This window comes from Asterias rubens, chromosome 12, assembly GCF_902459465.1.
Source record: "Asterias rubens chromosome 12, eAstRub1.3, whole genome shotgun sequence".
NCBI classification, from domain to species: Eukaryota; Metazoa; Echinodermata; class Asteroidea; order Forcipulatida; family Asteriidae; genus Asterias; species Asterias rubens.
The window spans coordinates 9445154-9589332 of NC_047073.1; positions in this window are offsets into that span (position 1 = coordinate 9445154).

Below are 144179 nucleotides of genomic sequence, written 5' to 3' on the forward strand. Positions count from 1 at the left end.
ATAACAAAATATTTACAATATTCATTCAACTATATTCTAAACATTAGACACGAAATTATTGTTCAGCCCATGCACAAAGGAATGCGTTATTTCCACTCCAAATATGTAGAGTAAAACAATTTTAAAAGGGGGGAATTATTTACATCAAAACGACTCGCCATGAACAATTCAAAATGAGAGCGCCAATTGTGAGAGAAATGTATCTGCAATGAAAACCCTTCTAAGCCTAACTAATCACGCATAATATTATGGTTGACAAAAAAAACCTTCCGATGTGTGTACAGTTGACTAGCACCCCATTCACAGCGTGGAACAGCTTATATATACTGCAAGGCGCATAGGCAATTTTTGCACTATTGAATTAACACTAGGTAAAGTAAACGCTATAATATAGATGGTACATCCCCTGCCATGAACCGGCACACGTAAACGTACATATGCAATGAAAAGATATATGTAAGTGCTGTTTGGCAGTAGCAGCACCGGGGAAAGAAGAAAAAACTGGAGAGAAAAAAAAAACCCACTCCCGCCCAAGGGGTCTGAGAACACTGCACATGACCCCCGAGAAAATATCACATTTGACCGTCTGTGCTAATGACATGTAACTCGGACGAACTCAACTCAATCTTAGCCTTACCATCCCCTACGTTTATACATTATAAACCTCACTATGGTCAACTGCTGCTGTACAGCTCAGTAGTGGCAGCACACGAACACGTACCACACGTATTAAGATGTAGTCTGGGGCGACTCGCGAAAAATAGAACACACACGTAATAACTAGGCCAACGTATAGTGCATGTGCGCGCATGCATACAGACCGAATGTGAGCGATCTCACTGCGACAGGTCACGATATATAAACCATATAAATAATATACAAAGCGCGCAGTGTACCGTGAAACACGCAAACTATGGATATCATAACAGCTTTAAGATTTCGCGCAGTTTTTGTCTCCATTTTTGTTGTGTGTAAGCATGTATTTTATTTTTTTTGTCTCACATTGGTTGGTGCTGGGACCCCCCACCCGCGCAACAGTGTACAAGAACAGAAAATAATTCGCTCAGGTGGCTATGCTTCTGCACTGTGTTTTGACTGTACGGCGTGTTACGGTTTAGGTAGAGCTATACTGTACCGTGGGTTCGTGTACAAGGCACCCAACTCTGAGGCAGCTCTGATAAGCCTGTGCTTATACCAGCCCGCCGGCAGCCCGTCATGGGCACACACACTGCATGCCTCAACGCCCCGGCCGCAAAAGGAACAAGGTCTTACAAGTAACCGATTTGCAAGTGAACACCAGTAGCAACAGCAAGCCAAAACCGGCTTGCCCTACTTTTCCATTTTTCCCGCCTCGACCTTTATAATATGTTTCTGTTGTGTTTTTATGACACATGAACTTGTACTATATAGCCCCATTATGGGGAAGCCGGACCGCAGAGGGCTGTTTTCTGAGTGTCGCGTGCACCATGGTGCTACCCAAGCGTGTAAGTGCAAAGATATAACTCGTAGAGTCAGCAGAGTGCTATGTGTACACTGCCTATAATTACGAGTGACAGACGTTTGTATTAGCAGGGGGAAATTCCAACTTGATGTTTTTTTTAAAGGTGTTTATTTTATAGAGGTTTTTGTTTAAGGACAGGTGGTCTCGAATCATGCTAGTCACCTGCCAGCGCGGTGAAATCGCGAGGAGGGAATTTGGGTCCCTATATGCGTTCATACGCTCGAGTTGTATCCTATATGCGTTTAGTAGAGTGGAATTAGCTGCGAGGTATGGCAAACTTGGACATTGATGCACTTTTTGAGGGACACATTTTTTTGTGCAACTGCCATTGATACAGTGCTCACAATGCGTGTTGAAATAACATTACTGCCAGGCTAAGAGATCTGACGTGGTAGATGTAGGCCTACAGACGCATCGAAGAACGGTCTATATTCACCAACTGTACTTTTGTATATTCACAATTTGAGCACACAATCATAGGATAAAAAAAAAATATGAGTGTTTTTGACACATTTTTGTGGTGAAATTTTCACAGAATGGCTTTCATATTGTACAAAACTGTAAAAGGTTTGCGTGAATTGTAACTGGAATTGATGTGTGCATAAACCTTAAATATTAAGATTGAAACATGCTCATTTGAAAGTTACTCTGACCGAATCGAACAAGGGAACGAGGGCAGTTGTAAAGTTGATATGCTTTTTGGGGTTGAATTCCACACTTTCTGTCCAATGTTAGTATTGTCAATGTGTCTTTGTTCAACCCCTAAAATCGTTGCACAGTTTACCCAGTCAGTTTCCTTTGTGGTTTATGTTGATATTTATATCGAATTAACAAAAATCATACCTCCACGTTTTATTATCATAAAACACTTGAGTACGAGTTTTAACCTTCATGATTCAATGCACATCCCTATCTATAAAAACTAACATAAAATATAAACAGATCTGTGAATATTTTCCTTCTAAAGCGCATCTTGTTCGTTTACGATAGTAAAACATTTCATCCCAAGGTTGTTCGTTCCTTTGGGAGTTATTAAACAAAAACATCAAACCCAATGCTCTATTTTATATCCTGTCAATATTTTTTTCCATCATCCCCGTACGGTTATGATTGTCTTTATTAATTATTCTATACATGAAAATCCATTTTACCGGTGTGAGCATGGATATATCAACACAGTACATGAAAATGTACAGTATACCCGTTTAAACATCAACTCATGTTTTATGGTGTCGTTAACAAAAAGTACAGTCGGTCTTAAGAGAATGAAAAATAATGAGGAGATCGACCCTCTCTTTTTTCCAGACTCATTCAAAAGATGGTTTCGTTTTGGAGATATCAATAATAAAATAATACTGAACAATAATCGGAAGTTAGACACCGAAATCACACAGTAAGAATCACAGATATAGGCGATTGTTTTTTTTAATTGCTACTTGTTTCTGTCTGAAGTGAAACCCACCTCTAATAATGAATCTGTACTATTGAAACTGCTGGTATATTTGACGTGGTATAATCTTCACCCAAGTCTCACTTCACCCTGTCTATCGTACCATACCATCATATCTCTAGCGCTTAAAAAGAAATAACCCGGGTCAGAATTGATCCATTTCGAGGTCTGAATTGACCCAGATCCCCGGTTCTGTCGGTCTGATCCATGGCGAGGTCAGTATGACCCAGAATATATGTCAAAATGTCCCAGAAATAGGTCAAACTGTCGCAGAATCTTAGTTTATAAACAGTTTCCGGGTTTAGCCAACTGCAGAATTCTTTGCTTGAAGCCCAAAGTATTCTGCGCTTCATGACCTGCCGATTTGACACAGATGTGCGCATTCTAGACCACTGCGCATTTTTAGCATTCATGCCTCATGTAATCCTTAAACTAGGCCTACAAGACGTTCACGCGTGCATTGAAATAATGCTTTTCTATACCCACAGCCAAACACAAATCTTTCAAACACAAGTTTTCAGCTAGAAGTTCAAACTGGAAAATGCAATATCGCCCTACAGTTTACCTCATTCTGCGCTTACGGCACGCCACAGCGCAAAATACCGTTGGCCGTGAGCGCACAATATGTTAAGTTAAAAGCAACATTTGCTCTTTAAAAACCGTTCGATTGTATAGTACGGAGAGAATAGTTATGTTCCCGCAGGAAAACAATTCCTTAAAGGAATGCACACTCTGAGAAGTTTTCTGACAGTATCGCTTTTCAGATTCAAACTTTGGGGGATTTTTGTTTGTTTGTTTAGATGATCTTCCCATCAAGGGAACTCGGCAAACTCCCACACCCAAGGGGATGTAAACACCAAGCTAGTAAGAGCCAATCTCTCTCACAAACATTAGTTTAACGTCTATGATTATGAGTTGCACAAATCAAGAAATTGTGATTCAGTATCTATGCGACAATACTTATTCTAGTCATTGTGAAATCAGCGGTTAGCTGGGGGATTCGAACCCACAACCTTGTGATTGCAAGTCCTACAGTCTAACCACTTGACCACGGTGACGGGATAAACACTGATATCTTTTTACATAACCACATGTCTTCGAAGTGAAATGTTTCTCAAAATGCTTTGTATACTATATAAGCTGCTGTAGGTTTCTTTCCCTTCAATTTTAAGAGAGGTTACCAAACGTATACCTTCCCTTTAAGCAACGCCATGAATTGGGTCTAGGTCTACTGACCTCATTATCAATGTTTTGTAACTTCTAGAACATCAATAGAATGGTCACTAATTAGCCTGTTTTTCGTGCCGAGAGGGGGCGATTTTATTTATTTGTTCCCCCTCTCCACATGCTCTGCTACGTACGTGCATTATTGCTGAAAACTCGCAATGTTTATGCTTGTTTTTGTAACAATTAAGGTGTTGTTTTCCCCCCTCCATGTGATGCTGGTAGCTCTGTCTTTGTTGCAGAAACGAAAATAAAAATCGGGGACCTTCAGATGTTCGCAAATTGAGACGAAGAAGGAAAACAAACAAAAAAACAAAAACAATAAACGTTTTTTGAGTTGAAAGAGCCACACTACACGTGTGGCTAAACGTTCGTATAGGTCTCTACTTATGTTAAATATACTTTGTTTTCTAATTTCTTTTATAATTAATTGTTTTGATAATATAATTATTTTGTTTTTTACAAGGTTTAAATAAATGTTTTGTTTTTATTATATATTTAGTTTTTTAATTCCCTTTGGGTACAAACTACTTCAACTCGCTCACTATCCAAATAAGTGTTAAAAAAATACTCATAACAATCTAAAAAAAAAATGAACTCAAATAATAATTGCAGATTTGTACGTCTTGCTCAGCTGTCTGTAATTAATTAAGTTCGATATATTATTTCGGTTTTCTAATAAACTTGAAATCAGTTTTGATACGACTTTTTACAACTCATTCATCGTCCAAATGGCGTGTTCATAAAATAAAATAAAAAGTGTAAAAAAAATCATACAAATAAAAACATCATGAAATAGTATAAACAATCATTTGTAATGCGCCATTTTGAACACTCCTGGCACAGACAACCCTCAACTAAACTGACATTATGAAGTATGTTCCTTCAACGAACAACTATCATATTCATGTGACCAAGTCACCGATGCAGCTCATTTTGCGTCTCTTTTACTCTTTGACCCTCTTGTAAACACACACGAAAATAATTGTTGAGTGCAACATAAGTGTTTTGTTATGCTTCTTGATTTCCAACCAGAGAAATTACAATGTTGTAATGTGAAGGGGGAAAAAACCTTGATTCACATCAAAAGAGCCCGACTTTTGGATTCAAATTTTTCGGTGGAGCATTTCCGTGTGTTTTGCGGATGGCTTAGTCCAAAACCCATGGCAGGAAAACTGATATACAAGTCTGGGCTCCCGACACACAACATAATAAACCAGGTTTTCTTTTCTATGTTCACGCTGTATGCACGTTGTGTGACACCGGGCACTCACAACCACGGTTGAAAAATTACACCACAACAGAAGCAAGACGGGATAAAATTAAATGGGGGGACAAACGGGAGCTTAGCGCATCGTTAGAGAAGAAAAACCGCCCAGCCCCGGGGTATTTACTTTATCATTTTGGTTCGTCAATGGGCTTCATACTGGTGGCCTAGTATTGAGTATATATGGCTTTAATCCATACAGAAGTGCAAATAGTGTGTATCAGCTTTTTTTTTTTTCGGCGCGAAAGTGGAGATGAGGTTGCAGAAGAAAATTAAAAAAATACCAAAATGGCACGGTGGCTCATTCACACTTCTTACTGAAGACTCAATGTAAACACTTCTTTGTGGGAATCTGGAGAAAACCAAATATTGGATGCAACATTTGTGTGTTTATTATTGACTTACTTTAACGCCAAAGGAGGACTGACGATGCTTTCTACCCAGTTGCTTCTTGAGACATTGTGTTTCTTCTTTTTAAAGTATCATGATCCAGGGGGTGAAGTTCATGGGATGGTTAATTGTTGACTATTTATTTTGTTGAAGTAGGAGTGAAATATATATATTATCAATATAACTAAATACTAAATAATCATGGGGGTGGGGGGGGGGGGTAAGAGTATAGTTTTAATACCCAATTAATGCTGAACAGCGTACGTGACGAAGATTTTTTCAAACAATGGCGGGAAAGGTAGCGCGGGAAACTATTGTTTTTCAGAAAAGTGTTGTTCGATACCGTTTCATTGTGATTTGTTTGTGGGGTCGGGTGTCACCAAGCATGAAAAGGAATAAATATTCTCAATAGAAAGGTTTGCACTCGAAGTTGGATTGTTATGTTGTCAATGAATCAACATTGTTGTTGTAAAGCCAACTACTTGCAGCATTTGTATTTTGGACCCTTGCCAGTAGTAGTGTACAACAAAAAATATACATTTCCGATTTGTCCATAGGCAATTTTCTACATCCGCACATTCTACAAGTGGTCTTAGGTGCAGTTTTGGATCAATAGCAGTTTGCCCTTTCCAACAAGTTAAGGCGTCTCAAATTGAAGGCAGAGAGGCCTTTCATGACACTGCAGTGTCTCCAACAGCAACACACAACATCAAGGGGAGAGCTCGAGATATGCATAGAGGCCAATGGTATAGGGAGGTTGAGCAGACGATATATAATGAAAGTGCACGGTCTAAATCTGTCCGTATACCAGAGTCGAGTTTCCGGCCCAATACCGCTCAGCGAGGATCCCATATCGAGAAATCTATCCCGTTGCAAGACCAGGTGCGATGGCCTGCCGTCCGTGAAACAGAATACGAACAAGTGATTGGTGGAGATGACAAAAACAGGTTGGCGCTGAAGAGCTTTTAATAACAGGCGAGCCGGGCGCCATCTTGGATTCGGAAGCAGGGGCTTTGTGTGGTGTTCTGTTTAACCTACCTTCATCCAAGCCAGTGAGAGTGAATGCTTATCATGTGAAAGTAGGCCTACAGTTTCTAAAATGTTCGGTGTGATTATGTAAATTTGTAGACTTGGTTTTGGGTCTTACTTCTCATTTCGTGTATACCTTAACAACCAACTGAATACAACGCATCAGTCGGCTGGACAACGAACTAGCGAAATAAAGCAAACTATTAACCAAGATGACTTCATTTTTTATGGTAATTTTTTTGTCTTTTGTGAAATATTTGTTCGTAAAATGACAAAACCGCTTTTTGATACTGTTTGGTACAAGAATGTTCACTGGTCAACCGTAATTTATTGACCAATCACCTTTGGTTTGTTATCATGTCTTCCTTCATTGACCAATCATGGTTACCAGTTCATGACAGGTAATGATACTGTCCGAACCGATTGACCAATCGCGACCGCCCACCGACACCACATAGTTAGAAAAATGGCCTAACCTTTGTCATTCATAAAAATGACCAGCCACGTCTGCCCACGGGTACCACGTGACTTCAGGTAACGAATAGCCGGTCGTCATTTCACATGACACTCAAGGGGGTTTAGTGAGCATTGTTGTTGAGATACTCATCACGACATTGGCATTTCTTAACCTACTTTTCGGGACGAGATAACCTCATTCGTTTAGCTTCGGGGGGAATTTACCCCCCCCCCCAAACCCAGCCCCTTCATGCTCAGAAACCCTCCCGTGTTCCATGCATGCTGTCTGCCAACAGAGAGTGACGGATGGCCCTGCACTATTTTCAGCCTAACTCACGCAGAAATGCAATCTAGAGCCCATCTTGGGTTTTATTTTAATTATTGTGGGGGTAGTCCTCTCGCATACGATAATGGTAGCATCAGCATTAAAAAGTGCGATAAGGGTAAGGTCTTCCTCCGAAGTACAAAAAGGGCAGTGTTTTATGCAGGAGATATTGGGGGTATCTTTACGTGACAGTCTGGGGTTGAATCCGGACTGCAATAGAGACGTTTGACATCCAAACTCCCTCTCCTCTATCTTTAACCCTGCCCCAAACCTGCAGTTTGTTTTTCCAGCTAGTATCAATGGCACAGTGTTAACTTGAAGAGTTCCCAAATGCTTTCGTTCTCTCAAAACATCTGGAACCTTTTGAATAGTTGCATCCGTGGGCTGAACAACCTGAAATGAATGCCAGAGGTCCACACCGACATTTCTTCATGTTCTAGGAAATGAATAAGGTGCAACGTAACAGCGCCGAAAGGTTATGAAAGTATGAACGTATTTAAAGGCACTGGACAATATTGGTTACTCAAAATAATTGTTAGTAAGCATACATAACTTACTTGGTAACGAGCAATGGAGAGCTGTTGATAGTATAAAACATTGTGAGAAATGGCTCCCTCTGAAGCAACGTAGTTTTGGAGAAAGAAGTAATCTCACTCAAATTAAAATACTTCAGGCCTGAAGGCTTTTAGTAGGGATCGGAAAGCACGCAAATGTGTGCAACATGTTTTTTTTTTTCCTTTTTTTTTCTCTTGCAACTTTGATGACCAATGGAGTCAAATTTTTCACAGATTTTGTTATTTAATGCATAATGTTGGCTTGCACCAAGTGAGAAGACTGGTTTTTGACAATATTACCAGTGCCTTTAAAAGACTCGTCAGTTATCGTGTGTTCCTGTGGCCCATGCTCACATAAAAGTAAACATATAAACGCAACAAATCAACTAGTTGCCGAACACTGTACCGTGTGAAAATGGTTTACATTTTGTGTTAAAAAGTGTTTAAAAGAGTTCCAAATTGTGTTCTTAAATTAGTGTACTCTTAATTGTGTTATAATAGTGTGTGTTCTAAAATGGTTTCAATATGTATGTGTTTTAAATTGCGTTATGTATGTATGCGTTTTAAAATATGTTCTGAAATTTGTTTCAAAAATGGATAACATTAATTTGTAACAATTCGGTCGCAGGGGGCGTGGCTAATTATTCACAAGTTGGTGGTGGTTGGTGTGTGTGTGTGTGGGGGGTTATCGGTGGACGTCATTGAACCAATCGTTTAAGAATTCATCAGCAAATGATTATAGACTGGTGTCTTGTCGGATGATGGACTGTTTGGTTTTGGACGATGAGTGACGATGAAATATTTCATACTAATAGTCATCCATCATATCATTATTATTTGGGGAGGGGACAAGAGAGGGCAAAAAAAGGAGGACAATAATATTAATATTTCTCGAAGAGCCCGATTTCAAATCAACGCGCTCTGCTTTGCTCAGCGCCGTGTGTATACCGTGTTTGCCCCTAGGGTGCAGTATGCACGCTTTACTGCCAACACATCGTCTAATTTGCATATCAATAGTCAACATTTACATATTCATTAGTCATCGTGTTCTTTTCTGGGCTCTGTGCCGTTTAATTGGCCCATCAAACGGATTTGTCTTTTTGTTTAATTTTAACTTAGTGTCCGGTTTGATATTAAATTACGCTGAATTATTATCTGTAGTTGCCTCAATTGAATTTAAATTAAGTAGTAAACGATTTCCTTAATATCTTGCTTTCGGCTAATTTCCCAATCCATTTGATTCCATTTTGAATTGATGTTTATTAAACTGTTTGACAAAACATTTGTGTATATTTGGCTTCATTTTTGCTGTGCTGATGTGTCAATTTATTCATTTGAGTTTGAATCTTTCGGGAATTCAAGCAAGTGACTCTCACATCCAGCACTGTGGACCAGTTGGCTTGAAGATGTAGAGAAGGTGGGGAAAAACATCTTCATTAATTGTGTTTTTTGATGATATCTTCAAAGAATTGTTCGTTCATTATTAACTTAATCTTTCTTATTCTCATTTCAGCGTCGGTTTTATCGCAGTATTTTCACGATACAAAACACCACGATTATTAGCAAGAGTCGACGATGTTGCTTCTTCGAACTTTCGGGAATTTTTCAGGTGTTTTGTTTAGGAACACTTGAATATTGTCTTTCTTATTAAAGGCAGTGGACACTATTGGTAATTACTAAAATTAATTTTTAGCATAATACCTTACTAGGTAATGAGTAGCTAGTAATGAGTAATGGAAGGAGGTTGATATTATAAAACATCCACAGTTATCTCGCAACTCCGACGACCAATCGAGCTCAAATTTTCACAGGTTTTATGCATTTTTTGAGATACACCAAGTGAGGAGACTGGTCTCTGATAATTACCAATAGTATCCAGTGTCTTTTAGAATTGCGTTTCCAGCCAAAACAGCATGCAATGTAAATTATTTTCTGCTTGGCAACCCAAGACAACCAAGGAACGTACACGTGATCGTTTTTTTGTGTGTGCTGTGATTGGCTGAAAGGGAACACTATCGACTCGACACCTCGATGTGGCAGACGTTACCTTCCTTTAAGATTTAAATAAACCCATCATTCTGACTGCCTAAACCTGTACGACTGAAGACGTTTTATGCTCCCATGCCCTGACCAAACAAAAGTGGGTAAAACAGTCGTTTCACTAGAGCAACACAATTTGCCAAAGGTTTCTTGGTATAAGTTAAAAGCAAGCCTGTCAAACGAAGAACAACACAATTAAAACTCAAAGTTCCATGACATTGACGTGTGTTGACGGAGTGCCAGAGACATCTTCCAAAATTTCACGCATCGACGGCGCATGGGCAGTAAAGACAACACGTGTTGACTCCCATCATAGCCACAAACCCACATTATTATTCAGAACAATTGAGCCATTTTAGAAAAGTACATAAACTTGTAATTAAAATTTTGTTTGACTAGATTGACAGGTAAGTCCGCTCGTTTCGGTTGATGGGACTTCGGTTTTATTGAGCATTGAACGAGCTATTTTTTTTTTTTTAAAGAAACCCATAATTAGAAAGCTGAACACCAACATCCAATAGTTCGTTATTCATGGGCTATGTTTAATATCATATTGAAATACAATTGGTTTGTTTTTCCCAAAGTTGTTTGTTTTAGTCGATAATCGGGAGAAAACATTATTGTCTCGCATCTTCGGCGACCATTTGAAGTCAAATTTTCACATACAGGTCTGTTATTTACGCACATGTTGAGATACACCAAGTGAGAAGACTGGCCTTTGACTATATGACCAAAAATGTCCAGTGTCTTTAAATCAGTTTGAAACCAAAAGTACTGGCAGTGCAAATAATAGTGTTTAACCCCGTGGCTGACATCATACAACCTTATTGGTTTTCTTGAAAACATCAGCACCGATTTCGGAGCCCCCCCCCCAAAAAAAAAAAAAAAAAAAGGAAAAAAAGGGGCAGATTCGACCCGGGTTCCAGATCCTGTTTAGCCTGGACCCGTCTCTAGGTCAGCATAACCCGAAATCTTTACCCAAATGACCCAGGCATTGATCAAACTGACGCATTATCCAAACCAAAATCCAATTAGTATTTTTTTCCTGTTCAGCCTGACCATCACATGACCGGAGGTCAGTTCATTTTTGACCCGGGAGTTTTGAGAGTGTGGCGTTTTACATGATTGGTTTCCCGAGTTGGCGGCTACAACTACGGCTACGGCTGTTGTTAAAGGTGTTACTAAGGGCGTCCTATACCTCAACGCATGGTGACGCGGAAATCTAGTTAGTTGTAGCCGCAAATTTGGACATAGCCTTATGTTCTCAGACCATTGCCGTAAACCAGTCTCTCATGACGCACTACCTGATTCCAAGTGTGGTTACCCCTGAGTGAGTAGCGACCCCGACTCGTTTCAGCACGAACGGTTAATGACTTAGCGACCGGAATTTACTTTAAATTGTTCCCGCCAAATTACATCCGGCACTTCTAAATACATCTCTCGTCCCTTTCTCACGCTACGTGTATCGCAAGCTCTCTTGTTATTTTTTTCAGCTTGATAAACAACTGTATGACATTCTTCATTTAGACTTTTAAGGGGGGAAGTACCTCCCAAATAATTGCCGTTTTTGTATACTTATAAGCTCTCTCGAAGTGGGAAGGGGGTTGGAGAAGTTGTCTCTTCTGAAAGACAGAAGAGTTTGCACAAAACGTATGTCAGTTAGTGAACGCTTGATGGAGCGCGAAACCTTTTAACGCTCTACAAGGATTCTGGCCTTAGTTGATTGGGATCCAACGCCTTACCATCGGCCGTTAATTCTCGATGCGTTTGACAGTGTGCTGGACAAATCACGCTGCACTACAATTATTGGTTGTCCAGAGAGAGTTTTGTAGAACTTTTATTCCAATCAAGTTCTATCAACTAAGTCTTCAAGGCCCGAAACTTCACGGAGGCAACGAAGGCGATTGCATTCTTACCCCTGGTCATTGCCTCGGTGACCTTTGACATGCTCCATTTGAAATATATATACATGTCCTCATTGGTTGCCCTTAATACTTGGTGCTCCTGCCCTTTCAATAACGAAAGCACACAGGCCCAATCATCAGTTTCAAACAGCATGAATGTTACTTACTGACTACTTACTTAAAGGCAGTGGACACTATTGGTAATTACTCAAAATAATTATTATCATAAAACCTTTCTTTATCACGAGTAATGTGGATAGGTTGATAGTATTATACACATTGTGAGAAACAGCTCCCTCTGAAGTGACGTAGTTTTCGAGAAAGAAGTAATTTTTCACGAATCTGATTTCGAGACCTCAAATTTAGAATTTGAGGCCTCGAAATCAAGCATCTGAAAGCACACAACTTCGTGCAACAAGGGTGTGTTTTCTTTCATTAATATCTCGCAACTCATCTCGCAACTTCGACGACCGATTGAGCTCGAATTTTCGCAGGTTTGTTATTTTATGCATATGTTGAGATACACCAACTGTGAAGACTAGTCTTTGACAATTGCCAATAGTGTCCAATGTCTTTAAATAATATTATACATGCTATAATTATATGAATTTCTACCCCTTTTATCAGAAAGGTCTGGGAGGGCACATCTTTTTTGATGAAAGAAGAAATCCTCAAATTTTCCGTTTGTATGTTATGTGTGGTTCAACCATTGACAGCTATGGTCAAAAGTTCAAGCGAGGGACTAAATTTGACCATTGGGCGATTTTGCCTGGTACCCAGGATGTATTGCATGCGTTGGTAACCATGGAATTGACTAGTTTTTGACAAATTGTCGCCAATCGAAGTTTGCCTATGTCATTGCAACATGGCCGCTGACATTTTTCGTCAGTGTCGTCGGCACTGAGTGACATAGTTTTGCCAGCGACAATTGATTTACTCCAATGAACGACTAGACCTTTTCCATATAGTAGGCGAGTTTGTGACATTGATTCCGTTCTTGTTTCTTGATGATAAAAAAGGTCCTTATCAACACTCCTTTTATCGGAAAGGTCTGGGAGGGCACATCTTTTTTGATGACAGTTTTGATTGGCATGATGCTCCTGTAAAGAGACGGACAAAATACAATTACAAATAGATAACAGTTAATATCGTCCTCAAGTTGTACGGGTAAAGGATTGAGCACAGACACAAAATCAAATTATCAAACAATTTAATAATACGGGTGCAGTTTTTAAAAAGGTGATTACCTTAAAAACAGGAGTGTGTGTAGAATGAATACAGAGCTCATGAATAAAACAATTGGATTGTGTTTTAACGAGCTGCAGCTTTTAATTGAGAAGGTTTCGGCAGACAGCGGTCCTCGACGATCGTAATGAATTTTGTTTATTGAAATGAAAATGGATTAGATGAAAAATTGAATGTACGGGTATCACTCGGAACTCCAAATAGTATTTCTTTGTTTGTTGTTCAATGTGTTTTTAAAGAGCTTATTGTAATTGCGAGTGCGTACTTGTTGAAAGGAAGTGCACTGCATGGATAATAACATCGGCTAAACTGCCACTTATATGCGTAATCTTTGTGAATAAACACATGGTACGGCATTGTAACGTGCTACTGTATACTTCCTATTAATTAATAAGGTACATGTTGTGTTCATACTGTGTCTACTGTCTATGAATCATTTATAAGGTTATAGAAAGGTCGACTGAATGCTGTTGTCACTGTAACTTCAATAATAAACATAACGGAGTATTTGTAAGGCACCAAAATCCACCAAGTTAAGGTACTCAAGGTGCCTAGAGCGAATCCTCACACAGTATTATTTTCACTGAAAAAGTATGTATAGTTTGGGCAAAACTTCTGCTTCTGATGTGTCCCTCTATCTTGAATCAATATAATGTACGGTAGGTGGCTGTATTAACAAAACATGAATCAAGATAATGTACATTACTGGATATATTATTATTATTAAAAAAACCTGCGTCAGTATAATGCACAGTGAATGGCTATATTAACAAAACCTGAGTCAAGATAGTGTACAGTGAATGACTATAATTATTAACAAAATACAAATCAAGATAGTGTACAGTACCGGCTGTATTAACTCAACCTGTTGCTTCATAACACTGGGAATCAACTTGTGTATTCAAGTTCAATGAAAAAAAATGTGTTTATGGACAGACTGAGGGCGTGCTTGGTTCGATTTCGTGCACAATGTGGGGCCAATTTCATCGAGCTGCTTAAGCAAGGATGTTTTTGCTTATAAGCAAACTTTTGTGCTTAAGCAGCTCTATGAAATTGGGCCGTGGACGTCGCTGAAACAATGCCAAACATTGGGAGGACAAAGAAGAAATCCTCAAATTTTCCGTTTGTGTGTTATGTGTGGAATTCAACCATTGACAGCTATGGTCAAACGTTCAAGCGAGGGACTAAATTTGACCATTGGGCGATTTTGCCTGGTACCCAGGATGTATTGCATGCGTTGGTAACCATGGAATTGACTAGTGGTTGACAAATTGTCGCCAATCGAAGTTTGCCTATGTCATTGCAACATGGCCGTTGACATTTTTCGTCAGTGTCGTCGGCACTGAGTGACATAGTTTTGCCAGCGACAATTGATTTACTCCAATGAACGACTAGACCTTTTCCATATAGTAGGCGAGTTTGTGACATTGATTCCGTTCTTGTTTCTTGATGATAAAAAAAGGTCCTTATCAACACCCCGCCCTCGTAAAAAAAAACCGAAGAAATCTCAGCCTCTTTATTCCGTCACCCAAAACCTTGACAATATTCCCACGCCAGAGTCTGTTATCTTCAAGAAGTAGAGCGCATATAGTCTTCACAATTTATTCTGTCCTCTTCTCTTTATTGAAGCTACAATCCCGGCCATATCTCGTCGGGCCCCCCTGCCCCCTTTCAATGTTGGTTCCATTTGCCGAAGTGTTCCGAATTACAGTCAACATTGAGCGGGGGGGGGGGGGGGGGGGGGGGGGCAAATGTTTTGAATGTGAATGTGAATGGGAAGTGCACAGGGAACTGTTGTATCAGGAAAGGGTGGCCCAAGCATTTTGGCCGGGATTGTCTGAGTGATTTTTTGAAATTTTTGAACATGCAAAGAACGCTTCGAAAAGATAATGAATGTCCAAACAATGTGAATTTCTATTTTTAAAAGTGATTATTTTATGGGGGTAGTGGTGTTTAGGTTTTTTTTTTTTTTGGGGGGTGGGGGTGGGGGGTTGGGGCGGGTGAGGGACTGGCAGAGAGTGTTTATTGCTGGGTCAATGGGGGTAGTGGTGTTTTAGCGGGGGGGGGGGGAGGGGGGGGGCAAATGTTTTGAATGTGAATGTGAATGGGAAGTGCACAGGGAACTGTTGTATCAGGAAAGGGTGGCCCAAGCGGTTTGGCCGGGATTGTAGCATGGACCAACCGGTTCTTTTTCGTCAGTTTAATTGTCTTCTTCTACCCCCCCCCCCCAAACATAAACATATCGGGTGCTTCGTGACCAGGGCCCAATTTCATAGCTCTGCTTAACGGTAAGCAGATTTCGCGTGCTTACTGTAGCAGAAAAATGTGCATAAGCCTTAGCGTATTTCACAGGTTAGCAGAAAAAATGGGCGGCCATATTGCGTTTACCGTGGATTTGCATTGTGACGTCATTTATTTTCGTGCGAAAAGCACCCGAAGGTTAGCATGCCTTTTCGTGTGCTTACGGTTAGCAGTGCTATGAAATAGAAATTGCTGAGTAAGCACAACATCGGCCGCTAAGCAGCGCTATGAAATTGGGTCCAGGCCCGTATTGCATTGAGCTGCTTAAGCAAAAACAATTGCTGAACAAATCTGCGAATGAAAATATATCAGCAAGGAATTCAGTCGCAGTCGGTACATTATGTACGAGATTGGTCTGGCCCGTTTTGGGGTCACCGTCTGACCAGAAGTCTGTGTCGAAATGACTCGGCAATGCGGGTAAAACTCAAGCAGAATTGGAGCTAAATAAAAGTCCATTTGTTAACCAGTGTCCAAGACTTCACCCTGAAATGGGTCACGGTCAGCTGGGATTCGGGTCAACTGACCCTTGAGTTTTCAGAGTGTAACTGCGAGACCCCCAGTATAAAAAAACAGGGTAAATTACGAGACTTTGGAATGCATTTATTTGCAAACATCGGCATTTTTAAGTTGTTTTATTATATCCATTCATATTTTGACATGATTGTAAAGCTCGCTCGCTACTTTATTCAGAAACGCACCCATCTCAGTATCTTTCATTTCAGATGATACTCTTTCATTTCAGATGATACTCATGGCCCAATTTCATAGAGCTGTGTAACAGCCTACTTTGTGCTTACTTGACTATTTCCATTTCATGGCGCTGCTAACCGTATAAGCACACACAAAGGCTGAACCTAACCGAACCTAACCTAACATGCTAACCTTCCGGTGCTTACTGCATGCAAGTTAATGATGTCATAATGCAAATCCATGATGAACGCGCAAGATGGCCGCCTAACTTTCTTGCTAACCTGTGAAATACGCTTACACCTTAGCAAAGTTGTCTACTATACAGCAAGCACGAACATTTGCTCACCGTTAAGCAGCTCTTAATGAAATTGGACTCCAATTGGAGAAGCCGGTTACAGTTCATAAAACTCAACATTCCAAGTGATCTTTTCGAAACAACAACTAATTTTGCATCGAATAAAGTAACCTTAACGTCTTACACCTCCGCATCAGTCTCGAAGTTAATAAGACCTCTGAGCAATGATACATGATTACTCCACTTTTAGGTTCAATAAAATTGGATTTGCCCCGTGTATTTTCCTTCCGGAGTTGTTCATTCAGCGAGAGCGTGTTACATCACCTGGCCCTCGTGGGTGCGATCACGGCGGTTGGTTTGGAGGCAATCACGGTGCGTCGCTCGTCGAGTCTCGGTGTTACCATACCAGCAAGCAGAGGCGCCCGTAAAACTCTCCATGCACAATTTGGATCAACAAGTTGTCATTTTTCTTTTTGCACACATACAGTTTGAACAATATACAGCCGCTGTTGGTCAGGGCTCAATTTTATAGAGCTGCTTGAGCATTTCTTCACAATTTCCTGCTAATCAGAAAAGATCAGGTTACCAGTCACAAATTGTACATGTGACATGATATTTTGGTTGTCCATTGTATTTTAGTAAACATTATGTTGATGTGCTTAGCTCATTTTGCTGTGCTTGAGCTCTCTACGAAATTGGGCCATGGTCTAGGCTGAAAGCACAAACTAACCTCAACCAGCCTGAAAACGATGCAATTTAAACGCCATGTCAACCAATAAGAAGCACTCACTAAGAAAATACTCAACATGTTCTAGTCAAGACAATTCATGCTCTCGCATCTGTTGAAGCGGTTTTTACTTTGCTGGGGTTATTTTAGTAGATTTAAAAACACTGGACACTATTGGTAATGTCAAAGACCATTCTTCTCACTTAGTGTATCTCAACATATGCAAAAAATAACAAACCTGTGAAAATTTGAGCTCGAACGGTCGTCGGAGTTGCGATATAACTATGAAGAAAAAAGCACCTTGTCACACGAAGTTGTATGCTTTAAGATTCTTCCGGCACAAATCAACAGCTTTGCACCACACTTCTTATTTTTCTCACAATAATTATATTTTCGGGATTTTATTTACGAAATGTTTATCAAAATCATCATCAAACGATCATCAAGTGGAGTGGAGTCTTCACCCCAACATTCCCCCCCCCCCCCCACCACCACCACCACCAACTGGAGAAAGGATTTCGTAAATTTTGAAAAATGTATCTATCACGTCTTCATAATAACAAAAATCTCAAGGCCTACGTCTGTTCAGCCCCTATAGTCACATTTCTAACCCATTCTACGATTTTTGAACACCAGGGGAATATACAAAATAAAAACACTATCAAAGTATTTCAGACCTGTCAACCCCTACCCCAAAAAGAGAACAAAATCGTGTTGTTACAAAGGGTTGATTCTACCAGTACGGATTTAGGCCTACCAGCTTTTGAAAAAAAAAGTCGAAGCTTTTTTTTTCCTTTTTTTTCCTTGGGCCCCCCCTTTTTTTTTTAGAGGGACCTTATTCTAAGTACACCTTGGGAATAAGCGTGAGTAGGAATTAACCCAGATATCCACGCCTGACTGCCCATCGTACTTTAAGCTGGCAACACAAGCCCACACTGCTGGTGTGTATACACGCACTAGGTTTCCCATTCTCGCGCCGCACGAAAGGGACCCCACTCCTCTCTTTCTTTCTCTCTTTCTGTGTTTTTATAATCTCTTTATTTCAACAATATTTTGTATAGCTGAGAAATGCACAGGTGATGTTTTTGTTTTGTGAGGTCAGAGTTTAGTCAGAGTTCTGCCAACTTGACACAGGCGCTGGCGACCCATGCTGTGGGTTTCACTAGGGGGGGGGGGGGGGGGGGGGGACTGAATGGCTTTAAAGGCATGGACACTATTGGTAATTACTAAAAATAATTGTTAGCATAACAACTTACTTGGTATGAGCAATGGAGAGCTGTTGATAGTATAGAACACATTGTGAGAAACGGCTCCCTCTGAAGTAACGTAGTTTTTGAGAAAGAGGGCAATTTCTCACTCAAATAATAAAAGACTTCAGTTGAGGAAGCCTTTTATTACGCATCTGAAAGCACACAAAGTAATGCAACAAGGGTGTTTTTCTTTAATTATTCTCTCGCAAATTCTATGACCAATTGAGCCCAAATTTTCACAGGTTTGTTATTGAATGCATATGTTGAGATACACCAAGTGGAAGGGAACGGGGTACGACAAGTGCCACCGGTACGGGTCAAACTGATAGTGGCAGTGGGCGATACAGCACCCATAGTTTAGCGATACCAGAGGGGCATTTATACCAAGTCAGTTACGCGCCCGCCCTTAATGATAAAGAAAGTTCCATTTTTATTTTGTTGTATAACGAAATCCACACCACTGCCTTCCAAACAATATTGTTGCTGAAAACTTCAAAAAGAAGAAGAAGAAAAAGGCTTTTAACGGTGCAAATTAAATGAATTTGTTTTTGATTTAAGCCTCACAAAACCCTAATTCGACCACCCGACCTAATTTCTCCACCAAAATGTTGTAATACTTTTTGTAGTTACTAGACTTATGGCAAACTTTGTGTGGAGAGCCGAAGAGTTGTTGCTATTTAAAAAAATTGTTATTGAATGCATATGTTGAGATACACCAAGTGCGAATACTGGTCTTTGACAAGGTGTGCAATGCCTTGAAATTATGGCCTGTTTTGTGGTTTTGTTTTTGTCCTGGACAAGGCTCAACCCATTATGTTGACTGTTTTCAGGGTTTCTGATCGCGATATTTGAGACTTTAAATGAAGGTGGACTAACGAGGGTGGTTATTTGTCAGGACCAGTTAATGTAAATTTGATGTACTTTTATCTTTTTATCTTCTCCATTTTTGTTGGTTTTGAGGGAACAAATAAAGGAAATAAACTGGCATTCCAGCATGCATTTCAGTCTAATGACTTTTTAGTTGTGATGACAAACATCATCAATTATCATCATTACCTAAAATGCGTCTCGTCTGAATAATGGGACTTGCAATTATGAAATGTTTATCTTTACACCCTGTCCCTGTTGAGTAGGTCATCTTGATCGGCAAAGTCTGGAAGATAAGAGTGGGAGGAACAAGGAGGAAGATGGTAGGTAATGGGGAAGGGGGGGGGGGGGGTGATGCGCGGGCTTGTAGATACGACAGCGAACGTGGCCTTCAGAGTCTCGTAAACTTCAAGAAAGAGAACTTTGGAAGTTGAACGGACCATGACAATTGGTATGGTACGAACCTGGTACGGTCAAACTGATAAATGCGGTGATGATATAGCACCCATAGTTAAGCGCTGGAGGAGCATATAAGCTATTTTAGTCAGTAACCACCTGTTCCAAATGAAGAAAAAAAAGTTCCACTTTTATTTTGTTGTATAACGAAATCCACACCACTGCCTTCCAAACAATATTGTTGCTGAAAACTTCAAAAAGAAGAAGAAGAAAAAGGCTTTTAACGGTGCAAATTAAATGAATTTGTTTTTGATTTAAGCCTCACAAAACCCTAATTCGACCACCCGACCGAATTTCTCCACCAAAATGTTGTAATACTTTTTGTAATTACTAGACTTATGGCAAACTTTGTGTGGAGAGCCTAAGAGTTGTTGCTATTTTAAAAAATTGTTGAAAACTACAACCCTTTTTATGTAGGGAACGAAAAAGAGTTATTTTGAATTTGAAAAAGGCTTCAGACATGAAGCTTTTACTCGTGCGTCTGAAAGCACACAATGCACATGAGTATAGTGTGTTTTTTCCCCATTATTTTCTCACAACTTTGATGACCGACTGAGTTTGAATTTTCACTTCATGCATTTTGGGATACACCAAGTGATGATAGTGTGTCTTTGACATTTGCAGGAAGTTTATACCCTGCCTTCAAACGGCAAATACGCAATAATTATTACCTGGCACTGAGTTGGTCCAAAATAACTTCGTATGCACAAAGTTTGAGCTGTCTTGTGTTTCAAAATAGTACAATCAGAGCTTTTAGATGGTAAGTTTGTTATTAGATGTTCATAAAACTTATCTTAACTTTTTTGTTTTCTTTTCTTTAGAAATCTGCATGGCAGTAGTTCAGAAATGAATCAAATAATGCCCTTATTGGTGCAACTAAGACATTGTGCAGTACTTGAAACACTTAATAATTAAACCTTAAAATAAGGGAATGCAATCCTGTCTAATAAAGAACAAGAATTTTATTTCGGCACTAGGTGAGTGTTTCGCTTAAAGGCACTGTGGGAGATTGGCAAATGCTCAAAATGATTGTTAGCGTAAACAAATTTTACTTGGTAACGAGCAACGGAGAGCTGTTGATAGTATGAAACGGCTCCCTCTGAAGTAAAACGTGGTTTTTGAGAAAGAGGTTATTTCTCACTCATAGTAAAGGTCCTTCATGCATCTGAAAGCACACACATTTGTGCAGTAAGCGTGTTTTCTCTTTCATAATTTTATTGCAACTTCGATGACCAATTGAGTCCAAACAGTCACAGGTTTGTTATTTTTATGCATAGTGTTGGGATACACCAAGTGAGAAGACTGGTCTTTGACAATTACCAATAATCTCCAGTGCCTTTAAAACGAATGAAAGAAATCCTGTCTGTTAAATTTGACCCAGAGAACAAGATCTTTATTACGGCACTATGTGATTGTTTCGTTTTAAAACTCATTTGTATTGGCCCACATTGACCGAAGTACCTTCACCGTTTTACATAGAACGACGGATCGTCGCCTTTGTGTTAATGAACAATGATGTTTTGTCTCTGATAAATTCCATGGCTTAAGATTCTGCTTTCTTCCTCCAAAATAACATATTACAGCCACCCAGACTGTGGAAGTGAGTCTGGCAGGAGGTTGTCCTAGTATTTTTCTTTCTAAGTCGTCTTGATGTGCTTTTGGTTTGGATAAAAAACATTATGATGTGCCCAGTTAACAAGACTCTCATTGGGTAGTTGTTTCACCAAAAGAAGGAGATTTTGATGAAAAAAAACCCAGGTAGCCCAGGTGGGCTCCTCTGTTGCTTTGAAGTGTCGACCTACTGGGGCTAGCAAAAATGATGCAATGGGTGGAATAATGTTCAAGTTGATGGGAGTGATTCTGCATGGAGTGGGAGCTGCATGGGGTGCCACATGGACAAATAACCAATCTAGCCCAGCTACTTCAACTGCAACAACCAACATGGTAAGATGTTCAATTCAATTAACTTATTGTCAATTAAAAATATAACTATGGAAACAAATGTCAAAACATTGATCAAAGCTTAAAAACTGAACACTAAAAAAAATGCAGCTAAAATACAGTGTTGTTGTGTTTGTTTTAAATGGATTATAAAAAGTAAGCATTCTATACTTCTTTAATTAATGTTTAATGCCACGCGGGAAAATGCGGTGAACACAAAAACAAAAGACAAGAACAAAACAATAAGTATATCAACCATCACTATCTGTAGCCGATGGCCAGGAAACACGATGGCACAGCGTTAAGTGTACATATATAGTTGTCCTTTAAGGCCATAGAAATTATGCTAAAATATGAAGTACCAAACCTCTCCTTTAAGGGTTCGGCCCGCGTCCCAATAAACACAAACAAATTTTGAAAGAAACACTGTCTCAAATATATACAAGTACCCCTTAACACTAAGGATTCTTGATTTCCCCTTCGCAGTTTAAAGGTCATTATTCACACCTGGCATTAAACTAAAGCCCCAAACTCAAGGGTTAATAAATGCACGACGGCGGCGCAACACGCTCAAAAAAAAATAAAAAAATAAAGAGAAAGAAGGAAGGAAGAAAAAAAAGGCCTAAATGGGGAAAAGCAAAAAGGGACTGAGCTATATAAGAAACTAAATCCCCAGCTCGTTTCACCTCTCCTTGCACTTCTAAAAGGTAGTGTGATCTTTATCCTGCCCATTGCATGCTGTTTGTTTGCGCAATCGAATACTACATATCCGACAGTTGTAAAGGACCTTGAGTCGTTGGGACCGCGGCATTGCCAGGGCTCGTGCCGTGGTCTAAAACCGTAATGCCCGCGGGGGGGATGCGGGATGAAGGAAGAGTAAGAGGAGTGAGGGAAGGGGGAAAAAAATCTGGCTGGGGAGAGCAAAAGGGACAGAAACAAAACATAAAATAAAAATTGGTTGCCAACTGGACCGGTTACATGGAGATCGTGTTGATTATTCAATGCTGCAGTGCATCTAAGGTTGATGGCTACTCACTTACGTAGGATTTCGGGTTGACTTCGCAAAGTGATGCGCAACCACGGAGCCTTATGAAACGAAGGGGGGGGGGGGTTAGTCACCAGAAACTTTACCACTTCTAACTAAAACCTCAAAGAATTGAGTTGCAAGTAAGGGTCATAAAAAAAAAGCCAGGAAGGCACAGAGGGTGGTGGGGAAGGAAGATTCTGGACTCTCGTTTTGTTTTCTTTTTTTCCAGGGCCCTTCTCCATAAACGGCAAGTCGTTTATTTTGAAAGTGGGTAAGGCAGGTCAATCTACCGGGCGAGATACGATGAGATACGGGTCGAGACACACCTTGTGGTGGGCTTAATCAGCTACGATTGGAATTTGAATGTATTCGAGGTTTTTGTTTTTCTTTTGAAAACCATATCCGATTGGAAACTAGACAGCCACTGGTTTGATAAAGCGGCCTACGCCTCGACAATATTATCTAACGGTAGAGATCGATCTTAGATGCAGCCCAAGAAGAATTGTTGGAAGGAAAAATAGGAGAGGGAAACAAAGAAAAGAAAATACCCCCAACTACACAAACAAAAGACAACAAAAACACAAACAAACTCCTCGTTTTTTTAGAAAACGAAAAATGGTTGAAGACTTCAACCACAAAAGCATTAATCATAATTTCCACAAAAAAATCTAAACGTGTAGACCTACCATTTTCGAGGGCATACTAATTCCCTTCTTTCAACTGCTGAACAAATGTTTCTATGCTAAGAAAAAAATAATCGCAGGAACCAGTAACACACTATCCAATACCTTTACTACAATTTGACTGATCTCCCTCAGCAAAGAATTTGCTTAGCTGTTTTAAATGAGTTGCGGCTTGCGCGGGACAACAAACAGTTGACAAATGTACATCATGTTTTTTTTTCTCCTATTTAGAACTGCTTATTGGTGATTCATGAAGTCACGATTTTAAAATGTGGATAGTTCACGGGACCCTTTATTGACCAGCATCGCAAGGGGAGGGAGGGTGGAGGGGGGGGGTGTATAGTCTGCACTTAGGTGGGGGGGGGGGGTGTATATCTGCACTTAGCTGAAGTTTACTTAACGGTCAGCTGTGGTGCTTATGACGTCAACAATGCATGAGGGTCGACCCTGAACTCTTTTTTTAATATTTTATTCCAGACAGTATAGCTTCCCCCAGAACTGGGTCACGGTTCCATTCATACAATGACCAGCCCTGATAGCTTGGCTCTACACACAAGTGGGATTATAACTGCTCAAATGCACATTTAATTCACCCTGGCTTGTTACAGAACCTGTGCCCTTCTTTTATGGTGATTTTGTTTCCAGCCAGCGCAGTTAAATGTTTGCTTATAGCATTTAGCTTTTAGTTTAGGGGAGATCAGAGTGCAGTCCTCCCGATGGAAAGTTTCCATAAAATTAGGGGGTCGTTTTTTTTTCGTCGAAAATGCCGAGGATTTCTGGTCACTTTTTGTTAGGCGTCGGTTCATTGAATAGTTCATCTCTAGTTCGCATAATCGTTATAAATGCTGGGTATTTGAAGACAATGGTAATTTTTTTTCCAGACCGTTTTAAATATAGCGACCATTTGGTCAAAATATCTGGCATGGAATTTCATACGAAGCAGATGTACACAAAACATGCATCTATATTTCATATTTCGTCATTCTACGATAAATGCCACTTTGTAGTCATTTAAACAAAAGTTTTGTTTTTCGCATTAAAATGTGCTAATATCTGAACACACGAGGGAATCCATACAGTATTTTCATTTGTTGATTTGTTTGCATTTTGTTTTGTTTATAATTTGCTGGTCAAATTACCAGTTTATCCATTTAACATATCCCATTGATATGCCAAAATAGTTTTTAGCAAATCGTGATTGTTTATTTGTTGTAGGTTATTTTTGTAATTGAGTTTTATTAACAACAACGAAGGAAATAAATTTCTTAGGTTCCAATTTTGTTTTAATACATGATTCATAAATCACATCCGAGGCTGACAAAGAACAGTTCAAATATGAAAACAAGCACAAGAAAAACTAGGAAAAGAAAAAAGTACAAACGAGGGAAAACACTCGAGTTGAATATGGAAAGGAGAAATGAACAATACCACGTTCTATAGATGTGTAGGAACAAACTATTGAACTCCCATTTGTAGTGGAGAAAGTTAGCACAGTTTTAAAAGCACCAAATGCAATTAAGAATTACAAACAACCAAACACAAAGCCGTCTTCCTCGAAAAACAAAAACAAAAAGACAAACCATCTAAATCCTTGGCAACAACTTGACGTCCACTTCGGGTCTCCCTTATTCACGGCCCCATTTCACTTTCTAGCAAACTAATCATAAATTAGCCAGGCAACCTGATCACCCACAAGTCCCGTCCGTTTACAATACACATCAATTAAAGAAGATATACTGGCTACTAGACCCATTGCACGATACTAACCGTCGCTGTATGTCAGATGCATATCGCACTAGTCCGAGCAGACGTTTCTAGGCCGAGAACACATTTTAAAAGATTTACTGCAATGAGTTTGAGGCAATCAGTTGCACTTATTATTGTTCGCACAGGTGATAACGAGCGTTCAGTATCGCACACTACTCGTGGCCAGAATTTCGGTCAAAGGAGATTAACTTAAAATTTACGAATTTTGAGAATAATTTATTGAGGGCAAACATGTACATTTTGACGTCAAAAAAGTGTACCTTTGAGACTTATTTTGTACTTAGCTCTTAGCATCGAAGATATTTTGCTGGAAGTGTGTTGCAAGCCAAAGTAATATTCAATATACTAACTGTGATTTTGGTTGCTTTCTTCTTGTTTAGCAAATAATTATGTTAAGCAGTTTTGCTTGTTTAGCATGTTGTGAGATGCTAGGGGGGGGGGGGTCGCACATAATCTTAATCATGGCATGAGAGGTATGAGTCAAGACCCAGTTTGTTGATGCTCAGTGTATATTTATACACTTAATGATGAGCGTAGGAAACCAGACTAAAACTCCTCCAAGCCTCGCTTTAGTCAGCATATAATGAATGGAATGGTTGTAATTTTTTGGTAATTGTCAAAGACCAGTCTTCTCACTTGGTTTATCTCAACATATGCATAGAATAACAAACCTGTGCAAATTTGAGCTCAACTTGTCGTCGAAGTTGCGAGATAATAATGCAAGAAAAACACCCTTGTCACACGAAGTTGTGTGCTTTCAGATGCTTGATGTCGAGACCACAAAATCTAATTCTGAGGCCTCGAAATACTTCTTTCTCGAAAAGTGCGTTTTCAGAGGGAGCCGTTTCTCACAATGTTTTATACTACCAGCAGCTCTCCATTACTCGTTACCGAGTAAGGTTTTATGCTCATAATTATTTTGAGTAATTACCAATAGTATCCACTGCCTTAAACTACCTACTTCACAGACTCGTCTCTATTTGTGAACACTGTTATATACAAGATAAAAGAAAAAGAGATTTATGTGAACGTAATTTACACAACAGCTCATAATGTATGTCACTTCTTGGGTGTACAAAACCCGAGCACTGTACATTGAAAGGGTAGCAGGTACCTCAAGCCGTGTATCCCCCCACCCCAGGGGCATAATACACACCTGGTTTTACATCATGCCGGGATTGTTCTTCCCCATGTAACCTTTCATTATTCCCCTTCTACTTGTCCTAGTTACAACAATACGGGTGGTTTTGGCACCGAACGCTTGACCTAAATGTCCTTTTTTCCCTCTCCCTGTATTTGGCCCAAGGGCCTTGTCAGCCGTGCTTGTCCGTGACCCCAGCAACGACATTTGTTTTGTTGTGATTTTTTTTTTATGCAAAATTTATATCCCTTTTCTCTCTCGCTCTCTTGTTCGTTTTTGTGTGTATTCCATTTTTAGTTTATGCCTTTGTGCTTTGAGGAATTGCTTAATGTGCGTTGAACCACGAATGAGTCGACACGTATTTAGGGATTTCACGGTAGCAGTAGTAGATTGATGGGGGCAGATCTCCTAGTTCTAACCGGTAAAGGTGTTGAGGTGAAAAACGGCCTACGTACTTTGTTCAACACCGACTTTATAACAAACAAAAAGTGAGGGTACCACAGAAGGAAAACACTCCAATAAGTTTAGATTTTTGTTTGCTTCTGTAAAAACGTATAACTGTTATAGAATCTATATAACCCTTGTTTCGTTCCAGACGCACTGCAGCTTAATGTACCGGAAACAACCCATAAACTGAAACAGAAATTCCCAAGTCTGGTGCGATGGTAGTGGGCTGCTCCATTTGCGGGAAAACACATAGAGATGGTGGCGTTTATGCAAAAAAAAAAAAAAAAAAACCCAAAAAATGCATGCTACCTCGCCTGCTTACTCTCTTTGAATCAATGTCAAATACAAAAGTATATCTGTTTTGAACCTGTTGTATATGGTAAACTTATGTTCATGAATCAAGATAGTACAACACTGGTACGATTGGTTAACCTGTTATTAATATGGTAAACCTATTGTCTGTAAATTAAGATAATACACAGCACTGGCTCTGTCGGTAAACCCGGTGTTTATCGTAAACCTTCCCTATTTGAATCAATATAAGGTATATTATGGGTGAACCTGTTGTTTATGGTGGGGCTATTTTCTTTGAATCAAGAAAAGGTACAACACAGGCTCTATTGGTGAACCTGGTGTTTCGGGTAAACTTTACCTCTTTTTAATTGATACAAGGTACACTTGATGTACTCAGTGTTGGTGGACCTTTTGTTTATGGTAAACTTGTTTTCTTTGAATTAGGATAATGCACAGCACTGGCTCTGTTGGTAAACCTGTTGTTTGTGGTTAAATTGCCATCATTTTGGTAAAAGAGATGAAATTGTTGGCCAAACCTGTTGCTTCAAGTACGGTTATACGCTGTCTGTATAACCTCAGGTCGCATTATTTGGAAAACATGATTCTTGGTTGAACTAATAATATTGTACCATAATATGTTATATGATACAATATCGGAAACGTTGGAGAGTTTTTGATTTGGGGATACATCAATATTGGTGAAGTTGGTAGCCATGATGTGTTGACATTTTTTTCCGAGTGTGTTTAACGCCAAGTGCCACTACCCAATGATAGGCCCCACTTCTTAACCTTCACTGGTCGTATATTATACAATATAAGCAAGCCCTATTTCCAGTGTGTTGATGATCAACAAAAAATATCAATTTTTAGACCCTTTTCATTCCTGATGTCTAGCTTTTACACCAAGGTCCTTAGCAACAGCACGAATAACGGCCATTTTGAACAACACATGTTTGTCTTTAGACAGCCCTTATTGACGCTCTTAAAGTCAACCTATGCATTCTCGATATGCCAGTCCGTCAGTGCACACAATATAATTGTACTGGATAGCATGCACGTTGATTGAATTAACTTGCGGTCACTACGGATGATGACAAACGCCCTCTGTTGACAGTAGCATGTCAACATTTTTATTGAGCGGTTAACCGAATCAAACAACGTTCACCGCCGGAGTTAAATTATTTGTTTACAAGAATCTCGACCACAGATTATATAGGCCGGCTTTGCTAATGGAAAACTATACGGGCCTACCTTTCTTAGAACAGCAAAAGACAGATAAATTTTCTGCCATTTTAACTTAGGCAAGCAAATAATGACATTTTTAATTGTTGTGAAAAAGTGGTATAGCTAAGAGTGTTCAGCCAGATGCATTGGAAATTAATGTTTCTTTATTTGGATTTTTGTGTAACTTTACTTGTACACTCTGACCCGCACCGAGTCAGATTTGACCTCTTTCCGGAAAATGGTTTTACTCAGTTTCTAAGTCAGTTTGAACCGTTTGGGTAATAGTTTGAAACAGATTTCAGGTCATTCTGTCTAAGAAATAGAATGCATTTTGTTGTGAAGTTACACCCCTTCAAAAACACACAAACACCCTTCCCTCCCCAACACACACACACAAACCCCGTCAAATTTATATTAGTTTCAATTTTTTAAGAATGTAGGCTTGTTTGAAGTTGCCAAGTGGACTCAACATGGTCTTTGCTATTTTGGAGGTTTATTAATTTTTCAAAGAGGCGACCATTTTCCAGGAGGATCACGTGATCAGGGTGATCACTTTTTATGGAGTATGATTATGGTATTATTCCAATGCGAATTGTTGCAAATGGTTGATATGGCCGAGGTGTTCTCGATTCCAGAAAATGTTTACCATTGATAATTATTACCAATCATGTTTACCATTGATACTTATTACTCCATCAACAAGGGCCCAATTTCATAGAGCTGCTTAAGCACACAATTTTGCTTAAGCAAAAGAATCCTTGCTTAGTAAAATCAGATTACCGGCCAAGACTCCACTCAATTGTTATGCTAAATAAACAACAGCTAAATACCAGTCACAAGCAATGTATATGGCATGACATTTTGGCCAGTAACATGTGTAAAACATGCGAGCTATTTTTTGTGCTTAAGCGAAATTTTTGCTTAAGCAGCTCTATGAAATTGGCCCCTGGTCATACAATAATATTTAGTATAGGACACACTGCAGGGTAGCAAATGTTGAGAAAAGATTCCAAAGGAGTGTGATTTTAGAGAGAGAGGGATTGAACACAAATTCAGTCCAAGAAACGTTTCTGGATAAAACGTTTCTCATTATGATACATTCCAATTAGTACGGATTATTCTTCCAGCGTGGACATAAACCGCTCCGGATTTACGGCGATATCTCAAAAGCACCACCACATTATGAAACGAAATTCTCACGGGTTAAAGGTCTATCTATATAGGATTGAACAAAAATCAAATGGTTTCAATAACCAAAGGTATACTTTGCCTTTAAAGACACTGGACCCTATTGGAAATAATCAAAGTCTTCTTACTTTGTGTATCTCAACATTATGGATGAAATAAACAACCTGTGAATTTGTTTAGCTCAATTGGTCATCGAAGTTGCGAGATAATAATGAAAAAAACAAAACAAACTAAAAAATACCCTAATAAAAAATAAAACAAAAGTTGTGTGCTTTCAGATGCTTGATTTTGAGACCTCAATTCTAAATCTGAGGTCTCGAAATCAAATTTGTGTAATATTTACTTCTTTCTCGAAAACTACTCCACTTCAGAGGAGCCGTTTTTCAAAATGTTTTTATATTATCAACCTCTCCCCATTACTCGTTACAAAGTAAGGTTTTATGCTAATAACCATTTTGAGTAATTACCAATAGTGTACACCACTGCCTTTAAAGAAATTCAATGTTTACTACCGCAGTCAGTGTACATTTTGTTGTGGTTTTCGAATCTGTTAAAACGGTCATCGAGGCCACATTTGGATAATGAGGTTAAGGGTCAAAATAAAGTAGGGCTAAATTTAGATATTACACTGTCTTCAATACAGGTGTTGATGGGAAAGTGCATTTGACAAAATGACACTGACAAAACTGGGGTGTTAACATTGCCACTATGGGTGTTGCCACATTTATACACTTATTGGAATTAAGATGTCAACCATAGGGTGTTAAAATAATACAAATTTCGGCCCAAAAAATACATTAATTGGTGTTATTTTAACACCCTATGATTTTAATTGTGATTCTCTTTTAGGTTTCTATTATGTGACAACATCTGGTTACAATTTCAACACCGCAGTTTTCTCGGTGTACAAACATGGAATTTAGCACATGTAGTCAAAGTATAATATAATGATAAATTATTCAGTTCGTATGCAATCCCAGATTTGTCCCAGATCATGGTAGAATACAATGATATTTAAAAAAAATTGGAAATTGCTCGTTTTTCTAGATATATTTTTTTCAAAATTCAAATCTGCGGTGGCACTGGGAATCTAAATGTCTTTCTTATAACTTATGATTGTGGGCAAAATTCCATGTCTGACTCATCCAAGGTACATTTATCCAAAATATTTTCCCTACCTCTCCACTGTCAAAAGAAAAGACCGAGAATAATGACCAAATCAGGCTTCATCTCCACCCCGTCAATCGAGCCTTTCAACCCCTTTACCTCTCTGCCTCTCCGAACCATCTCGACACAATATCATCCATCCCCGGTCCCCCATCACCACGAGATGGCTGGAGTACCGGCCGGGGATTCCTCCTCGAGTTTCGGCAGAGAGGACCCTTGCGATTACAGGGGAAGTTCTCCAAGAACAGACCCCGACAGAGTCCGGAAGGTTTCTCTCCTCTTGAAAAGAGGACTGCTCCTTAGAAAGAATCTCACCCAAAACGCTTCTCTGCTTAATCGTTTTCTCCTCTTCGGTTTGTCTCCCCGCATTCTCTTCACCCCCTTCTCGATCCCATGAAGGTGTAGTCTACCAGGGACAGTAGACCAGCGGTCGTAGACAACAAAGACTGGGAGCTCGGTGGGGAATTTAATTTCCGATCGAAATTCAAGGGGTAAGGTTGCACGGACCAGTTTGATTTGTATTATTTCTCATGTCGTGGTCCCGTAAATGAAATATCTCATGTTCACATCAAACTCCTTGCCTGGTGCATGTTTCCCGTCATCGAATATCAATTCCTACCTTTAGCTCGACTGAGTTTCTGTATTTCTATGTTTTCTTCCTTGTAGCACTTAGTGGCTTTTAACCTTGTTTTGGGCGAACTTGCATACAAAATATATTAAACAATTGTAAAAAGAAAAATGGGGGCCGTCGTTTGAAATTCCTCATCAAATCTATTTTCTAAACTGACTTCTAGTTCATTGTACCTTCTCTCCAAAATGGGATGGCGTTGAAATAATTAAATTGCAAATAAAACGTCTTTGGAATGGATTCCTTTCAAATGGTTTGAACTTGGAGATCGAATAACAATTTTATTTATAGGTGGATCATTTCAAAAGCAACTCTTTGAAATGGTCTATCGAACAAATTAACACAAAGTTCTCGTTTATGAAGTTTAACAATATAGATGACTTGAAAATAACAGACCTAATTTTTATAAAGAAAATAACAAAAACTCATTGTACATACTCATTAAAGGCAGTGGACACAATTGGTAATTACCCAAAGTAATTATTAGCATAAAACCTTTCTTGGTGACGAGTAATGGGGAGAGGTTGATGGTATTAAACATTGTGAGAAACGGCTCCCTCTAAAGTGACGTAGTTTTTGAGAAAGAAGTAATTTTCCACGAATTTGATTTCGAGACCTCAAGTTTAGAACTTGAGGTCTCGAAATCAACCATCTAAACACACACAACTTCATGTGACAAGGGTGTTTTTTCCTTTCATTATTATCTCCCAAGTTCGATGACCGATTGAGCTCAAATTTCCACAGGTTAGTTATTTTATGCATATGTTGAGATACACCAACTGTGAAGGCTAGTCTTTGACAATTACCAATAGTGTCCACTGCCTTTAACACACGAGACATTGGTATCTGAAATTATATTCTCATATTTTCGTATGTAAGTTAGAATAGGCTTACATTCAGTCATTTGACACAATTACCTTTTTTTCATAATCAGGGGTTGGATGTGCAATCTCTTGGTTGGTGAATTAGTCACTTCACCTTTCGTGCCTTTTATTAATTTTCAAAGGAGAATCAAAATTAAAAATCAGTCACTTCTCACTCGAACATTCTTCTTGAAGACAGCCAGGGCATGCGACTCGAAACGTCGAGGACCACAATTCTTAAACCAGTTTAACTATACAATTTTGCTGAGTACCACACAATGAAGAGTATGTCCATGATTCACCAACGGTGGCGCATGCGCACTGGTGATCAAACGTCTTAATAATAACCACCTGATCATATACGTCATGGCACAATTGTCTTATTTCTTAACCTCAATTCGAGCCGTCATATATATAAAAAAAAAAAAAGTAGTTATTCATAAAATCCCGCGGATGAAATATTATTTCAGAAATACCGTACTGGCTTTTGACGCAGTTGATAGTCACTTCCTGTAGAATCAAAAACCGCTTTCACTTAAGAAACTCTTTCTTCAACGCGGCGATGCTCACACATACCACGTCATTGTCCTTATTGTTCTTGTGAAATTAAGACCCAAAACGGAATTCAGTAAAAGAACAGTCAGTGTATGTCCATCCTGCCCTACTCACCCACCCGCTGTGACTCTACACGCAATCTTATGGTTCCTGTTGTTTACCATCGATGGTAGACATTACATGTTTTCCATTCATTCTTTTACTTAAAATATTAAAAAATGCAAGCTACTAAACCGAAACCAAGTGGATCAATATTAACTAATAAAGTCCTCCAACTCAAAAAACTGGTTATTGTTATGTTTCAGGCCGGAACCCTCATTTTTTTTTTTTTACACACTAAAACTCTCTCAAGTTTAATAGAGACAAGCTATTTTTAAAATGTGTTCATGAATCTATTACACAATATTAGCCCGTGCGGCAAACACGAGAGGGATGTCACAGTCCCCCCCCCCCCAATGTGTCATTAAGACTACTCACAATCGACCACAACTCTTGAACAAATATAGATTTTTAATAAAAGCCCCCCAAAATCAAGGGCATAAATTTGGAGAACCAAGGTTCGCGCATTGTTGCTTAAGATCAAAGCCACCGACAATAGTGTGAGGTTTTCATCAAGTCTCGGTTAAAAAACGTAGAAGAATAAACAATCCTTGTGTTTCATTGGTTCTGCGGTTGTGCATATATTTAGTTTAATGACACTGATTGGTTGTTTTCCGGCCAGTGTGCTGGACAAGTGTTTGTCAAAATGATTTAACAACTAAAATAATCAGGTTAAGTATCTATTGCTTTGGGAAGGGTGGGCTGGGCTGGAGAGGCATACAGCTACTATTCAATAATATCTGGAACAAATTACAGCGATCGTTGTAATTAGTGTGGTTTGTGCTTTGTAGTGGTGCCAGTTGAGGGGTGTGTGGGTTGCTTCATGGGAGTGGGGTCAAAATATGTGTGAGATGATCAAAAGGTAGTTTTGGAAGCTCCTCGTGAGAAGGTCAAACTTGGTTGGATGAATGGGGATGTTGAGGGGTGGATTTACAGGTGTGTGATATGATGGAGTTCTGAGTTTTGTGAGGGTTAACGATAGATGCATAGGTCCTTCACTATAGGAAAATTCAAATGGCTTTGACAAAGAGCTATACGCAAATGCAGAACAAACGATCAGCAACGAAAGGTTAACGAGATGAGTTGGTAAACCAGCACAATAAGTGTTTTTTTTTTTTTTTGGGGGGGGTCATGTTACAAAACCCTTACAAAAAAGTCATATCTGCAGGCGAAATACCTATAGAACCATACGATTTAAAGGCAGTGGACACTATTGGTAATTACTCAAAATAATTATCAGCATAAAACCTCACTTGGTAACAAGTAATGGGGAGAGGTTGATAGTATAAAACATTGTGAGAAACGGCTCCCTCTGAAGTGACATAGTCTTCGAGACAGAAGTAATTTTCCACGAATTTGATTTCGAGACCTCAAGTTTAGAATTTGAGGTCTCGAAATCAAGCATCTGAAAGCAAACAAGTTCGTGTGACAAGGGTGTTTTTTCTTTCATAGTTATCTCGCAGCTCAGACGACCAATCGAACTTATTGAGATTTCGTCACTTCTTTGATTCCTATTAGTTTCTTATAATAGGGTTGTTTTTATTGTAAGGGAGTGGGTGTTGTCAAAGGTGTATGCGACTGATATGGATACGAAGTCTTCATAATTGATGGAAGTATCGAAGGACATGTTACTCATTTTAACCGATGGGGTGGAGTATATATGTGTGGTGTGGTGTGGTGTGGTGGGGTGTGGTGTGGTGGGGTGGGGTGGGGTGGGGTGGGGTGGGGTGGGGTGGGTTGGGGTGAGGTGGGGTAGGGTGGGTGGGGTAGGGTGGGTGGGTGGGGTGGGGTGGGCTGTGGTGGGTGGGCTGTGGTTTAGTTGCGGGGTTGGGTGGGTCAAGGTGGACAGTAGAGTGATTAAGGACATCCTCGTGGCGGTTGGCGATTATGTGACATTAGAGAAAGTGGCATTAATTTTTGCCCTAATCAGGGAGTTATAATGTGTGACAGATAGATCCGGGTAACCCACGGATAGGTTAGTTGTCTTTCTGGTAAGATAGTTTATATTCGTAGGTGTGTGGAATTGTGATAGTAGCAAGGGTGAAGTTTTAGCATCTGAGTGCTCCTATGTGGTGCTTCATTTTTACTCACTATTGAGTCATAATGTCACAAGTTAAGCATTAACAACAGTGTCATGTCATTACATTCAACTTCCTCACAAAGTTCACTCCACCTTCACATGAGTCTTCAAAATCAGTTATCTGTCAGAAGTGCATGCCAGAAGTCATCGCCATTGAAACTGTCTTCGAATTGCGTGTGTTTTCTTCTCTCTCCATGATTGTTGACTAGCAAACCAGATGGTTCGAATTCCCACACAACAGTAATACAGTAAACATTGGCACATGCAGGTGTAAACACAAATTATTGAATGTGTCAACAACTTTCCATGAATCGCTCTACCAGATTTGTTTCTCCTCGATAAGAAAGAAAAGCAGGAGTACAAATCTTGGGAGAGATGTCTGAAGAGGAGAGAAGTAAAAAAAAAACCGAACAGGGACAAAACACAAAATTGTGAGCATGGCGTTACCGGCTGGTGTTTTCAGCCAACTTGAACGCAAAGCGGATTAGCCAATCAGCGAGTAGGGCGGGAATATATTTGCCGTAATTGCTTTATCGTCTGCAGCATTGATTCTAATGGCCAATGCAGATTTGTTTGTAGTGAAGGAGTACATTCCACTATACGATTTGTTTTATTTATTATTATCTTCGAGAATCTTGTCATCTTCCAGGAAGGATTTAGGGTAATTATAGATATGGTATTTGTCTGGCAATTTGGAACTATTAATTTAGGACAACTAAACACTGTGTCTAGAAGTACAGCTGTACTATAGTTGAAGTGTCACTGACTTGAAGAAGCAATGATCTTAAAGGCACTGGACTGGACACCTTTGAGACCTCAAAGACCAGTCTTCTCACTTGGTGTATCCAAACATATACATAAAATAACAAACCTGTGACAGTTTGGACTCAATTGGTCGTCGAAGTTGCGGGATAATAATGGAAGAAACACATCGTCGCACAAGCTGTGTGCTTTCAGATTCATTGAATTCGAGCCAGCTGATGTCTCGCATTTAATATTTCAGTAAGAAATTACTTCTTTCTCGAAAACTACGTTACTTTTGAGGGAGCCGTTTTTTTGTTCTCAATGTGTTGTACTATCAACAGCTCTCCATGGCTCTTTACCGAGTATTAATGTATGCCAACAATTAATTTGAATAATAACCAAAAGTGTCCAGTGCCTTTCATGTTTTTTTTTTAACATAACATACACGGGATTTAAAGGGAAGTTATACTTATGGTAACCACTTGTAAAATGATTTGGCAATAACAACTACTGATGAACAAAGTGCAAAAATAATGTTGTGGTCAGTGTATAAGTGTGGTGTCAAAGCATGGAACTTGGCACACCATGTACTTTACACCAAACATGAAATTTTAGATTATAAAGTGCCACATCTGAATTGGCGATGGCCATTGCGACCAATTTTTGTTCTTCTTTCAAAATGGTCGCCAATTCTGTAATAAAAACAACATAACTCTAAAGGTACTTGGCCTATAATCTTCGTTCCAGTGAGTATGATGTTTGCTGAGTCCACAGTTCACATGGTCTGCCATTTTCAAAATGGCGTCCTTGTTTTTTCAAAGCAGCAGAATTATAGCAAAACATATTTTCTGCTGGGCAAACTCTCACCCCATGGTTGTGTCATTGTGACGTGGTGGTGAGTCCCCACCAAACAAGTTTGTTGTTCAAGCTCAAATTTATGTGTTTAAATACTAAAGGTAATTTTCACTGATTGTTGTAAACACAGATTAGTTTTATTCTAATTACTTTGTACTCGATACATCGATGCGGTACCCGCTGCCGAAACATAGGATTCGAACTGTCTCGAGCTACCGTGAAATCTCGGTAGTCTAGTTGGTAAGACACTGTTCTAGAACTGCACCGAGTAATATGCATGTGAAATTTTCGACGGGACTTGGGGAAGTACTGAGTATACAGTGCTAAAAACACACATCGGTGAATGGGTAAAAAAACAAAATTGATATACTTTGTTCTCGTTTGGTTGTTATTCTCAATACAAGAAATTGAAGATAAATGATAAAGTAGTTATGGTAAAGTTATAGCACGTGTATAGCCCACGTGGCTTATAATTAGTTTAATTTATTCATAACTGTGTTTTGTGACAATCATTTTGATTATCGCTTCTCAAACTGAACCGAACCTCTGTTGATACAATCTGTTGTTTCCCTTTCACACTTTGTTTGTATCAACTTTCTATTCTGAACAAACACCAGTTTCTCTCAAGGAAGGCTCATCAGCCGATGTTATTAAACCATTCATGGAACAGTCGTCAGCTGCACGATCCCCACCAATAAAGTAACAAGTTACCGGCAAACGAACAATGACGCCCACAATGAAATCAAGGTCCTAAAAGCTAAAGGCTACTCATTCATGAACTGTTTTCAAAACGTAATCATCTAGAGGAGACAAACTTGATTTTGTGTCTTTCCCTGCTCCAAGGCCAACCCAAAAGGAAGAGAGAAAATTAACTATGTTTTCCCCTTTCCTCCCCGAACGTATTTAGACGGTAGATGAATGTTATTATAGCATGTTTCTAGCTACGACCATTGATAGCGGCGGCCCTTGGCCCCCTACTAGCCAGAGTCCGATGTTTAATTCTTGTATAGAGGCGGGCCAATAATATGAGCGACGTAAACAAAGCTAATTAAATTACCATCCTGGTGAACAGAACAATTTCTACCCTACCCGACAATTTTGTTACGAAAATGGCGTTTACAATTTAGCGCTTGGTTGATTTTTGGACTGACGGCAAAAAGCCCGGCTAACATTTCCCCCTCCCACTTCTTCTTCTTCTTCTTCTTCTTCTTCAGCAAGCGTGTCCCACATTAGCAGTCAGACAATAAAAAACCTTTCTATTTGCGAAACAAGTCGCTCTGATGGACCGGAGGTAAATGTCCCCATTTTTGTCCTCGCCCCGTAATGGCCGGTGCCGTACGTCTCTTATGAGATGTAGTTACCCCATTTCCTAAAACAATATTTTTTCAAATCGTTACTCGGCGAGTCTGTTGGGCTTTTCGATTTTTAATGCGCTCGTAAGACCCAAGAAAATGTTGCAATAAAACGTGCTTTATTGCGGCGAGTCGAGTTGGGGTTCAGGGGCGCATGCGCAGTGAAATGATTTGGGGCAATTTGCGGGCTGCCATTTTGTTGCCTATAGGTGCACTTATCGTACTGATGGGTAAAAGTAGGTAATCGTTTACGGGATAATTAGGGTAAGTAAATCAACTTTGCTAACCGGGGAAAATTTGCCCAGAGGGCATAACCCCAGGATTATTGCATTGTTTATACTCGATGAATAAAGAGAAAAACAAAACAACACACAATGGCATTTTAACTGTTTTATACGTGTATTAAAGGCAGTGGACACTAATGGTAATTACTCGAAATAATTATTAGCATAAAACCTTACTTGGTAACGAGTAATGGGGAGAGGTTGACAGTATAAAACATTGTAAGAAACGGCTACCTCTGAAGTAACGTAGTTCTCGAGAAAGAAGTAATTTTCCATGAATTTGATTTCGAAACCTCAGATTTAGAATGTGAGGGCTTGAAATCAAGCATCCAAAAGCACACAACTTCTTGTGCAATAATATATCGAAACTTAGATGACCAAATGAGCTCAAACTTTCACAGGTTTGTTATTTTGTGCATATGTTGAGATACAACAAGTGAGAAGACTGGTCTTTGACACCTACCAATAGTGTCCAATGACTTTAAATTGCACCAATGACTGAGTCTCTCAAGTGGAAATAGATTTTATCTTCTACGTAACATAATTATTATTTAAATTAATGAAAAGGTTAGCATCAGTGAAAGTTTTAGTTTCTTCTATCGTTCTCTTTTCTTTTACTGGGAATGTCCCAAAAACAACGTTTCCCATAAAATATGCTCACAACATTCACGCACGCGCGTACAGATGAGATGGTGACTGACTACGAGGGAGACTGTTCTGTCTGTTTATGGGTAAATCTATTTGTAAACACCCAATGCGAACCATGCATTTACTAGGACTATAACAGTATCCACAATCATAAGCTCCACCAGACTAAAAATTGAGTCATGCATGCACTCTAGGCAGACGCATAAACGCGTATGCGTCAACGCGTACATCAGTCACATGCAATAAAGAGTACGCATGCGTGATGGGTAATTTACGCTTTAGGCCGGGTCCGAATGGGCGACATCGGCTACAGCTACGGCTAGATCAGTGCGTCTGTCAGTGTTGAAGAATAGGCAGACGCGCGCGCTCTAGCCGTAGCTGTAGCCAAAAGAAATGGCGCAGTGCGTACATGCGTGCACCTTTTTACTGTTTTACATCAAAGATGGTGGTCCCGATGGCGTCATGTGCAATTCAACATTTATTGGATCGAATGGTGTTGCACGGACATCACAAGCTGCTAGTGTCTGTCCAGTTTTGTGGGAGTCAGATTGCTTGCGATTATAATATGAATGTATGACGTCATTTCAGTAGGGCGCACTCGTTTGAAAGTCAAAAGGACGTTGTTTATTGGGCAGTCATGTGCGCTGTGCGTACAAATCTATGTTTTTCATTGTTTGTCGTTTTACTTAAAGATACTGGACACTACTGGTATATGTCAAAGACCAGTCTTCTCACTTATTAGTGTATCTCAACATATGCATAAAATAACAAACCTTTGAAAATTTGAGCTTAATTAGTCGTCAACGTTGCAAGATAACAATGAAAGAAAAACACCCTTGTTACAAGGACTTGTGTGCTTTCAGATGCTTGATTTCGAGACCTCAACTTCTAAACTTGAGGTCTCGAAATCAAACTCGTGGAAAATGACTTATTTCTCTCGAAACCTACGTCAATTCAGAGGGAGCTGTTTCTCACAATGTTTTATACTATCAACCTCTCCCCATTACTCGTAATCAAGAAATGTTTTGTGATAATAATTATTTTGAGTAATTACCAATAGTGTCCACTGCCTTTAAGGGCCTTGTCGCACAAGGCAACTTTTACAGGCAACTTGGAGGCAACCAACTGCAGTTCAATGCCACAAGACCACCTTGGTAACACATAAATAATTTTTCAAACAATGTGTTACGATCCCCAATGAATGTATGTGGACATTCAAATGGGAATGTATTTTATTCTTGGAGATTGCCTGGAACTGGTTGCCTGTACATGGTATGTGACGTCACACGCTCACAAAGCACACTCACATGAGATCAGAATGTGCCCTAACTGAGGCCAAATGAGGCGAATCTACCCATAGTTAATTAGATATAGAACACAGTCAAAGGTGAACCTCCCTCTTCCTGTGCTCTGAACGAAGTGCGTCATCATCCTTACGACTCTCCATCAAAATACACTCTACTGGAACGGGAGTCTACTTAAAAATGTCAAAATCGCAGGGAGAGACAATCAAGCATTCAATCATTCAAAATGATGTGTTAGGGTTCACTTTGCAACTTGACTCATCGCACGTTTGACCTGAAAATGCAAATATGTTGATGTTTAAAAAAAGTTACTTTCACGAGATAAAATTTGTCTTCTTTTCCGTTTTCGTCTCTTTAGCACAAATCATCCCTCTCGACTTGTCTCCCCCAACGTGAAGAAGTTCCCCTTTTGCCACCTTTCCAAATTAATACTTTCTTCATGTCATTCAAGCAATTTCTGATTTCCCCACTTGACGACCATTTCCTTTTTTTACTCCACACCTTAAAGTATTTGTAGTTCGGTCATCCAATAGTCTCTGCACAAGATGTCCCCGCGCAAGATGTTCCCCCGGGAGCGGTAACTTAATGCCCAATCTGCGCTTAGCAACGCCTCCTTTTGGAGCGCAAGTCAAGCAATTCGGCAGGTTCCGGTATCCTTTACAGCACACCGTGTGCCAGCGATTCTTCACCGGGGGAAATCTCGGGAGCACCCGGTGTAACCCAAGACGCAATTTGCACCCCTCTCAAACAAAAAAAGGTGGAATCGGTGCACGGAATCTTCTAGCAGCCTCTGAAGACACCTTTTGAAGAAAAAAAATTGTTAACAAAATTATAGGCCATACCCAGATATGTTTTACTTTTGTCTGAACTGAAGATGTATTGGAGAAAATAATAATTATAGATGGTTCGAATAGTCAATATGAGATTTCAAGAATACCCCACACTCAACCTTCTTTCAATGGGGAGTTTTCCTATGATGAGCGCATGGCAAAATGCGTATACAATTTTGACTTAATTTTGTGATTTGAATGTTGTGTTTTGTGCGGACTTGCGTTCACCTCGATCATAAAAGGATATCTTTTCACCATCCAGATTGTTGGCCATTGTTTCACGGCTACTAGTCCAATCTATATTTGACCGAGATTGGCCAACTACTATTGTACTTCGTTTGTCTTTGCTGCCCGTCTTTTTCCCCTCCTTCTCCCGTCATCAGACCCAAGTAGCGTCGGGGTTGAAATCATAGCACCAAAGCGTAACCAGCGGCCGGGGTATTTTAGCAGCGCTGCGGTCGAGTTATTGCTTCCCGCAGCGAGCAGGCCGACCCTATAACGTTCCCACCTACAATGTAGGGGAGTAGCCCGTGCTCCAACGTGGTACAGTTGGCGAGAGATTTGAAAGAAACAGCAGGGGGGTGGCCAGTCTAGCGAAGATGGTTTCCCCTCCCCGAACCTCACGTCACAGCGGGGTTGTGGAAACACGGGGACCGTATACAATGCTTGCTCTAATGTGCCCGCTTCCGAGACGAAACAAGCGGGGAAGGGCAGCCCCGATAGGTAATCTAATAGACACAAAATACCATGCACGGGGAGGCCGGGACAATGTTGGTGCCCGCGGGCGGCCTACTACATGTAATTCATACATTCGAAATATCAACGCCAGAACCATTTTTGATGGCTTTTTTTTTTCACGGTCGGGACAATGTCCACAAATACATTGAGAATCTTCATTGTCTACCTAACATTGTTGGGTTAATATGGTTTCCGCATTTGAAACCGCGATTTCATCCTAGAAATGATAGACTGAAAGAGGACAAATAAAAAGACAACAACTTGTGGGCATTGGACCTGAAGTTAATTAAAATAACAATCTTCGATTTTATTATAAAAATGTTTCGCCAAATTAAAATAATACCCTCCAGAACATTGTTCGCTATTCACCGACCGAATAAGTACTTGAGATGCCTAATATTTTAATTATTCCAAATTAAAACTGCTCAAACTTAAATGTTATATTATTTACTTATATAATTTATAGAAATATTTACGCTACGAAATTCATGATTGCAACAATAAACGTCGAAATTACACCAAATAAAACTTCCATCTTTCTGCTGCAGTGGTTAAAAATAAAAAAAATAAAATGTTAGTTTTGTAAACAACAAATATTTTCGTAGAATAATATTTATGCTCACTTTGAACACTTTTGTTTTGTTAGTAAAAACATAAATTTAAGTTAGTACTATGCATAATTTTGTCGGAAGAGTAAATTCTTTTTAATTTTTTTTTCCATTTTTCAATGAAAACATCATCAAATAAAACCCAATAAAACTGAGAAAGTTTCATCAAGTTTGGTATTCCTAAAAACAATTTTTGTTTGTCATGGATTTTTACAAATGTCATATATTGACTCGAGCATTTCAGAATGAAATATTTCTGGATTGTACAGGTGTGGATTTTGTGTTAAAGCAGTGAGCTTTCAGTGTTTAACAAATTCCTTTTTCCTTGTTGTGTTTAATTTGTATTACCAATCAACTATTCACTGTTGTCTTGAACCAAAGATACCACAAATCAACACTGTGCAAATATTTAATATTCTACTGTTTTGTAAGCATATTTTGAAAGAAAGGGCATCAGTAAATTGTTTAATATTGTGTGCAGCATTATCAATATTTCGTTTTGTTTACCTGATCCGAAGAACCAATCTGACGAAACATAGTATAAATAAACGATTGTTTTTAAATCGTTGACTATACTTTAGTAATAATGTTGATCAAGCAGATTTGTACAAATTAATGAAAAAATAATAGTCTGAGTGTATATCTAGCCCTGAAACCACGGTCCAGTTGGAATTTCATCAAGCTGCTTAAGCATAATTGTTTTTCTTTAAACTTGTCCGCTTAGCATACGAAAACCAGGATACCAGTCACATAATGGTGTGTGCTACATGGTATATTGGCTGGTAACGTTTTTCTGCTGTGCCCAATTTAGTTTGGTCCAGCTATGTATTGTACTAAGCAGCTGTATTAGAACTGCTTAGAGCACAACAAGTAAGCAAGCACAACACATTATGCCTATTAGCGGAATATGATTCACTGCCCAAATATAATGTATCATCTGTGACAGGTGGACCGCTCAGTTTTGCTTAGCAGCAAATTGATTAGCAATATTCTGTGCGCAAGCTGCTGTATGATAATAGTCCCAGATTCGTACATTTCTTGGTCAAAATTGACCCTAATCCTGATAAAGTTCCATCTGAAAATCTGCCAAAGTCGAAAAAAATAGCATTTGAAGACCGTACAATATATCCTTGCATATTTCGATTGCTACAATAGAAATAAGTATACGATGTTTGCACGAAAAGTCCCGACAAAACATAATAAGTTTGTTGTTGTTTTCACCCCCAAATGGAACACGGAATTTGATGGAATTTTCCACACAGTTGTTTTGATGTCAGTAATTGAAAACTATATTTTAGATAATGGGAAAACCATGGTTCCCTAATAGCTCTAATGTTTGTTTGGATTACCATGATGATGAGGTTGTAAAAGTATCAACTCGTACCCAGTATAGTGTTTGAGCGGGTCTCCCGGAGGGCGTGTATGTAAGAGTTTTTCAGATATTAAACTTATGATATCCATCTTTGTAGTTGTTGCATTGGTTATTATTTATATAGGACTGTTTTTGTTTAACTAAATTATAGTTCTAATATTAAAGTGTAGGCATATGGTTGTACTTCACATTATACGCAATTGTTTTCTCGTTGCAACGTATAGCCTTTATAATAATAATAATAATAATAATAATAATAATTAAAACTTATAAAGCGCCATCTATCTAAGACTAAACTTAATCCGAGGAGCATAAAACAAACAAAGAGAGTAACAAAACAAAAACAAAAATACAAATTACAAAGCTTGGAAATTAATAAGGGTACGTTGAATAAAAATGTTGAATTACATAAACGTGTTGGCAAAAATAAATGGTTAAAAACAGACAGAAAGTCAATCATAAGACATTTTGACTGTAGGTGGGTTTTTAGCAGAGTTTTGAAAATGTCCAGAGACATTTCCACATAATTGCTCCCCACTCAAATTGGCGGCCACTGGGCGAGTTTTGCAAACGTTATGGGACGAGTTTGCAAACGTGACTGTGGTTGTAATGACGTCATTGTGGCCGGGATGTGTTGGTGCACCATTTCAATCACCCCCAATTCAGGTCTCTGTAATAGCTCGCGCATGTCAGTCTACCTCAAATTAATTTTGAGCGGGAATACGGCGATCATTTCATGGGATAAAAGAGCCCATTCAGCCGGCATTGCTGTACAGGAATAGAGCCATTGTCCGGCCATGAAAGAGGGGAAAACTGAAACTTGTTCACGATATTAGAACGAGTTTTTCCCCTCTCTCTTTTATATCTCTTGTTGAACTCAGGCGAACCTCCATCTATTAAAACCAGCGCCAGTGCGTCTTAAATGTCTCACTTCAGCACGGCAAAAGTGCAACGTATGATAACACAGAAGAACACGGTGATGAAAAAATAGGGCTCGCAAAAGAAAAGAAAAAATTCTGGCCTGGCGTATGGGGAAAGAGCTAGAAGGGGCATCCTTACTCTCAAGCCAGCGTGATTTGGTACCTTTTGTGCGAGGCCATGTTTCTAGTTTGGTAATCCTGACTACTATGGCTGTATCACGGCGTAGACTGGCCTCTGAACAATGAAAACAACTCTCATTAAAATGCTCCGGGTTTCACCTGCAAAAACCCAGTCAAAGGAACCCTTCAAAGTGCTACTCGAGATGAAAATCCTAGATTTTCTAATAATGGGTGTTCCTATGAATCGGTTTACTTGTATGTGGTAGACAATTGAAACATACATTATGACCAAATTTTGAGAGTACTTTTTTCTTTTATCCGGAGGATATTGAAAGGGGTGATGTTGTTTAACAAACCATTTATGTTCTGACCTTTGGCTTTGACCATAGACATGCACAGAACCCCAAAATGTGGTGTTATTTTCAGCGCCCAAAACGTGATAGAGACAGATACATTTCGCGATACTTTCGGTGCCATTGAGTGCGGGATGACAATACAAGGGCGCGTACAACGTGCGGTCCTCGCCAGCACAAAGATCTACTGTTGACCAACACTGTATTTACACGAAATTAAAGACGCTTCTATATAGCGCTAAGTATATAGCCAAACGTTAAGCTTTGTGGATGTGTTTACTCGGGAAAGACTTGGTAGCATGCTTTGTGAATGACAGAGAGGTGAAAATACGCAGAGAAAAATAAAAACCCAGTAAATCCAACGCGAGTGGGGGATAAAATGACACATAGTGGATACGGTTTAGCTCAATTAAATATCTCCGTTAGTGACAGACTGCGAACCATAGTAGTGTTAATCGCTTTAACTTGGATGCGATGGGGGGAACAGTTGTAGTATAAAGGTGCGAGAGTAGGGGTGGAAATCTCAGCAGGAATTCCAGCCTAGAAAATATGGAGAGAGCCGTATGTTTCCTGGATCGACAAAAAAACATCTCGATACACTAGCGAGTCAGTCTGAGATTTCGCACCGAGCTGAGGGTACTTGCGTTGACATGCGACGGGGCCCTGGTCTGACTCCCGCCGTGACCCCGGGTCAAGGGTCAACACGCGAGGTCACGATGCCGACACTCTTCCATGTGCGATGGCAAAGACCAACGTCTGGTGAGTTACAGTTCTCTTATTCGTTGCCTGCACAATTCAAATCTGGTACCCGAATGAAATTACAGCTCCATTCTTTACAGGCAATTTCTTTGAAAACCCATGGTCTTTCAATTCTTACGATGTATTAGTAAACACAAAATACCAGTTGAAAAAAACATGTAGTAAATAAAATCAACGCATGTACAAATAAATATAGACACATAAATGCAGTCTGCGGAGCTCTTCAATCTCGCATGTGCTACGAAACCCAGGTTTAGTAGTCTGGTGCATTTCGGATCACAAATCCACCATCAGCGTCATCAGTGCGGGGATGTGGTATCGCGCATTGTTTGTCTCCCTTACGTCACTAAATTTCTGCCACTTTACAGCAGAATAAGTCGGGAGTAGTTATTGGATAGCGGCTATTAAGTAGAATGTGATATTCGCCGAAGAAAGTAAGTTAATTAAAATTGTTGATAGAGTCGGCTTCTGGATTGTTTTACCATGCGTCGGAAAATATGATACACCACGTATGGTACCCATTCCATAGAGAACAAATTAACTTATTGAATTTCTACACTGCAAAAACTGGGGTGTTAAATTGATTATTCCCGGTATCTTTATGTGACAACTTCAACATGGTGTTATTTATCCCCATTACTATATCGTTGGTGAAATTAACACCGTGTCGGTGTTGTCACATAGATACCAAGAGAATCAATTTAACACCCCAGGTTTTTCAGTGTAGAAGCCTAATTCGTTAACTGCTGAATCAGTTGCACCGAAATCCTAAGAATAATGTAGCCTAACCCAAGACTGATGTGTATCAGTCTTGTTTTAGAGTTGCTAATTGTCAGTTTATTAGATTGGGTTAATTTCACTATGTTTAGATTAAAGACCTGGACACTATTGGTAATTGTCAAAGACCAGTCTTCTCATTTGGTGTATCTCAATAAACAACAAACCTGTGAAAAATTTGAGTTCAATTGGTCGTCGAAGTGTGAAAGCTGCGTGCTTTCAGATGCTTGATTTCGAGACCTCAAATTCTAAATCTGAGGTCTCGAAATCAAATTTACGTTGAAAATTACTTCTTTCTCGAAATCTACGTTACTTCATCAGAGGGAGCCGTTTTTCACAATGTTTTATACTATCAACCTCTTCCCTTTACTCGTTACCAAGTAAGGTTTTATGCTAATAGTTATTTTGAGTAATTACCTAGTAGTATAGTGTCCACTGCCTTTAAGTTTAAATCCCAAATAACGACTAACATTTTTTCGGCTCGATTGATTTTCAATCTATAATAGATTTGTCACTGCTTTCAGCAGGTTCTTGATTGAAAATCCACTCTATTAGACTGAACTTTCAATCGTGGGAATTAAGAGAGCAAGGTGCCTATCTTGACGAAGGAGTTTCTTGACTATTCAACAAATGAAAAACAAATACTGAAGTATTCTCTGAAGTCTTTCTACAGGAGATCGAAAACGAATGGAAAAGTAGAAACACTGTTTTCACTTTTAAGGAAATGAACACACGTATCGTCCAAAAACATCTCATTAATTTGGACAAACTTAATAAATTTAAATTTGAATCAGTTGATCGAAATGTACACTCTCATCCCCAGAGACTGGGGTACGGTCTAGTGTGAGATGTTATATGGAATTTGCGCCGTGGTTACGAGGGTGTTGTGTTTAAAGGCACTGGACACTATATTGGTAACTACTCGAATTAGTTGTTAGCATACAAACTTACTTGGTAACTAGCAATGGAGAGCTGAGGCCAACTTCATAGAGCTGCTTAAGCAACAAATTCGCTTAAGCATGAAAATAGCTTGCTTATTTTACACATGTTACTTGCAAAAATTCCATGCCACATACATTGGTTGTGACTGGTATTTAGCTGTTGTTTACTAAGCAATGATTTTTTTGCTTTAGCAAAATTTTGTGCTTAAGCAACTCTATGACATTGGGCACTGTTTGATAGTATACAACATTGTGAGAAACGTAGTAACGTAGTTTTGGAGACAGAGGTAATTTCTCACCCAAATTATAAAAGACTTAACCTTTTATTATGCATCTGAAAGCACACATTTTTGTGCAACAGGGGTGTTTTTTCGTTCATTACTTTCATGCAACTTCGATGAGCAAATTGAGCCCAAATTTTCACAGATCTGTTATTTTATGTATAATAATGTTGGAATACACCAAGCGAGAATACTGGTAGTTGGCAATTACCAAAGTTGTCCAGTGTCTTTAATATAAACTGTAACCCTGCGTCAGCTCGGCATAACCGCGTTCATGCTATTGAAGGAAACAAGTATAGGAGGTTGCTCTCGTTACAATTCATGACGAAGTGTCACTTCAAGTTATCGACACATAGGGGACATGGCTACTTAACCCCTATCGTCCATTCGAGGTGACAGGGTCAACCCAGTCAATGCGGTCCACTTTAAGAAATTAACCGCAGTGCAATCTCGATGCGTTTTGACCGTCATTCTTCCCCTATCCATCTAAAAAAAAAAGTATAGTCGTAGAAATTACCCCCTGAGCGCATCGCAGTTGAAAAGTAGAGTAATGCGTGTGGGTCAAACCGTTATCCCAATGTCCTATTATGGGTTTAGACATTTTTATAGCCTGGGGGAGGGTTCAACGTAATTTGGCTGGCTTGTTCATCAAGTCGAGATGGCTATCGAGGATACCCTTGGCTACTCTACGTAGAAGGATGTATTACAATAACATGTAAAAAATCTTTAAAAAAAACACTGACAGAAGCAACAATCAACAATGGAATTTGTTGTTTAAATCTGCACTGGCTCTCTGAGATTCAATGTATTCTCTGAATACACTCATACATTGAAAATCTTACATTTCCCTTTACATTTTCATTCTTTACAAAGTAAACAAAGCCTGATTCTTGTAAATAATTACCTACATCTGTTGCATTTTTTTCTCTCGAAATTTCTAGACCTTGTAGAAGGTGTATTTTGTTTTTCCCCTTACACTGATGTGGATTAAGCACTCGGTACCTTTCTGAGCTCTGTGAAAAAAAAATCCACTGACAATTACCCTCGACGCAAAATTAACATAATTGTAAATGGCCGATGTTTATTCTAATGTAAATAATTTATTAGTGGAAGACAAAATGGTCTAAATACAATGAATTGGGAAAATGACACAAGGCGACAGTTTTAACACCCCGGATTTTGCAGTGTAGTTTGCAAAAAGGCTGGTCGGTATTATAGCAACATAAGAACTCGAAGCTATGCAAAGTTCAGTTGTAAATTGTGGGCATTTTTTTCTGGTATAAAATATAAGCCAACGACATTGGTGTAATAAAATAAGTGTACAAACGACAATTAGTGTGAAAAAGTTACAAGGGTTATAAATACCAACAGATGTAATGCTGCACTCTTCTGTTATATACACAATTGTGTTTAATTTTCACTGTACTCAAAGAGACAATTTGGACCTGAAACGCTTTAGGTGTTAGGACATATGTGTCAAGGTCTTTGGGCTTCCTTGAAACTTGACCTTAAGTTGTTGACAATATTTTTTTTCTTCGGAAAACAACATTTTAGTAGTTATTGCAGTTCGATAACCAGGCACAAAGAAATTTCTCCGGATTTTAGGCACTGTCTTCATGACTACTGCATCACATGATGACAACACAATCCAATTTTGTGTTTAAAGGTGGTTTATTACTTGATAACAAATAATTACGATATAAAAACTTGGGTATAGATTTGAACCCCAATAGTTCCAAGTCTTACGACTTAATTTAAGCCTCAAGTGTTTTTGATCAGCACTGAGTGTGGGTTCGAGTCCCGGTCGTATCCTTGGGCAAAATGCTTCACCATTACCGCTTTGTCCTTCGGAACGGACATTTAAGCCTTAGGTTTCTTGGTTACGATTGATTGTGCACGTAAAACAACCCAACACACTTATCATGGAAGGGTGGGGCTTATACCTAACCCCTGTGTTTCTGGCTCACATGGTAAGCACCCTTGTTTACAGGTTTCCCCAGGTTTTGTGAGCTTACAGTGATTAAGTTCACTTACGAGGCATCCTTGATTTCATTACCCATTTGTTTTAAAAAATAATAGCATAGTTCTGAAGATTTGTTTCTTTTTTTCTTTCATACTTTAGGAACCGGTGTTGTTGGTGCACTTATAGCAAGCACCCTTGTTTACAGGTTTCCTCAGGCTTGTGAGCTACAGTAGTTAAAGCCAGTGGACACTAGTGGTAATTGTCGAAGACCAGTTTTCTCACTTGCTGTATCTCAACATATGTGTAAAATAACAAACCTGTGAAAATTTGAGCTCAATTGGTCGTCGAAGTTCCGAGATAACTATGAAAGACAAAAACACCCTTGTCACACGAAGTTGTGTGCGTTTAGATGGTTGGTTTCGGGACCTCAAATTCTAAACTTGAGGTCTCGAAATCAAATTCGTGGAAAATTACTTCTTTTTTTTGAAAACTACTCCACTTTAGAGGGAGCCGTTTCTCACAATGTGTTATACTACCAACCTCTCCATTGCTCGTTACCATGGAGTAAATCTAGTTTATTGCTCCATGTCGTTACCAAGTAAGGTTTTATGCTAATAACTATTTTGAGTAATTACCAATAGTGTCCACTGCCTTTAAGTTCACTTATTAGGAATCCTTGATTTCAAAACCAATTTGTTTTAACAATAATAGTAGTTCTGAATAGTTTTTTTTATTTTTTGTTTAGTTTTGTTTTACTTGTAACCGGTGTTGTTGGTTCACTAAGCAAGCATCCTTGTGGATACGTTTCCTCAGGCTTGCGAGCTACAGTGATTAAATTCACTCATAAAGGAATACTTGGTTTTTGGAGAAATTAACAAGTGACTTGTGACTTGACTGAAGAGACTTGAGGCCAAGACGTGGGACTCGACTCTGAATTTTCAAGCCATCTCTCTAAACATCACTTAGTACCTCATCACCGACATTACGGTCCAAGCCCCCAACTTTAATTTTCTAGTCTCAACTGCGTTAATCACTTATATAGCATGGCAAGTATGTTAAGTAATTAGAACAAGTATGGACACCGTTGCAATCACAGTAGATATATAGCTCTAAATGTTCCCCTTTAAGTGATTAAACAATTGAACGGGAACCCAATATCACGCCCCGATAGTCACGGCAACGAGCCGTCATTTGTTATTGTAAACAAATGCATTAAAACATCACAATGTTAATGGATGATTCCGCAGACCGGAGCTGGCAACTGCTTTCCAGACGAGTGGTCGTAGCTTCACCGCTGCGAATCACGACTAAATTTTGTGAGGCCTCTGAATGAAAGCATAGGGCGGCATCCGGTAATCACGGCCATTGTTGTATACGGATTGTATACGAGGAGGTAGAAACTGTGTATAGAAAGGATACTGTTAAATTGTGTAGAGACGGCGAGCTGTGTGTTTGGTGCGGGGAGGAAAGAGGAGGCAACTGGGGGTACAGACTCGTGCATGATGAGACAGATAGCGTGTGTCGTGGGGCATAGGAGGTGCAGGGTTCTAAATTGATGGAGGTGTTTATTTGTGGCAATTTCAGTCGATCACTTGATCGATATGGAAAAAATCAGCGTTCCCATTACTCAACTCTGATGTGACAAAAGAAAATGCATAAAATACAAACAGATGTATAGCGTTCTGTGTTTTGCTTTCCTTTCACCCACCCACATTTTATTTGCTCTAGTTTAATTAACGTTAAAGTAATTAGGTCAACGTTGAACATACTTCCCTTTTGGTTTGTTAGATGGAGCAGGAATAGCTCTTTGTGGAGAAAAACCAACATTTAGCAGCAGAGTATTGTTACAAATTAGACGTACAGCTAACATAATTGGTCCTTATTGGTCGACTGCAAGCGGCAACAGTCCCTAGAATTAACCCGACTGAACTGCTCAATCAACGACCCCCCCCCCAAAAAAAAAAAAAAAAAAATTACAATCTCAGCCGCTACTTTTCAGCTCCACTCGAAATGTGACTTAGAATCAAGGGCACCTCTTTCTTTCCCATTTTTTGTTCCTTCTCTGATTTTGAACTCTCAATTGTATTGGGACAACTGTCCCGAATCGTGACACCGCATGCAACCTGAGGATTTGTTTTTCCTTGGACGAGGGTATTGTATGCCCTTGGGTTGCACGGAGAAACTCTGGGTCTGGGTCACCCGGCTGTTGTGTCTGTTTCTCGGGCCGTGTTCTCAAGCTACTGTGTTACGCTTTGGCCACTCCAGCCCTCTGTCCCTCCCGTGGAAAGGGTCAAAAGATCTCGGTCAAATCCATTCATCACAGAGAGACGGGTTTTGTTATAACTGGCTGGACTATTAAACCGGACCATTCAAAACCCACAGGTTTTTAAAGAAATCTCAATTGAATTTTTGGTTTGTACGACAAACGAGTATTCAAGCGTAACTACCGGCTGAGGCGCGACCGTCTAAACTCGGCTGTCGACGGCGGAAGATCTCCGATCAATACGCCTGCATTTGGCAACAGTGACAAAAATTAAACAGTAGTACTTCATGAGCTTATAGCGAGGCATTCTCGCGTAGGAGTTTATGACACATCCGAATGGCCAGAAAAACAAGGATACAATTTCATCAAATCGTTCCTTCATTGACAAGGCTTCAGAGTCCTTTTCTTCTTCTTATTGAACACAACAGCTCAATCTTCCCTTTCTTTCCTTTTAAAATCACGGACTCGTCTCGCAAATATTTTTGCTTTCGCAAAATACCTTTTGTTTCGTTCTGACTCGCTTGAAACATAATACGTATATAGCATTATACATGGCTCTTTACATGCACCAAGTTCACGTTCAGACCCGAATCGAGAGATTGAATTAGACCAAAGAAATTGTTAGCAAGAGTTCTGTGGTTATGCTGTGGTTATGCATTCACGCTTTCTTATAAAACTCAATACAGAAATCAACAATGAGAAGTTTCATTTTTTAAATGTGACGTTTTATATAGTCACTATATACTGGTTGAATTAGTTTGGTCATCGATTGGTATTTCAATGGTATTCAGAACCGAATTGATTGCTTTTCGTGAGACTATTATCGATTAACAAATGTATTGAGTCTCCCTCACAGTTTTGTCACTTATTTTATATAGAATTGTATAAAAATAGACAGAAAGGCAAAAAACCGTAAAGGCCTAACAAAGGGATGCCTCGTATTTAGTTTCAGCCTTTGTGTTTTCCGGGGATGACGTTGTCCTCATGCCTGTGGGGACGTCAAACTATATTGTCTTTGATTTGGATGAACTTCTCTGGTGAAACTAAACACTGCAAAACAATTATTCTAATTGAACAAAAAGGTCCTTCATATTTAGAAATGATTTGTGATGGAGTTCTTGTGATGGGCACTTGCGAGTACAGCACCGAGAATGGATGAACCTCTTCTAGAGTCGAGAGAAAAAAATCGACCTCGCAGATCGATGGCGCACTAATGACAAGCTGGACGGTTGACCACTCCGTGTCCTTCATACCACAAGGGCAAGTTTGGAATTAGTTCACCGGTCCATCGTACCGTCTGGACACATTACGCAGGTGTCTGCTCTACCACGGTGTGTAGTCTAACACAGGGCCTGGCCCAGCGAGTAACATGTGTCCTCAAAATTGCCACTTGTACGCAATAGTCTGCAGTAGTGATCTCCTAACGATTTCAGATACTGAAATTGACCTTGTCTGTTTCATCGCCAACCAACCATCAATATCGAGGAATCAGGCCACCATAGCCTGAGACCACGCTCTAAAGACATAGCCTGTATCCACGCTATCTACTGGAGATAGCTCCCAAAGGCTATGTTACGGGAATCATCAGTTGGCCAACCAACCACACGACGGAGTAAAGGCACGGTGTCTGTGCTCGACGTGCGGCGGGTCTATATGAGGAGCGACAGTGTCCGGTGCCAGCTGCTTGCTCGGAGCCCGCTTTGGTAAAAACAGAAACCCCTGTTGATGTATCCAAACCACGGTGAAACACTTGCCAATATACCTTGGTATTTTTTTTGGTGACCGCTACGGGGGTTAGCGGAACCAGCGTGTGTATCTTCTAATATCCCCTGGCCTTAACCGTGGCTCCACCGGTCTCTCCTCTGCCAAGGCCCGCTCAGGGGTGTTCACCTGGTCGACGGCACTCCCTAATTTGTTTCTCTCTCCTATTATTTTTTTTCTTCTTTCGTTTTTACCTTCAGTGTTTAATTCTCCCTGGGAATTTGTTGTGCTCTATTTCATACATAATTTGTGGCGTTTGACGTCCCGATCGTGACCGTTTTATACCGGGCTTCTTTTTACGGCCGCGAGGGGTGCCCCGTTTCGGAGGTGGAATTAATTGCCCTGACTCTCCTCGCAATAAAAAAAGTAACTACATAAATCTAACACCTGAACACAATTTAACACAATACCTGATGTATAGGCCTACCAAAAGGCACCGTAAACGCATGCCATGATCATTTACACAAAGTTACCCCCCCCCCCCCCCCCCCAGCCGCCACACTAGTAAAGAGTGATTCAGTAAATAATTTCTTTCAATTACGATTTGTATTAAGGCAACCTTTTGCTTGAGATTATGAAATGGATAGAAAATATATCAGAAATCTCAGCATTGGCACTTGGGAAATCTACCCGGGGTTTCCCTGTATAGTTTATCCGTGCTTCAGACAATCATGATGCGACCGGACACCGAAAATGCCACACGGCATTGGTCATGCTTTCTTTTCCCATCCCCTTTGCCCTTTTCGAACCTTTTTGAGAGTTCCAGATTTGTTTGGATAAAGACAATTAATTCAAACCCTTTCGAGCACAGATTCTACTACAACCCATGGTAATATCATTGAAATAGAAATAAAACAAAGTGACAATCTTTTTTTTTTTTTTTAGGTATTGGTATGGCATCTTACAAAACGCACATGTTTGTATGTGTTTTTTTTTTTGTGTTTTTCTTTTAGACAATACCTATCAAATAGCATTTAGAAACATACACACACGTCCTCACAAGATCGTTTTCGTCCGCAATTTGTGTTGGTCATGAAAATAATAAGCCAACTTTATACCAAGTAAGATAATGAAATTGATTATTAGAAGTGAGGAATTCATGTCACCCAAAGTATGCAATTCGCATGTAAAAAAAAAACCCACACCAAACATTAATTCGAAAGACTCATAAACGGTACCCACAGCTCCAATTCAGACCCAAGCGAAATCAAACGCGATAATCATTCCCCTGATACCAGTGGTATTTATACCCCGTAATAACACCGTCTCGTGATGGCCTTGTCGAAATTATAAAACGATTGAGCGATGTGTTAGAATAATATTGATGTAACTATTTTGGGTGGTTTTTATGGCTTGGTTTATTTGCCCAGACGTGTATAAACCTGGGTTATCCCACCTAGTAAAGTAAACTGAATCATATGATGATGTGTTCTTTGTTTACTTACGGTCCGGTTTATGTTCGTGTAGACAAGACATGATAACAGGACGGTACACATAGAAATATTTTTTTAATGGGGCTGGTCATTTTGTGGTAAAGATAACGGCACAACAGCTGTGAGGTATCGAACATTTGTTCTTCATGTCGTTTTGAAATTAAGTAATCGATTGTGGCAATCGCTCTTAAAAAATTAGGTCGGATTTGCTTGATTTTTGTTTTGTAATTTACGAATAAGTTAATGAAAGTCCAGTTTGAAACATCCGTAATATTGTACCTTATCTTGATTCATTGAAGGTGAGCACCATCGACGGCAATATTTTCATCATTATACAGTGGTGCATCTCACATTATTCACAGAGTTCACGTATAGACCTTATGCATTGACGTCATCCAGCCGCCATCTTTGAGGTCAAACGGTGACGAAACAATCAAAACGCACATAGATTGACCAATGAACAATCTCCTTTTGACCTCAATGCGGGGGCGCCGTACTGAAATGACGTCATGTGCATAAGGTCTATTGGCAGCAGCAGTTTGCCACTTACAATTTACCTTATCTTCATCATTACAAAGTATGTACCTTATCTTGATTCATGTAGAGTATTACCGTACGCGCCACAGCAGTTTTAGCATGGTTACCAGTGACGTCTTTTGGTGATTCACAGAACGCACACGTATTGTGAGCCACAGTTTACCAATCATTCGTTACAAATGATGTAACTTATCTCGATTCAGGTAGAGTAAGCCTACATACGCGCAACAGCAGTTTTGCAATGATTCAGTGACTTCATTTTATCGACTTACAGAATGAACACGTATTAGCTGCAGCAGTTTGCCATGCCAATGTTGTACCTTATCTTGGTTCATACAAAGTAAGCCTACATTAACAGCAGTGTTTATATCACTAATAGTAACGTACCTTATATAAATCCATAGAAAAGTAACACGTTTATTAGTTGCAGCATTTTGCCAATGCTGTCAATGTTGTACCTTATCTTGATTCATACAGAGTTCGTAAACAACGGCAGTTTTGTCATCACTAACAGTAACGTACCTTGTATTGATTCACAGGAAAAGTAATTCGTATCAGCTGCAGCAGTTTGCCAATACCGTCAATGTTGTACCCTATCTTGATTCATACCGAGTTAGCTTACAGCAACAACAGTTTTGCCCCAATTAGTGTATTATTTTTTATTAAATTTCTCCACAGAAAGTACACGTCCTATAGCAGAACCAGTTTGAAATACACGTGCATACTACATAGCAGCAGCAGCTTGCAAACACTGCCCAGTATGTTGTACATTATCTTGATTCATATATAGTAGCATTTACCAGAAACTGGCCATTTTTGGCTGTGATTTTTTCTCTTTTTGATGTACAAAAAGTAGACCATAAGGATGACCCATTTGTACCTTTTCTTGATTCCACAAAGTATATTATACGCCATTTTAAGGTATGGTTTCAATTTGGGTACATTTGTTTGTATACTCCCAAACCGAACAGTGTCCACCGTCATTACACATAGGCAAAGCAGTTAGCTGTGTCGTCATTACCAATGTTATACTTTTTCTTGATTGGTAATAGCAGTTTTCCCAGCATAACCACATCGCATCCTGATTGCAGCACACTGCTTTATACAGACCCGCATGCACTGTTCACCAGCTTCATTTAATTAGTTTAACGCAGTAATGTAAACACAAACACCTGACACAAAACAAATACCTTCATATTTCTGTATTAATTAATACCATCGTTATGTGGGTAAGCAGGAGAACTTGCTTCTTTTTAATGAAAACACTTCCTAATTTTCCCCGGTATTCAACTTATTGGATTAATGGATTTAAAATTAGTGGTTTTTATTTTTTTAATTTTTTATTATTCATGTTTATGTGGGTATTGAGGAGAAATTGCTTCTATTTATTTATTTATTATTATTATTATTTTTTTACACCGGATATTAGGATTATTGGATTTTGGATTTAAAATCACTAGGTTTGTGTTCGTATATCACAGGAGTGTTTATAGAATTTATTTTGTGGTGAGAAACAATGGTTGGGTGTCTCTGTTGAATTAATTAAAGGATGCTTTGCTGAGTGATGTTACAGTTTGTGAAACCATAGCCGTCCCTGATTGTCCTAAGCTACCCCGTAATATTGAAACTCAGCCCGGGTCGCCAGGGCATGAGATTCCCACCCCACGATTCATTTGAAAGAATTATTCTCGGGTAAAAAGGAAGCCGTGTACAATGAAACCTAGGACCGCGTTTTTATCAACCACGGGTTTGTCTTTCTTCAACATATCAATCTATATGGTATTTGTTCACTCCGAATCGACGTTGAACGTGTTTTGGAGCAAACCGGGGCTAGAATGTTTGTGGGGGCCCCGGCGGCGGTCCACGGGGGTAAAAGCAATACCGGCCACGGTGTAATTTTAATGTGATTTTTGTTTTTAGAACCAGTCACAAAATACACCCCTATTACTATATACCGGTAACTTCAAACCGAGTGTTGTCTTCCCCCAGCTGCAGCTAGACTCTTTATTTAGATATTTTATTTTGATATACAAACTGTTTAAATTATTGAAGATCCAATGTGACGGTTTTGCCGGATAAATGGACGGTGCGATGATACAAGTAAACTGATAGTAGAAATGCATCAGGCGGGGACGAAACCATACACCGGGCTGCGAGGGTTTTCAATACCTCCAAGTCGCTCTTGGAGTTTGCGTCCTCAAAACAAAAATAGTTCCAGTCGGGGCGGAGTGACTCGATTTTTAAAGTAAATGGCTTTGATCGTTAAAAAAAAAAAAAAAAAAAAAAAAAAAAAAAAAAAAAAAATTGAGTCGACCTGGGAAAGGATTTTGGTAACAAGCACAGCGCAATATTGCCACAAGCTTAATTTTCCAAACTGGGGTTCGATTGAAAATGTATATCTCTTTGGTTGCGCCATTAAAGTTGATTAATCTAAATACGAGTGATACAGAAAGTGGCGTGTTCGTTTATCTCAGTTTAAAGTCGAGGGGGGCAAAGCGGAAAATAGGTCATTTTTCGATTTGATATTCCAATAATGAGACTAAGTCTGGTATTCAAAAGACAATTCCTGGGACACACAGGAACAGAAAGTAGCTGGATCAATTTACGTGGGCCTTGCCCGAACCATGTAGGTGTATAAGTGAGCAAGATCAATCGATTTCTGACAACCGCAATTATTTGGTAAAAAATTGTGAAATCTGTTGAGTACAAAGGCCAACTAAGAAATAAAAGAACAAAAAAAAAGACATCTGTCCGCTAAAATATGGCATATATTTTAATTTAGGGAAATGGCGACCCGTGCTGGATCTTTGCAGTTTGATAATGGGATGTCTGTGTGCAATGTAGAAAAAAAGAAATGTGTGACTCGCCGTTTCGCCTTATGTATAAATTAATGTTTTGTATGCATTGAACGTTTTGAAAGAGTATGGGGGCCGCTGCATGCATGTATCTGCTTGTTTATTAATTCAAATGAAAGTGCGTAACCCCGTTTTTAGGACGGTGGGTGGGGGGGGGGGAGTGGCCTTTTTATAACGAGTACTTCTAATTTGGTCGTGCTTTCCGCCCATGTAATAATTTCACGGGGTGAAAATGGTTGTAAATATCAGCCGTATAATGTGCCATGTAGCATCATCTGATAATCAAGATTGCGCGCTATTCCACAAGGTGTTCTGTCTCCTCGACCGAGGACTGCGGTATACAGGAAGCAATTTCGGGCTCAGTAAGTGGTGTCCTTCAACAACCACGGCACACCCCTCCTCGAATTCCACGGAGAAATTTTTGTATTTCCCTCTCGCTCGGCGGTTGGAGTACCGGGGCCCTCCTCACCCCCTTTGCCCCTACTCGCGTTTCGAGCAAGTGTTGCCCCGCGAATCGGCGAGAGGCCCTTGAAACGAGACACGTTATTACGCGGTAAAGAAACGAAATTTTTCCCCGTGCTTTGAGCGCTGTGGATACCCCGTTAGTTACAGTCATGCCTAGCCTTCTCTAAGAATCTAAATGAAGGAGGCAGGCTGTATATATTTAGGTGCATTTGGTGAGGGAGTTTATTATGGTTTTGATACGAGAGAAGGTAATTCCAGAACTGACTGTGTTCAAAGCAAGAATTCTCATGTAAACAACGTATACACATTGCCGGCCGGTGTAATCGCCCAAAGTCCAATGTTGGATTCACCCATTGAATTGTTGATGAGATTACGGACTTGCTAAATGGAAATCAAATGGAAATATAGACTTGGCTACTTATAAAGGGTAAAAGATGCAGGTTTCTTCAAAAAGTAGCCAGATCCGTTTGGAAACTGTTTCTTATATTATTAGAATTTAATAAAACGGAAAGTCAAGTTCTTGTTCTGAGCCCATTTCCATGGAGCTGCTTAAACACAAATCGTAGCTAAGCATAACATCAACGTGGTTACCAGATTGAGGTTACCAGCCACAATAGCAAATCCACGTGTTCAAGTGATGGCTGGTATCCTGCTTTTTGTTGCTCAGCAGCAGAACATTTATAAGCAATGTTTGCTGCTTAAGCAGATCCTTGCAATCGTTCTAAATCCGTTCGTTCTGGCATGGAATAGTAAACTTTTGTGGGGTCTGCAGTGGTAGCAGCAGATTACCAAATAACCAATGTTGTATCTGTCTAATAGAACCGTGTTTATAAATCGCCATGACCAGATCTAGAGCAACTTCACCTATTACTCAACTGTCGAACCATAACTTGATTCAAGACGGGAGAGAGTGTATACCATCCCGTATCATATACGATTATATAATACCATTATTCCTAGGGTATACATTAACCTTGATTCACTGAGTGTAAAATAGGCATTACAGTGTAACAGCAATGGTGCCAACATGATCACTCCTGTATATTTGCTTCAGAGAGCAAGTGTACGAGGTTGTAGCTTCGTTTTCAACCTCTATCACAAGAATATTCAGGGGGGTAAGAGTCATTGCTGACATCGACAAAACAATTCTGGACCTTTACAATCCAAATTGTAAGAGATTATGTTGAAATGATGGGATTTGAACCCAACGAGGTTGTACATTTTACTGAGCGTGTATGGAACAATATCCTCAGCACTATGGAGATAAAAGAGCAGGATTTATTTTGTGGCTTACCCAAAAAATCTGAATTCAGATGACAGTTTGAAATTTCTCATCCCTGCATTATTCTACCATGCCTTGATTTAACGATAAATGTAACCAGCAGTAGGCCTACCCTTATATACCAGCATTTTCGTCAAATCATTCCATGTCAGTCAACGATGTTTCCATCTCCCCAATACATTTCATCTTTGAAACAGTTTTACTCAAATTACAAAAATTATGAAACTTGATGACGTCTTACAAGCGACCACCTTTTAGAATTACAATTTTTCAAATAACATTTTTTAGGCGAGGCAACTCATGTTTATTACTTTAATTTTAATCGTTATAATAGTTTGGATATACGATACGACCATTTTTTTACGGTGACTGAAATTTAATCCGAGCCAGCCAAAATTAATTTTGACAGATAGAGCTGGGTCAATGTTTCAGAAAGAATAGACAAAAAGGTGTCTCGAAAAGTACTATTCGGTTAGACTCGGGGAGAGTACATCTAATTAGAAAACACTGTCAGAAACCCATTGGAACGTTGGACGCCCAATAGTCCGTGCGTGACACCCGTTTCACGCGCTCGCACCCGCACATGCCAACCGGGGGAAATGAGTTTTCGTACGGCAGTGCTGATCCGGGCGACACGGTCCTTCGGTCCTGGGATCGATTTATATATGACAGTCTAATAAGAAACACGTTGTTCGCGCCTGGTTAAAACGGAACACAGTGTGTGCAGCCCTCTGTTTTTCTGCTAAAGATCAAATAAGAAATCCCCACTTATAAGCTGTGGGAAATTCAAACCGAATTAGATATTGTTTTGAGTGGGAAAATGGTTGATGTGTTTGAACCCATTAACCATTCCAAGCCAGTGGTGATCAGGCGTTTGTCTGTATTGTATTTCTTATCACGAGTTCACACTTAAATACTTTGAAATACAGTGACGGTTTTGCCATATCTCGCATTGTAATATATAAATAGAGACATCTTATTGAGACCATTACAGCAAGAGACTGACGATTTTTAATTTGTTTGTATTTATTTAATTTTGTTAAAGTAATGGAAACATAAGTAGTACTGGCTGCAATTCTTCAAAGCAACATTTCTGTCTGAAATGCAGTCATCTCTGATATGTCTGTCTTCGAATAATATGCTCTTCATGAACATGCATGCAGAAAAGCATTAGCCATAACTTGCAGTGTTTCTCGAACATATGCTATATCACACGATGATTTCAGTTCTACTGGTTAATTTCAATGACGTTTTTCACGTGCGTGTTTCAATTAACTGGCCATAACATTTCCATTGGTTGTTGTCGCTGGTTATTTTCAATGACACTTTCACATGCTGTTTTCAATTTGACGGGCAATTCCATTTTCACTGGATATCTGCAATGATTTCCATAGGTGGATTTCAATTCTACCGGTTACTTTTAATCCCTTTTTCCACATGTTGTTTCAAATTAATTCCGTTCGATGGTTATTTTCAATGACATTTTCACAGGTTGTTTGCAATTCTATCCTGATTATTTTCAATAACCTTTTCACTCAGGTTGTTTTACGATTCTACTGTTTTCAATGGCAAGTTTCACAGGTTGTTTTACGATTCTACTGTTTTCAATGGCAAGTTTCACAGGTTGTTTCCAATTCTGCTTGTTATTTAAAATGACATTTTCACAGACTGTTTGCAACCCTGCTAGTTATTTTGAGTGACAAGTTCACAGGTTTTTTTTCGCATTCGTGTGAATATCTCAGAATCCGGAGTATTGTAAAACAAAATCACTACTTACACCCTCCTCGGAAACAAATAACGGCGTGCCGTTATTTATAAATTTATATTAAACACAGTTTAAGGAAGACGAGTGGAAGCTCCGAATGATGCTTTATTGCGAAGGGAAAATCTTTTGCATCTGTTGGAATGTGCATTGAATGTTTACAATTTGCTTTGGAAACGACAACTATCTGAAGATCAAGCAAAAGCCAACCTCGGCCTCGACTTTTGTGAATGTAAACAATTTTATGAAAGTATTCTTGAAAACAAAATGCTCGTTCCCTGATTTTTTTACATGCGTATTAGAACCCAGGAAGACAACCACTAGCGAAGTATTGTCGTTAAACCGTACATTAGGCTTAACTGTGGCCTTTTTACGCTGCAAAAAAAACACCCACCTTTTGGCACACACTGACACAAGGCTATGAAGCAAAGACTACAAATCATCCTCTGCATTACTCGGATGACTAGATTGTGGAGAGAGAGAGAGAAGGAAGGATGATGAAGGAAAAAAGTCTCCACCAACCAGGCTTTTCTCCCGCTGTCTAGCTCTTTTAACATTACAACAAATTACATTTTCGTCACAAAGACGAACTGTCTAAATCTCAGCGTGGACGTAGACCGTACACAAAAGGGAACAGACCTGAAAGTGCGTATCCATTACACTTTTTGACGACGGCGTGCCAGGCGGGACAATGCAATCGGGGCGCGGTCTACTGGAAGTCGTAGCCGGTAATTGTAACGGCCCGAGACCCCCTACCCCCTTGCCCCTATTCCCCAGTCCCCCGACCGTACGACACCGTGACCGAGTTGTCAGGCCCTAATGAAATGATTTTCACTCACGGAAAGAAGAGAGAGAGAGAGAGAGTGAGAGTGAGAGAAAATGACTCATGTACAACAAAAAACTGTCCATGGGAAAAAAGAATTCTTAAAGGGATTGTCACAAGTAGAACTGGGATGGTGTTTTCGTTTGATTTCAGCGGACTAGATTTTGCTAAAGTTCAAAATAAAAGCACTTGTTTTGTGACGTCCATGGTGGGAGTTTACGTTTAAAAAAAGCGAAGACACTTTTAGTTGTTAAACATGTTTTTGCAAGTAGTGTCAACAAAACAAAAATAACAATATCTATGTTTTACTTGAGTGGAGTTACATTTAGTGTGAATACGGAACCAAACAACAATGTTGATTGCAACTCGGAGAAATTGCACTTCTCAATCTCACACTGATTTGAAGGTATTTACCATCATAAAAATCTAGTCATTTTAACGCTATTCAAACCAATCTGGATCCAATCCACAAAACCATCATGGATCCAATTCACAGCGAGGCTGAACGTCTAAAATAGTATGAGACCTTTGTAATACGATTGAAGGACGCGTTCACTTGCTCCTATTGCATACAGGGGACACGACATAGATGCTGGCAGCAATTGTTCATTTAGATCCAGATAAATTAATCCTTCGTGGAGAAGGTCATTGTTTTGTATAGTTGGAATAATAAATCTAAAATCAATGTTATAAGCATTCAATAATCTCTATCCACAAGTTGTCTTTCGATATTGGATTGAACCAGAAGTAGATTACTTCAAAATGCTAATTGCATATACTGTGTAGATAAGGCCAGTGTGTTTGAACCAGGACACATTTCCTTGGATGTTTCTGATTGATTTGCTGATTTAGTGAGTAAGTTTTATCATTAATTACCTTTTTTTTGTATCTGACTGTCATACGTGCTTTAGAGAAACACTTCACACAGTTAGCACGAAACACGAATGCATGCACATCCTGTACGTTGTTAAAAAAAATGCTTATTTGTTTGCTCCCAGACTGCACCTTTAATGATCTTTGATTTCCCATCACCTTGTGACGTGGGTGAGATCAGAACATCATGGAGCAGCTGAGTTTGGGACGGAGACTACGGTTTCTGTCCCATCCACCACCAACCATCCCGTGAGAGCCTCCGAGAAGAATTAAGAGAGCAGTGCAGAGAGCAATTCTACAGACCCCCCTCTTTCCCCCCCCCCCCTCTCTCTCTCTCTCTCTCCCTCTCAACAAACCTAGCGGGCTCAACGTGAAATCTCGGCATTATACAAGTTATCGTAAATACGATCGCAGCACCGGGAAGCACGTAGCTAGTCCGTGGGCACGTAGCTCCCGTACGCTCCGGCAACCATTACAATCACCACGCTACGGAAGATAACCACGGCCAGTCGGTGGAATAGCACGTCCTGGTCTAAATCCCTACCCCGTACCTTTCACAACCACTTAGTTTTGTATCAAAAACATTTTGTATCAGGTTTTTAGGGTTAATCTGACGTTTCGTCTGTAACGGGGGTATAGCTTTTGCCAAATTGAGGCGTGGTCGTGGTTGGTGAAGCTTATAAAGATATGGCAGCACGGGGATGAATCCTTTTATTGAAGTCTGAAAAAGCGTATAGCTGTGACCATGGGAGAACTGTTTTCCCTGAAAACAAACCACGGCTCTAAAAGATCACAGGCCTTCAGTCTTGAAACAATTGACATGCTGTATTCTTTGGCTTTAAATATTATTTATACGGACGAACTGCATCAAGAAAATATCCACTCTTTGAAAGACTTTTGGGCCGAGTCTCAATTTTAATTTATCAACAAGCCTGCATGTGTGTATAATAAGTTCCATTTTTTGTTATGACATTAATATTAATTATAAATCACATGTATGATTGCGCAATTATTACTTTAGCCAACGTCACCTTCTCTCAGGTTAATTCGATAGAGGCCTACATAGTATTTTGTGTTTTAATTTCTTTATTTAATTTTGTCTTGTACATAACTTGTTTCGTTTCTTCCAAAAGCATGTTTGACTAATGTCATAACAGGCGGGTACAATGAAAAGTTATAGATGAATTCATTTTTAAGTGCACGCAGTTATCAAATATAACGACAAGTGCAACAAAATAAAAAACTGCAGCAACATAACACAAATTTTGATGAGTTTTGCCTAATGCATTTCTGTCATCATTGAAATCAGTCGCGTAAAGAAAGCGCAAAAAGCTTGTAGCCTACAATACAACCACCGAGTGCCGTTTAATTGAACAACTTTTGTTAGAGTACAGTTCTTTAACAACATTATGAAAAAACTCTTGTCAGCCAACTCATTTCACTTTTCCAATTCCGCGCATGTCACACTCGTCAAAAATGCATTTTCCCCCCTTTCTTGGCCCTCACGTGGCAATACATTCATAACAACCCCACCGGAAATAGAACAGCACTGAGCGCCAATTAACTGTTGAAGTCCCCTCGACTCACACACAGACACTATTAAACGAGCTCACGCAACAATGTCTGTGGAATTGGAACACCCTGGAGGCAGGGTAGGGGCAGGGGCAGGCATTGGCTGCCCCTGGGCAGGGGGAGGGGGCTTGCTTCCAGGCCTCTGGGCGTCCATGAAGGGAAACATGCAACACTACTTCAACAAATAACACTATCTCGGGATATATGCAATTGTAACACTTATGTGGTGTCTCACTTTTGTATGTGTGTCATGATGAAATAAGGTGGGGGAGCTGTTCTCGAAATGTTGAAAAGACATTAATCTCGAAAATCCCTCCCCTTTTTCTGGCACATCAGTACATTGCAGAAATTGAAAGGGTGTTTAATTGACATCATGTGTGTTGACACATATAGACACCGAAAAGAAAAATCAAAGTTATCGCCATGATCACACAAGTGTAACTGCTATTGTAACACCATTTTGTAATTTTGTTTTTTAAATTCTATTAAGTTTGCAACTACATGATTATGGCAACACCCATGGTGTTAATCTGGCCGTGTATAAGTTTGTTCCGAAATTAGAGAATTTTGTGAGACTCTTAAATAACTCGTTTTTAATTTTTTAATTTTTTATTTTATTGATTGATGCTTATTTCCTTCTGCATTTAGCCTATTTGGGGATTTGGTAAGTTGGAAAGATCTGGGCAAGCCCATAAGAATGCCATCACTTTTATTTACACACACACAAACATACATGCACAAAAGTAAACAATTGTTAACAAGTAGAAAATCAATTTAATTAAGACTGTTGGTTATACATACTACATGTCTACTTTCCAAAAACAATGCGTACGGTAAAGCCATGGACACTTTCGGAACAGAAAAAAAAATAAAAAGTTTACAGATTTACAAATGACTTACAGGGTTCACAGAAGGTAATGGTGAAAGACTTCTCTTGAAATATTATTCCATTAAATGCTTTAATTTTTGAGAAAACATTAAAACAATATCAATTCTCGATATCGACAATTACGGATTTATTTTAAACACATGTCATGACACGGCGACACATTTGGAAACAAGGGTGGGTTTTCCCATTATTTTCTCCCGACTCCGATGACCAATTGAGCCTAAATTTTCACAGGTTTGTTCTTATTTGTATATATAAGTTGTGATACACGAAGTGTGGGCTTTGGACAATACTGTTTACCGAAAGTGTCCAATGTCTTTAAATCGTTACAAGTAAATCATCATCCTTCGTCCTTGGACGGAGTAGTCGAAGCAGCTTTGATGAAATGGTGCCAGGTTGCTTTATACCTCGCGCGTAACTGTTGGCTCTCGTTTAGATTGGGATTTGTGTCTTTGGTTCTGGGTAGCAAATTTTCCTCCTGTCGCGATTTCTCCAAGAAAATCAAATAACTGATATAATATAGAAGTTGTGAATGAAGTACAACAAGTCAAAACAACTTGAAATGTGTTCCCATCAACCCATCCTAAAAAAAAAAAATTTTTACCACTCAACCAAATAAAGTGGCCCTCAGTCTTGATACACCACCAGCAATGAGTAACCTAATAAACCAACCTGAAGAAAGAGATGCGGAAGATATGTATGCAAAGAGGCGTACTGCTGAAGAAAACAGTAATAAAAAACCGCACTTTGGATGATAAAACACAAAAAGCAAAATCATTGAACAACTGTGTGGAAAGCTTTGCACTTTCTAATCAGCAGGGTGCCCCCGTAATGAATATACATCTATCTTTTGCCGACTGACCCAACTCCATACACTTCAACAGGCAATTATACAAGAAAACCCCAAGAAAAGTTCACGGTGAACTTCACACTGGATTCCTCTCTTCTTGTCGCAAGAAAGGGTTGGAATTCGAGACCGGAACGTTCCCAATAAAATACGGCTCGCGGTTAATACCTGCCTGTTGCTCAAAACCCCGGACTGCGTTGGTTGTATGGCCTAAACCATTCTCTCTAACCCTTACAGGGGTATAACATGTGCTGCTAACAGATCACAATATTGAAGGCAGTTTTCGGTACTGCATACCTAAATCCTACGCTGAAGTGCGTCCACTTATGGCGGGAAGAAGTAATGGAGCTTCAAACGACATCTTACCTGCGAGTTGGACTTCACTTCAAGTGTTCGGACATGCCATGTAATACCAGCCCGTGCCCTCAATATCCCACTGAAGATTTCGAGTCCGTACATACCATTCCCTTCTAAACGATCCTGGCGAGGCCACATCGATATTTGTTCTTCATTTTCTAAAGTACTTTTTATATTATTTTCTGTATAATTCCTTACCCACTTTTTTTTCATTATCATTTTTTTTCTCTCTCTCTTTATCAGATGATTAAAAAAAATAAAAAATACGCGCGAAAAGCAATTGGCGCGCTTCTTTGATTTGACGGAAATTACACCAAGCTTGTGCCTCTTATTTCTCGTCCACCTCCCCCGAATTTCGATCGATTTGCCGGCGGATTCCCTTTTCCTTTTCCGCTTTCTCTGCGATGCAACTGCAATAATCAGCGGATTAAATTAGCTTTTCGATGCCAGATCGCTGAATGCAAATCAGTTTTTTATTTGAAAAATAGCAATATTGGCTACGTACTACTCGAACAATGATTCCTGTGGAAAAATTGGAACGAATGAAGTAATTAATAAAGTCTTGAACACCACTAAAATGTAATATTAGTATGACAGGAGGACTGTCTAATATAATCACTGCACAACGAGTGGCATCAGTGTCATGCACACCACCAACCCATCATAACATCACAAATCCAAAACCACCATCGCCCAAAGCAAAGTCTTCACCATCAACATTTAGATCCGAACCCAATGCCACCAATATAATAGGATCGCCATCCTTACGAACCCCAATCATGAACTAGGAGCCAGAGCTGTCTAAGGACTTATACATCGTAGATCTTAAATCATCAGTGTCATGCACACCACCAACCCATCATAACGCCACAAGTCCTAAACCACCAACGCCTATAGCAAAGTCTTTACCATCAACATACATATCCGAACCCAATGGCACCAATATTATAGATTCGTCGTCCTTACGAACCCCAATCATGAACTAGGAGCCAGAGCTGTCTAAGGACTAAACATCGTAGATCTTAAATCATCAGAGTCATGCACACCACCAACCCATCATAACATCACAAATCCTAAACCACCAACGCCTAAAGCAAAGTCTTCACCATCCACATTCAGATCCGAACCTAATGCATTGATCATAATCCTTACGAAGTCTGATCAGCCCAATGGTGAACCAGGAGCCAGAGCACAAATCCTGAACCATCAACGCCTAAAGCAAAGTCTTCACCATCAACATTATGATCCGAACCTTAATGCATTGATCATCATCCTTACGAAGCCTAATCACCCCAATGGTGAACTAGGAGCCAGAGCACAAATCCTGAACCACCATCGCCTAAAGCAAAGTCTTCACCCCTAAAATTAAGATCCGAGCCCAACTCATTGTAACAAATAGAACCTTCATGCATACCAACGCCTAAAGCAAAGTCGTTGTCATCCGATTTAAGATCCGCACCCAATCCATTGCCACCAATATAATCGGCATCCTTACTGATCACCCCAATCATGAAATAGGAGCCAGAGCTTTCCAAAAACTACAAATCCAAAACCACAAACTCACAAAGTCTTCGCCATCCATGCCGTCGATTTCACAAAGAGTTAGGACTCGTCTTATCTCGATTTAGGACGAGTAACTCTTCCGAACTTAGGATTAATCTTAAGGTCTGCATGCTACAGTGTAGGGTTGGGACTCGTCCTAAGTCCTAAGATTAGTCTTAAGTTAGGAAGAGTTTTGTGAAATCGACGGCTGGAGCCATAGTTTTCTGGGGACCAAACATTACAAATCACAAACCACCAAAGCCCACATCACAAGATCCGAACCCATACCACCAATAGAATCTTCATCCCTGCCAAAGTCGTGATCAAACCCAATCACGAACCAGGAGCCAGAGCTGTCTAAGGACTAACACATCTTGCTAAGCAGATTTTACTATGTATTAGGCCTGCTATAGTCAGGCAAATGTGATATATTTAAAGACCTTTTGGACACTATTTGTAATTGTCAAAGACCAGTCTTCTCACTACTAAAACCTTTCTTGGTGACCAGTAATGGGGAGAGGTTGATGGTATAAAACATTGTGAGAAACGGCTCCCTCTGAAGTGACTTAGTTTTCGAGACAGAAGTAATTTTCCACGAATTTGATTTCGAGACCTCAGATTTAGAATTTGAGGTCTCGAAATCAACCATCTATAAACGCACACAACTTCGTGTGACAAGTTTTTTTCTTCTTTCATTATTATCTCGCAACGTCGATGACCGATTGAGCTCAAATGTTCAGATACACCAACTGTGAAGGCTAGTCTTTGACGATTACCAATAGTGTCCACTGCCTTTAAGCAAAAATAGTGTTAGGAAGTGCCCATACAAAAAAATATAACATTTCATATCACAGCCTCTTTTTACACTTCGTCCCGTTTTTCCCTGGCAAAACAGTTGATTGCTGTCTTGCTTTTCTCAAAATGTTTTGCCAAATGCTGTTTTGTAAACTCATTGGCTGCATGTATGATCAATCATTCACCACAACCACTACATTCTCATCTTCACAGTGTCTTTAAATCACCGCATTTTTTAGAATCACCATTACCTTAACCAGAGTCACCACAATAACTGATTATAATCACCACACTATCACTGTCCAATATTCACCACCACTCTAAGTCACCATACTATTTGCAATCACCATAACCTGTATCAGAAACACCACACTTACTGATCATAATCACTAAAATCACTACTAAATCTTCAGCATCATTCTAAATCACCACACTGTCATCACCATAACCTGTACCAGACTGACCATCCTCACCACCACTCTACCACTCTATATGCCCTCATTCACACATAAAAATCCACAAAAGAAAATTTTTCCAAAAATCGCAACAGATGGTTAAAGACAATGTTGTTTCCAATTTATAAAAAACATCATACTCATTCAAACTTTGTTGTTTTCTCAAGACAAAAACAAACCCCTATACCTATACCCAAGGTTTCTTCCTCTATTCTTAGATCAACAAAAAGAGAATGTCGACTTAAAAAAAAAGCAATATTGTTGTTTGACATCCCCGGCAGCCAGCCTCGTTTATTGAGTCGCAATTTGTGCCACTTACCGTGAAGGAATCATCGAGCACAGGAAATTCTTCGATCGATTCCTCTATTACTGTTTATTCCAAATGTTGATAAACGTTCTGATCATAAAAAACGTACTTTTTTTTGTTTTCGCAATAATAATATGAACAACCTGGCAATTTTCTGCTGATGATAAGTGGTTCCCCGAGACATACCTGTAGTCTTGGCCTGCGTATTGCTGGTACTCTGCTGATCAAGGTCGTTTGTTTTTCGAGATACCTTGTGTTGTGCGGGAGACGCTAAATAAACAACCGCTGCAACTTCAAAGAAATTCTTTTTTTATTAGACATCAGTTACTGTTTTAAACAAAACAGGCCATAAACAGACCCCCTTTTCACAGCACGGGAAATAACCTCACGAATTGCTGGCTGAACAATACAGTTTGCATGAATCGATGATGTAATATGAACGCCGAATAATAAGGTAAAGTCTTATACAGTTTGCTGCAGGCGTCTTTATTGGAATCACAATTAAATAAATATTACCAAACAAAGATGGACGGAACTTTATTTATAGATTCCTAGGAGACAATTCTCTCCCCTTGCCGTTCCACTGCAGTTTTGAGAAGAAAACAAACCTATTTTCGTATACAGACGTGTTTAAAATTCCTAACAGGGCTTTTCTTCACCAAACGGCTATTTTATGACTCGCTTTTTGTGTATCATCCAGTACAGCCCCTCTGGGACACACACGGTCCTGTCCGCTCTGTTCAACATGAATATTCATTAGGTGACGTTATTACCCTAATCCGAATTAAGCCGAGTAAAGCCGTAGTCTCACGAGAGTTGGCTGTTGAGTTTGGGACATCTCGAAGTATATGCATTATTACAGTTTGATGTTTGGGGACCTTGTAATCTACTTCAGTTGGGATTAGAAGCAGCTATCTTAAGATGCTTGGACATGCGAGCAAAATGTAGTTGGAACTAGTTGAGACAAGTATTAAAAGTCCCTGACGTAAAGCAACTCATTTTTGCTTCGGTACTCGCAAATTATAAAGCCTGTCGCTGCAGAGATTTTAGAAATCAGAAAAGTCGTACAACAAAAGCTTGAGTGAAAAATGCGTTCACAAAGCATTTCAAAATAGTTCCCTTGAGAAAAACAAAACGAAAACGAAAACTTATTATAATTTACTGCTCGATGATCCACAACTTTGGCTTTTATATCTGGAAGCACACAATTTCGTCCAACAGGGGTGTTTTTTCTTTAATCATTTTCTTGCAACTTCGATGACCAATTGAGCCCAAATTTTCACAGGTTTGTTATTTGATGCTTATTATGGGATACACCAAGTGAGAAGACTGGTCTTTGACAATTACCAAACGTGTACCTTCCCTTTAAAGTGAGTTCAGAATATTGGTTTGTTTTAACACCCTGTGTATCTACTGGATAGATCATGGGGTTTTTTCGAGAACTTGTCCTCCTTTATATTGCACTATATCGCGGAGTAGATTTTTGGCATTCTGGAAACTTCTCCACTCTGAATACACCCTTTTCTGTCTTTAGGATTGATTTTTCCCCCCGACCCTCTCCTGTCACGTCTGAGGCTGTTCGGGTCACTCAGTCGACGGGGTTGACTCAGCCTAAATCCCCCGTCTGTTTCGCCTGGTCGCTCAGTCAAGCAGTGCCCAAAGACGGAGTAATTTGTGGGCAGGCTTCAAGTGCAGGACAATAATAAAACCTGTCTTTCAAACTGGTACTGTGCTTTTCTTGCAGCTCAAGCGAGTCACGCAGCACATGTACATAAACAACCCCACCTACTTTTCTCTCTCTTTTTTTTGCTGCCGTCTTGTGTTTTTGAAGTGTGCGAGCCTGAGTTGTGTAATTCGGTTTAGAGTCTCACAGCGCCTAGTCCACAATTGTGTTAGATGCGCACGCTTCATCGGCACGAAATAGCGAGGAAAACAAAAAAGGCAAAGCGGGGAGATATTTTCTGAATCAAGTCGTTCCCTCCCCCTTACTTAGTGATCCAACGGGTAATTTTATCGCGATTCATTCCGCTTGGTAGCACACCAATGCTCAACCACGGTACCTGGGTACGAGGCCAGCGTATTGACTTGACTTTGGGAACGGGGGCAACGAGAATTTAAACAAATAATTTGTGTTTTTTCTTGTTCGATGCCATTTGGCATAGGGTTAGGTTTTCTTAAGTGCTGGGCCCTTTGCTCCTTCGTTTGAGAGAAGAAAAAACAAACCAAAGTCGTTTAGCCAGTTTATAGAATAGCTTTGATTAGAAATGCCGGCAAACTTCAAATGAAAAATCGCCAAACGCATTTAAATTTGTCATATACTTATGAGCTGTCCATCACACAAAACTAAACTCCTGAAACAGAAAAAAAGCTGATTGAAAATAAAATAATCGGTAATTCGTGCCGTTTGACCTAATTCATTTTTGTAAAAATAGGCACTTTATCTTTTTTCGGGGTTTGTGGCCGTGCGTCAAGAAGATCTTAGCAGGAACCTTTTATCTCAACCTAGAGCAAGAAATTGCTTTGTTCGAAAATAAAACAATTTACTTCGTCAAAGAGACATTCATATTACGTGGGTAACTCGGCACTCACAGTGAGTATTTTAGGTTCAATCATGGCCCATCAACCATGAGCATTTGACATAATGGCATACCGTCTTATATAGATGGTCGTTAGCGTGTGATAAAAAAATGATTTTACAATTGCTTTTATTAACATCGTGGCCACACAACAAGGCCACCGTCGTGATTTGACAGACATTAAAGAGTAAATTGAAATGATTGCTCGGGCCAGATTTACTAAAACGCACTCACAGCAACTATTTTGGGTCCAATTTCAAGATGCCATCAGCTATACGGCAAGATATAATATAATACCATCTATTGGGAGTCATTAACATGTGATAGAATGATTGTACAATTGCTTTTATTAACATCTTGTCTCCACACAAGGCCGCCATTTAGTTTGCAGACATTAACCTGCAAATTGTTAAGGAAGGATTTCTCATCCAATATGAAATCTTGAAGGCAGCGTGATGGAAAAGATTCACGTTTTATTGGTCTATTGTACCGGGTCTGGTTTTTATTCAAGACCTTCTATAGATTGTAAAGTAATTTGTTGAATTGAAAATAAAGTTTAGGAGGACAAAAAAAGGGAGCTGAAATAATTGAGCGCTTGTGATTTTTTTTTCTCCAACATAAATACGTCTTTGGGGTAGAAAAAAAGGAGGCAGGTTCATATCATTTTATGTAATATTTGTTTCCAGTCTCTGCTCATTATTGTCTTATCTGACCGAAAAACTTTCCAGACACATTTCACTGCGCATGTTAACAACTCAACACACATCTCTCTCCAAAGTAACTTGACAAGTTGTTGAATCACGGACTTTACCCATCATGCCCCGGGAAAGCCGAACAAAAAAAAGTTGGAACTCTGGCGGACGATCCGAGAGGTATAGCTCCGAGCCAAGGGTTCGCGCGCGTTTTCCCATCGATTTAAAAATAACCACTGACGGTATAAAAAACTCGCCACCGTTTAATCGCTGTTAATTGGTCGTTTACCGGTGAACAAGGGGGGCAAGACGAGTTGGCCTGGGTCCCTAGTTGGCCGTGAGGACCCGGTGCTTGTCGAGAGTCCGCGGCGTCGCCCTCTGCTTAAACACCGCGTCAACATCTCTCTCAGATACAAGGGTTAGCCCGGACAGGGACAGCTGATGAAGGGGGTAGATCCTGCCTTTACCCCGGGGGACCACCATGCCCACTTTAATTGCTCCTCTTTACTACTAGTTATCAAGTATCTCGGGACTATTAAAAAGTATAAAATACCAAGAGTTTGAAACATTAATTTCATTGCCCCCCGCGGGTCCCCCAATCGGATGGGTTAAGATCAAGACATGGGAGTTAAATGAGAGCTAAAATGGCCCATCGTCAGAAATTGTCAAGCTCTCAAGTTTCACTTAATTTTCAGCTTTCCATGTGTAGTGCCCCGGCTGATGGGTAAAAGTGTAAACCGGGGGCCGCCGCCGCGCTGCGGGCCGTGTCTGTTTCCTATATCGCATCATCACAATTATTTATAATTAAGTCACAGAATACCCCCTCCATTCCTTGTGTATATGTCGCACTTTTTCTCCTTGGCTATGACTGGGATTGATATGTTCTCCTTTGTTCAAAGTGCTACAGGTAGAACAGCCTGTTTAAAGGTAGTGGACACTATTGGTAATTGTCAAAGACTAGCCTTCACAGTTGATACATCTCAACATATGCATAAAATAACAAACCTGTGAAAATTTGAGCTCAATCGGTCATCGAACTTGCAAGATAATAATGAAAGAAAAAAACACCCTTGTCACACGAAGTTGTGTGCGTTTAGATGGTCGATTTCGAGACCTCAAGTTCTAAATCTGAGGTCTCGAAATCAATTTCGTGAAAAATTACTTCTTTCTCAAAAACTACGGCACTTCAAAGGGAGCCATTTCTCACAATGTTTTATACCATCAATCTCCCCCATTACTTGTCACCAATAAAGGTTTAATGCTAATAATTATTTTGAGTAATTACCAATAGTGTCCACTGCCTTTAATAGATTAAGAAACAACAATGCTCACACAAAAGATATGGCAAATTATACAAGGTTTTTATAACCTGAATGTAACAATGTATGTGCTGTCCTTTAAACTTTTTTATGTCACGTGTATCTTTCCTTTTCTACTTCTTATCCGTGATCAATTCTACATTGCTAGTTGATTGTTCATAGCATTTTTGGGATTATTTCTTATACTTCTGGCTTGCCCAGGTTTTGGTTGTTGATTGTCTGTGTAATACTTTATTTTTTATTTTTAAGCATGCCATTTCCAGTAATACCTTGAGATAATGCCGACCATGTTTTGTGTTTTTAAACCCCAATCAATAAATACATAACATAAAGTACACTGAACGGATCGTTGATTTTGAATTAAAGACACGCACGCGACACTATTGGTAATTTTCAAAGACCAGCCTTCTCACTTGGTGTATCTCAACATATGCAGAAAAAAACAAACATGTGAACATTTCAAAGACCAGTCTTCTCACTTGGTGTATCGCAACATATGCATAAAATAACAAACCTGTGAAAATTTGAGCTCAAATGGTCGTCGAAGTTGCGAGATAATAATGAGAAGAGAAGTTGTGTGCTCTCAGATGCTTGATTTCGAGACGTTGTCAAATGCTAAATCTGAGGTCTCGAAATCAAATTCATGGACAATTATTTCTTTCTCGAAAACTACGTTACTTCAGAGGGAGCCCTTTCTCACAATGTTTTATACTATCAACCTCTCCCCATCACTCGTTACCAAGTAAGGTTTTATGCTAATAATTATTTTGAGTAATTACCAATAGTGTCTACTTATAACTGCCTTTAAAGCACTTACCTGTATAATACAGTTCGAATTGTAACACACCATCCTGATATGACAGTACCCAACCCTCACTCTAAAAAAATCACAATTTTCAACCTAGCATTTGACAGGAACAATAATGTGTGAAATGTGAAGTTGACAAGCGTTTTGGTTTGACTTGTTGTCAGAGAGTAGTTTTTTGATGGTATAGCAGAAACTTATATCATCTGCTGTAAAGACTAGAGGTAGGCCTAGCCTGCAAATTAATACGATGAAGAAGAAACTGCCATTGTAGTTCACCATAGAAAAAGCCTCATAATGCAAGAATGCCCCTGCCCATACACCATTGCAACCCTCCCTATAAGTGAATACGTTTGGTGTTGTGCCACTTCTAGAAATCCTCTGCAGATAGGATGCCGAAGAAACTTTCATTGTAGTTTATCATACCTAGAAACAAATCAAGAATGAAAGACTGCCCCCTGCACCTCTCCCCAAGTGTACATCTCTGGTTGTGTCACTGATTAGCAGCTAGTAGATTTTATAAATTAGTAAATTGCAGTTAAAATAAAGTTAAAACCAACCTTACATTTCTCTGATCTTTACACAATTCCGATGATGCCATGTGAAGGGCTTTGTAGTGCCCTTGACCAGGGATTATTCCTTCGCAATAAAGACAACCAGAAACAGAAGAAGAAAAAAAAAACTTCATTGTTTTGTACTTTACCTTGCCTCTGTTAATCTATGACAGGTAAAATTTAAAATCCACCATATTATTTTTGCTCCAACTGCAAAACCAAACAAGACAGCTCAATCAGCTTTAAATGGCATTTTTAATTACTGCTCTAGTTCTCTGCAGCTATTGAGCCAAGACCTTTTTTATTACACACCCGACTATAGTTCTCAACAACTACAGGAAGACGGCACTGTCTTGGGTGAATAACTTATAACAACAACTCAATCTCATTCTAATAAGAGATATTAATTTATTTATGAGGAAGATACATACCTTTTGTTGAAGTCTTTAGTGATGATGAGGAAGTTAGTCATAAAGCTGTCAAGACAATGTTGACAATATACCAGTATTCCACGCCACACGCAGGATAACAAATAATGAACAACAAAACAAAGCACTTCCCTTTTGCAGACGGCAAGATAGAGAAAGACTTTCCCCGGTCAAAAATTGCATCAGGTCACCTGTTAAGTAGACTGTGAAAATAAACAGGACAACACTGGCAGGTGGATCAATGGTGCAACACTGATTAACGTTAAACATTGGAACCTCGCTAATTATACAGAAAGATGTGTATTCTAACCAAATTAAAAATCAATATTAGTGGTTTTTCTTTATTTTTGTATGAAGTGGGGTCAGGGGTAACTGGATATAAACCACTGACACACACATATGAAAAGTGATTCCAATTATATACAGAAATTATCACTGTGATCAGGGCTCTTTATTATGCCAGTGGATGCAGAGAACATTCAAAGTGTTATAAGAACCATTTGAATACAATGAAGACATTGAGGGCAATAATGCTCCCATCTCATGGATACCTCTTCCTTTGTCAGAGTTGTGGAAAATCAGAACAGTTGTTTTTTTATTGGTATTTTTTATTTACAGACAAAATTGTGTGTTTACAACGTATTATTAATGAGTCTATTAGGTGACAAGAAACTACACTACTTGATACTGACTATGTGGGATCATTGGTCCCTCACATTGATACGTGGAAATCGTGAAGGAATGTGATCCCATTCAAAAAAACACAAACACACACAAGTACTTCATACAGGAACATAAAAGGAACACCTGATGAATGCAAATTGTAACAATGCAGTCCCCCTTGCCTCTTGCAGAACCTGGCTCACGTAGTAGTAAGACCATGTCATCCAGTAAACCCGCAGTGTAAGAAGAGCATGGCAATTTATACAACCAGTCGGTGTGGGTATCACTTCACTCGAATGCAAGAATGGTTTAAACCTTACCATTGACATTTTTGTAGATCTGCATTTTCAGCATTTGGGGCCGATTCTTTAGGCGGACATGCGAGCCTCGTTTGTTGTAATACCAAAGCACATGGAAATGAACTGAACACAACATTTTGACATCAGATAACCAAAGACCCATGTTACACAACAAGGTATATTTAAAGGCTAACTTTTGGTAATTATAAAGGACACTTTTGGTAATTATAAAGGACACTTTTGGTAAATATATTAATCAAAGTATATATTAGCATAACAACTTACTTGGTAGCGAGCAAAAAGAGAGCTGTTGATAGTTTAAAACCTTGTGTGGGAAACAACTACCTCTGGAGTAACGTAGTTTTGAAAAAAGAGGTAATTCCTGACTCAAATATTTGATTTGAAAAAAATAAAAAATAATCAGGCCTAAAGCGTTTTTCAGGTGTCTGAAAGCACAAACAATGTTTTTTCTTTAATATGACCAATTGAGCCCAAATTTTCACAGGTTTGTTTTTTCAAGCATGCTGAGATAATCAGCATTACCATAATGAATGAAATAACTTATTTTGACTTTAACTTGTACAGAAAGCTTTAGATTTTAGATTTTCACTTTTTGGATACAATGCTCAGAAACTATTTTGGTGGATATGTGTTTTCTTTAATAGTAGATTGCTGTGACGTCTAAAAAATTACTGGATGTTATGTTTTATAGAAGTGACTGTTCTGATCTTGATTGACTATTTAAAAAACAACCAACAAAACAAAATTTGCAAAAAAAAAAGTGGACATGAAACATCCGACGGGTAAAAATCACACCATGTTTATGCAAATGGCATAAACTGCAGCCATGAATATCTTTCAACATTATCTTTATTTGAACTAACAGCACTTAATTAGGTTAGCCTTAAATTCGGGCCACGCCATAACTTGTTAAAATATGTCCGATGACAATGTCGTCTGCTTTTTCGCGCTTATATTTTGTTGTTCCTCAATCGAAACACAAGAGCTGTGATTCGACACTACGGCCACCCGTCTGGTCTTGCTAGTCAATTACCCCCTTCTCGCCGGGGAGAAAAAGGGGCCATTTGTCCGCGGTAATAGTATTCATGATTTCTTACTAAATTTAATTGCCTAATTTTTGGTAACACAGCGACATACTTTCCCGCAGTTAATGAAATAATGGCCCCAAAACACAATCGATTCACATGCAAGAATTGTCACTTAGGTCTCTCTCGTGCCTAATGCACGCAGTGTGCTCGCAATATGGCGTGTTTCGTCTGTTGGTTTGCCGTCTACTCACTCGCATGTACTTTCATTTAAATTTCCAAAAAAAATGGTCCAATTTGTCTGCTTTCATTTAAGCATCCACTTCTAGACCAGGGTTATGACAGTTTTTTAAATTTTTTTTAAGATAATGGAAGGTATAAACGTCTACAGAAATGTGTTTGTTTGATTGGTAAATCACAAAACCTTTTTAAAGGGTAGGTTCGCAATGCATTATAGGACAACAGATTTGATTTGAATAGATTTATTCATCAACAATAAAATCAACCAGCAGCAGACACTGCAACAAAGTACCCAAGGGTATAGTAATAGTCATTAACTTGTTTGTATGTCGGTCAATTTGGGCCCTCCAGTTAAGTAAAATCGGTAGAACAGATACAGTTATGATGAGCAAAGAAAATGGGTAAAAAACAAAAGGAAAGAGGGTTTCACAAAACAAAAATTGGGGAAAAGAAAAGTATACTGGTGTATGCAAGTATTGAGAAATGAATCCCTCAACTTGTTCTTCCGTCTTTCAGCACTTGTATGTATATACTTACCTTCTTCTTTTATTAATAGACAATTTGGCAGGAATATTAAGCCATGTGTGGATGTAAAATTAAGATTAGCTGCCTGAGGGCATTTCTATTTTTAATAAAAAAAATTGTAATGTTTCATCCAAATCCAACTCTCTTTTCAAGTTGTCTCTAATCGTTTTTGTCAGACCAGAACAATTAAATTGAAGGGGTGGGAAAAGCTATTTGTGTCCCATGGCATTTTTAAACTCATCAAACCCATCAAAGTGAACTCAGAAAGCAAGTGACAACAAAGACGACAATGTCGCGTTCAAGTTGTTACCGTGGTACCATTTATTTGTATTCAACTTGTCTGTAGTAGACACAACAGAATAATAAGAAGAAGTTTTATTCTTTATTTTTTACCCATCACAAATAATACCCAAACCCTGTATGCAACAGCCTTTCCCTTCCCTCCACCATTATTTGATTAGTAATTTGCTAATTGATGTACATCATAAAATTCACTCATTCAACCCCCTGCGGTTTCTTAATTCGTTTCTGCGGTTAATTAGTTTACGCAATGAATATCTAAAGAAAACATGGCATCTGTTGTCAGATCAAAATTGAGAGACAATGTATCACTGTTGGGTATACACAATGAACCCACACCAGACTCCACATTATGCTGCGGTTTTCCCTCTGTGAAAGGGAGACAGTTATAGTGGTTTGTTTCATTGTAATGTTGGAGGTTGTACAACAAACGTATACAACATCATTTTGTGTTATACTGTTCCAACTCCATAAAACAAAACGATTGTTTAATCTAAAATCGTACTTATAAAAAAATGCTAAAGGCGCAACTTGTCCACACGGCAATCTGTGAGTGAGTTATTCCTAAAAATGTACCCCGTTTGTACTATTTAACAAATCAAAATAAACAAAACACAAATCTTTAACAATTTTCTCTGCTTTTCATAGTTCTTTTCTTGTCCTTTTTTCAAAACGTATCATCTGTGGGTGCATTTTCCTTAAAACATGTAGCCCTTTCGTACTATAAAAAATCAAAAGAACAAAGATTTATGATCTTAAACAGTTGTCGCTGTTTTTCATTGTTCTTTTGTCATAACGTGGATTTGGGAATGTGTACAGTAAATACTGGTTGGGTGTTTAACGTGTGTTTAATGTTTTAACCTTTCGTTTCTTTTAAGTCACCTGTGGTCCAACAGAGCTGTTAAATAACTTGCTAACCAAAGATAACCTTGCTCAGAAAAAAAAACAGAACACAAAGAAAAGTATTGTTGTTGAAGGCGGTTCACAAGTCACAACACTTTTTTTTTTTTTTTTTTTTAAGAGTGAATTAGTTTCCATATTTTTTAAATAAGCTCACCATACAATCAACCTGTTGGAATTTTTCAACAAGAAGTGGACAAACCTGAACAAAAATGCTGTATTGTCAGTGGTTTTGTGCCTGTTAACCTATATAGCCTTATTTTGGCGGCGGCAGTGATGTAATTTTTACGTTTAAAAAGATCCTGTACTCGATGAATTCAAAAATTATAATCAATTTTGAAACATGTAAAAAAGCCTCTTAACTGTAAGCCTTAAAGCCATGGACAATATTGGTAATTGCCAAAGACCAGTCTTCTCATTTTGTGTATCTCAACATCCCTCGGATGGGACGTAAATTATTATTATTATTATAAAATAACAAACCTGTGAAAATTTGAGCTCAATTGCTCGTCGACAGACACCCTTGTCACACGAAGTTGTGTGTTTTTTCAGATGCTCGATTTCGAAACCTATAATCTAATTCTGCGGTCTCGAAATCTAATTCGTTGAAAATTACTTCTTCTCGAAAACTACAATACTTCAGAGGGGGAGCCGTTTCTCACAATGTTTTATGCTATCAACAACTCCCAATTACTCGATAACAAGTAAGGTTCTATGCTAGTATTATTTTGAGTAATTACCAAGAGTGTCCACTGCCTTTAACTCAAAGGCAAAGTATTACACTGGTTTTTTTTTTTAACTGTTCGATTTTTGTTTTCCTTTAATAGATGTACAACACACAAAACTAGCAAAACAACAAATTTCACAGTCGCGTTTTTTTTTTTCACTGAAAATCCGGAGGGAATGTCCACACAGAGAGAATAGTCCCTATACTATAGAAGTAAACGATCTGGAGAATCATTTACGCGGCACCGCTTCTCATATTCTAATTCCGGGTCATAAATGTTTTTTACATAACCACAATTCGAAGCCTGCTGTACTCTCAAGTTAAATGTAAAAGGGTGAAAAACACCACTCTTTACATTTCGAGTTGTCCCTCGTATGGCTCTTAAAAAAAGAGTGGGGTTATTTCACTCTTTTAGAGGGGTTTCACTCCAGGACAGAGTGAAAAATCACTAAAAAAAGATGCAAACTTCAATCTACAAGAATGGAAGACCACCCGAAAACGAGATGTCGCTCATATTGATCTTTTCACTTTTTTTTGCATTCAGAGAGTAGGCTGCTAACCAATTATTGTTGCAATTAATTTTAAGAGTGTTACCAAACGTAAACCTTCCCTTTAAAATGAATTCTTAAATCACTAATCAGCTCTTCCCTGCACTGCGCAATGAAGAGAGAAGGTATACCCTGCCCTGCCTCTTTAAAACGCAGCCAAGCGACACTAAAACAAAACAAATCAATTATGTTTTACAACCCACACATGGTTGGTTTCATATCGTTTCATTTACGGGTCACCGCATTCCGTGGCTCCGGCTTAAATCCTCCAATGACTCCCAGAATGCATTACTAACTCGCCCACGAGGTACGCTAACTGCACTCGCACATCAGTCGTCGTGTGAACTCAACCGGGGTTGCATGCGATATGTGCCGGAACCAGTCAAGCGGCAGTGTGAACTAAAAGCCACAAGTGCAAAGTACCAGCGAACACATTACCGCCTGCTAAATAGTGCTTTTAAAGGTAAAAGGTTCAGACACTTTTTTTGCTTTTGATAACTGATACCTCCCCCTCTCTTACTAAACCTTGTTTACATTCATATCTTTTTGTACATGTGTATTTATATTTTCTATTATTGACATGCACAAAATAAAAAGAAAAACGGGGGGAAAACATCAGGGAAAAACACCCGTAAGATATAGCATTCTGGGTCAGTCAATTACCCATGCTCCAGTTTGCAGACGCAACACCACACTGTACAATCAATACGTGTCTGTTATGCAGTGTAGATGAGCTGGTTAGGGGGTCCTATGTAGGTACACACAAAGGGAACATCAACGTCTCCCGATTTGGGGGGAGGGGGAGGGGGATAGTGACAAGAAAATAAAAAACTAAAGTGCAAGGGGTGATTAGACACTTTCTTTGGTCCTGCGAAACCTGTATAGCCAAGATGCGAGCATTTGTCGCTATACACACACACACACAATGTGATAACAAATAAGTGGGTCAACAATGGTGTGTAAAATATTTTGATGTACAAATTTACCAAACTCAAATACACAGCTCCTTGGTAAAGTTTAAGCTTACATAGTTTGTAGTGTTGTTCATCTACACAACGTGTGCCAGGTTTTGCATTGATCGGCTAAAACAGGGTAATATTTGACACAAGTCGTGTATCATTTGTTCTGTACTTTTTCTAGTTATTCAAAGTGACCAAGTAAATTAAAGGATAAAGCAGCTAGCTTCAAATTTTGGTGTTGTCAATATCACTTTCATGATTGTTTTATCTTACACGGATCTGGACAATTTTTATATGGAAGGATGATAAAGGTATGTCATGAAGAGAAATACCTTTTCCATGATCAGGCATACTGAAAACAATTTATATGATTAAATAGATAGAAAATTGCATCGGGGATAAAACATCTTAATTTTTGGTTTTTACCCATACACCGATGTGTGTTAGCACTGTATACTCAGTACTTTCCCGAGTCATGTGGGAGAGAAAAAAAAACCGTGGTCTAGTTGAAGGCACTTGTCTAGAAAGGTTGTGGTTTCGAATCCCACCCAAGTAATTTGTATGACATTTTTAATTTGAGGCTGGGGAAAATAGCCAGGCACCTTCTATTAACCAATGGACACCTAGCGTAATGATTTTGTCATTGACATTGCCCCATGAATTTGGTGCCGAGTGAAATTCTTATTAATTACGGTCGAATTTCATAAAACTAAAGGGGACAATTTTACTGCGACTGAGGAGTCCATGAAGATAAGCAAACGTGGGACAGGACCCCCTAAGCTTTTGGCAATGTACCCAACCATATCAAACATTATCACATGCATGTATTAGCCCTGTATTATTGACGCATAATAGTTTTACGTAGCATTTGTAAGGCAAATTTGCACATTTTAAAATCAAAGTGCGTATCCAAGTTGTATATTTGGATAAATATTTTGTTATTATACGATCTGAAAAATATATACAACACACCAGTGACACACAAAGTGGCGCTCAATAACGGAACGAATATGTCTGCATGTCTATTTTGTAATTGGAGCAATGGGTTACCGATATAACACAATAAGTACTTTTAAAAACTTGTGAATCAAATAGCTGAACACCACCCTTCTAAAAAGGGGGCTTTCTCGGAAAAGTATCAATGAAACTCACTTGAGAAAAGTCTTTATGTTTGTAGGCCCCAAATAAAACAAAGCTGTTTTTCTGGTAGAATTTTAGTCATTCATAATAACAATTGCCTGAAGATTTTGTTCATGGTTTGTGTAAGAATCAACAGCTCAGCCCAGCCAGAGAGGGTATACCGCCCTGGCCCCGTCGCCCTGGACCTGGTGCAGGGCCAGCTCAATGCAACCCGCTTCCCGGACGATTGGGCAAAGACCACAATTTAACAATAGCAGTTTGCCGTTCCCGCGTTCATAAGCGTACGTTTGACCGACTTTGGGTTTTAAGAAAAACAACAACCTGTGCTAACTAGGGCACTAACGATTCATCGATTCAGTCCCGGTTAGTTTCATATCAAAAAACCCAAGCCACGTTAACCCTGTTTCATCTGTAGCCGTTTTTTTTTTCTTTTACTCCAACCCCGTGTGTGAAAGGAGCGCAACGAAAATATTAATATTGCGTATTGATTCGGTGGAATAACATTTATGTTGGCCTAGTTTCCTACGCTGTCCCGACAACTCAGCATCCCGGTTTAATCCCATCAAAGGGGGGCTGGGTAATCGTGTATGAAGAAGAAGAAAAAAACCGCTAAGACGTGGGTGGGAACTCTATAAGCTGCAATCGCGGACTAAAGGCCAACTTTCACCGAGGGGCCCGGCCCCCTGACCATCGGTGGACGTCGGAACTAATACGTTGGAAAAAATTGGGTCATCGGGGCGTGGGGCACACGCCTTGAGGCGGAAAGACGGCCACAAACAGGCTAGAGGGGGGAGGGAGTGAGGGAGAACGGGGGAGACATGGCTAGAATAAATGATTGTTTAATTACACTGCCGTCGTGGGCCCGTTGTTGTTGACTCTGACCTCACTATTGTGTCAACTCGATTGGTTAGCCTTGAAATCGAGTTTTTTTTTTGTATCATGGAGAAATAAAATGTGTTTATTGGTGTTCTTTAATTAGACCAAATTGCGATAAGATAACAATACATGCATGCACATGACTTAAGGTCAATAATTTTGTTTTGTGTCTAGGCCAGTGGGCCAATTAAAGCAATACCGTGGTCTACATTGTAAGACACGTCAACAGACGTTATAAACGCCCCTCGTATAATTTTTGGTTTTATAGGGATTTAACACAACTTATGACCCAGTTAACCAACAATAACAGCAACAACAAACAGCTTATTTTTTAAAGCTGTGCACCTGTAGGATCTTTTTTTTTTTTTAAATATAAAGCTACGAGTCAGTCGTGAGGTTAAACAAATAAATTGATAACAATCAAAAACAATACGACATGAAAAGATAGCGATGGAAGGAATTATGCGCCGAGAAAGAAAATATGCGATAGAAAAAAATGCGACAGTGGCACATTATGGAAGACCATAGGCAAAACAATGTTTAAAAGGTTTATCTATTATATAGGGTAAAACAAAATATACAAGTTGAAAAGGAAAATACAAATAAGAACAAAATGGGGGAAAGAACCCCATGTAGCAGTATTTACTTGTTTCTTTATTTGTTTTTCTCTTCGACCTTTTATAAATGTGTTTTTATGAGTTTTGAATCATCACTATTCCTTTTGTTTATGCTCGAAACAAATTCAGAAAATGCATGCGTACACGTGGCAATAACTAACCTTCCATCAAATAAGTTCTGTTTACCAACTTCCCATTTGGCATCGAATACTTGTTGATGCACCAACGCCTTTCTAGGAGAAATATTTCACAGTCAGTATATTAAAACATATGAAGTCAGATAGCAAGTATAATATTGACCGTAATTGCAGTCTAATTTTTTGCCCTTGAGCTGTCGTCAATTGCAGTGATTTTCCCCGATTGCTTTTTTGTCTTGTCTTTCCCATCACACCGCCCCAATCATTAGGTAGGCCTACCTGTTTGCATCTTCAGTATTTATCACTCAGGTCCGTACACAATAAAACTCAGATCGTTTTGTATAATTTTACACATCATTTTTTCTTCTTCATGTATAAGCGACTACGTTAAATTGCAGTTTCCCGCGTCTGTGCACAAACATCATACATATCATGCTAATTGCTCAAGTTTATTCTGGATAGCGCAGTGCCAATGTTTAATGGTTGGGTGCCAACTTCTCAGTTTCGCTAACAAGGTTTTGATTAAATTTCTAATGAGTGGTCGAGTTGTCCCTATTCAATTCATTAGGGGCCACTCTCTGCCGGTCTTTATCATTACACGAAACGTATGACCAAAGCCAAGGACTGGTGTCAAAATGAGACAAATAGAAACAAGACCGCCCTTTTTTTTTATTATATCGAGTCCAACTGCTTAATTTGAATGGAATATACAACTAGGATAGATATTAAAAGACACGGAGCAAAACCTTAAGAATAGAACAAAAAACTTACGCTATTGGCATGGCCGGCCGAATGGAAACATTCGTAAACAGATAATTGAATTACGAAATTCAACATTTTCTGCCAACTTTCAATTAAATTAAATGCCCAACATGAGTGGTTACGTTGTTTCAAAAAAATTCAACACCACGTTGTGTGACATCCAGATACTGACAGTAGTAATCTGTTTTTGATTTACATGGCTTTCCATAATATAGTTGGCAACAAACTCGGGCTCAGTGACGTTGCAATTATAGAAAGTTCTGTATACTGTAGCCTATGTATTTCATGATACATTGGTTTTCGGTTACAGATGTTATCAACCCACGCTCTATCACGCTCACATATTTTGTAAATCCATATTGAGGCTGCTGATTTTGCATTCTAGCCTCGTTTTGGTTATTGACTGGTTTGAATGTGAGAAAAAGGGGTTAGGCCCAAACAAGATCCGGTAACTTAAAGACACTGGACACTATTGGTAATTGTCAAAGACCAGTCTTCTCACTTGGATACATAACAAACCTGTGAAAATTTGAGCTCAATCGGTCATAAAAGTTGCGAGATAATAATAAAAGAAAAAAACACCATTGTCACACGAAGTTGTGTGCTTTCAGATGCTTGATTTCGAGACCTCAAATTCTAAACCTGAGGTCTCGAAATCAAATTTGTGGAAAATTACTTCTTTCTCGAAAAGTACTACACTTCAGAGGGAGCCGTTTCTCGCAATGTTTTGTACTACAAACCTCTACCCATTACTCGTTACCAAGTGAGGTTTTAATTATTCTGAGTAATTACCAATAGTGTCCACTGCCTTTAAACATGCAAACTGGTATAGGAGAAGATGCAAACAGTAGGCTAGGCCTACCATGAACTGAAACTTTGACAATAAAAGGGACAAGTTTTGAATTGGATAGGGTTTGCTTAGTGGTTTATTTCTTTGGCTTATCATATCCGTGTACCAGGTTCGAATCCCATCTTAGACCGGACCCTTTGAGATTTTTCTTCCACGTCTAAAACAGTTTTTTCTCGTTTCCTATGTCATCATGTTTATGGCGCTAATGCTGTTGGATGTGTTGCTGAGTAGAGGACAAATATTGGAGATATAATGGTTATGTTTTCCCCCAATTACTAATGGATCTTTACGAAGAAATAATAAACATGATTTTCGCAACGTGCTCAGCATGGACAAATAAAGTTGATAAGAAAGGTATTCCTTTACGTTTTTCTTTATTCAACCCTAACCAGACCCGTATAGGGTAAACGCTGATATCAAAACCAGAATTTGATACAAAATAAAAACTACCGCCAACTGCAAACTTTTTTTTTAAATGGCCACCGTCATGAACTGTTGAGTGAAAAAGAATTAATTTTTGGGCCAGAGCGAGGCACCTCCAAAAAAGAAAAGTCAATATTGCTGTTTCATCCTCTCGATGATTTCGCTTTCTGACAATCGGAGAGATTCCTAAGCCCCAGCCGTTTCTAATTTATGCCCTAACCGATACACCTGTCTCGTGCAATTCCCCCCTCTCTCTCCAACTTTGGTATCGAGTGGCTCACTCGCGCAGACGTCCAACCAAATCGATATACTCATATGTTCATGGCCTCCAAACCAACTTGTTCGCAAAATGAGTTACGCGGCGCAAAACCAAGGCGATACCCGCTAACAAATAATGTCACATTTGCGGCACATTTGCCAATTGCAGGACCGCACCATGGAGTCACAGAAACGTCTGCTTCTCCTTCCGTTCAATTTCACGTTCAGCAGTCCCCAAACAAAAGGGGGAATCTGCTCAGGATAGCAGCAACATTACACACAACACAACAGTGGGGGCTATACCGCCAATCAAACGCCACTGGTTTCGAATCAACCTGATGGGGCAGGGAGGAGGGCAAGATAACCAAGGGTGCGGGTTCGATGTACACACTGACCACTCTTCACTTGGTGTGTTTCTTATAATCCGAGATCATGCAGGTGTTCATTCCCAGGGATTCTCGGCTTAAGGAAATCAGGGCAGATGGTGGAGGGGATGGTTATTATGAAGTCGTCATCTTGAGACAGGTGCGGCAGTATTGTCACTTAAGATCAGAGTCACCAGACAAGGTCAAATTGACGCCAAAATGTCATTACAATCGAGGAAGCAACAGCATCTTGGAGACTGTGTCTAATCAAATTGTAATAAAGACAAATACGTGGACTTGTAAAGCGCCCGCAACAACCTAAACTTTAGTCCGCCATGACGATACAGTTTTGATGCCCCCTTGCCGATGCTGCCCCCTTGCCAAAGCAGCCTCTGCAATTGTCTATGAGTCAAGATAGGGTACACCATCTCTTACTTTGGCAAACGTGTTTATGCTTTATCAGCCACAATGAAGCAATTAGGTCTAGTCACTGGTATAAGATGTTTTGTGCATGTCTTGAGTACCTCAATCTATTTGATACGGCAACATCGGTATACTTTTGGAAGGAGACAATACTCAACAAAACATAGCCGCGTTAGTCGGATAGATAAAACATGAATTCGTAGGACTTTAAAGAATAAATAATTACGTAACAATCTGCGGCAGCTTTCGTAGCAACAACTACTTTATCAGATGCAAAGATGAAGTAGTTGTTGCTATGCGAAAGCTCATTCAGGTTTTGTTTTAATGTAATTATATAGAATGAATCTTTAATTTTTTCTTTAATTTGTAATAGTGTGATTTTGTTCTAATTTTTAGTCTCTGTATTTTTTCTTGTAATTCGACCTCCGGTCGCCATGGGAATTTTATTTTTTTAAGAATAAACCAACAATGATGAGATGATATACCTTTGGTTTTTGTAAAAATTGTACAATAAATCGAATAATAATATTCTGTGCAAATTTCATTTCAAAAGGGTCGCGTTTTGAGATATCGCCAGAAATCTAGAGCGAGTAATGTCCACGCAAGAAGAATACTCCGAAAAGGAATATACAATCTGAGAAGTGTTACGGACAGTTACGCTTCTCAGATTCATATTTGTGTCCATACAAACTGGCTTTACATTACTTCGATTAGATGCTTTACACTACGGTGTTGTATAGGCTTCTAACTAACTTGAGTTTGTATTGCTATTAATTTTAAGAGAGATTACCAAACGTATATACACCTTCCAAGTATACGCACTATTTAGTTATATTTGACGTAATTGGTTTATTATTAGTTTATTAAAAACATTTCAAAAGTCACATCATTACGCTGAATTGTGTTTGAACCACAATCACTTATACAATAAATATGTGAACATACCTTTACCATGAGTACAGCCATCTTTTTAATCTACAGTTTAATTGTATTGACCAAAAACTAAGATAGAAACAAATCTGACACAACCAAAAACAATGTTTGTTTTTTTGTTTTGTTTTTCTCGCGACTTGATATGTTCTGGCTCCAGTCGTATTGATGGTAAAACACCGTGTATACGAGGACGGAGCTTCAAGCCGCAGCCAGAGCCTATGTCCGTTTTCGAAACCACGGGTTGGACTTGGGCTTGCTGTCCTTATGGGGCTTCAGACAAACAGACAGAGCCCAAGCCTGAGCCAAAACCAAAGCCATGTTTTCGAAAAAGCCATATCCGAACTGGCGGCTACAGCTCCGGCTACGACTGTTGTTTTACTAAGGACTCAGTAATATTCAACGCATGATGATGCGGAAATCTAGCCGTAGCCAGATTTGTTTCTATCTAGAAACAAAACAGTCTGGTGCTATTTTAGTGAATGATAATCAGTAATCTTTATCGTTATTACACAGAGAGTACACGACGGGTATGGTGACAGGCTGCAATAAAAGTCCATCAGAATTGAACCAACCTCGCACAGACGGTAAGTTTCAACTCAATACATTTGTTTTTCATGTCGACAGTAACAATAAAGCATACAGTAGAAAACAGATATCGATGATTAAATAATGAAGGATGGATCCCAGATAATTTAAAGGCAGTGGACACTATTGGTAATTGTCAAAGACTAGCCTCCACAGTTAAAATAACAAACCTGTGAAAAGTTGAGCTCAATCGGTCATCGGTCACACGAAGTTGTATGCGTTTAGATGGTCGAGACCTCAAGTTCTAAATCTGAGGTCTCGAAATCAAATTCGTGGAAAATTACTTCTTTCTCGAAAACTATGGCACTTCAGAGGGAGCCGTTTCTCACAGTGTTTTATACCACCAACCTCTTCCCATTACTTGTCAACAAGAAAGGTTTTATGTCAATAAATATTTTGAGTAATTACCAATAGTGTCCACTGCCTCTAACAGTAACACGATATTATATAGAAATTTGAAGATAATAGCTTTTGAAGTTAACATGCTAGTCAACTTGCAGGTAAAATTTTTAAGCCTAATGCCTTTGTATATTTCCCTGAGACAGACAGGGACTTGGACGACAAGGACAACAAAAACAAAAACAACCAAAAACAGAACAAAAGAAACAAAAAACAAACAATGACACGGACCAGACTAATCAATAAAAATAATTATCGACACCACAGTCTTAAAAAAAAAAAAAAAAAAACACCTATGCTGCACTAATTTTGTGCTTTCAGATGCTCTATAAAAAATTAGAGTCTTTTAATATTCGAGTGAGAAATTATCTCTTTCTTAAAAATTACATTACTCCAGAGGGAGCCGTTTCTCAAAATGTTGTGTACTATCAACAGCTCCCCGTTGCTCGGTAACTAAGTAAGTTTTTATGCTAACAATTAGTTTGAGTATAATTACCAACAGTGTCATGTGCCTTTAATGTGCTCTACTAGCTATATTCACCCCTGTTCATCCATCGTTTTAATATAGTCTTAAAATTAATTGCAAACATTGAAACGATTATTCATTAAAAAATGAACAATAAAAAAATATTAAATTTAAACCCTCAAGGCCACGCTTTCAGTCTCTATGTTCATTGCCCATCCGCTAAACTGCATCCTGCACATCACAAAGGTAATTTTTGTATGTATTATTAACCGAACGAAGTAAACGTAAAGCATGCGGTCATGAATGTTTAGCCTTTATTGGAAGGTAATGGACCTTATCTCTATGGTTGATGAGTTGTTAGTGGATGTTTGGGCGTGCTGCAAGTTCATTGGACCTCAATTTGAATTGAATGTTTCACCGAAAGCAATCGAGGCTCACATTAATGTGGCGTTTTACTCTAAGCTGAGTGATTTAGGCAACTGGACCCAAGCTCTGGTGTTGTCAACAGCTGAGTGTGGGTTCGAATCCTGGATGACACTTTTGCCCTTGAGCAACAATTAAACACACAATTATTGCTTCGTAAAAATGTTGGGAAGGTGATGCATTCTGGTCTACGCTCCTAGTGGATGGAACCCATGCCTCATTATTACTGACTGTAAAGGGGGGGGGGGTAACCCTGTTTCAGGAGCAAGTGGCAACGTGCCCCTGGTGACACTTGATTTGGTTTGATAGCCCGAATCGGTTAAGTGTATAGCCCTAACCTTGTAGGGTCCGTCCGGCCTTGTGATGTGTAGCGAAATCTCATTTAATAATAATTAGGGTGTGGGTGGATATTGAAAAAAAAATAAAAAAAAATCAACGATCCATCCTTCAAATGCAGACAGTAAAGAAATGATTCACACATTAACACAACATCATTTATAATTCCCCCTTTTTGTATTTAAAGATAAGACCTCATGTATACTTTGGAACAAACTTTGAAATAAACAGTCTTGCATTATGTTTTTTTTTTAGTACTTGGTCTTCGTTTTCTTCAGATTGTTCTATTCAAGCGGACAAATTTCTCAGATGATTTGACCATGAAACAAATCGACGTCAGGCCAGCCCTCTGAGGATTAAACTATTTATTTTGACAATAAAATTCGAAATTAATTTGTTGACAACATTGTTGTGAAAAACTGTTTTAGTGCGGTATGTTGTAGTGAAATAAAACATCACAATCAGTCCCTTCGATTTCCCCTCGACCGTTCCGCTTCTGCGATTCTTAGAATCCCATCAAATGTCTTTGTCCGTCTCGCCTTAAAGGAACACGTTGCCTTGGATCGGACGAGTTGGTCTATAAAAAGCGTTTGAAACCGTTTGTTATGAAATGCATATGGTTAGAAAGATGTTTTAAAAGTAGAATATAATGATCCACACATTAGTATCATCAAAATTGCGCGGTTTTCCTTTTACGTCTGGAGCTAACACGATTGACCATTTATGGGAGTCAAACATTTGACTCCCATAAATGGCCGACCGTGTTAGTCGACGAGGTAAAAAGAAAACCGTGCAATTTCGAGGCATATTTGTGTAGATCATTGTATTCTACTTTTACAGCATCTTTCTACACATGCATTTTATAACAAACGGTTACAGAACGCTTTTCAAAGACCAACTCGACCGATCCAAGGCAACGTGTTCCTTTAACAAGCCATCCATTCAAAATAACTCAACAACAATATCAAGAAAGATTTCTCCACACTATTGCACATCGCTCGCAAAAGTATTTTCACAAAATGGAAGATTGTTTACTTATCCTTAATGGGGCTTGGCCAAAATGGGCAAAACTGAATAACAAAGTGGATAAAAAAAAATATGTCCGTGTCCTGATAAAAAGGGGACAATATCATGAGCATTTTTTCCTGCAGTGATTTTAAGTAGTTTTCCCCTTTATCAAAACAGAGGAATTTTATGACGTCTTTAAATTGTTGATAAAAAACTGCTCTCAATTGAGCTCAGCGTTCAATCATCCATTTCAAAAACAAGAATATCATTCAATGAATCTGTCGACATGAGCCCCGTAGACCAGGAGAAGCTTTTCACGTGTCCATTCATGTGAAATTTTATTGGGGGAGCAAAATAAAAAACGCACTTGTAAATTGCATGACCACCATCAAGACTTAACCTTCACGGATGTTGACTTTATTTTATGAGAGTCATTCATTTTCTGGTTGCATCCCACACACTAGGAGAATAAACATGTTTGACAGAAAATAGAACAACCATTCAGCGAGAGCACGGTGATCGAAGAATGGACGTAAAAGGACCAACATTTTATGACATTTGACGGTCCAATTATTAGATACTCAAAAAATAAAGCCTGGTTTTATTAAGAACGCGACTAATTGTCAAAAGCTCGTTTTTAATTGGAGTAATGAAGCCTGAAGTTCTCTAATAAACGAGCCAACTTTGTGAATTTTTAGCAACAACAACACCGAGCAATTAAAGAGCAACATCTAGAACCACATTAATAAATAAAAGCAGCGTGTATAACAAAGACAAAAAAAACAACTCAAAAGACAAAAACACCAACTCAAAAGACAACAACACCAGCTCAAAAGACAACCACACCAACTCAAAAGACGACAACACCAACTCAAAAGACAACAACACCAACTCAAAAGACAACAGCAGCAGCTCAAAAGACAACCACACCAACTCAAAAGACAACAGCAGCAACTCAAAAGACAACCACACCAACTCAAAAGACAACAACACCAACTCAAAAGACAACCACACCAACTCAAAAGACGACAACACCAACTTAAAAGACAACAACACCAACCCAAAAGACAACAGCAGCAGCTCAAAAGACAACCACACCAGCTCAAAAGACAACAACACCAACTCAAAAGACGACAACACCAACTCAAAAGACAACAACACCAACTCAAAAGACAACAGCAGCAGCTCAAAAGACAACCACACCAACTCAAAAGACAACAGCAGCAACTCAAAAGACAACCACACCAACTCAAAAGACAACAACATCAACTCAAAAGACGACAGCACCAACTCAAAAGACGACAACACCAACTCAAAAGACAACAACACCACCTCAAAAGACAACCAAACCAACTCAAAAGAGGACAACACCAACTCAAAAGACGACAACACCAACTCAAAAGACAACAACACCAACTCAAAAGACAATAACACCAACTCAAAAGACAACAACAATATCCACATCAACAACAACAAAAGTGCATATTATTGCCTGTGTTAGATTTGTTACGGATTGAAACAAAATAAACCTTGATACCTTGAAACAATTTCAGTGTTCAACTTAACTCGCCCAAAACCAGGTTAACAAATGTGCGCCTAGTGCCCCAAATCGCACCAAGCAAATATAAATGATAGTACGTCGGCCCCGCACCCGACGCCGTCGACGCCCCAGACGTAGGAAGTGTTGACATTTTCCTCCATCATCCTAAAAGAAACTTGCATGCAGGAGCACGCTGGACTGAGCAAACATTTGAAGGAACGGAGGACGATAATAGCGGGGATGGCAAACCCCTGCGCATGAGGGATAATTTCGTCTTCTACCTTAATTTTTCTGTTCTCCAAACGGGCGAGTTTGAAGCACGTGACCCACGGCCTTTTGTAAATAAACAGAAACGACAGTCAAAGAACTTTTTTAGTGAGACCTTTTAATACTGACCTGGAACCTCTTATCGAATGGGGGGGGGGGCGTACAATCATTAAAAGAACCCTTAAACGATTAGTAAAATAGCTGAGAAACCCTGTGAATACTTCGATTAAACCAAGAGTTTATGGAAATGTTTTATTTTAATTTTAAGTCGATTAGTTTGTTGAATATTGCATCTCCTCTCTTTAGAAAGTTCTAGGGGTGCAGGTGTTTTTCAAAGCTGGGTGAAAGTTAGATGGACATTTTGGTGGAATTTCTTATTTTGAGGATGTATTCTGCTTGTCGCTGGTGTTCGGAGGTAGTCGGCTCAGTCAGGATTTAATCTAATACTCGGTAGTACTTAGCTCTTTGATTTTCGATAAATCATTTTTCGGGATCTAATGAGATACTTTTGTCGGCTGGAGGTTTTGGTCTTATGAGGTATACTTTGGTTTGCTCGAGGTTTGGGTCTAATGGGGTATTTTGTTTGATTGAGGTTTGGGTCTAATGAGGTATTTGGTTTGATGGAGGTTTGGTTATAAAGAGCTACTTGGTTTGATGGAGGTTTGGTCCTAACAAGGTACTTGGTTCGCTGGATGTTTGGTTTTAATGTGGTACTTCCGCTAGAGGTTTGGTTCTAATGAGGTACTTGGTTCGCTGGAAGTTTTGGTTCTAATGAGGTACTTGGTTCGCTGGAGGTTTGGTGCTAATGAGGTATTTGGTTCGCTGGAGGTTTGGTTCTAATGAGGTACTTGGTTCGCCGGAGGTTTGGTTCTAATGAGGTACTTGGTTCGCTGGAGGTTTGGTGCTAATGAGGTACTTGGTTCGCTGGACGTTTGGTCCTAACAAGTTACTTGGTTCGAGGGAGGTTCAGTTCTAATTATGTACTTGATTTGCTGGAGGTTTGGGTCTAATGAGGTAGCCTACTTGATTCACTGGAGTTTTTGGTCTAATATGGTACTTGGTTAGCTGAAAGTTTGAGTCTAATTATGTTCTTGGTTCATTGGAGGTTTGGTTCTTATGGTTTACTTGGTCCGCTGAAGGTGTGTGTCTTATAGGCCTACTTCTAATGAGGTGCGTTGGAGGGTTGATTCTAATGGGACCTGGGGTGGATAACTCGACTTAGGACGAGTTACTCGTCCTAACTTAGGACTAGCCTTACGTTTTTAATATCTCCTAGGACTAGTCCAAAGTTACTCTTTGTGAAATCGATCCAGATGTTTGGTTCTATTGTGTTGCTTGGTCCTCGGAGGTTTTGGTCTAATGAGGTACTTGGTCGGCTGGATGTTGGGTTCTAATGAAGTACTTGGTTTGCTGGAGGTTTGGGTCTAATGTGGTACTTAGTTCTCTGAAGATTTGGGTTTAATGAGGTACTTGGTTTGCTGGTGATTTTGGTTCTAATGAGGTAATTCCGCTGGAGATTTGGGTCTAATTTCTTGGTCAGCTGGAGTTTTGGTTCTCATGAGGTACCAGGTAGTCATCGAATATGGGTCCTCGGTTCTTCTGAGAAGGCCAAATATCTGATTGTCTCGTCTCTCCGTGTGTGCTCGATAATTCAAAAATAATCAGTTCGAAAAAGTACTTAAGAAAATCTGGATAGTTTCTTCGAATATCCCCAGCATCCCGCTGTTTCTTCAACACTTTAATTAGGTCTAAAGTCAGATCGAGTCTTAGATAAAACCGACTTCCATCTCCTTTTGTGATGTATGATATTCACATCAAAGATGGCTGCTCGGTACAAACTTATTTAGTACTAGCTGGCTCGAATCCCAACAACATTTTGTTACATGAACATTATAATACCGCGAGGTTACAACCTCGTTATTTTTGTACATATTATGTCACCTATAAGAGACACATACCTCCGGGGATGAGTTTACAAATAAATCAGTATCTGGGAATGATTTGGATTCATAGCATCAATCCACACTTTCAGCCTACATTGTGTAGCAACAACACATCCTGGCCCACACAAAAATATTAGCATATGACTGCCTAAATGAGCGGTTCCATTAAAGTTTGTAAATTCTGCGGAAACACACTGCAACACAAAACCCATCTCACGGCCGCGTCAAATTGATAAAAACAAAATAAAAGAGGGGAGACGATAATAATGCCCACTGAAATCCGAAACTGAATGATGGAAAGCTTTTATTGGGCTCGGGGCGAGAACAGGGTTACATAAAAAGAAGCGACGACGCAGGAGCGTGGATTGGCGTAGATACTGTAGGGGGAAAGATGCAAGGGACAACGGTAGGGCTGGATCGTGACTCGATTCCATTAGTCCCCATTAGACACTGTTGAAAATCTGCATCCATTCTCCCTCCAGCGACGGACTAAGAAACATAATGTATACTGTCATCCCTCGTAAGGGACATGATAGCAGATCAACATTTCCAGCTTGCTCGTCTTCCTTTCTGTACGCTGGCAAACAGCTTTCCTTGCCCCCCAATCGGCGAGCAATGAGGGTTACCGTAAAACAGGCTCAGCAGGCCCCCGTGGGCCAACGGGGACTGAATGCTCCAACGTGTCAAACTTCATTAACAGATTTAAACCTCTACGGAACACGTAGGTAATATCTTACTTACAAAAACTGGATCGATTCTGATTCCTTTTTCTTTTACTCCGATTTTTTGTTCCCGCGTAAAATTCTCGCAGGCGATATTTACCTCGTTTTATCGTCATCTTCTGCAGCTCGGCCATTTTGTTGAAAAACTTTCGACGTGTTTTATCTCAATACTGAGATGATTGGATGAATAAATTTATCGATTAAAAGAAAAAAAAAACGTTTTAAAAATCATGAATAATTCATGGGCGGATCTCCACGAGTGATCAATGAATTATTCACGAAGCAGAACTGAAGAGCGCACTTTCGCAGTGACGAAGTCACGACGGCACTCAGCATTTTTATGCAAAACACAAAAAAGTGCCTTGTCGCAAAAATTCAGTGAACAATATACATTGAAACAAAACTTCGCTTTTAGCAAACCGGTCAGCGTGTATAGCTCACATCTGTCCACTTAAAATTAGGCTACATATATTTTGTTTGAAAGCGGGTCAGGATACAACAAATCAATGGCACACATAGTGGCTATGATTTAGGAAGTTGTTCTTAACAAGCACCACCATAGTACGTCTACCCCCAGATAGAAACGCGGGGCCCGTCCGTGCATCGGAGAAACTCAACGTGCTTGTATTTTAATAACAACGTCCAAATATTTGCTGCGGACCGAAGGGACGACCCGCCGACCGTCCTTCGGGTGCTCTTAGCGGTATCAGCTGCGGGTTTGCAGACGAATTTCATCCCAAAACGGGCGCGAATTATTATTTGACTAAGGCCTGTTGTGACAGTAGCCAGGGGATTGTGCGCAGAGTCTTCGCCAAAGTTCAGTGAGAATTCATATATTTGCACATGGACTAAAGCCCCACAGTGGCGCGCTGTCATTTTGAGCCCAATCAAATTAAAACGGATCTTTCTTCTTTCTGTTTCAAAGCCAAAGCAACGTGTGATATCTGGGGCATGGCTCGGTAGAGGAGATTGGACGGATCCGAAAATGATCTCTTCATTTGCATTCGGACACAGTCAAAAGTACGGTAGCATTGCTGGTTAATCCAACGGGGTGGTGGAACATCACAAAGCCGACAAGTCTTACGTAGCACAATGAAGTTTACTCTAGGATGTCTCGACTCTCCTATAGAAGTATACCCACTTTCTATGGATGGATTGATTTGGATTTATTCGTTTGGGCTTATGTTGTTGACCATGTAGCTCATGTTTCATGTCTCAAAAAAAACAAAACAAAACATCAACGACATGCATGCCAAGACGATGATATAATGTCTGTCATATTCCCTGAAGACATGACACGTCCGTTTAATAGGTTGGTAAGATAGGCACCACTCTAAATTAAGACGCGTTTCCTTAATTAACTCGTTCAAACTAAGGCTGTCTTTGTCATGTACACAGTATACCCAAATGCTATTTATAATACTAACGCTAATAAATGGACAGGAAACCAGACTGTTTACCTCACAGCCTCGGTTTAGCGGCATTGCTATGAATGTGTGCAAATCACGTAGGTCGCCAACCATTTACTAATTCCGGTATGACCTGAACCCTTGTTGTTGTTGTTGTTGTTGTTGTTGATGTCGTCGTTGTCGTTGTCGTTGTCGTTGCCGCTGTTGTTGTCGTTGTCGTTGTCGTTGTCGTTGTCGTTTTCGTTGTCGTTGTCGTTGTCGTTGATCAAAACCACTAGTCAGTGCCACCAGGGGCACATTATTGCCACTTACTCCTATATACTAAAACAGGTGTACCCTCTTCAAAGTCCGTAAGGATGTGTAGGAATTGGTATCATCCACTAGGAGCCTGGCTGGTAGAGCAGAATTTCCCAACTTTTCACGAAGCAATTATGGTTAAGTGTCTTCCCCACAAGGGCACAAGTGTCATGACGGGGTGTCGAACCCACACTCTGCTGATGGACACCCGGGCCTGGGTCCGGTGGACAAGACCCGATATGCCATGACACGCCGAATTATTTACGTTGATAATAACCAATAAAAAAAAAGTGCATAATCTGTAATCATACTAGAGGAATGGTACCAGACTTCCCGTTAATTCATTCCACCTGACATGAAGTCATTTCCGGGAAAATATTAGAATTTGCCTTTGCGTCAATTAGCCATCTAGATCACTGACCGGTGAATGGACATTGGACATTCGTATAGGTTTGTACAACGAATGTCTACTTTGATGTTTCGATATTGGGCATTAACGTACAGTTGGCATATCCAGTGAATGTCTTCTTTTCTCTCGGAATGTGAATGTTTAATGTCCAATGTTGAAATAAAATAGTCACAAATGGTTTGCTTGGTATGGATTCGAACCCACGACCTTATGTTGGCAAGTCCTGCAGTCTTGCCACTGGCTATCCGTATTTGTATTGTTTACATTAGACTTCTAAAACATGTGCCAAATTTCATAGAGCTACTTAAGCACAAACAAAAAGTAGCCAAGCACAACACAAAATATGCTAATCAAAAAAAGGTTACCAGCCAAACCACCATGTCACGTGTACAATTTGTGACCGGTATACTGCTAATTTCTTTTGAGCAAAAATATAAGCAATGTTCTGCCAAAGAAGCCCCATGCAATTTGGGCCCAGTAGATGGGCCTACAATCTTGACAGTGATTATGTTATTATTAAAAGGCACTGAACACGTTTGGAAATTGTCAAAAACCAGTATTCTCACTTGGTGTATATCAACATATGCATTCAATAACAAACCTGTGACAATTTGAACTCAATTGGTAGTTTAAGTTGCAAGAAAACGATGAAAGAGAAAACACCCTTGTTGTAAAAGTTAGTGTGCTTTCAGATAGAAACAAAAGGCATCTGGCCAGAAGTCTTTTGTTATTTTGATGAGAAATTACCTCTTTCTGAAATACTACGTTACTTCAGAGGGAGTCGTTTCTCACAATGTTTTATATGATAAACATCTCTCCGTTGCTCAACATACCAAGTAAGTTTTTATGCTAAAATTCATTTTGAGTAATTACCAAACGCGTACGATGCCTTTAAAAAAAAAACAAAAAAAATGCTCCCGAATCAAAATTCTAGCTAATGATTGAGTACATAAAAACATGGATTTGTTTTTTAATGAATTATCTTAGGGTCCAAGCACTCCACGGTGGTCCAATCAGTGTTGTCTCTCTTGAACGAACCCAGTGATTTGTTACCATGAATACATGAAAACATGTGTTCGATTAATTGTATTCTAAGCTTGTTGATGTATGTGTATGTTTTTGTTGTTTGTTGTGGAGTTAGCTACCATGCCCACATGAACTCTCTCTCTGTTCTCATCCAACGGGGACATTATTTTTGCCCCAGTAACCCCTAAAGCGAGGTATGGCGGGAGTGTGAACTCCAGCTCACCCCTCCCTTTCCTAAACATTATTATCTGGTATTGGGGTTAAGCACTTCTGCAAACTTGACCTATTTCCGTCTCGGTGGGTTGTGTGTATAATTTGTGTACAATAACATCCTACTAATCCCTTGTAGTCTTGTCTCCAGCAAGCAGGCTACTTTTTTTTTGGGGGGGGGGGAATCGAGTTTTGTAAAGGAACCCGGAAGGGCGCCCTCAAAGGCAATGTCCGTAACCACCAAACTTAAAGGCAAAGTAAACCTTTGTTTTTAAAGCGTTTGATTGTTTTACTCCTACAAAATGGATGTATGTGAACATTTCATTTCGAAGGGTGGTCGCGTTTTTGTTTAAGATGTCGTCAATGATTCGGAGCGGTTATGTTCACGCAGGATAAGCTTCCCGAAACGCTTCTCAGACTCAAGTTTTGGAGCATAACTGGTATCTTTTTCAAATAACCACCTCACTTCGGGGGTACATGTATATACACATTCAAAACGGGAACCATAATAAAAGAGGACAACATGGTTCCTAGTTGGGCTAACGTCCACAGTGGGGGAAATGTGTACAAAACCAATGGGAGTCGTTGCCAAAAAGTTGTTGGAGGTTTTTACCTGTAAAGGGGGGGGGGGGGGTCGTTCCTCTGATATATTTATAATACAACTTACAACAACGTTTTGTTTGAAATTTCAATCCTTTCAAAATTTCTTGTTTATGAACTTGAATTTGTTTGAGCTTCATTGTAACCACCACAATGTGTGTGCTCGGTTTGCAAGAGTATTTTTTTTTAAATATAATATTGTGTGTTTGTTACTGGCTTATCAATTGTAACAAGCAGAAAAAGAGAATTAGAGATTCGGTTCTAGAGAACTGTATCATGTTCCCAAGTTGTTTGATGCCGTTCAGAAAATTTGAAGTCAAAACAAGTATGCTATTTATCCAGCAGTTTGTCCCCGTTATCCATTTATAATTGTGTTCATTGTACTTCAGTTCTCAACATCAACTATCTGTTCCTTCTATGGTAGACTTAATTAAGCACCCTCTGCCGTTTCCATCCTACAAAACGAAAACCAGATGTCTCTCATGACACGTCATTGAAAAGTTCACTGTCTTCAAGAAGCTAAGGTGAGCTTCGGGTTCGGATACACACAATAGAGACTTTATAGGTTTTTTTGAAGTGTTTGTCACCGAACATCCGTAACACAACCGAGACGGCCCCTCCATGGGGAAGGTCTAGGAAATGATGTATCCTTATATACACAGGATGCCTTAACAAGAAATGTATCTCCTATGCTGGCGAAACATTGGCACACTTATTTTGTCATAAAAGGGATATCTATTTTGACTTGAGAACCGCGAAATGACCCACATTGGTGCGCAACTTGACAGCAACAACAACATCGTTTGTTTTTAAGTGCTTGAAGTAATTCCTCGATGGGTCGGGAACTTTTTTTAAAGCAATAATGCAGTATTCGGGGTTTCGCCTCCTTGATATTTGCGGAATATTTGTTAATTGAAGTAAAATCCATTTTGTAACCGCTGATTGGTGGTCCAAAGTTCAATTTTGTCAGGACTGTGTTATGAGCTCATCAGCCCATAATTATGTCATTCAGCCCAACTGTATATTGCCGTATATTTTTCTTGCTTCTGGCACCCTGGGCAAAGATATTACCAAAATGGTGAGACTGCATCGACTAGATAGTTTAGTTGGCAGAGCGCATGTTAAAAAGACGGGCTTTGGTTCAAATCCCGCTCTAGTCAAATTTTCTTTGTTCAACATAAAATCGCTTTTAACTTTGCAATTGATACAGAAAAGAAACACGTTCAATTTTAATGTTAACTCTCACTATTAATGAAAACAGTAAACCCAACATCGGCAAAGAGAACAAACTTTCTCTAGAAAAATATCTTGTTTTGCCATGTTTTCTCCCCCGTCAACAAGGCAATGACCTTTAAAGACACTGGACACTATTGGTAATTGTCAAAGACCAGTCTTCTCGCTTGATGTATCTCAACATATGCATAACGTTACAAACTTGTGAAAATTTGAGCTCAATCAGTCATCGAAGTTGCGAGATAATAATGAAAGATAAACACCTTTGTAAAACAAAGTGTGCTTTCAGATGCTTGATTTCGAGACCTCAAGTTCTAAATGTGAGGCCTCGAAATCAAATTCGTGGAAAATTACTTCTTTCTCGAAAACTACGTCAGTTCAGAGGGAGCCGTTTCTGACATCGTTTTATACTATCAACCTCTCCCCATTAGTCGCCACCAAGTAAGGTTTTATGCTAATATTTAGTTTGAGTAATTACCAATAGTGTCCACTGCCTTTAAGGCAAGTCTACACAACAAAGTATGGTGTTACCACAAAAAGAATTTGCATTGATACCATGCAATGCTTCAAAACCCATAGATCTAACTTATATTAAGTTTAGCAAAGTCACATTATAATGAAACAAGATAACTTAGCATGACCTATTTGTGTAAGTCAGACACGCTGTAGTGCTTAACTAAATATTTTGTGTAATAATTGCTTGTGGAAGTCAATTAACATGGAACGGAAATCCCACTCTGAACCGTAACGACCATTCTTAACACCTCATTAACATAGGTTAATAGTTTGTCTTTATCTTCATGTCCCGATATTTGATATAGTTTGATGCTTTGACACTATGCCTTATCATACTGCCACCGTCTTGTTGGTACTCTGACTTCAATTAGAAAAGTAATACCCATTCTCATTGTTTATAAAAAGAGGCACCAGACTGTTTGGCCTTAATACAGCCTTAGCATTCATTAGGAGATGTTGCTCCTCTCTAAAACTCATCTTGCCTTCTTGTTGTTCTTCTTGTCTGTGTTTAGGCTAAGTGTAATACTAATGAGTTTCAGTCCTCGTTCCCATTCCTTTATCTCGTTCTTTGTAATCAATTGTTTTGATTAATTTTCAGATATTGTCCTTCTCTTGCATTTTTCTTTACTTGCATTTATCTTTACTTGATGTTCTTCTTGTCGAGATCATCAAAGAGTAATTATTTAGTTTCAATTCATTTTACAAATTCTTCATCCTATTCTTTGTATCAATATAGATTGCATTCATTTGAAGAATTTGTCCCTCTTTAGTATTTCATCTTTACTTCTTGCTGTTCTTGGTCATGTTTCCTCAAAGTGTAATGTTATTAAGTTTCAATCGTTATTCCCAATCCTTTCTCCCATTCTGAATTGTCATCGTATCAACATATCGCATTCATTTGAAGATGTCGACCCCTTCTAAAACTCATCTTAACTTGTTTCTGCTCATGTTGAGCCAAGCCATAATGTGAAGTTGTCCCCCACTTTAATCTGCTTCCCATCCCCTCCTCCCTTCCCATTAATGGCTGATATATCAACAAGACAGCATTCATTGGAAGATGTTGCCCTCCTCTTGCATTTAGTTATTATATTGAAGTTGTCCCCCATTTTAATTTGTCTCGTAACAATAGGTAGCATTCATTGGAAGATGTTGCCCTCATTAATTTTGCAATTCATCTTCAAGACTTGTGTTGCTGCTCTTGTTTATGCTGTCCTCCCTCATTGTATAATCTTAACGGTTGTCATTTCAAAGGGATGCATTCATCGTGTGTTGTGGTAATGGTGGTATTTCAAATGCACCGGTCTTCTTCACCACATCCCTTTCTTTAACTCAATGCTCAACGCTGCCACACCAATGGAATCTTCATCCATTCAACGATACCGTAGCCAGTTTTGTCTTGTTCGTGTTCTCCTTTAATAATCGGGCAATGTTATATTATATTTATTTGTTCATCATCTAAACATGAAGTGTTTTACCAGTCATGAAAGCACTCATTAAAAAAACAGCCACTAAAATACAGACAATAAAAACCAATCATAAATGTAGTTAAACGGTCTACCAATGTTCTTCTTTGTTTTATATACTAGTTTGTCTAAACACCCTTTCTTTTCGCATTAGTCGAAGGGGAGAACATTCTTATGTTTTCATACAGGATGACACCTACCCTTCTTTTCTTTGGACATGGTTCGGACGGCATAAGGGGCTGGGTGTGGGGGTGCTAACGGTACTCATTTTGGTTATGAGATGCTGGTCATAAGTTTATGACGGTTTGAGTTTCATACACGCTATGTTTATTCTACATTTAAACATTGCATTGTTTCAAGCTGCCGCGATATCTCGTTGTACACTGTCTGGTAACCATCTTCATTATACTGATAACATGTACTTAACAGTTAATCTTTTGACATTTGCTACCGTTACCTTCTCTTTACGACTCTGTCAGAACCACTTTTTGTAAACTTTTGAAGGAAATACAGCGATGGCTGAAAATGTCCATTATTGTCTACTCTTGGCACCCTTCCTAACATTAGTTATTCATGTTTTTGTTGGTCATCTTGTTCCTCCATTCAAATGAATGTAACAGTCTTTGTGTGATCACATTCTGTCTGATTCCTTCTCTGTCCTCTGCTCATGTTGCGTACAACATTCCCCAACTGGTGGAGCTACACGAAGAGGGTGAATGACAGTACCCCCGTTTAACCTCGGCTGTACCCTCCTACCCCCTCCCCCGTCATCATCTGCACCTTCAGTTCACCTTCTCACCCCTATCGTAAATGACGCATGTAGCCTCAGGCGCATGTCACAATTTCAGACAAGCTTGGAAGGAAGTTTCCCCATTACCCAAGTTTATGAAAATTGAGTTCCAATCAGCGTTTGTTTGTCTACGGAAGCACCAAGCCGGGCCAACGGTGAATGCAGCGCTGAGATAGGTGGCTCCCTGCGCTCGAGCACGGTCACAATCCAGCCACTGGTAATCACGTACATTTGTGGCTCTCGTACTTTAGGGACCACCGATTGCATATAAACCGCCCAAAATAAAACCCCCACTATGTGTGGTAGGGGGAAAATGATAGATTATAAAAGTCACAACAAACTCAGGAATTACTCTTCATTGAAGTATGACACAATCATGGTCATTCTACGTTGGTTCCCCAGGTGTGTGGAATTATCTTTTGGCAGTGTATAACAACCCTCTTGGCTATAGCAATGGCTAGGTGTGGTTTTGCGAGCAGACGTTTTGTGACTCAACCTTAAAACGAATTCGCGCGCTTTTCATCACCTGGGCACAGTTGCACCTTTTTAAAGAAAATTTACCCGCCCGGATGTGCCATTTGGGTTGGAGTCAACACGTGTACTTTTTTTCTTAGTGGATCTATTATTGGTTCTGTTTCTTTTCTTTTTTATTTCTTGTTTCTTTGGAAACTGCCTTGGGCCTAGAAAGGTCGAACTCGGTTAAAATCAGTCTTGTTTTTACGGGGTTGTTTTTAAACCATATTCATAATGTCAACAGTATGGTTTTGATTTAGTCATGTCTGCAGTGCAGCTTCAAAGATGTATGACATTTTTGTGATTATTTGAAAAACAATAAGTTGTTGATTTCTTTTATGCTCAGAGATAACATGATTTGTAGTTCTTTAATTTTTGTTTTGTTATTTAAGATGGAAACAATTTTGTTAATTAAAGTTTATTATCCTTTCGTGCTGACAATGGATTTTGTTTTTTAATTTGCCGCCAAGAAGTAGTTCTGCACAAAACCGCAGCACGGCATAAATGGATTCGAACCCACGACCCATGTAGCCTAGAGCAGATAACAGTTTGACCAGTGTGGCTGTTTGCTGATCTTACTTCGTCGGGGGGGGGGGCGGCAATTGGTGGGATAGTGAGTAGAGCCATTATCTAACATGCGGTGAGAGAAAAATTAAATGGTCCTCATTTTGATTTGAACCCATGACCCCCTGACACTCCGGGCAGATGCTCTACCAACTGAGCTATGGGGCACAGCGGTAGACACCCACATGGAATAGTATGCAACATGGGCAAAGTAACACACTTTTTTATTGTGTTGGAATAGTGCCTAAATACCATAGAAGTGAAATAGCCAAATATGGGATGAGAGAAAAATCACATAGGTTCTCGTTGGGATCTGCTTACCAACTTAGCTATGAGACACAATAGTAAACTCCCTCAGGTTTTCCATTAAGAACCATCTTTACTGTCGGTGATGCATGGATGCGCAACTGGGCAAAGTAACAAACACAATGTCTGATACTGGTACGGTGTCTGAAATAACAAAACATGGGCTGAGAGAAAATCAAATGGTCCTCATTGGGATTTGAACCCAAGCCCACCTGACACTCAGGGCAAAATGTTCTAATTGAGCTATGAGACACAGTGCATATATATACCCATCAGTTTTTCTCTAAGAACCACATTTCTCTATCGGTATTGCATGGATGTGCAACTTGGCAAAGTAACAAACACAATATAATTGTGTATGGGTGCCTATCACCATCGAAGTAAAATAACAAAAAATGTGATGAGGGGAAAATCGAACGGTGCTCATGGTGACTTGCTTACCAACTTAGCTATAGGGCACAGTGCATATTATACTCCTTTAAGAACCACATTATTTCTCTTGGTGTTGCAGGATGCGCAATTGGGGAAAGTAACAAACAATTGAAATTGGTATGGTTCCTAATCACAGAAATGAAAACAACCAAACATGGGATAAGAGAAAAATAAAAATGGTCTTAATTGGGATTTGCCTACCAACTTAGCTATAAGGCACAGTGGTAAACTCCCTCAGTTTTCCCTAAGAACCGCATTATTTCTCTTGGTGTTGCATGGATGCGCCACTGGGGGAAAGTAACAAACAATTGAAATTGTTATGGTGCCTAATCACCATAGAAATAAAAAAAAAAAAACATGGAATAAGAGAAAAATAAAAATGGTCTTAATTGGGATTTGCCTACCAACTTAGCTATAAGGCACAGTTGTAAACTCCCTCCATGTTTTTTGTTTTGTTTACTAAGAACCACATTTTTCTTTCAGTGTTACAATAACGTGGATGTGCAACTGGGCAAAGTAACAAACAATTGAAATTGGTATGGTGCCTAAACACCATAGAAGTGAAATAAACATGGGATAAGAAGGACAAATCAAAATGGTCTACGTCGGGACATCTCCTACAATTCCCCAACGCGGAGCGCGTGCCAACCATTTCATACCACGGATAAACGTGTGCCTCTATAGGGGCCTACGCATCTTCCCCCGTTAATAATGGATATATCTGTGTATAGATTTTTTACTGTGGCTTTTTTATGAAAATCCGGTTTGGATTGAAAGTGAAGGTCAACTCTCTCATTTAGTTTTTTTATTATAAATTGTTGCCACGAGACATTTTTGTCCTTGATTCAAAGTTGACAATCTTCAGAATCAATTAAACCAATTCTAAACCATTGCGGGGGATTATAGACCTTTTATCATGGTGCGGCCATGTTGAATCTTCTTCCATTCAAATCAATGTAACTAAACGTATAGGCTGGAAGGATAAATAGTCTGGTTCCTTTTTGTATTGATTGTTATTGTTCATTGATGGTATTGGAAACAAGGAGTATGACCAAGATGACCCTTTTCCCCTCCCCCCCCCCCTTTTTCACTTCAGATTTAAACAGAGAAAAAAAACAAAACAAAACCCTGAAATGTAACGTTCAAGAATCCGGGCAAGAGAACTGGTTGCAAAAAAAATCTCCGTCCGCGACTCCACAGAACAGACAAAAACAAAATAGACAAAGACATATACTAAACGAGGTTTTGGTAAAAACTGATGGAAGTCTGAAGTCAGTTCCGAACTGCTTCTGTTGCTAAACGTTCAAAATTGCTGAGCGTTAATATCCTGCCGAGCTAACTGTTTACCAATGAAAACGATATTTGATGTGTATCTTCGACTAGTTCCCTGTAATGAAATTTTCTGCTAAGTACGGCATTTGGACATTATATTATACACTAAAATTAAGGAGACTCACTGACCAAACGGCAAGTTTATAGTGGTTTTACTGTTTCAGCCAAAGTGCAAATATATTTTGAACTGTCCTCAGAAGTCTAACTGTAATACAGTCCTCGGTCCTCGCCCAGCACCAACGTGAAGTTCATTGACTCACGGTTAAGGACGAAACGGTCCCCCAGTAAAATGTTATTGAATAATATTTTTCTTTATTAATTGAATGAAAGCATCATGTCATCAGCTCTCCCAAGATGGCCGCCCCAAAGTCCCCTTATCCTCATTTTACCCCCCCCCCCCTTCACCGGCGTCTGAGTATTAAGCAATATTTCCACCTGTAATCGCTCGGGCTGAAAAGTTTTGATCCCCGGAAATTCCCCCACCATCACTCGTTCACTCTCTGACCCCCTAAATAATATTTGGACAAGCCACTGGGAAAAGTTATTCAACTTTGTTGAGCAGTCGCATTGCTGAGCATCCTTCCTCCGGGGTAACCTGATTACGGTCGGCTTAATGTGTTTGTGCTCGCTGTGCAGAGGCAGTTAGCACAACAGGGGCCATCTATACATTTACTCTCCTCTCTCTCCGAAAAAATACAATGTCACCGCTCAATTCTTCCCATGAGCGGCAATAGCTGCACACACATTTAAAAAAAAGTTGGAAATCGATGGAAACTCAATGGAATAACATCACTCAAAAAATCTTTCTGAGTTTTTTTTTCCGCTTATAAAAACGCCGCCCTATATTTTAGAAGGCGTAATGAGTTTAAACTGTTGCGAAACTATTTTATGTTGTAAGTTTAACCTGGATAAATCGTGTTGCTCTTTAACTTTAGGTGAGGGTGGTTGTTTACGATGGTACTGAAGTGAGGTTGCACTAAGACAGGGAGTGCAGACTGTGCACTTTAAGTTCAGCTTGAACCTTAAAGGCATGGACGCTATTGGTAACTGTCAAAGACCAGTCTTCTCACTTGGTGTATCTCAACATATGCATAAAATAACAAACCTGTGAAAATTTGAGTTTTAAAGGCCATTGTTGGTGTCCAAGAGTGTTTGTATTCAAACCATTGATTAAATGATATTGGCTAAATCTTTAATTGCTCACGAGGTATCGTCACAAGGTGACTCAATTTGGTTATACGTTTTCCAAAATAGTCTAGAATCATGCGAGCCGATAACAAACAAAATGTTGTCAGGAATTTTGATTTTATACTTATTTTAAGATCATAAGATTTAGGATCGAGCCCTGCCGACTGAGTGTTTGATTGGCCTCGTTAAGGGAATGATATGGCCTGCAATTTCCAGTCCCCAGTCCCAAGTCTGTTCCTTTATCTTGACGGTTGAGATGTGTAATCCACCGAAAATATCCCCTTTAATCCCACTAATCTTAATAGGACCACGTCACTAAACATTATACTCATGCTATCACCCAAACAGAATTTGGCGTATAATGCGCAAATTCCGTCTCCAAACGCCCTAGGGGCGAAGGGGGTCTTTGCGCAGTTTGGACGAAGGCGTGCGTGGAAAACCAGCCGCATGGTTCCGACCAGAAGTTGTGGTTGCACGGTCACTTGCGCGAACTGGGAATTTTTAAGGGGGTATCGCCCTTGCAGTATGGACTCCTTGGGGGACGGGTAGGTTTGTGGGGGAGGTTGTTGGCCAGACGATAACGGTGAGCCCTCACCGATGGACCATGTCCATGTCACTTTTACTGCTTGGGTTGATTTGAAAGTAGGTGAACCTTTAAGATGTTCTATCAAAGTTTGAAACGGTTAACCAACACCGTATGCTGAAAGAAAAAGTTAACGTCAGGTTAAAATGGTTACATGATTTTGTTTTCGCACAAAGTTGTGCGCTGTTGACAGCATTAAAATCAGTTGGCATACACTTGTCAAACTTTAAAACCAACTTAGGCCCATGGCCGCAGAGAACGAAACATACTTTTTATCCGCGATTATTAATTAGTACTTGTGGTATTATCTGTGTATCCTTACTTGGTAACGAGCAACGGATAGGAACTAGAGCTGTTGGTAAAACATTGTGGAAAAAATATCCATCTGAAGTAAAGTAATTTTTGAGAGGGAGACAACTTCTCACCCAAGTAATAAAATACCTGAACCCTCTAGTTTTGGACGGTTTAGTGCTCAAACAAGTGACACATACCAAGTTTCTTGGTGTAGAAATTGATGAGGATTTATCCTGGAAGAATCATATGAGAGACGTTACCAATAAAGGAGCTCTATATTGGTTTAAATAAACCGTCTTAGAAAATTCATACCTGGGTATATTTTGCTGACCCTGTATAACCCTATTGTCGTTTGACAATAACCAAAGGTGTCCAGTGCTTTAAAAATCAAATAAACCAAACAATAACAAGGAACACTTCCTGAAATAATGACAAAGAAATTTGTCTTAGGTGTCATCGACCACAGTTCTTATAGAAACACTTCAAGACAATGTATATATATTTCCGCGAGGCAATATGTTATCCTATTTTTTTTTACGACCTCAACTGCCCACAAATCACCTCAAATTGGCCACAGAAAAACTCATTCCCGAAACCCATCAACGTTTCAACTCGCAATCCCATTTATAATTAGAATGATTCTTCTTTGGTTTCTTTCCATCCCCCATAAATTATTCCCTGTTTTAATATGCCTAGAAATAATTTCACCCAATTATCACACAATCCAAAATAGCCATTGAAATTGAGACAAGTGCGCTGAGATTCAGGAAATGATGGATTCTTATGGGAATAACATTCAGATATCACTGTGTCTTTCAGAAAGAAAAGTTAGCGTTTGTGTGGAAAAGAAACTAAGAGACGACTTTTGAAAAGTATAGCCCTGAAAGGTCTTTGTATAGCACAGTGCGATAAATAGTAGGGAAGTTTAGTGAATATGAAAATAATTGTAATACGAACTCCGTAACATGATATGAGAGAAGTCTATTAAAACCAAAATGTTTTAAGAGTAGTGTTGGCATCTGTCCCTCTATTGCAAAAAAGTACATGCAATTAATGTGCGTAACAGAATCGTTGTAACATTATAGTTAATTTGTATGTTATCGTTCGGTCTGAATGTTTCTTCAATGTGACATGGTATGGGGGAAATGGTATACGCAAAAATGTTTGTATAACTTTTGAACACATGATCAGTATAGTATTTCCCTCTAGCTGTTGCCAAATGGTACAATATCTATTCTGTTGCGGTACCCGCTGCCAAAACAAAGGATTCGAACTGCCTCTAGCTACCGGGCAATCTCGGTAGTCTAGTTGGTATGACACTGCTCTAGCCAAAACATAGGATTCGAGCTGCCTCTAGCTACCGGGCAATCGCGGTAGTCTAGTTGGTAAGACACTGCTCTAGCCAAAACATAGGATTCGAGCTGCCTCTAGCTACCGAGGAATCGCGGTAGTCTGGTTGGTATGACACTGCTCTAGCCAAAACATAGGATTCGAGCTGCCTCTAGCTACCGAGCAATCGCGGTAGTCTAGTTGGTATGACACTGCTCTAGCCAAAACATAGGATTCGAACTGCCTCTAGCTACCGAGCAATCGCGGTAGTCTAGTTGGTATGACACCCCCTGCCAAAACATAGGATTCGAGCTGCCTCTAGCTACCGAGCAATCGCGGTAGTCTAGTTGGTATGACACTGCTCTAGCCAAAACATAGGATTCGAGCTGCCTCTAGCTACCGAGCAATCGCGGTAGTCTAGTTGGTATGACACTGCTCTAGCCAAAACATAGGATTCGAGCTGCCTCTAGCTACCGGGCAATCGCGGTAGTCTAGTTGGTATGACACTGCTCTAGCCAAAACATAGGATTCGAGCTGCCTCTAGCTACCGAGCAATCGCGGTAGTCTAGTTGGTATGACACTGCTCTAGCCAAAACATAGGATTCGAACTGCCTCTAGCTACCGGGCAATCTCGGTAGTCTAGTTGGTAAGACACTGCTCTAGCCAAAACATAGGATTCGAGCTGCCTCTAGCTACCGAGCAATCGCGGTAGTCTAGTTGGTATGACACTGCTCTAGCCAAAACATAGGATTCGAACTGCCTCTAGCTACCGAGCAATCGCGGTAGTCTAGTTGGTATGACACTGCTCTAGCCAAAACATAGGATTCGAACTGCCTCTAGCTACCGAGCAATCGCGGTAGTCTAGTTGGTATGACACTGCTCTAGCCAAAACATAGGATTCGAACTGCCTCTAGCTACCGAGCAATCTCGGTAGTCTAGTTGGTATGACACTGCTCTAGCCAAAACATAGGATTCGAGCTGCCTCTAGCTACCGAGCAATCTCGGTAGTCTAGTTGGTATGACACTGCTCTAGCCAAAACATAGGATTCGAGCTGCCTCTAGCTGATGGGCAATCTCGGTAGTCTAGTTGGTAAGACACTGCTCTAGCCAAAACATAGGATTCGATCTCAACCCGAGTAAATGCCTGTGATATTTTTTTCATAGGACTCGAGAAAGTACTGAATATACAGTGCTAACATACATCGGTGTATAGGCAAAAACAAAATTAATATGGTACAAAATCGTTGTGGCTGAATGAAAAACGTTTAAACATGCAATCATTTGGTCTGGAAACACAATTACTGTGTTGTGTTTTCTTTAATATGAAACCTGTAAGATGATATGAGAACAATTTATTTAAAAGAATTAACAAGTGTTTATGAGCATCATTTTTTTTCTTTCTCCCTTTATTGCATCAAAAGTACACACAAACAGGGTTAAGGCCAATTTGTGTGTTATCATAGTCTGGAACACACAACTTTCAATGTCAGTATAATTGTTTCTTTTCACTCACACCCCCGCCCCGTTTGTTTCAATGTTTGTCTTCTCTGTCCACAACCGTGTAATGTTTCCACTGCTTAGCCAAATAAATCAGAGAGCAGAGATGACTTTATTATTTCTCCCTTCCTGTCAGGCTTAGACCTGGTTAAAACTTTGAAAGATGTGTCTGGTGTAACAGAAGAAAAGCTTGACCCCCTAGATTGATGAAAAGCTGGCAGGCCTCGTAGTCTGCTAATGACTATGTCTTTGACAGTGTCTATTCGCAAGGTCATCTGTCTGTACTGCACACCGGCAAAACAATGAGCAATGGGCTTAAAGACACTGGACACTATTGGTCATTGTCAAAGACCAGTCTTCTCACTTGGTGTACCTAAACAGATGCATGAAATAACAAACCTGTGAAGATTTGAGCTCAATTGGTCGTCGAAGTTGCAAGAAAATAATGGGAAGAAAAAACGCCTTTGTGTGCTTTTAGATGCTTGATTTCGAGACCTCAAAATCTAATTCTGAAAATTCTCGAAAACTACGTCACTTCAGAGGGAGCCGTTTCTCACAATTTTTTATACTATCAACAGCTCCCCATTACTCGTTACCAAGTAAGGTTTCATGCTGATAATTATTTTGAGTAATTACTATTAGTGCCCACTGCCTTTAAGCATCATACACACAGATACAGAATTTTCTTTTGGAACTTTGTACGATCTACTACCATATGATACGAATACTTTCCTTTTATGACGACCTCAACGTCATCGGCCTACAACACAATCAAGCTGTTCAAGATGACCAGGATCGGCCTGGATGGCACAGGCGAATTTCTAATATTAAACAAACCCGTGTTCACAACGTCTCGAGACGATTTCGGCCCGTGTAGCGTCAACTAGTGTGGGTCTTGCCAGGCTCTGCGAAAGAAACAACTTGCATCTTGTGGTGATTTTATTATTCACTCTTGTGTTCTGGGATGAAAATGAAATACAGTAGCACATGTCATTTCTTGCTTAGTATAGTAAGCATTTCTGCAGTACTAAGTGGGAAAATATCATATCACACCAATCTGTCCCATGCTTTTTACAATTGTATTGTTAATTTTCCTTGTGTGTTTTCCCCAATTGTTGTTTTGCTTTCTATTACTAGATGTTTTTGGATTTGGCGCATTACAGTTAAAGACACTGGACACTATTGGTAATTGTCAAAGACTAGCCTTTACAGTTGGTGTATCTCAACATATGCATAAAATAACAAAGCTGTGAAAATTTGAGCTCAATCGGTCGTCGAAGTTGCGAGATAATAATGAGAAGAAGAAAAAAAACACCCTTGTCACACGAAGTTGTGTGCGTTTAGATGGTTGATTTCGAGACCTCAAATTCTAAAATCTGAGGTCTCGAAATCAAATTCATGGAAAAATACTTCTTTCTCGAAAACTACATTACTTCAGAAGGAGCTGTTTCTCACCATGTTTAATACTATCAACCTCTACCAAGAAAGTTGTTATGCTAATAATTTTTTTGAGTAATTACCAATAGTGTCCACTGCTTTTAATACCTATTATCATTACTACTATTTATAAAAAAAAAAAAAAAAATATTTTCTTAAGTGAACATTAACTATAAAGGTTGTTATGACCTCAGCTTTGAGGTTCGGCAATTTCCCAAACAATATAAACAATTATTTGATATAAACACAATATGACCGACTGGAATTAAAATGTGTAAACCCCGCAAGACCCGACAGCAACGAAATCGTTAAGCGACCATACTTCCTGACACAATTTCTGACCAGAATCCCGTAAAATGTGTACAGATTGTCAATTCTCCACGCAGCCTTCCTCCCCTTGCCACCAGCCACCGTACTTCATATCTCATTGTGACGTCAGCAGAGCGTATAAGTTGAGAGAAATCTTGCATCGCTGACAAAAAAAAAAAAGCGGGAAAAACCGGCCAAGCAGATCAAAGTTTTTAATTGTGTGGAAGTACATGTCCCGGATGTATACCACCTGCTGACGTTGCGCACTGCGAAGTGGGCGAGAGAGTGAGAGAGAGTGACTTCGCCATTGAAATGCCGCACCGACAAAGGAAATCCCGGTCTTCCTTAAACATGGATCTCTTAAAAGACAAATATTAAATTACTGGTCATTTTAGTAGGGCATAATGGGTCCCAATCGCTTCGACAATATGTGATAATGGGATAATGGCCTCCCAGTCCTCTTCCGTCACTCTTCCTTCAAGATAGAAATCAAGTAGCGCGTGGCGTGCTCCCCGGGTGCGTTCAAGGCCGAACCAGGAAGGGGGGGGGGGGGTTATTTTATTGTGTTGCGGGTGGTAGGCCTAGTTCGGAACTGGACCTGAAAATATTGTTGAGAGGTGACCTTGATCTTGTGTCGAATGAGCCTGAAGTGTTCATTCGTGTTCCAAATATTTTGCGAAGTACATTAATACAATTGTCACAAGACAAGTTTCTTGTTGTTGTCATCCCTAAATGTACCTTTTGTTGATGTGGTGTAGTCTATGAATGTCCGTGTTTAATCAGGGGATCATGTTTATTATCAGTAACAGCAGAATAATTCAAACGATGTTGTCTCTTGTTTTCTATTGCAGAAAGCTTTGGCGGAAATTGTGATGACATTTGATTTTTGATTTGGTCAAACGAGAACTCACTGCATTCATCACAACGTCCACGGTGCGTCCGCCCACGGTGCGTGGTGATGTGCTGATGAAACAAGTTTGAAAGGGCAAGGCTTTCTGGAGACGGTAATAATGAAAGCAGGTAGGCTTTTACATTATGACGTCATCGTGTTTTTCGTGGAAGTTTCCTGAAATTACAAGAAGGACTTTCATAGTGACCAAAGGTGCCAGACTATTGTATTCAAAGCCTCAGAGTGCTTACACTGGTAAAAATGTTCACCACATCAAAAAATAAATAAATAAATAAACAACAACACTTATGCAGGTTCATCGATGATACTATTGTCTTTATTCAAAAAGTTGACACCCTCGACGCACACGCAAGTGTGTAATGCCCCCCCCCCCCCAGTCGTGGACTCTCCTTTGTTTAACTCTTTTCCTGAAAAAAAAATTACCCATTGTGTTCCTTTGTGGCAACATTCGTTGACCTATTGTCTCTTTTGTTATGTCCTCAGTTTGAATGTCACTGAATACACACAAGTAAACCTGCAATCAGGGACATCAAAATTGTCTCTTTTTTTGTTTGTACAATAAAATTTTGTCAGAGCCACCAAATGGTTTTTGTACTTACTTTCCAACTAGGGGCCTACACTGTAAATTGAGGTGTGTGTTTTTTTTGCTCTATATTGCTGCCCATTTGGCATTGAAGTAGACCGAGGATGTCCTCACTCGCAGAACAACCTGGTCCCATTTTTTTGTTTTATTTATTTATTATAAAGTCTTTAGTTTCAACTGGTATAGACATCCCCCACCTACACAATCTACGCGGTCTCACTCAGAACTTGATCAGCTCTGCACTGAGGCTAAGGGTTAAATAGGTTGGCACCTTTGGTCTTTATGATAGTCGGCATTCAACATTAAGAAGGAAACAAGACACTGTACAATTCAGCGGATATTGATCAGCAAAAACAAAAATACTTGGTGTTCTTTGTCTCCCCATCCCATCCACAATTACCTAAGGAAGATGCGTTTGTTTTCCCTGTAAACAGTCTTGTGGTGAAGTTGGACCTACTTCACGGCCAAGGAGTATTTAAAATTTGGTTTGGACCGGAGGACACACAACAAAATAAATGGAAAGAAACCCTGAGAACAGATCGTCGTAATATTGTATATTATTGTCATCACCCGTCAAGTGTTCATCTCTGTTCTTTCAAGGTTTTGAAAATAACGCTCTGCAATGATTTTAAAGCCATGGGACTAAAACTTGCTGAAAAGGCAGCGCCGAGTTTGCTACGAAATCCTAAAAGCATATTGAGGTCGCGCCTCACGGATACCATAGCATTTCTCTTGCAGAACAGTCGCATTTAAGGTCGCCACAATTCCTGGTTTAGATTTCGGAACAGAAACAAATCTTTATTAAGTCCCTTCCCAAAAGCCCCACTTTTTTTTGCAACACATTATCTCTCCCCTTGACTATGACCTGAATTCTTGTTTTTCTATTTCTTACACCTCAAAGATTTTCTATCATCAGCTTCCTTTGGAATCTTATTCCGACCCAGATTTGTGAGTTAACTTAAAGAACTGTGCCTTCAAAGGAAGGTAGGTTACCTGTTTTTGCACCGAAAGAAAAATCCCCCCTTTGATGCGGTCCAAGGCGATTCGGTTTGCTTTCATTCGTTGATGCCTATGTACCCTTTACGATAGAGCGGGTGCTCCATGGTGCGCGTACGGCATTCAGTCCTCGCACCACTTCTTGCCAAACGAACTTGGGCCCCCGTTTAGTTATTTGTTCGCCACTTAAATTTCAAAACACGCAAGGGGTTAATTCGAGCTTGAAGTTTAGAAGGGAATCTGAAAAGGAGTTTGTCAACTTGCCTGTTAACTTGTATCTTAATATTATTCATCCGCTTCAGAAGGGGGAGGGAAAAAAAGCTTGTGACTATTTATATCCGCCTGGAAGCACTGCGCATGCTCCAGAAGCGCTGACGTGTCAGACGCGTGACATGAGATTCAGTGATATGTTTCGAACACGCTTTTTTGTGCTGAATTATCACGAAGAAATGCATAGCGTTTTAAGGAAATATCTCTATTGATTTTGAATAAAATGTAGCACTTTGAACTGCAACTTCCTTTGAAGTTTTATGTCAGAAGGAATAATACTTGAAATGAGATGTATTCAAATTACCTGAAAGTGGTTTGTCCTTATTTATAAGGGCGGGGGGGGGGGGGGGGGTTACATTTGGTAATTACTTCAAAATTATTTTCTACACAAACTGACAATTCGTGTAAGAAGCACTGCAGCTGTTGATAAATAAAAACAGTTTAAACGATTCCCTTCATAAAGAATATGTTTTAGAAAAAAGGGATTACAAAAAATTACAATCTGAGAAACGTTTCTGCATGAAACATTTATCAGACTTTATATTCCAATTACGGGTTGTTTTCCGTACGTGAACAGAACCGCTCCAGGTGTTCGGTGATTTCTCAAAAACGCTACCACCTTTTAAAGGATTTTTTGTACGGGTTAGTTGTAGTGTAGGTTTAAAACAATCGAACGGTTCAAAAAACAAACAAAAATTACCATACCATTAAAGACAGTGGACACTATTGGTAGTTGTCAAAGGCCAGTCTTCACAGTTACTGAGCTCAATTGGTCGTCGAAGTTGCGAGATAATAATGGAAGAAAAAAACACCCTTTATACACGTAGTTGTGTGCTTTCAGATGCTTGATTTCAAGACCTCAAATTCTAAACTTGAGGTCTCGAAATCAAACTCGAAAACTACGTCACTTCAGAGGGAGCCGTTTCTCACAATGTTTTATACTATCAACCTCTCCACATTACTTGTTACCGAGTGAGGTTTTATGCTGATAATTATTTTGAGTAATTACCAATAGCGTCCACTGCCTTTAAGCTGTTTCCGATCTCCTCAAACCTGGGGTAACTTTTCTTAGGTGTAATGATTCATTCTATGCATGATTACCTTAAAATTTGATTATTTAATTAAAAAAGGGTATGACATGTCTATTTTCAAATGAGAAAGCTTGTATTTATTTTAATACAAGTATAATATTTTAACCTTTCTAGATTCAGCATGCAGACAAAGGGCTTTCAACATGGTACCCGATAAATAGGGTTTTATTCAATTATTCACTTTAAAGACAGTTGACACGATTGGTAGTTGTCAAAGACCAGTCTTTTCACTTGGTGTATCTCAACATCTGGACAAAATAACAAACCTGTGAAAATTTGAGCTCATTTGGTCGTCGAAGTTGCGAGATAATAATGAAAGAACCAAACACCCTTGTCACACGAAGTTTTGTGCTTTCTGATGCTTGATTTCGAGACCTCAAATTCTAAACTTGAGGTCTCGAAATCAAATTCGTGGAAAATTACTTCTTTCTCGAAAACTATGTCATTTCAGAGGGAGCTGTTTCTCACAATGTTTTATACCATCAACCTCTCCCCATTACTTGTAATCAAGAAAGGTTTTAGGATGATAATTATTTTGAGTAATTACCAATAGTGTCCACTGCCTTTAATTCTTCTGAATGAAATACATAGTTTGCATTTCAAATTGCCCGCGTCAGGACAAAAGTCTAGATTAGCTGTCATGATAGATATGTCAGATTCATAAATAAAAACCCAGTACCGTGCGAATTATAGGCTGTAAAAGCTTAGGACAAATATATTTGTATAACTTAAAAAAATATAGGTCTTTAAAAGGTATTTTTCTTTGTTCTCAATTAGCAGATGTAGCTTGAATGTTTTCCCGTCAAGAGTGACATGACATATTGTTTGTCGTTTATCATCGCCTACCTTTCCCCCAGTTGGTGACTGTTGCGACACCCCAGTGTTCCGAAAACCTCCTCGTGATTTACACGCCAGGGTTAGAGTTATAGGGTTAGAATTTTAGGATTAGGAAAATGTACCGTGTGTTGTCGGAACATAAGGATGCTGGAACATAGGTGTGTAACCTCATTTCAACTATTTCTTGAATCGTATTGAGAAACGACCCTATTGTAAAACACATGTTCTTCGAACATTGTGCATATTATTGTCAAGAAATTTACCATTCTCATTTAAGTTGTTTAGGGAAAGGATTTGTTTGTGCCGGAACATAAGGGTGTCGGAACTTGTGTGCAACCTCCCGTTCAACCTTTCAATATGTTTTAGTTTTTAATATCTTGGATCACAATACGACATGTCCATCATATATAACACATAAATATACTTCTTGGCCAAATATTGTGCAAATTATCTGCTACCAACAGTAAGACATTTGACCTTCTCGTTTAAATGACATTTTGATATTAAGGCTAAAAGGTAGCCCATCTGTGATAACTTTGGAAATGAATTATCTATTTTGTACTGTATGAAGATGTCTTGGTCCAAAGGGTAAGCATCTAGCCAGGAATGGTAGAATTAAGCCTTGTTACCGGTCACGGGTTATGCATCTTGGGGATTCCTCCTTTAAGATGTTATACCCACTGGACCCTGTTGATCAGTTCATCTCTACCTGACAGGCAGAGCGGAGCTCTTTCATAATGTCAGCTGACAATCTTTCAGCGTGTTCCACTCGATCCATCCGCGGGAGGAAAGGAGCTGTCTCCCCCGCCACACCCAGCCCATCACAGTCGCCGGGAGAGGTCTGCTAACAACTCGGCCTGCCATCCTCGGTGTTGTGCATCAACCCATCAGATGAAGGGGGTGATATGACGCCGATTCTCCCCGGGCAATGTGGGGAGGGAGAGGGGGTGCCACGTCAAAGATGCTCGGACAAAAGAACCCAAGACAATGACCCAAACGGGGGTGATGAACAATATGAGTTCTTCTGGACAATATGAATTACAGGCTCATCTTCGATGACCTAAAAAGTACAGAATGACCATTGGAAGGGGCTGTGGACTTCAAACCTCATCATTGACCACAATGGACAACAGATGACATGAATTCTATACAGAAGGAAACTCAACACTGTAGCATTACGATAGATTAATAGCCATCGCACTATTTCTTTTATGAATATAAAAACCAAAAACCAAAAGAAAAATATATCCTATGCTCTTTAGCCTGAGGAATCAGGAGTAATAAATTAAGTCCACTTTTTTTGAAAGGGGCAAAGTCAAGTCCATTATCGAACTTGTTACAATCTATAAGGTGACGCCTGGCTGCCCACATCCTAGGTTGTATCTTAAACATGGGTTTGATCCCTGGCTATGCCAACTGACGGTTAAATTGCTTCTAAATGGCACCCCAAACAAACATATTGAAGAAAACAAACCAGAAGTTATGCTCCGAACACCTAAATAGGGAGACCGCCAACATAGGGCCAGATAGATCAGTTGGGAGAGCACCCGGCATGTATGATCCGAACGACGCTGGTTCAAATCCCACTCTGGTCATTTTGTTCTGTGTTCAGCCTGAAATTAAACTAATATTATCTGTTGAGGGGATCAAGTTCGAATGCAGTAGAGCTGGTTTGAACCAAAATAATGGACAATATCAGACGCTTGTTAGATTCGTTTGGAAATTATACCTTATGAAATTTATTTTTGTGAAAAAAAAAAAACATGACAAAACTTAACACTGTGTCTGTGCTGGTGCCTTTGTCTATTGGGAGTGGATACAAAAGGTTCCCTGCCTTGTTGAGAAATGGTGCCTTTAAGTGCCTTTTAGCATGTATTAGGGGCTCGTCACTTGTCAGCATTTTTTGGGGGTCGGCAGATAAAGTCTGAGAAAATTGCAATGTAGCAGAATTTATTGTGTCGATACATATCTCACATAACCATATCCTCTTACACTATATAACGGTCCCTCCATCATCGGTAAATTTGCCCCGGATCGAGGCTAACAAGATAGAAGTCAGAGATATCAAATGGTGAACCGTTACCTGTATCATCATGTTTCATGGTATCCGAGAAAGAAGAACAAATAGCAGGAGACCCTTAAACATTTCTTTTAATTTTTCTCTCATTTTTTTATCGACTTTTTAATCCAGTATTTACATAATAATCAAGTCGGACAACACGCCTTTTTGTTCAGTACCAATTGGGCGGGGACATTGGGGAGAATTTCGGGCAGAGGTTCCATGTAATTTGCTAATTTAAATACAAGAACATACAAATACTGAACTACACGTTTAATAAATACTTGACTGGGATCACAAAGTGCATGGCACTTTGCTGGTAGAGTTTTAGTAAGCGATCTTTCCACATAGCTTAAAGGCAGTGAACACTATTGGTAATTACTCAAAATAATTATTAGCAAAAAACCTTACTTGGTAAGTATTAATGGGGAGAGGTTGATAGTATAAAACATGGTGAGAAACAGCTCCCTCTTAAGTAACGTAGTTTTCGGGAAAGAAGTAATTTTCCATGAATTTGATTTATAATTTGAGGTCTCGAAACCAAGCATCTGAAAGCACACAACTTCGTGTGACAAGGGTGTTTTTTCTTTCATAGTAATCTCGCAACTCCGATGAGCAATCGAGCTCAAATTTTTACAGGTTTGTTATTTTATGCATATGTTGAGATACACCAAGTGAGAAGACTGGTATTTGACAATTACCAATAGTGTCCAGTGTCTTTAACTGAACAATAACGGACATGTAGTCGATGTACTCTCTGTATACACGACAGCATCTTGTTTTCTGTTGCTCTGATCAATCGAGTATAGTCTTCAAACTTGGAGGGTAAATAGACTGGTCCCTTTTAGATATTTATGAAATATAGTACACATTATGACTAGTGTACACAGGGACCGTGACCAAGATGATGACTGCTTGAAGTTAAAGATAGGCTGTCAATCTGTTTGGTTACTGTTTCTGTTTACGGCTTGTGTGCCAAGATTGCTTATTGTTTGAGATTTTTTGTATTATAGACAGGCTGTAGGAATCTTAAAAAAATAAATAAAAAATAGAGTGCATCCGTGTTCGTGACAAAAAGGCACTTCTGCTGTGCCTATTTAGGATGGGAATTTACATTTAAAAATATTGTTAAAACTGCTGCTGGGCTGTAGAATGGCTCTCTTTCAATCAATTATAGCATTAGCAAAATTGTTAGGTGGAGACTTAACTTATCCTTGAATCAAGATGAGGTAGATTTTACTCTCGGTAGCTGTGGAAAATAAGATGCTCTTTAAGTGATGTTTGAAGCTTTGCATGATGTGAAGGGTAAGAATAAAAAAGTACTTCAACAATACATCATAGAGTCTCTAAACATCAACAAACCTGGCCGGAGTGGGCTCCGCTCCAGCCAGAATCTTACAATCCCTCGCACTCACAAAAGGGCAGGGGACCGGTCCTTGTCAGTTGCTGGTCCCCGATGCTAGGAACCCATTACCAAATCATATTCGAAATACCAACTCACTCCAAACATTCAAGAGCAAATTAAAAACGCATCTGTTCTCTTCTCGCTCATAAACTTACTTTTTCATGGCTTTCTTTATACCAGCGCATTGTATCTTTATAAATTAATGCGCTTTTTAAGTCTTATTTATTATTGTTATTTATTAATAACCTATGGTTATTTGGTATATTAAACTTGCGGGTACAACCATGTATTAATTCTCTTTCGAGGGAGTGTTGGCTCTAAAAAGAGCTGGTTTGGTCTCGACATTTCGAACAATAATCTAAGTAAACTCTGCTCGGCTTCGGGAGAAATCTGCTCTTTATAAAATGATTCCTCTTTAAATCAGAATGCGATACATCATTCCTGGCAAAACTGCTGCGCTTTGCAGCATGTACTCTGTTTGAATCAAAATAAGGAACAACCATTGAAAACAATGACAAAACTGTTGGGAATAAATACCATTTCTTTTATGTGTTCTGGTTCGCGCCATCATGACAGTGAATAACACCTAAAAGGCAAGGGACATGTTTGGTAATTATTCATAACAAATACTAACTTAAAAACTGACTGTTGATAGTATAAAACGTCGTGAGAAACGGCTCCCTCTGAAGTAACGTAGCTTTTGAAAAAGAGGTAATTTCTCACTAAAATAATAAAATACTTCTAGCTAGAAGTCTTTTATTTCTATCTGAAAGCACACAAATTTATCCAACAAGGGTGCTTTTCTTTCATTATTTTCTCGCAACTTCGATGACCGATTGAGCCCAAACTTTCACAGGCTCGTTATTTTATGCTTATGATGGGATACACCAAGAGAGAACACTGGTCTTTGACAATTACCAAACGTGTACAGTGCCTTTAAGCTTGGTTTATGTTCTAAGACAAGGTGGAAATGGACAGTAACAATGGGTGATTTATCAGTGTTCATGATTCCAAATGATTTGGTTTGATCAAGCGGAAGTTTAGTCACCTCGATTATATTATTGACATTGTCCAGTGCTTGGTTTACTTTTAAAACATACTTATTTTCTTTCGTGTTGTTATCCAAAAGCAATTGATTAGTGGTTTACAATGTACAAGCCTTCTGTTTTGAAAAAGTTTTAGAAATGTTTTCCTTCCATGTAAATTTGTTCATGCTACAAAGACCGGAAACAACTACTTATACTTTACGTTTCAATGTCAATCTGTGGACATTGTGTTTTGTGTCCTACAAAAAGTACCCAAGCCCTTTAAGCGGGGGACATTGTTTTCGCAAGCTTGCTCTAATCATAGGGACGAGCTTCAGAGGTACATTTTTACACCTTGTGAGGGGTAGCTTACGATCGCAAGGGTGTTCTGCCGTTGATCTGCCCCATCATCACCCGGCCCTACCTATGAGAGAAGAGCGGAAAGCACCGTGCGTTGGTCATCACATTGTATCACCAAGTGCATCTTCATCACCCCCCGACCGAGAGTTTGCTCAAACGCCCCCGGGAATTCGCAGCCAGGTCCCGGGGCCACTACTGGGAAGAGCACGCTCCGCGATGAGGGATGAAACGGAGATGGGATACTTTTTGTTTAAAATCAATCCAGGTTTGGACGACTGTGCAATATGGTAGTACCCCCCGGGCGACATAGTGTCAGCAGGGCTGCATAACCAACCTAACCTTTCGTGGTAATTGTTTTGAAGGAATCATCTTTCATTTTGTATGTGCATAGGTTTCTTATTAGTGCTGAACATGATCAAATAATTAGCCATATTGGAGATTACTTTCCCCTTTTTTCCCCTCTCGAGTGAAATGGAACCCAACAAAACAGACCAAATCTCATCATATAGATTTCAAAATAAACGGTGCATACAACTGTTTCTAATGGCAACTGAAGTGTTTGCAACCTTCGTTAAATGTGTCTTGTATTTTACCTCATACTATCTTCCAAACAGACACAAATCCCCTTAAATTCTTAAACACCAGCTTCGCATTATAGAAATTTATCAAGGTGTGGCCATTTTGATTTTAATCCATTCTAACTCATAGTAACCAAACTGAGGCTGGACGAAATAATAGTCCGGTGCCATGTTTGCGCAATGAATGTTAGCATTCACTACTGTTATTTGAAACAGGGAACATGACCAAGATTGTTACAGCGTGACAAAGGTCCATTGAGATTGTATAGCACCTTTGACATATTTAAAGACAGATTGAAATTTCATTTGTTTCAAACAGCTTTTCGGTAGTCTTTTCATAATTTTCTTTCCCTTCATCTTACTGTTCCATCTTCCTTATTGTCTGTTTATCGTTTCTTAATTGATGCTATTTCTCTTTTCATGCGCTTTGAGTGCCTTATTAGGTGACTATTGCGCAATATAAATATTCATTGGTAGTATTCTTATTAATATTCTTTAGGGTAGTATTTCGTTAATAAATTCTGTTCTTTTTCTGTAATTGAAAAGAACCGGCTGATTAAAAAACATTCTTTGAACTTTGTATTCAAATAGTTCATACACAACCCTGTAAACTAATATCGTCTGTAGACCATTCATTCTTTGTGAAGCTCGCATTAGATTGTGTTAATAGAGGCATGGTACCAAACTCACTGATATGTAATCGTACCTAGAAAGAAAAAAACCCGCCTTTCAAGAAAGACGTGTGACTTCAACAGAGACTGAAACAGGATAACCCGTATCCACTTTACACAATAGAAGAAAAAGCAACAACAAAAATAGTGAAATGCTGGACACATTATTTCACGAAAGTGGAGCCCTGAATTTGTAAGGATTTTGATACCTTTTGTAGATTGAGTTTTCGGCTTTGACATGAATCCCTACTCACTGTGAATGAAGATGTATGTAATGTAATTTACCTGTAAAAATTTCAGCTTCATTCTATAGTTGTCAAGCTTTTGAGAGAAAACAAAAGTGTGAAAATCAAAGAGCAATGTTTGAAAGTGTGAAATGTTCAGTAGCGTATAACCAAGGGGGAGGAGGGATGTAAGCCCACCCCAACCAATCCTGCCAGAATCCTTGAGCCCCCCCCCCCCACCACGTTTCCCAGATTGTTTTCAATTACGGATTGACATAAAAGCTCCGGAATTTTCTGTTTTTCTCCGGTCAAACGTCAAGGGTACATTTTCTTCTTCTTCCCCAGTTGTATCCCTGTCATTGTTAAGTGCGCTCTTTATTGCCGATCGGAAACGTTGTTGTATTACATACTAAAGCCTGACATGCAGTCAGAATAAAGATATAAAAATATTTCCTTCAAAACACACTGACGAATCCCTTCCGAATTTCACTCTCCCTCTCTCACAACCTCCCCCTTACCAAAAAAGAAGGGGTCATCATCAAAACTAGCTCCCACCAGCTGTCTATATAACATTCGTATTTCTAGACCAATATCTGCCATTTTTGTTAATAAACTTTCACTATTCACTTGTGCTTTGTTCCATTTGCTCAGGTCGCGGATCCGCTGTTTTTGTAAACATTGCAGAGCTACGGGGTCTCGTACTAACAAGCTCCCAGCGTGTCTCGTGCTGAAAGACGGGCGGTGTTTTATCACCTTTTGACGGCATGGGACTGAGTGGTGTCTGCCGCTGAACTGCCATCCTCGTCGTACTTGAGCGATGGGGTCGCTGAGTGAAAATAAACACGATAAAGGTATTGTGAGGATTTAGTAACTTTAAAATCAGATCAGAGGGAATACATGAGACACACGCAAAAATGAACCTAAATTATTAGTATATTAAGAAGAAACTAATACCATATGAGCTATTTGACCAGTGCGTTCTTCTAAATATTTCCAACTAGAATCTTTGTTCATCATACGAGAGGTTTTATATTTTCGGCAGATGTTTCCTACTATAATATCAAGTGCACAGAATGCACTTTTTTATTATTTTCTGTGAGAACGTATCGTTAGGAAAGTTTAATGAACCCAAAAAGTACAACATAACTTGCAACAGGTGTCCGTTATGCTTCCCTATAATTCGGCAGATAGATGAACCCCCCTTTTCATGACATTGTCCACGCCCCAAACCAAACCCCACGTTCAACGTCGTCCTCGGAGATCTGTTCGATCCCGCCATGCGTCGCAGTGCAATTCCTGATGATCTTCCCTCACCACAGGGAATGAGAAATGTCTACAACTAAAGAGCATACGATCATCCTCTCACCGCGACATACAATATTCATGCTGCAAACAAACTCCCCCCCCCCCCCCCAGAAAAAAAGATAGTAAAAGTACGTTAGCAGGTCACCTAGTTGCTATTTTTGAAGTAAAAAGTTCAGATGGTCCCGAGTCTCATCTCATCCCGGGCAAACACGGTGGGTATATTTAGTGATTTGATCAGTCCGGGTTTGGCCACACTAAACTGACCGTTTTGGTTGACCTAGATACCACGCCGGCTTAGAGGGGCCTCTCGAATGCAAAAAAAAAATACTTAAAGGGAAAGGGATGCCAGTTAAATTCACCTTTCAAAAATGTTATCTCTTTTCTTGATATCTGAAGTCTTTTTTTTATTGACGTGAAAACAACAGGTTGAAAGGTTCTGTATACGTCTGGTAATGACTCTGAAGATTAAGGTCAATAAACACTTACGTGGTGAGAAGTACAGCAACTTAGGATAGAATATTAAATGAATCTTGAGAAATATTTCACTTCGAAGCACTGCGGCTACTTCTAAAGATTATTTATATTCCCTGCTAGGGATTATTCTTTATGCTTCGGCCATCTCCACAACGCATCCCACTTTTGAAATGGAATTTTCATTGGTAGTTTTTAAAGTAACTGCTACATTAATTTATACATTTATATAGAATTACAAAAATTCAAGGGTTTCAAAAACCAAACGAATACATACGCTTTAATACCAGTTTGTGAAGAGTCTGTGAAACATTACTATGTATTAATATATGGAAATCAGTCATCATTCCGTTATCCAACAATTACAATATCCACCTCTCGGAAAATATTATCATAACGATAGGTGTTATTAATAATGTTTCCTTTCGTAACAAGTACTGAGTATTAATTAACGATCGGAACAATTTGAGTAAGGATGCATTGCAATCCTGAAGGTCGTGACGTCATCGGTTTCAATGAGGTCATCGTAGACGATATCTAGTCATGTTAACGGTGATTAACGTCATACGTGGCAGTGTTTAAAAAACAATGATCAAACCATTCAAATGCACCGCTTACATAAAACAAATTCACACCCGGTACCGTCTTTGATAAGTATTAGGTAGTTTGTGATGTCATTATTTACGTTTGGTTCCAAAGTATATGGCCAAATTACGTTTTCCGTAAGGTCACCGTAACTATTGGTGTAAGGCCAGTTAAAACTTTCGAGGACAAAGTTCACAGTGGGGCCAAATCGAAGATATTCTGGTCAACTATCAATCGGCTTAAACGTTAACGGGTGACACTCGTGTCAGAATTTAGGCAGTTCTCGAAAGGAAAAAGTGAAGTTGAAAAAAAAGTGGTAACGGCCGAAACATCATCGTTGACAGCAACGTGATTATGATGCTAATAAAATCCTATAATTATTTAGAAATACTTATTTTGTTTGAAATATTTTAAAGCCCTTAGTTCTCATCTTCTTTTTTTTACAAACAAGTAAAATGGTTTCTGGTTTTGGCTTGGAGAGTCAAATATTTATTTATAACTTATTATTTATAATGAAAGATTTCAATACGAAACAGTTCTACTGTCGTTGAGAATAAACAAAGACACATTTATGTGGCCTCAGTGCTTCTGATGGTTCTAATGACAGAGACATGATTATAAATAATGTACAATAGACATGTTTCAATTCATGGAGTAGCAGACAACCAACGGGAAAGTGTGGTTCATTTCAACGAGGAAAGAAAAGGAAAGAAAGAAGAAACTATACGGATGTTTTGAAACGTTAAACCGGCCGTATTACATGATCACCAATTGAAAATGACTTATTTAATATCCTAAATGTCTAGTTTCATTCCCGTAAACTGATCTTGTCTATGGACCTCTAACCTTCCTGTAAAATAATCAACTTTCTGTGTTTTTGAAACAGTCATTTTGGAGATCACTTTCGACAGGGATACGCGCGATACAAATTGGCGCAATTTTTTACCCCCTAATGACGCCAAACTCCCCAAAGGGGTCTCGAAAGATGCTTCGTGGTTTCGGCACTATTTAAGTTAATTGGTGAACTCAGCGATGCAATTCAAATGACCAATTGGATAGTAATTCTCACTATGGCTGTACGATAATGACAAGTATTTTCTTTCAAGTGTTTTTTGAAGTCCACTGGGACACCATAGTCGCCTCGTCTTGTGGCCGCGGGCTAGGCGGTCATCGAGACGGTTTTGACGGCGAGAGATCGTTCACGGGCACACGTTGAGAGGATTTCTTGCGCGGACTTTTTTGGCCACCGGCAGTTTTGTTGGTGCCCTAAGTTATGCAACGCTACATTTCTAAGATCGGGGTGCTAATCGTCAGAGTTGCGATGGCATACCAATGAGGGATATAGAACAAAGAGTAAACCATGTGTTGTAATAAACCGATAGTTTTCATCTTCCGAGAAAAATGTTAAAACATCTTAAGAAGGTGTGGCGAGGAATAAGTAGCCGCCGCTCCCGGTAAACTATCCACATGCACCCCCTTGATTTTTGTCAGCGCAGTCCCCGCAAGTGTGACGGCTCGCGGTTGCTGAAGACTTCGGCAAAGTTCTCTCCCGGTATTGTTCCGTAAGGGGCGGTTTCATCGTGGAGCATGTCCCGCGGGACATTGGAGCTCAAATTACGGGGGGCCATTCACGACACTGAGCGGTGGACTTTGCGAACCCGGCACATGTAGGTGGCGAACAATGCCTGGGCCGTATACTCATTCATACCGGGTATCGTCACGTACCGTCCGCACAACCCCCTTTTCTCCGCTCGCCAGAAATTTCCCCCATTCTACCAGAACAATAAGACTTGTGTATCCATCAAAAGATATACCCCAACATTTTCTCTTGGCGATAGGGGAGAAAAGAAAAATCACACAGCGAATGGAGGGAGGTTTTTTATGAGAAGAAAGAGGATCCCCGGAGATGTGTGTCCCCATTCACACGAGCATGTATAACACTGTACGATGACAAGAATGAGTGAGACTGGTACAACTTGTGGATGAATGCAGGGCTTTTGAATGAGGGCTTGGCTAAGGCTGGGAGTTAGTGTGTTCGGGCCGGCTGGTGGAACATACACTACATGGGATAAACTGGTATCAGGTTGAAATTCATGATGAGAATGAATGAGGAACGACGATGGGACCCGCGTCAACAATGCCCAGTCTCAACAAAACCTTCATGTTTGCTCGGAAAGAGTTCCACAATTATTCCCTTTGTGGTCCTTTTAATCCGCAATAATCCATCTCAAGGGACGCCATGTTGGCTTAGAATAATAGAAATAAAGTACTCCATTAAAATGTACATCAACCTTCATACACTCTCCCTACAGTCTAAATTGATAGTTCATATTGGACCATCGGTTCATTGTTGGTGTGTTCTGCTTTCTTATAATGGGATTTGGGGCATTGCATGGTGAGGTATCAATAATAATTATTCTGCTTTCTTGTCGCCACAGCTTCTCGCAGGACACTGTTATCGAAAAGGTAAAATGCGAACACGATAATTTTTTAGAAAGAGGCAAGTCCACAGTTGTGGGATCTTGTTCTTGTGTGACTTGTGTGGGACTGCGATGTGTGAAGTTTATTAAACAGTGGCTTTTTTTCAAATCTCGGCTTGGTCCTCCAGCTCTGACTTTGCTTGGGCTCTGTAATCAGTTCAGCAGTGTACTTCGTTCCCAACATCAAACGGAGCTCGGAGCCCAGGGCCACCGAGGTCCGAAGCCCGGAGCCCGAAGCCCGGAGCCCGGATCCCGGACTCTTTAATTGTGTGTCATCATTTGCTTCTAAAGTGTGTGCCCCATAGAGATCACTAGTCTCTATCTCGTCGTTAGAGAGACCTTGTGTTTCGTTGTTCCCCTTTTTTTTTTCCAAATACCCCTCATGCATGGCACGTATTCCATCCATTTGCCAACGCGTACTGCTAAGCCGGATTCCGTCAATCGGTTCAGATTCCACCAACTTTAAATCTCCGTTGAAAGCTAAAAAAAAAAAATAAAATACGACCGGAAAATACAGTTTGCCTCTCGCCGCTCCGGGGATCCCCCGCCCGTGCCTGGAACGTCCGGGCAGGGACCGGAGCGGGACCCGGAGCAAGCATCCTACACCGTGGATGAGAGTAAACACCATTCTAGACCAAGAGAGGATGGTTAAAGAAAATGAGAAAAACAAAAACAGAATAAGAAAGCCACAAACCCACGATCCCACAGCTCCAAGCCTACAAAACCCAAAGAAGCAACCTAGAAAGATTGAACCCTTAAACCAATAGGATATCGATTCACTACAGAGTACAGTCGGCTTGCCATTGCACTTTTTCCCCAACCCTCTCACCCTTCCCTCCATATTCCCAATATTAAAAAAAGTACACATTTTTCCACACGATGTTCATGGTTATGAAACCTTCAACCAACTCATCCCCCAAACCACGCATTACCACAAACCGCTTCCAGAACATCACTTCGAATGAAAATCCCACAAATTTTGCCAAAATCTGTTCAATTAGTTTTTTTCCCGCGCTTTTTTCCCCGCGCGTTTTTTTCTTTTTCTGCGGAGGTGCACAAAAGGCTTCCCGAGGGGGCGTGTGGAAACGTGCCTGTACATACGGTCTACACGACATCTTCACCACGGCTACATCGCCCAGCGTCATCTTGATGGATTGGCTACGGACCCTGGCTTGTTATTGCATCGTGGGCCAACAAAGGCAACGTTTTGCCCCAAAAGTGTAAAACATCCCCCAATCAGATAATCCCTGTTTGCGCACAATTGACCCCCGACCTTTACCGCGACCGATTTCCAGCGCATTACTGGGTCAGGTTGCTCTGCGCGTGCGCAGACACTTCAACTAATAAAAGTCACCGATTTTCGCCCATTTTGCGCTTTCCATTTTGACATGCATTGTGGCTTCAGCAAGAATCAAGAATAAATTCACTCGAAAGTATTACTTCAAAAATGTTGTTTAAGATTGTAGTATTTTGAGTGAACTGCTTTGTTGCGTGGCAACAGTTTGATAATAAATCTGGTTTTGTTTTTCAATATATTACTGACCATTTGTTTAGTTTTTTTCCTCAGTTGTTTAGTTTTCTCTTTAACGACCGACAAACCACGCGTAAAGTAACCATAATTAGGTGCCAGTTAGGGGATAATAGATGGGCCACTAGCGGCTCGTGTGTTTGGTCAGCTTAAGGCTGCGCCTGCATTACAGATTAGAAGTCTGGGGTCACGATGTGCCGAGAGACAATGGAATGGCCGTCTCTGGATTGCGTAAATCGTGTGAAGATCTGACTTGACCGTTAGCTCTTCTTAAAGTCAATGCATAGGGCACTTTTGGTAATTGTCAAAGACCAGTATTCTCACTTGGTGTATCCCAGCATATGAATAACAAAACAAATCAGCAAATTTGACTCAAACGGTCATCGAAGTTGCAAGAGAATATTGAAATAAAAAACACCCTTGTTGCACAAATTTGTGTGATTTCAGATGCCTACAAAAGGCTTCGAGCCTGAAATTGTTTAACATTTGATGCTTAAACTCCGTAGGAAGTTGGAAACTAATTATGCGATTAACAGGTCTATAACCAGGGCCGAAATTCAGTCAAATTAATATATGGTAACCAGCCAAAATAGCATTCCAGGTGTATGATCTGTGACTGGTACCCTGCTTACTTTTGCTAAGCAGAAAATTGATATTATTTTCTGCTTATGCAGCTCGGTTATTTTTGGTCCGGAGCATAAACCGAGAATCCCAAGCTCCAGACCTGGTTTGAAAAGGCCCTCTATAGGCCGTGCACAAGTTTTGAGCGTTCGGCCCCTATTAGGCAATTATCACGGTGCAGCCATCTTTAATTTCTCCCATTGATATCAATGTTACCAAACCGAGGCTGGAAGAACCAAATAGTCTGGTTTTAATTGCAAAATAATTATTAGCATTCATTATTGTTATTGGATACGTGGAACATGACCAAGATGGAGACAGCATGATAAAGTTCTATTGAAGCGAAAACAAAAACCGCCTGCGGTTTTTGTTTTAAACGTTTATATACCGCATGTCCGCTCTACATGAATGCGCGAAACAAATACAACATTCCATGAGCCTTCTCGGGACTACCATGTAGGCCTGTATCATTTTGTTTAAAGGGCAAAGGCACCAAGGCATTTTCTCTTTGAGAAAAGGGCACCCTATGGGGAAATTGTAAATTTCTACTTTCAAGCATTTCAAGGGCACCAAGGCAATCGCCAGGGGGCATGGAGGCAATCGCCTGCGTTGCCAGTATCAGAGTTGACCCTGAGACTGGTGTCAAAAAGCTACCAGTGGAGTTAAAGTCGTAAAGTCGTGTGCACGATTCAAATCAGTTCCCATCCCAGAAACCCTAAGCACTTGTTGAAATCCCTGTCGCAACTTTTCATCACAAGAACTGAGACGACTTGCGGAAGTCTTGGTCGACACACCCTGACAGAGAGAAGAAAAATAGGGACTACACACATACAAATCATTCACTAGACCCCAATCAAAACCAGTAATCGTTTCTGAAAGTGCGTGTGTGTATTCTACTATCCCCCCCCCCCCCAGCCCCAACATCTGCTGGTTTAGTCCTACAGTAGGGCCGACACCACCACCGTGTTGACCCGGTCCTGCAACCCTAGACGACAAGGGTGCTGAGAGATTCCCAAAAGCCGGGGAAGTTGTCCATAATTTTCGGTCTTTTCAACAAGAAAGACGGCCAATCAACGGAGCTGTTAGCCCTGGATTTGTGGCTGCACAGGTTAGGTGCCATGTTAGAATGGGCCGGTGTTAAGCCATAGCCCTAGGCGTGGCTTTGATATGGATTGAACCACATCGTACACTCATTGGTGTTATGATGTGTTGTCTACACTTGTTAGCATTGCATACAAACTGGAATCCTTAGAATAGTTGAAATTTCTATACCTTCCGAAGGGGTGTGGAGCTTTTTTGTGAGTTTGTATTCGCATGCGAAAATGTGGACTCACATCACAATATAACAGCAGTAAATCATGTATATTGACAGTAGAACAAAAGTAACACCTCGGCTATTTTTATACGAACAATCTGAGGACTACATAATGGCGCCCACGAAGCACCATGAACTTGTTATGAATGAAGAACTAATACCCTACAAATTGGGTATAATAAATGCAAGTTCGGCTTTATGTTTGGATGTGTTGGAATTGTTTGTTGGTTGATTGGTTGTATGCTGCGGTAAAGTTTTAAAGGTTCATATATTCTTTATATTAATAACCAATGTACCACTTTCTCATTTTTTCTTCATTTTTTAATTTTTTTTTTTTTTTGGGGGGCAGGAAACAAAAAATGACAGATACAGTTTTATTTCGCAACGGCAGGAATATAATCTAGAAAACAAAACAAAACAATTTACTACTGAATGATGGTAAACTTACAATATCTTATTAAGAGACTTTTTATCTGGGCTAAACAACAGATGAAAGCACTCGTATTTATTTGTTTGTTTTGTAATTGTTTATTTATATAGAAGAAACACTTTATGGTTCAAACTTTATAGACATACAGCTTGTACATGACTAACCTGTTTTCAAAGGCCACATCCCCCCAAAAATATTCGGACACTTTTGGGTGTTTACCAAAACCCCGCAGTCAGATTTTATGAGTAAACAAAAACTGACACTTTGACGAATTGATTCCCCTTAACAGAGTTAGGTACGCCCCAGTTACACCACGTATCTATAACCATAAAGAATGTTCCATCTTAAATCTGTTTGAATTCGACCCCCCCTTCCAATCGCTACCTTACCACCTTCGCGTTGCACTTCAAATTGGGACGGTTACAAAGACTGTGAAAACATGGCTGTTTTATTATTATACTTAATCGCTTTCGTGCCGTTGCTCCAAACATCGGACACCTGGAGTAAATCTTGTAATCAACGCTCTCTACTCGAGCATTTTGTTCTTAACTACCCCCACCACCACCTCAGCCGCAGTCCCTGCTCCGATTTCTTCCGGTAAAATTACAGCCGGGCTGTTTTTACAGTACAATTCAGTCCGTTTTCTGGACAATAAATACACCGCAATAAAATCAGCTGTTGTCGTAATGTAAGTAAGTACATGACAGAGGTTAAATTTGGGCGGTAATTGTTCGCGGCGTTTTGTTGTGCAAACTTCGGCTGGGTTGGCGCGGTGCCCTAGGGGCTAAATTTGGGGTCCTGCGCTCCTCCGAAGGGGGTTTGGATTTCATTTTGGCCCAGTTTTGTGAATAGGGGTCAGAAGTGAGTTTTTTTTTCTTGCGGGCTGCAAAGGCTTGAAAAAAAAGTACCGTCTTGGTGTTTTTATTGTGCATTTTTTTTTCTTTAATTTTTGTAAGGTTTCAGTTTGAACAGGGTATGTAGAAATGCAAAAGCTTAATACGTCAGCTCTGAGACCCAACTGACACGTCGGTCCAATTCTCTAATTCGCGGTAAATGGAAAGTGACATATATTTGGTTGTCAAGGCGGCTGTACTGTGGCCGCATTCAACCAAAACGGAACAATTATTTTTCTCCGAAGACACCCACCAGAAATACCACTTTGTGAAAACAATAGCTCCAGCAGAGTGAAAGATTGGAGATCTCATTATGACGTTTTCAAATAAAACAGTGAACGTGTTGGTAGGCTGTACAGTAATCGTGACTTTGAAAGAATTATAATTGACCAACATTGAAATGAAACAGAAAACGAAAAAATACGGCTTTTGTGTGAAGATACGGATCTCGATTTATTTATTTTTTTGTAAAGAGCGCAAAAAACAGCAGCCTTATAGTTTGTTGTTTGGAAGCTGCGCGTACAATAATGTAATTTGTTGTCTGTTGTTCAACTATCAAGCAAAAATCATGTTTTTTTCTCAACAACAACTCAAGGGGCGTGGTTGGGTTTGTGTTTGTCTGGAGGGGGCACACCTGCCCTAATTTCTGCTGGACACCACTAAAGGAAACCACGAAACGTCGGCTTTCTCATCTTTATTGCTCACTAGGCATACACATCGACGGCCCATAACATCATTACCGGGCAGAGCGGTCTCTCTGCAAAGAAGACCAAAAGAAAATATTTACCCTCGTAAATTGTCGGTTGGTCTCTTTAGCGTGGTTTATGATGCCATGAGTGGATTTCCCGTTCTCTTTGAACACGATCCGAACAGAGGTCTGAACCACCAGCCCTTAAAGGCACTGGACACTATTGGTAATTACTCAGAATAGTCGTTACTAAAAAAAACTTACTTGGTAATGAGCAATGGAGAGCTTTCGACAGAATAAAACATTGTGAGAAACGTAGACGTAGTTTTTGAGAAAGAAGTTCAAATAATAAAATATTTCAGGCCAGAAGCTTTTCCAGTGCATCTGAAAGCACACATATTATTCTTTTGCAACTTTGATATGACCAATTGTGTCAACATTTTTTACAGATTTGTTATTTTATGCATTGGGATACACCAAGTGAGAATTCTGGTCCTCAATTCAATTCATATCAATTCAATGTTATGTGTCATGTTAAACAAGTACATGAAACTCATTTCCCTGGTGTGAAAAGTTTACATAAAAATGTATCAAAAATACTTTAATAGCAGAAACACACGGTCTTTGACAACTACTAAATGTTGTGTCTAGTGCCTTTAAAGATAAATGATCTTTACTCAGACCTCATTACCTCAGGTGGCTGGTCGGGCACAGTTTGTTGACGAACCGTTAGGTTGAGATCATAAAAAAAAACTGAGTGAAAGAGAGGTTGGTTGAAACCGTAGTTATTAGATGCACTGAAGATAAAAAGAGTAAATGGGAAAACGCTGTCAGTTCCAAAGAGCGATTTGTGTTTTTTACGATCGCAGTAATAGTTTTTGTCGGTATGAATAAGTAGAACACGAAGAAAGAAACAAATGCGGTCAGAGAGTTTTTATCACGTGTAAATCGGTCATGGAACTTAGGGTAAAGAAATAAAATAAAAGAGGGGGGAAAAAGCTTTATATGTTTACATGGGTGTTTTGTTTGTGTTTTCCTAACATTGGAAAAATTATGTTTTGGGAACAGTGGCAGAATTTTATTATGTCAGTGACATGGAAAATAAAACTTAATTCCTAAAGAGAGCACTGGCGATTAATATTTTAATGGAACTTTTTTTGATCAGTTTTTTAAAATTAGGCCAAGCTTCGAGATCATAAAAAGTACAAAAGGGTGCCGCATCTGAATAGGTTGATCTCCTTTACCCATCTGTGTTAAAACAAAAATTACACGCAAATGGTTTTTATAAAATTAGTATTGGAAAAGGGATTAAGGAACCTTGAACATAAAAAATTATTATTCTTTCAAAACTAATTCACATGCAGTAAACACAAATGTTTTCAATGAGCAACTTTTCGGAGCAAATAGACCGTGACAATGAGTTTAAGCTGATTGCTTTTCACAAAGGAAAACGAAAAGAGTCTAGTTCCATATGTTACGTTCGTAGTTAATTTCTCTATAAAACCGCACTACACGATGGCTGGTAAACAGATATTCCATTGTTACATTTTCTGTGAAAACATTGGTATGTAATGCCGTTAAAGGTAGGGTTTATTTTTGGTATTGTCAAAGAACAGTATTCTTAGTTGGTGTATCCCAACATACAGCTTGCATAAAATAGCAAACCTGTGAATCGTTTGGCTCAAACGGTGTCCCCTCCCAAATTGTGGGCCGTACCTCTCCCCCGTACGCCCCCCCCCCCCACATTTTAAAAACAGTTTTTAGATTGAAAATAACATAGTTAAATGTAACATTTTATACGTTTTAATGAGATAACTTTCAGAATGTTTTAAAGTTGTTTCATTAAAACGTGTTGCATATAACACTGAAAATGGAGTTTTTAAAAAAAAGAAAAAAGAAAAAAAAAAAGGAAAAAAACTTGACCACCTTAAAAAAAAAAGTGTCCCCTTAGAAAAAAACCTTAATGGTGTGCTCCCGGCTGTGTGCCCTTTACAGTTTTAATCTAATTTCGGTGCTGCAAGATTGTGAATTTAATGAAAATAGTATTTTAAAAAATCGAGGTAATGTACACTGTGATGTCTATAATATTTGATATAATACCTGTCATAAATATCAACTTTCAGAGACCGTAACAAACTTCTACCTTAATGTCGAGCTTTTTGTAAATCCAACCTCAGTATCAAGATGAATTTTTTTTGAAAGTCTTTGCCGACCACCCGTCAAAGGATCAAGTTCTGGTCAATATTGCAGATCAAGTGTGTCTTTAATCAAATGAATCTCCCTGTAAAAGACGCTACAGTGGTGTGTTTTCTCGGACTGATGTCAAAAGCGATATTAGGAACTGGAGAGTTCTCTAAAATTACGTAAACATATCGACTTGAGAATTGTCCGGGCATAAAGTGTTTTGACGATCGAGGTGGGAATCTATAGTGTATATCTTGTTTGTTGGGTTTCCCTGTGCGTGAAGTAGCGGTTGTTTTGGGTACTCGGGAAGGGGACCAGACTATGTGTAGCTGAGCCTCAGTTTAGGGGTTTAACCACTTAGTAAAATTCTATAGCATACAGTGCAAAATACTAAATATTCAAATATACTTTTTAAAAATACTTAGACGTCTCACAGTTGTTTCAGTAGGCCTACAAAGGGGAAATTTCATTTTCAATCTTTTAATCTTGAAAAATGTCCCTACACCTCTAGGCAAATAGGACCATTTTCAGGGTCTATTTAATCAAAAAACCTTAAGTTGGAATTCACAATCCTCAGGTCACATTGGGCAATGTTTTACACTGTACACTGTCCCCTTTAATTTGACTTTTCAAATCTGTATAATATTGTGAGGGGCCTACCAAATATTAATGTGGCCAACGTTCCAGTTAGTGGTGTGCAACCTTAGTTACGCTGTGTTTAGTTATAAGTCAACATGGGCTCTGATTTGTGGATAATAATAATTTTTGCAAAAAATAGTTAATGGCCCGACGTTTCGAAACTAGCAGAGTCTTTCTCTTTTTAAGCCTTCGAGAAAGACTCTGCAAGGGTCTGCATGTATACCCTCGGTCCATTTGGTCGGTAAGTTGTATGCAACAGCTAATTCTATTTTTTCAATTTTTATTTTTATATTTTACTGTTTTCTGTTCTCCAGTGTTGGACGATGGGCGATTATGGTGCAAAGGCGATTGCTGTCATGATAGGAACGCAAACTGAAGATGAATGGGATCATGTAAGTTTAACCTGTAGATAAAGTATTATTAACAAAAGGGATACTATTTTTGTCTAAATTTCTAAAAATTATCACAGGTCATTGAATGTTACCTCGGCAGTCTTTATGGTGCACATTGTGACTACAGATATACAAAAAAGCAGTAGCTGTTCTGCGAAGATTGCAAAAGAAACAAAAAGTAGTATTTTCTAGTCAAACAAAAGGTTAAATGTTCTTATTATTTTATCATTAAAGTGCACATGTGGCGTAAGCTAATGACTACAAAACAGCAGCCGTTCTGGAAAATTGCATCTGAAAATAAGACCTCAAATCGTCTACACACAGTTTTGGGGAAAAAACCAAAAAAAGAAACTCTACAGTATTTTCTAATAAAACAAGAAACTAAAATGCACTTCAAAAAGAGGTTCATTTTATTTACAAGCCTTTACTGCATGCAATCCAAACAAGTTGAATTATTGCAACCCCATTTCAAAAAACTGAATTCGTGTTTCCGCTCAGACTGAGCCACATTTCTCCTAATATGAGACATTTGTCAATCATCTTCACTCCCCAAAGAAGATAGAGAGACAGAGAAGATGTTCAATTTTTTTTGGAAGCTAATTTACACAGTTCCTCCAAAATGCCCGTCGGTATCATCGACATTGAAATATGACGATTTCAATTGTCTTAGCTTTCCGTCTCCCTAGCCATACCGGGGCATAATTGTTAAGCTACAGGGGATGATGACCGATATTCAACGGTACTGATATTCCGCAGCCGCGCGCCCCCTCCAAAAAAAAAAAATAAAAAATGGGACGCTGCGGAAAAGAACTATTTATCTATTCCATAGGGCAATATTCTGTGTCCAAATTGATTCGTACCCAGGTCTATAGGTCATCATCACATCCTGACGGCAGATCGCTCACCGAAAAAAGGGGAGGATATTTGTTATTAAAGGGATTTTTGTGTCTTTAAAGGGTACTATATACAATATTTCATTTTATATCCATTTTATTTATTATTTTTGGTTGACTCCAATGACTCCCCAGAAAAGCGAACTTAGTCACTATTTAAGATAAAGAGAAGACAATATAGGAAATTTGAGTTTGAGGGGGGAAACCCACGCAGTAAGGTATAGGGATGGAAAAACCCTACCCATGTAGTAAAGTGCCCGGCGGGGATTCGTACCGAGTCCCTAGATAAAGGATGACATGGTGAACGTTTTAATCTGGAAGCGTATTTGATGCAGGACCACCCCGAGAAAATAGTTCCAGATCTTGATGCGAAAGAAAACTGTCATCGGACACTCGTGCTTTTTTGTTATACATAATGTCTCTGGGATAAACATCGGCTAATTTGAACATAGTTTTACAAATATTGGTTGTAAAGTGTCAAATAAGAGAAAGTAGATAGAGATATGAATAATAATCACAGCAATGTCAGATTCCCTGACTGCAACCCTGATACTTAACCCTAAACTTTACCTCCAATCTAAGTACCCTGACTACCAGAGCTAGCCAATGAGATGTATGCATCACTGACATTGTTTGCCATGAGTCAGCCCTCTTGTCTTGTTCCCTGACTACGCGCATAGGTTCGGTAAGCCTCCAATATTCAATGAATACCAGACAGTTATTTTGTTCGCTTGGAGGGGGCGATCTCTTTGAACATGTCACTTCTTTTAGTTGAGTTAAGATCAAACACCTCCCCTCGTTCTTTCTAAATTATTAGGTTCCAGGAATAACAAATATTCAAAATGATTAACTGAAATTATTAAATGTTCATAGTTATTATATCATTTCACTGAATTTCACTATTTTACATCGAGTACAAAGCCACGTGGATGTCACAGCCTAGCCTTCCGTGTCAATTGTCTCATCTTCCCCTTCAAAATGTTCTTTTTGAAGGTCATTTCCAGAAACTGAAATTTTTAAGAAAAAATAATCACTCCTTTTGCCGGTTTTTATCCTTGTCTTGAATTGTATAATTTATGTGGGTACTTTATCTTTTCATCAAGTATATTATTTGTGTGAGTTAATCCAGGGTTAGAGGAGAAAAGAACAACAAAAACACACCATGTAACAGGCCCTTTAAACTTAGCAGCGCTGACGTTTTTCATATACCTCTTTATATATATATATTTTTTTTTCTTTCCACACACACACGGACCGCGAGAAAGACGAACAAACACTCCAGGTGCTGTGTTGGCCGAACCAATTTGCAACGCGTTTGGGGTAATTTTGTGGGCTCGCTCTGCGCCGTCTTGCGATTGCAATTTTCTTGAAATGCATACCCCATCGGAGATCCCGAAAAAATATAGGTCACGAAACCCTTAGAATTGGATCAGTTTTTCTTGCTCTCCGCAGGGGGTGTTTATTCGGGATTCGAATCATTTTTTGTTGTGTCAAAAAGGAACGGTAGATGCTGGTGAATAAGAGACACTGAGGTCCAACGTGATTTACGCTGGAAATCGTGTGAGTTCCTAACATGTGAGATCATCAAACTGCTCCCGGGCATGAGAAGAGAGCACAGATTAAAAGGAAAGAAAAGAAGAGCAAAAAAAAAGGAAAGATGACCCCTCTGGACATAAAATGACATATTGAATTGGTAGATAAATACATCAAGTAAAAAATGGGCAGAGTCTTATTTGTAATGGCCTTTTGAACAGGATGTCGGTGAAAGTTACAAATGACACGAATATATCAACAAACCCTAGTTTTTCAGGCTATGGACTGCCAGAGTTACAATTTTCTTCTTCTTCTTCTTGTCTATTTGCATTTCGCACCACACGCAAATTTTCACGGCATAGATCTGCCAGGTAATGATTGCACCCCCCCCCCCCCATTCTCTGGTTGGCTTGATAGTTACTCACACTCGATTTGTTCCTGCTACCTTAATTTCACCAAAGTTAGGCAGTTTGCAGCCCAATGCGTTTTGTGGTTCTTTCTGTATTTTCTGTAATTGTGGTATTCAGCAGTTCTGGTTTTTCTCAGACTTTCGACTTTCCAAAAGCGCTTTAAGACTGGACTGTAATTTTGCGCTATATAAAAAAAATATTATTATTTATTGTGTTGAATTTCACTAGTCTTTCCGTGACTAAGTCTTGCTCATTGCAAATATGCTTTAGCATTTATTGTACCGTAGTTAGTGTTCAGAATATTTGTTTAATAAACAAAACAAAATGGATGCTGATGAAATTATTTACCTGCATTGTAATCCAAGCGCTTTTACAGGATCATTCAAAACAAAATAGTTTAGTTGGTAAGACACTGCTCAAGAATTGCAAAGGTCGTGGGTTCGAATTCCACCCGAGTAATATGCCTGTGATTGTTTTGACATAACTCGGGAAAGTACTGAGTACAGTGCTAACACACATCGGTGTATGAGGTTAAAACCCAAATTAACAGTGCGTGGACGTTTGTCATAGATAGGTGAGACGGGTGGGTTGGGGCGGGGGGGGGGGTGAAGGAGGTCTGGTACGTTGTCTTTCACATTTGAAACATTTGCCAATGCCTACCCATATATTTTATATAAAGCAATATTTAACACCAACGTGATTTGCCTGTGAATTATTTTTTTTCACTGAACTCGACGGAAAAATACTGAGTACATGGTCCAATACACGTGCACGTCGGTGAAGGTTAATAACAAATTGGAGAGGTTTGGCTTAACTTACGAAATGCCATGATCTTAAAGTGAAAGCTTGCACTGAAATCCGCTAAAAAATGGTTTATCGTAGCTGCATCTCAGGAGGGAAAACTGAACAACAACAAAAAACCGTTGGAGGTCGAGTCGCTATAGTTGATGGGTTTCACCGGAAGGGCAGAAAACGTGTACAAAGCGGCGTTTTAAACGTAAACACACCGCAGTAAAAGGCAAAAGTTGCCATAAAACGATAAAAAGTTGTCTCAATTGTTTGACAGGGCGCCTAAAAACACTCAGTCTGTCATCTTGAGCGGCTCCCACGCTGTCATCCTTCCCCAAAATAAAAAAGGGGAACAACTCTCTGTATATTTTGTAAGTAGGGAGAAATTGGTTGTACATGCAGGAGTCCCAGCCCCACGGGAACTGTTCCACAGTCAAACTGTAAGAACACGTGCGTGACTGTGTCTATGGCCGGGTCTAGA